General features: G+C 41.5%; 2 protein-coding genes across 2 annotated transcripts; both read left to right on the top strand.

Annotated features, from left to right (window-relative positions):
• The first annotated feature begins 30,673 nt into the window (after nt 1-30,673).
• On the top strand, nt 30,674-94,630 carry LOC140200400 (alpha-1A adrenergic receptor-like). The gene is made up of 2 exons (XM_072263678.1): nt 30,674-32,099; nt 92,878-94,630. Exons 1-2 carry the CDS (start codon nt 31,133-31,135, stop codon nt 93,480-93,482), a joined length of 1,572 nt encoding a protein of 523 aa, XP_072119779.1. The 5' UTR covers nt 30,674-31,132; the 3' UTR covers nt 93,483-94,630.
• Nucleotides 94,631-112,241: 17,611 nt separating this feature from the next.
• Nucleotides 112,242-116,393, top strand: LOC140200402 (trace amine-associated receptor 1-like). Its single transcript, XM_072263681.1, has one exon. It carries the CDS (start codon nt 112,399-112,401, stop codon nt 113,491-113,493), a length of 1,095 nt encoding a protein of 364 aa, XP_072119782.1. The 5' UTR covers nt 112,242-112,398; the 3' UTR covers nt 113,494-116,393.
• The last annotated feature ends 6,690 nt before the right edge of the window (nt 116,394-123,083 follow it).

The raw sequence follows: 123,083 nt of genomic DNA on the forward strand, positions 1-123,083 counted from the left end.
TGTTGGTATCTTGCAAGCTGAGACAGCATAAAACTATACCTGGGAATAATACAGCAGCTGAGATACTAAACAAGTATTGTGCCTCTGTCTTCCTGTGAGAAGACACAAGAAAGTTCCAAAAGAGTGGAAGGCTATATTGTCTAGAAACTGTGGTTCCCAACTTTGTTTATACCGCAGACAAATGTCATTAAGCAATGGGCCAGCAGACCTCAGGCTGGGATACCCTGATCTAGAATGAATAAGAAACTCAAAGAAAGTAGCTTTAAGAGCAAAAAAAGTTGTTATTTAATGGAACTGAAAGATTATAAATTTCTGAGACTTGGAAACCTTTTTCTCAAGTTTCTGAAGTAGGTTGCTGTTGAGGTCATGGATTCATTCCACAGGCTCCTGAATATTTCCAACTGGCTGGAAAGTAGCAAATGCAAATTTACTATTTAAAAAAGGAGAAAGTAAGAAAGAAGTGAGCTGCAGACACATCAGCTTCATGACAGTAACAGGGAAATGCTGGAATCTATTATTCAGAAAGTGGTAGCAGGGTACTTAGAAAATAATAGCAAGTTTGGACAGAATTAGAGAACACAGAACCTAGTACAACACAGGAACAAGTCTTTTCGCCCTTGATGTTATTATTTATTATTGAGAGAGTTATAAAGAAGGCAAGGCAGTGGCTATATTTCATTAGGAGTTTGAGGAGATTTGGTTTGAAACCTAAAACCCTCGTAAACTTCTACAGATTTACTGTGGAGAGCATTCTGACAGGCTGCATCACTGCCTGGTATGGGGGGGGGGAGCTATTGCACAGGATCAAAGTAAGTTGCAGAAAGTTGTAAAGTTAATCAACTCCATCATAGGCACTAGCTTCCACAGTACCCAAGACATCTTCATGGAGCAGTGCCTCAGGTAGGTGGTGCCATCGTTAAGGATCCTCACCATGTAGGACATGCCCTCTTCTCACTGTTACCATCAGGAAAAGAGGTACAGAAGCCTGAAGGCACACACTCAGTGATTCAGGAACAGCTGTGCCATCCAGTTTCTAAATGGACATTGAACCCATGAACACTACCTCAATACCTCAATACTTCTTTTTAAAGTTCTGTTTTTGCACTAATTATTTTAATTTAACTATCTAATGTACATATATATATTTACTGTAATTCAGTTTTTTTCTATATGTATCATGTATTGCATTGTACTGCAGCTGCAAAGTTAACAAATTTCGCACACATGCTGGTGATATCAAACCTGATTGTGATTCCAAGATACTAGCTTTCTATTTTCTCCATGCCTCTCATAATCTTGTAAACCTCTGTCATCCTTTGCCAGTCCGGAGAAAACAACCTAAGTTTGTCCAGCCTCTCCTTGTAGCACATGCCATTTAATAGAGGCAGCATCCTGCTAAACCTCTTCTACACCCTCTCCAGGATCTTGATATCATTCCTATAGTGGAATGACTGGAGCTGAGTGCAGTTCACCACTGCAGCCTATATAGTTTTATAAAGCTGTAACATAAATCCCCTACCCTTGAACTCAGTTCCTCGACCAATAGTTTGATAGGATGGTAAAGAGGCTTATCAAATTAACAGTTCTGCAACTTAGATTGATCCCGTGCAGTAGCACCACCCCCCCATACCAGATGGTGATACAGCCTATCAGAATGCCCTCCGCAGTTGATAGGGTTGCTGAGCAACTTCTCGACCTTTGTAGTCTCTTTCAGGGAGCTATGAACTTGGACCCAAAGATCCCTCAGCACATCAACACTCCCTTGCCATTGAGGGTGTACTGGCCCTTTATAATTAATCTCACAATCTGCAACACTTCTGGCTGGGTTAAACCCCATCTGCCATTTCTCTGTCTATATCTGCAATTGATCCAAATCCTAGTGTATCCTTTGCCTGTCCTCTACGCTATCCACAACACCACCAATCTTCATACCATCTGCAGAACACCACGAGTCACGAACCTCCTGCCAGTGCCATCAACCACTACCCTTTGTCTTCTATAGGATGCCGACTCTGAATCCAAACAGCCAATTCACCATAGAGTCCATGCATCGTAATCCTCAGGGTGAGCATCCCATGAAGGATCTTATTAAATTCCTGACTAACATCAATGTAGGTAATATCACAGCACTCCCTTCATCAATCACTTCCAACCTCTTCAAAAAACTCAATCATGTTCGTAAGAAACAACTTACCCTACGCAAACCATGGCCTAATTAGGCCATGGTTTTCCAAATGCTCATAAATACTATTCCTAAAAATCCTCTCCAGTAACTGATGTGAGACTGTTTAGTCTATAATTTCCAGGATTATCCCTATTTCTCTTCTTGAATAATGGAACAACATTAGTTATTCGCCAGTCCTCTGTAACCCCACCTCTGGCTAGAGAGGGCATAAATATATTAGTGAAGGCTCCAGCAATCTGATCTTTTAAAACTCTCAAAAACCTGGAGTATACCCCTTCAGGCCCTGTGTATTTATGCTCCTTAATGTTCCTCCTTCTTTATCTCAAAATGCCCTAACATATTAGTATGCTCCACACTGATCTCCCTATCCTCTACATCCACTCCTTGCTAAATACTGATGCAAAATACTCAGTGAGGACCTCACCCACATCCTCCACATATTCTCTCTGTCGCTGTGTGGTCCTGTCTGTTCCCTGGTTGTCCTCTGGCTCCTGGTGTATATATAGAATGCCTTTAGATTCTCTTTAATTCTACTTGCCAAGGACTTCCTATGGCTCCGCCTGACTTTCCTTATTCACTTCTTGAGTTCTTTCCTGGCTTCTTTATAACATAGAAACATAGAAAACCTACAACATCATACAGGCCCTTCGGCCCAAAAGTTGTGCCAAACAAGTCCCTACCTTAGAAATTATTAGGCTTACCTATAGTCCTCTGTTTTCCTAAGCTCCATGTACCTATCCAAAAGTCTCCTAAAAGACCCTATTGGATCCACCTCCACCACCGTTGCCGACAGCACACTCCACGCACTCACCACTCTCTGAGTAAAAAACTTACCCCTGACATCTCCTCTGTACCTACTCCCCAGCACCTTAAACCTGTGTCCTCTTGTGGTAACTAGTTCAGCCCTGGAAAAAAGCCTCTGACTATCCACAAGATCAATGCCTCTTATGATCTTATACACCTCTATCAGGTCAGCTCTCATCCTCCGTCGCTCCAAGGAGAAAAGGCCGAGTTCACTCAACCTATTCTCAAAAGGCATGCTCCCCAATCCAGGCAACATCCTGGTAAATCTCCTCTGCACCCTCTCTATAGTTTCCACATCCTTCCTGTAGTGAGGTGACCAGAACTGAGCACAGTACTCCAAGTGGGGTCTGACCAGGGTCCTATATAGCTGCAACATTACCTCTCGGCTCCTTAATTCAATTCCATGAATGATGAAGGCCAATACACCGTACGCCTTCTTAACCACAGAGTCAACCTGCGCAGCTGCTTTGAGTGACATATGGACTCGGACCCCAAGATCCCTCTGATCCTCCACACTGCCAAGAGTCTTACCATTAATACTATATTCTGCCATCATATTTGAGCTACCAAAATCAACCACTTCACACTTATCTGGGTTGAACTCCATCTGCCACTTCTCAGCCAAGTTTTGCAACCTATCAATGTCCCACTGTAACCTCAGACAGCCCTCCACACTATCCACAACACCTCCAACCTTTGTGTCATCAGCAAATTTACTAACCCATCCCTCCACTTCCTTATCCAGGTCATTTATAAAATTCATAAAAATAAGGGTCCCAGAACAATTCCCTGAGGCACTCCACTGGTGACTGATCTCCATGCAGAATATGATCCATCTACAACCATTCTTTGCCTTCTGTGGGCAAGCCAGTTCTGGATCCACAAAGCAATGTCCCCTTGGATCCCATGCCTCCCTACTTTCTCAATAAGACTTGCATGGAGTACCTTATCAAATGCTTTGCTGAAATCCATATACACTACATCTACTTCTCTTCTTTCATCAATGTGTTTAGTTGCATCCTCCAAAAATTCAATCAGGCTCATAAGGCATGACCTGCCCTTGACAAAGCTATGCTGACTATTCCTAATCATATTATACCTCTCTAAATGTTCATAAATCCTGCCTCTCAGGATCTTCTCCATCAACTTACCAACCATTGAGGTAAGACTCACTGGCCTATAATTCCCTGGGCTAACTCTACTCCCTTTCTTGAATAAAGGAACAACATCCGCAACCCTCCAATCCTCCAGAACCTCTCCCGTCCCCATTGATGATGCAAAGATCATCGCCAGAGGCTCAGCAATCTCCTCCCTCACCTCCCACAGTAGCCTGGGGTACATCTCATCTGGTTCCAGCAACTTACCCAACTTGATGCTTTCCAAAAGCTCCAGCACATCCTTTTTCTTAATATCTACATGCTCAAGCTTTTCAGTCTGCTGCAAGTCATCAATACAATCACCAAGATCCTTTTCCACAGTGAGTACTGAAGTAAAGTATTCATTAATTGCCTCTGCTATTTCTTCTGGTTCCAGACACACTTTCCCACTATCACACTTGATAGGTCCTATTCTTTCATGTTTTATCCCCTTGCTCTTCACATACTTGCAGAATGCCCTGGGGTTTTCTTTAATCCTGCCCGCCAAGGCCTTCTCATGGCCCCTTCTGGCTCTCCTAATTTCCTTCTTAAGCTCCTTCCTATTAGCCTTATAATCTTCTAGATCTCTAACATTACCTAGCTCTCTGAATGTTTTGTAAGCTTTTCTTTTCTTCTTGACTAGATATATTACAGCCTTTGTACACCACGGTTCCTGGACCCTACCATAACCTCCCTGTCTCATTGAAACATATATATGCAGAACTCCACACAAATATCCCCTGAAAATTTGTCACACTTCTTCCGTACTTTTCCCTGAGAACATCTGTTTCCAAGTTAAGCTTCCAATTTCCTGTCTGATAGCCTCATAATTCCCCTTACTCCAATTAATGCTTTTCTAACTTCTCTGTTCCTATCTCTCTCCAATGTTATTGTAAAGGAGATAGAATTGTGATCATTATCTCCAAAATGCTCTCCCACTGAGAGATCTGACACCTGACCAGATTCATTTCCCAATACCAAATCAAGTACAGCCTCTCCTCTTGTAGGCTTATCTACATATTGTGTCAAGAAACCTTCCTGAGCACACCTAACAAGCTCCACCCCATCTAAACCCCTTGCTCCAGGGAGATGCCAATCGATATTTGGGAAATTAAAAACTCCCATCATGACAACTCTGTTATTATTACTCTTTTCCAGGATCTGTTTTCCCTATCTGCTCCTCGATATCCCTGTTACTATTGGGCAGCCTATAAAAAACACCCAGTAAAGTTATTGACCCCTTCCTGTTCCTAACCTCCACCCACAGAAACTCCATAGACATTCCCTCCATAGCATCCACCTTTTCTGCAGCCATGACACTATCTCTGATCAACAGTGCCACGCCCCCACCTCTTTTGCCCCCCTCCCCGTCCTTTCTAAAGCATCTGAAACCTGGCACTTGAAATAACTATTTCTGTCCCTGAGCCATCCAAGTCTCTGTAATGGCCACCACATCATATCTCCAAGTACTGATCCACGCTCTAAGCTCATCCGCTTTGTTCACAACACTCCTTGCATTAAAATTGACACATCTTAAACCTTCGGGTCTGAACGCGTCTCTTCTCTATCACATGCCTATTCTCTCTCTCACATTGTCTACAAGCTTTCTCTATTTGTGAGCCAACCGCCTCTTCCCCAGTCTCTTCAGTTTGGTTCCCACCCCACAACAGTTCTAGATTAAACTCTCCCCGGTAGCTTTAGCAAACCTCCCTGCCAGGATATTGGTCCCCCTTGGATTCAAGTGCAACTCATCCTTTTTGTACAGATCACACCTGCCCCAAAAGAGGTCCCAATGATCCAGAAATCTGAATCCCTGCCCCCTGCTCCCATCCCTCAGCCACGCATTATTTTCCTCCACCTCATTCTATTCCTATTCTCACTGTCGCGTGGCACAGGCAGTAATCCTGAGATTACTACCTTTGCGGTCCTGCTTCCCAACTTCCTTCCTAACTCCCTGTAGTCTTTTTTCAAGACCTTTTCCCTTTTCCTACCTATGTCATTGGTACCAATATGTACCACAACCTCTGGCTGTTCACCTTCCCACTGCAGGATATCTTGGACGCAATTTGAAACATCCCAGACCCTGGCCCCTGGGAGGCAAACTACCATCCAGAGCCCTCAAGGGCTCTGTTTTATTTTAACTTCATAAACCTTACATACACTTCCTTATTCTTCTTGACTAAATTTGCCACTTCCCTTGACATCCAAGTTTCTCTTACCTTGCCATTATTGTCCAAAATGGAACATACCTGTCCTATACTCTATATAGTTCGTCTTTAAACACCATTCACAATTCAAATGTGCTCTTGCCCAAAACCAGCTATTCACAATTAGTGCTCCCTAGTTAATGCCTAATGCTCTCATAATTTGTCTTACTCCGGTTTAATACCCTCCTGCAAGGCTCATACTCATCTTTATCCATGGCTAGCTTGAAACTTACAGAGTTAAGATGACTCCCTCTAATTGTTTCCTTACTGAAAAGGTCAATCACCAGCCCAGATTCATTACCCAACTCCAGGTCCAGTATGGCCCCTCCACTTGAATTTTCTACATATTAATTTAAGAAACCCTCCTCAACAAATTTTGCTCCATTTAAACCATTGAATTTTGAAAGGAAAATCATATTTGTCAGAGTTGTTTGAAATTGTGACAAGTAGAGTAGATATGGGTTGTTAACATACAGTACTTTGTCATTTAGATCAGGGGCCCCCAACCTTTTTTGCATCGCAGACCGGTTTAATATTGACAATATTCTTGCGGACCAGCCGACGGGGGGTATGGGTGTTCAAGTAGGGTTGCCAGCTTTCTCACTCCCAAATAAGGGACAAAAGTAGCAGTCAAATATGAGACACTTGTGTTTGCCCCAAGAAAGACTACCATGACCATGAAGCCTTGCGCGGGCACCTCTCTGCGCATGCTTGTACGTGCCAATTTTTTTCTACAAATCAGTTTTGGCTTAATCTTCCTGATTCTGTTAAGTGAAACTACATTGTACATACATTATTTCTACTTTATATAGGCTGTATATTTATCATATCATTCCTGCTTTTACTATATGTCAGTGTTATTTTAGGTTTTATGTGTTACTTGGTATGATTTAGTAGGTTATTTCAAGTTCAACAGTGCGTGACAGGGAATGAGGAAAGGTGCAGCTGGCTCATATCGTTTCATTTTGCCAAATCATATTGTTTCCTCACGGCCCGGTAGCACATGCTTTGCGACCCGGTGGTTTTAGTTGGGCTTTGGTAAGGTGTCACAGAAAAGGTTACTATATCGAATTAGGGTACACAATTTTGAGATAGTATACGAGAATGGATTGAGAATTGGTTAATGGATAACCAAAAAAAACAAAGAGTATGAATAAGCAGAAACAGAAAATAGATTACAGATGCTGGAAATCTGGATCAACCCCTCAAAAACACAGGAGGGACTCAGAACATCAGGCACCATCTATGGAGGGAAATAAACTTTTACCCTTTTGGCCTGAAACCCTTCATCAAGTCTCAATACTAGAACAAGCATAGAATATTGTTTACAGATCTGATCTCCCTGCCTAAGGAAAGCTATACTTGCAAAAGTGGGAGAGTAATAATAATTCCCCTATTGATTGCAACTTTGTTGGATGAGGAGAGATGAAGCCTATATGCTATAAGGTTTAGAAGAATGATTGATCTTTTTGTAAGAGCTCACAAAAATAGTTTACCAGTGATGATTAATGTTTTGCAAATTGATGTCAAGGCAATATAAAACTTCACAGGATTGCACTTTTGATGTTGGATAGTGTTATATGCTACGTTTATGAGAATTCTATGTGTAATAGCAATCTTGGGAACATCCTTGAGGAAGTGGAGATTCTGTCTACTGTAAGTCCTGCTGGGAGACAAGGCAATGGAAGATATTGGACTTCTATATTACTTTCTTGGAAGTAAGTATGATGTAATAATAACAGAATGTACTGAAGTCTAAAAGGAGGTACTGAGTGATCAGCCAGTCTTGGCAACTCCTGTGGTTCAGATTAAGACCCTGCACCTATGCCAGGGTATTGCTGATTGAGTGAAAAGCCACAGGGGAGAGGATATCATCTGCTTTGCATTAATGCACTGATTCTTATGGCTGCTTTCCATTGCATCAAACTTTAAGGAAAAGGTTATTTGAACATGTTTATCCCCCAGTCACTTCACAGTGATAAATATATGGGTCTGGATTTTGCAGTAAGCAATAAACTGCACCAGTTGTTCACTACACTTACATTGACCTATGTTCTTTCTGTTGTGTTTGCAATGGTACCTCCTGTGATGTGTCAGCCATTGGCGCAATGTGCTCAACAGACCATTTGTAGCCCCTGTGACCAAGACAAGAAGCTATTTGAGGCAAACATCTACATGAAGTACTGGGCACAAAATGCTGTCTATGATTGGGTGCTAAGCTGCAGAGCTAACTGAAATTTAGACTGATAAGCAAATTGCTAAAGGAGTTTGAAATAGCTGCCTACAGCATCATTGAAGATGCTTAATACTTAAGTTGCTGCCAAGCTTCACTTTGGAAGCCCTTACATTTATGACTAGCACTTGAGTTAATGACTGCTTCTAACAGAATCATCTGACTAACAAACAAGTTGTTGGTGAAGATTTTGAGTGTTGCTGAAGGCTTTTTCCAACTTTCAAAATTTGGAGAGGGTTTTGAACTACATTGGGGGTATTTCTGGGATAAAGGCAGGAAATGCTCAGCAGATCATGCCACATTTGTGGGAAGAAAACAGAGTTAATATTTCAAGTCAAAGACCCTTTGTCAGAACTCATCAGACTTTCAATAACTTTCTAGGATAATTTGTTTAATTTTCACATTGCTCTAGTCATTCCTAAAAAATAATAAATACAGCACGACTCTTGTCTTAAAGGTAAAATAAGAGAAAGGAAGTGTTGGCCCTTGTGTAGTTGGTAGGATTGTCTCTTTCATTCACATCAGCAGGATTTTCATGCTAAGCCACATCTTCATTTACTTTAATGAGTGACCTACATGAGCAAAGAAAGCTGGAGTGGAATTCCATTTCCAGAAGGAATAAAAAGTTCTTTTACAGACTGGAAAGAGCAGACTAGAGGGGTGTCCTAAGGATTTGTCTTTGGTCTTCAATTAGATCGCAAGAGACCTAAGTTTATTGATGACACAAAAGTAGATGGGACAGCATACTGCGATGAGGTATTTTGACTCTAAACGGCTTCTAGATAGGTAGAGTGAATAGGCAAAATGCAGGCAAAAGGAGTTTAACATGGGTGAGTTTGAGGTTCAGTGGAAAGGATCCAAGTTCCAAACATAACTTATCAAAACTCTTTGACTTCTTGATGATTTCATTTTCTGCTGTGAACTTAGCTGCACTTTGAAGAATTGCAGAAGAGTTATCATTTTACTAAACTCAACTTTTCTGACTCTACATTAAATATTTCCATTTGGTTCCTTCAACAAGTATGCTGGGTAACCATAAATCAAATCCCATAAATTTATGAAACTGAAAAATTACAAAAAAACAGCTTCTTGGATTAATAATAGTTTCATTATGTGCAATGAGCACTCAGAAGCATCCAAAGTAAACATATCGCAAGGCCAAGAATCAAATAGATTGTCCTACTAATGAGTATTGAGAATATTCCTTCCAATGCATTAATCCAAATGGAATTGAAATTTACCAGTAAACTATCACCCCACCCTTGCTTATCTCTCTCCAATAAAGTATTAGATTTCATTCAATAAAGTAGGAAAGAACCAGATCTTACTATTTTTTTTAATTTTGATGTGCAATGTCAAAGTCTGAAAACAAGGTGGAGGCATACAGCCGTGAGACAGATCAGCTGGTTGAGAGGTGTTACAACAACAACCACACACTCAGTGTCAGCAAGTCCAAGAATTGGTTGTGGACGTCAGGAAAGGGAAGTCAGGAGAGCATACACCAGTGCTCATTGAGGAGTCAGAAGTGTAAAGAGAGAGCAGCTTTAAATTCTTGCGTGTCAACATCTCATAGCATCTGTCATGAGCCCAAGACACTGATGAACCAGAAGGTATACAAGTGGCTTTACTTAGTAAGATGTCTGATGAAATATGGTATATCATGAAAGACTCTTATGAATTTCTACAGATGTATGGTGGTGAGCATTCCGAGTGGTTAGAGGTTCCAATGTGTAGGATTGCAAGAGGATGCAGAAGGTATGTGACACAGTTTGTGCCACATGAAAGTGCAAAACTTGCAAAGTAATTGTTAGACTTCCTTTTACGTGAAAATGGGTAGTTCGATAAGATAATACTCAGCATTTTGAAAGAATACATTATTATTCCCTTTTTTGCACAATATATTTATTTTGTAAGTTAAGAGCTCCAGATCTAATGCTAGGTAGCTAATCTCTTCCTCAGTGTTGACAAGGTAAAGGAGATGGTTATCGATTTCAAGAGAACTCGCACCACTCACACCCCTTTTTACATCTGCGGCTCAGCAGTGTAAACTACAAACAGTTTCAAACTCCTTGGAGTGCACATCTCACACAACCTCGGAGGATGAGAGGTGACCTGACAGAGGTGTACAAGATAATGAGAGGCATTGATTGTGTGGATAGTCAGAGGCTTTTCCCCGGGGCTGAAATGGCTAGCACGAGAGGGCATAGTTTTAAGGTGCTTGAAAGTAGGCACAGAGGAGATGTCAGGGGTAAGTTGTTTACGCAGAGAGTGGTGAGTGCGTGGAATGGGCTGCCAGTGGTGGTGGTGGAGGCAGATATGACAGATTCTTTTAAGAGACTCCTGGATGGCTACATGGAGCTTAGAAAAAGAGAGGGCTATGGGTAAAGCCTAGGTAGTTCTAAGGTAGGGACATGTTCAGCACAGCTTAGTGGGCTGAATGGCCGGTATTGTGCTGTATGTTTTCTATGTTTCTATGTATCTAAACCTCTCAAGGTCCCAGAACACAATATACAGAATCAAAAAAGCTTACCAATGCTTCTACCATTCCACGGAGGCCGAAGAGAGCTGGACTATGCACATTAATACTTATGTCATTCTAGAGATACACAGTAGAGAGCATCCTAACAAGTTGCATCACTGCATGGTCCAGTAACTGCACTGGAGCAGACGGGAAGGCTCTACAGTGGATAGTCAGAACTGTCCATCACATCACCGGCACCAGCCTACCCACTATCAAACACGTATATACAGAAAGCTGCTGGAAAAAGGCTAAAGGCTAGCAACACCATAAAGGAGCCCACCCACCCTGCTCATGGACTGTTTGTCCTACTCCAGTCTGGGAGGAGGCTACATAGCATCCATGCCAGGACCACCAGACTCAAAAACAGTTTCTTTCCCCAAGCAGAAATGCCGATCAACACTCCTCCAACTAACCCACTCCACTACTACTTTATCATTTTTTATCAGAGTCACCTTATGTACAGGCACTCATATGCTTAGAATCACTATATGGACATACATTCAATATATGTATAAGCTATCATATGGATTTTTTATTTATTGTGATTTTTAAAATTATTATATTCTTTATTTTATTGTGATTTTTTGTGTGCTGCATCAAAAGTGATAACAATTATTTTGTTCTCCTTTCCACTTGTGTACAGGGAATGACATTAAACAATCCTGAATCTTGAATCTAAGTTATAGTAACTTTATTCTTTGCACTCTACTCTGCTGCAAAACAAATTTCACCTCACATACTGTAACGCAGTGATAATAAACCTGATTCTGATTTTTTTATTTTTGCTATGGATTTTACTGTTGTGGAGATATCAGAATGTACTTTGTTGACTTCAGCTCCGCACTTCAAACCTGTCACTAAGCTCCTGGACATGGGCTCAATATCTCCCTGTGCAATTGGATTCTCGATTTCCCCTCTTGTAGACTCCAGTCAGTACAGAATGGCAACTTCATCTCCTTCACAATCACCATCATCCCAGGTGCTCCACAAGGCTGTGTGCTTTGCTCCCTGCTCCACTCACTTTATACCTACGACTGAGAGACCAACTTCAGCTCCAACGCCATGTTTACGTTTGCTAACAGCAGCACTTTTGTAGGCTGAATCAAAGAAGGTGACTAATTGGCAATAAGGAGGGAGACTGAGAGCCTGGTTGAATGGTGCTACAACAACAGCCCCTCGATCAACATCAGTGATCAGATTAATGACTAAAGGAGGAACATGAACCAATCCTTATTAGGGTATCGGAGGTGGAGAGGGTCAGTAGCTTTAAATCCCATGCATGTTAGCATATCAGAGGAACTGTCTCGGGACCAGCCCGTAAGTGCCGTCACAGAGAAGGCACAGCAGTGCCTCTACTTTTTTTAAAGTTTCTTAGATTTGGCATGTCCTCACAGACTTTGACAGACTTCAATGGTTTCACAGTGAAGAGTATCCTAACTTGTTGCATCACAGCCTGATGTGGAAACACCCATATCCAGACGCCGAAAGCTCTACAGAAAGTGGTGGATACAGCCCAGTCCGTCACAGGTAACAGCCTCCCCACCATCGAGCACATTTGCAAGGAGCACTGCCACAAGGAAAGAACGTCCATTGTAAAGGACACCACCATCATGGCCATGCTCTCTGTTCATTTCTACTATCGGGAAGAAGATACAGGAGCCTTAGGTCCCACACCAGCAGCTTCAGGAACAGCCATCACGCTACGAACATCTGGCTCCTGGACCAGCATGGATAACTTCAATCACCACTACTCTGAACTGATTCTACAACCTATAGGCTTACTTTTAAAGACTCTTTAGAAGTCATGTTCTCGATATTAGTTTTCTTTCCACAGTTTGGTTTCTTTTGCATAATGTTTGGTTGTTGGTCTTTGTTGATGTATTGTTGTTCTGTAAATTATATTGCTTTTTTTTACTTTTCTGTAAACGCCTGCAATAAAATGAATTGCACAGTGGTTGTTCATCATTCTTTATGTATAGTATTTTTTGTAAATTCTATTGTACTTTTTTTATTTTCCTTTAAATGTCTCCAAGAAAATGAATCTCTAAGTAGTATTTGGTTACGTATATGGACTTTAATAATAGATTTTACTTTGACTTTGATTTTGTTTATAATCATCCATTACCTCAAATTGAATATAAAGATCCCACGACAATGATATTCCCTAGTGCCCTGGCCAAACCTATCCCTCATTCAATATAAGAAAACAGGTTATCTGGTCAGTATCACATTGTGGTTTGTGGGAGCTTGCTGTGTTCAACTTGGCAGGTATATTTAATTACAATTGTAATTGCATTTTCAATTCACCGTGGCAGAAAAGGTTGTAAAAAGCACTATCTAAATGCAAACGATTCTTTTCTTGAAATTAATTAATCAGACCTGATGCTTTATTGTATTCTTTGAATAACCTTTCTACTTTGTTGGTCTGGACTATCATAAGTACAATATAATTATGAAAATGAGATCAGGCTGCTTTTTTGTGCCAGAAACATTTCTAACAAGGATTATAATGTAACATACTATACTTCATTGATATCATTTGAGAACTTGCATTGGTTATTAGGTTTGCTTAATTGTTGCTGACTTGGGTCCCTGCTGTACATTGATGCTCATCATTCCATCTCTCCTAGACAGCTTAGTGCACATTCTTCACTTTTATGTGCTACCATGCATCAAAGGGCAAGAAGTTTCAAATCCTACATTGTTAGTTGGTACAAACCAAGATAAGAATGCTTATAGAATTACTGTGTCACTAACAAAGTGTCAATGGGTGACGAATATAAAATCCACCCAAGACTCATGCACTTTAGTAGCAAATGTGATCATGTATATCATGAATCTCCACAGGCCTCAATCTTCAGAGGACATAGTAGAAATGCTTTGAAAATTTTACATTGGTCAGCCTTGAAAGGAGACAACTGGAAGAGGACATTATAGAGAAGGCTCAGGTGCTTACATTTTCTCAAGAAGTAGAAGAGTTCACCCAATAATGTTTCAAACCTAAACAAGATCATAGGAAAGGAAATGCAAAGACGAGGAAATCTGCAGATGCTGGAAATTCAAGCAACACACACAAAATGCTGGTGGAACGCAGCAGGCCAGGCTGCAGCTATAAGATATAGATGCTGTCTGGCCTGCTGCATTCCACCAGCATTTTGTGTGTGTTGCTTCATAGGAAAGGAAAACTTAGATTTAAGGTAGTAAATTACAAGTTTAAGGTTGATGTGACATGCACTTCCTCACACAGAATAATAAGAGTTTGGAATGTCTTACATTGCCAGTGAGCACAAAACTCGGGGTCATTCAACAAGAAATCAAACGCTGTTGTCTTCCTGAACTAGATTTAACCCCATTCTTTGTAAGTTTAAGTGACTGTAAAAGATGTGCAACTTGGACTTTTTCTTTTGAAGGGAAGGAGATGTCAGTTGCTATTTTGAAGGAGAAACAATCAAAGCCAATTATTCTGGATGTTGCAAAGTGTAAAGGGAAAGTTAAAGTATGAAGCCGGGAAAGTTAAAGTATGAAGCCCGGAAATTTATTAATGCCACCATTCCATCCTTACCAATCTCCGTAATGTCCTTTCTAAAGAAAGTCTGAAAATTCTGATTGCTTTGGGCCTCCTTGTATAACTCTACTCTGTTTCATCACCTGGTGTTAGGGGGCAAATTTCTCAGATAGAAGTTCCTTTTCTTGTGCTTCTAAGTGCTGCAGGTAGCCCCAAAATGCCCAAAGCACAATGCAGCCAATGATCTTACAGCCACAATAAAAGTGGGGGGGAATCACAGTCCTTTAAGAGGAATGCATGCAAGCTTCTGAAGATCACTGCATGCACGAAACAGCCTCCTTGACCAAAGGACACTAAAGGCAAGAAGTTGCCATGGACATAAAAGCATAGGTTCCCTCTATAAATCTCAGCTTCTGCTTTGTAGTTTATAACCCAAAGGTGAATGGTCCAATTTCAGGTCACTCACACCCGACTCCCCCCCCCCCACCCCCAAGATGGTCTTCTCTCACACACACTCACCCATTCACCTGGGCTCATTATCCTTTTGTTTACTTCTCCCATCCTCTCCCACACCTGAACATCGTTTTCCCCCTCATCTGGTTCCACCATCACCTAACAGCCTCTGTTAGCCCAGCCCCTCATGCTGCTATATACTTGCAACCTTTCCTCCCTCTCCCCAGGCCTGATGCTGGGTCTTAACCTGAAATATCAGCATACACATTTTGCCTCCATGGAAGCTATTGTGTTCTACCTCAGTTTTATGCTCCATGAATTTCTGCTCTTCTGGCAGTGGATTTAAATGCAAAAGCCATGTTAAGCAAAATTCAAGGATACCCCATTACGGTCATTGAGCCTTTTTTATCTTCTCCAACGTGGGAGTAAGTAGATAAGTGCTATATATGTGGCATATATCAACAGAGACAGGCAAGTATGGAGCTATTGTGCTTGAACCAGGATTGGTGGGTTGAGGACAGGGTCAATAACAATTCAGTGGAGATGCATATCCAGGGTTCAGATCCTCACAACCTACCAGCCTCTACATCCACCCAAAGAAGGAAGACTGTACATTAACTATAGGGACATGAAGTTCACTTATGAATATACCATCTCTGGCACCAGTACTGGCTCTCCAGAGCAGCTCAGGTCAGGGTGAGCCTTTCAGTTCGTGCTTGACCATCCCTTTATCCTACTATGGAAGACTGCTTTTTCCCTTTAACTCAACATTGTCCTCATAGCTCTCAATGGTAAAGTAAAACATGCACAGAACTGATGTCAGTACTCCCTGTGTACATCTGACCCATGCATTGGGCTGCAATTCAGTTATTCAGTGTGCATCTGCAGGAGCCAGTCTATTTCCTGCTTCTCGCAGTAATGTAACATATAAAAATATGCACTTTGTATTCAAACTTCGACACCATAGTGTCTTTTCCAATTCTGATGTCCCAGCTCCCCTATTGCTTTCAGTGTGTCATTGTCAGTTTATGTGTCCAGCAACTTCATGGGAGTAAAAACATTTAAAACCAGAACACGAACAAACAACTGAAATGCCATTTGCTTTTCTCTTCTTGTACAATCTGCCCTGATGATTTTCAAGAACAGAAGAGAAATGATAATAAATTTTGCTGAAGGTAATATCTTCTCAACACATGTTCAATAGATACGTATTAATTGTCTCCTGTCTGAACTGATAGAACAGTTATTTTAAAGTGCTTGTGGTTGGCACAGTAATGTAGCAGTTAGCACAGTGCCAGCCAGTGATCAAGGATTGGGTTCAAATCTATCTGCTGTCTGTAAGCAGTTTGTACATTCTCTCTGTGGCTGCATGGGTTTCTTCTTGGTGCCACAGTTTTCTCTTGCATTCCAAATATATATGTTAGAGCTAGTGAATTGTGGCACCGGATTTACAGGCTACCCAGCACAATCTTCGCTAGTCTGATTTGACGTCAATGATGTATTTTACTGTATGTTTCAATGTTCATATGATAACAAAGCTAAATCACCAAGGGAAGGAATGAAAGTTTTCTATTAGGCAGCCACTGCCTTCAAAACTGATGTTATTTGAAACAAAATCCTCTTTTTCACACTGATATCTGCAGTTTTGTACAGTCATAGACTATATTTCTTCTCAATGGTATTAATAACACACACAAAATGCTTGAGGAACTCAACAGGCCAGGCAGCATCTATGGAAAAAAGTACAGTCGACATTTCAGGCTGAGACCCTTTGGCAGGAATTATAGTTGATGTTTTGGGCTGAAGGGTCTCGGCCCAAAACATCGACTGTACTTTTTTGCATAGATGCTGTCTGGCCTGCCGAGTTCCTCCAGCATTTTGTGTGTGTTGCTTGGATTTCCAGCATCTGCAGGTTTTCTCTTGTTTGTGATTAAATGTTCGCAATTGGTGTTCTGGTATCTTGCAAGTTTTACTTCATTTCCCCTATCTTTTATCCAACAGAAATCCAGATGCACAAGTGCATTGACTAATTGTGCTAAGTAAATCCATCACCACTCATGTCAATCATGCAGAGCCCATGTCTCACGATTCCTCTAACTGAGATACAACTTTCATGGAAAAGAAACAATTCACATCTGGAAAGAAATGTTTTGAAAGAAAGCACTACAAAGTAACGTCCTGCTGATTTTGATGACTGGGATAACAGCCTCTACATTGATCTGATACTGGGGTGTACCATTTACAATAAATTCACTGTTTTTTACCTCTTGATTTCTATTTATTAGGACAGGGGTCCCCAACCTTTTTTGCAACGCGGACCGGTTTATTATTGACAATATTCCTGCGGACCGGCCAACCCGGGTGGGGGGGGGGGGGCGCGCGTAGGGTTGTCAACGGAAAAGTGTAGCAGTCAAATACATTGTGTTTACCCCGACAAAGACTGCAATGACCATGAAGCCTTGCACGGGCACCAGTGCGCATGTGTGACTTGCGCATGCATGTACGTGCCAAATTTTTTCTACAAATTGTTTTCAGCGATTCTGTTCGGGGGGGCGGGGTCTAATCACTACCAGAATAAAGGTGATATAGTGGTTAATACACTCAATTTCATTTCTAAAAGGGTTTACCTAACGAATTAAATATTAAACACACTGCGCATATTTTCCTCGCATGAATATAGTGATAAGTCAATTATCAGGGGAGGACAGGGGAGCTTGAAGTAAGTTTTGAATGAACTTCCAGTAGAAGTGGTAGAGGCAGGTTCGATATTATCATTTAAATAAAAATTGGATAGGTATATGGACAGGAAATGAATGGAGGGTTATGGGCTGAGTGCAGGTCGGTGGGACTAGGTGAGAGTAGCGTTCGGCACGGACTAGAAGGGCAGAGGTGGCTTGTTTCTGTGCTGTAATTGTTATATGGTTATATGGTTATATAGGTCATTTATAAGTCAATAGCATCATAACATTTTAAGTAACGTTTGGATATTAAACACAGAGCACATATTTTCCCCATGTGAACATATAAAATCATTGCAACACACCAATATCGCTGAATCAGTGGGATCCCTGGGCTGAATACCTGTTTCCCTGCAACAAGACGGTGCCATCAACGGGTGAAGGGAGACAGCGGTACTCGAAAGGGGTTCCTTATGTCCAGTCTATTCGGCAATTTAGTTTTCGTTGCATTCATTGCAGAGATATGTTGGAAATGGAAGCAACGTTTTCAGTGCTTTCGCGGCTACCTCAGGATATTCAGCCTTGACTTTGATCCAGATGCCAGCAGAGATGTTATGTCAAACATACTTTTCAGCCCGTCGTCATTTGCAAGCTCGAGGAGTTGATCTCCTTCCTGCGCTGACACGGATGACGCGTGCGTAATGACCTCGTGTATTCAAGCTCAACAGTGGGCATGTCAGGAAATGAGGAAAGGTGCAGCTGACTCATATCACCAAATCATATCGTTTCCTCGTGGCCTGGTAGCACATGCTTTGCGGCCCAATACCGGTCCATGGCCGGGTGGTTGGGGACCTCTGTATTAGGAAACTTCATGTATTTTATAGCAATATGTTGAACATGATTTTGCCACCTTAGCAAAATGTGTGTCATCTGAAACAATATGATTAAGTATCCATTAATTAGACAAAAATTAAATTAAGCCCTTAATCTACATATAGCCCTGTCAATTAAATACTGCGCTAAATGTTGCCATGGTTTATTAGCAGCCCGTTTGAAATAATAAAGGGTTCTGGTAAGAATGCACCTGAATATTGTGTCTTGAAAAGAAAGTTCAGGAGACTATTTCCCAGAATGTAGAGATTCTTCTTTGAAGAGACATGAAGCAGACTAAGCCTGCATTCTCAAGAATTTAGAAGAATGAGAGGCGATATCATCAAAACTTATGACATTCTCCCCGGGCTAGATGTGCAATTGAATGTGATATGAAGGACTAGGATTCAGAAGTGAAAGATAGGAGGTGATCCATTCATGACTGCCATGAGGAGACATATCTTCACACAGAAAACAGTGAATCTTTGGAATTTGCTTTCTCAGCGGTGTAGGGAGGCTCAGTTGCTCATTATATTCAAGGCCGACATCACTAATTTTGGCCAGAAGGGGAAATCAAAGGAGAGCATAATACAGCAGATTCCGGCTAATTGGGCCATTGATTAACCAGGACAGCCGCCTATTTGGAACAACTCTTAAAGAACAAAAACTAATCGAGAAACCAGCCCGGACTCCCTTCATTTATTTGGGACACTATGCCACTGTGACGGGACTCTGTTGCCAAACAGTTTCTAACTAGTGTCAGTCATGTGTACTTGCATGGCTGTGAGGCACTATAGAGACACTTCAAGCGAACAATTTTTAATTGTGTTAGCTGCACGTACTTGTGTCCAAGAAGCAGCAATTTTTGTCAGTATGGCAACTTGGAACTGTGATTGTCATTGCAGTTTCAAGAATTCAGGCTTGGAGGTGCCAAAAAAACAGCCCAGAATGAAAATGAAACAATTTCACTACTTCAGCTAGTTAGGAACTACAAAGAACTTAAAGGTATCGACAGTTACCTTGTATGTTGCAATGAAAATAAAGATTTGGAGGATGCAATCATCAATTGTATTGTGTGAAGCTAGTCCATTATCTGCACTGGGTGTCTGCATTGATTTTGATCATTTACAGTCAAAAGGATGTGATGCAGATGAATTCCTCCCTTGATAAGTATTAGGAACTAATGCACAGTTTTATAGCACTGTAGTAGTATTAGTAATGCTCTAATTTGTTCTGTATTTCATTTAAATACACAACTTGTTACTCAGTTTGTCTTTTTTTTATACCTTTTAAACTATTTCCATGAAATTTGAGCTAATTCGGGCAGCCGCTGAATTGGGCTAAAATGTACTGGTCCCAATATGTCCAAATTAACTGGAGTCCACTGTACATGAAAGATGGAAGTGGTGTAGATGTTAAAATCCAAGCCTGATCTTATTGAACAACAAAGCAGCTGCAAGTGGCTTTGAGTGTCCTATGGAATCGGATGCCAGTAGGGCCCCTGCCCCCTCCCTCTTCAGTCCTGATGAAGGGTCTTGGCCTGAAACGTTGACTGTTAGTTTCCACGGATGCTGCCTGACCTGCTGAGTTCCTCCAGCATGTTGCGCATGTTGCTTGGACCCCAAGATCCCTCTGCTCCTTCACACTGTAAAGCGTATTACCATTAATACTATATTCTGCTATCATATTTCACCTACCAAAATGAACCACCTCACATTTATCTGGGTTGAACTATATCTGCCAATTCTCAGCCCAGTTTGGCATCCTATCGATGTCCCACTGTAACCTCTGACAGCACTCCACACTATCCACAACACCTCCAACCTTTGTATCATCAGCAAATTTGCTAACCCATCCCTCCACTTCCTCATCCAGGTCATTGATAAAAATCACAAAGAGAAGGGGTCCCAGAACATATCCCTGAGGCACACCACTGGTTACAGACCTCCATGCAGAATATGACCTGTGCTACAACCACTCTTTGCCTTCTGTGGGCAAGCCAATTCTGGATCCACAAAGCAAAGTCCTCTTGGATGCACTTTCTCAATGAGCCTTGCATAGGGTACCTTGTCAAATGCCTTGCTGAAATCCATGTACGCTACATCTACTGCTCTACCATCATCAATGTGTTTAGTCACATCCTCAAAAAATTCAGTCAAGCTCATAAAGCACAACCTGCCTTTGACAAAACCATGCTGACTATTCCTAATCATATTATGCCTCTCCAAATGTTCATAAATCCTGCCTCTCAGAATCTTCTCCATCAACTTACCAACCACTGAAGTAAGACTCACTGGTCTATAATTTCCTGCCTATCTCTACTCCCTTTCTTGAATAAGGGAACAACATCTGCAACCCTCCAATCCTCTGGAACCTCTCCCGTTCCCATTGATGATGCAAAGATCATCGCCAGAGGCCCAGCAATCTCCTCCCTCGCCTCCCACAGTAGCCTGGTGTACATCTCATCCGGTCCTGGTGACTTATCCAACTTGATGCTTTCCAAAAGCTCCAGCACATCCTCTTCCTTAATATCTACATGCTCAAGCTTTTCAGTTTGCTGTAAGTCATCACTACGATCGCCAAGATCCTTCTCCGTAGTGAATACTGAAGCAAGGTATTCATTAAGTACCTCTGCTCTCTCCTCCAGTTCCATACACACTTTTCCACTGTCACACTTGATTGGTCCTATTCTCTCTCGTCTTATCCTTTTGCTCTTCACGTACTTGTAGAATGCCTTGGGGTTTTCCTTAATCCTGTCAGCCAAGGCCTTCTCATGGCCACTTCCGGCTCTCCTAATTTTATTCTTAAGCTCCCTCCTGCTAGCCTTATAATTTTCTAGATCTCTATCATTACCTAGTTTTTTGAATCCTTCGTAAGCTTTTCTTTTCTTCTTGACTAGATTTACAACAGCCTTTGTACACCACGGTTCCTATACCCTACCATTATTTCCCTGTCTCATTGGAACATACCTTTGCAGAACGCCACGCAAATATCCCCTGAACGTTTGCCACATTTCTGCCATTAATTTCCATGAGAACATCTGTTCCCAATTTATATTTCCAAGTTCCTGCCTGATAGCTTCATATTTCCCCTTACTCCAATTAAACGTTTCCCTAACTTGTCTGTTCCTATTCCTCTGCAATGCTATGGTAAAGAAGATAGAATTGTGAACACTATTTCCAAAATGCTCTCCCACTGAGAGACCTGAGACCTGACCGGTTCATTTCCCAATACCAGATCAAGTACAGCCTCTCCTCTTGTGGGCTTATCTACATATTGTGTCAGGAAGCCTTCCTGAACACACCTGACAAACTCCACCCCATCTAAACCCCTTGCTCTAGGGAGATGCCAATCAATATTGGGAAAATTAAAATCTCCCATCATGACAACCCTGTTATTATTGAATCGTTCCAGAATCTGCCTTCCTATCTGCTCCTCGATATCCCTGTTACTATTGGGTGGTCTATAAAAAACACCCAGTAGATTTATTGACCCCTTCCTGTTTCTAACTTCCACCCACAGAGACTCAGTAGATAATCCCTCCATGACCTCCTCCTTTTCTGCAGCCATGACACTATCTCTGATCAGCAGTGCCACGCCCCCACCCCTTTTGCCTCCCTCCCTGTCCTTTCTGAAACATATAAAGCCTGGCACTCAAAGTAACTATTCCTGCCCCTGAGCCATCCAAGTCTCTGTAATGGCCACAACATCATAGCTCCAAGTACTGATCCATGCTCTAAGCTCATCTGCTTTGTTCATGATACTCCTCGCATTAAAATAGACACATCTCAATCCATCAGTCCGACCGTATCCCTTCTCTAACACCTGCCCATTGTCTTCACCCTTTCAAATAATAGACTTTATACCCAAGTTGAAACCAAATAAATACAAATGGTATAATAAGGAAAAGATGGTCCTCATACTGACCCTTAGGGGAAACCACTGCATACTCCTCCTCAGTTAGAAAATCATTCTATGTCTCCCATCATTGTGTACCCACAGAACTACTGTATCTATAATATGATGTATTTCTGTTTTCTGATTAGGTCTGTATAGGACATCACAACCAAAGAGGATGAATTTTACAGTTTGTACGTTGTATTAACATTTAATAAAATATATTCTAAATACTCAAATGTAGGACTATGGTACTAGCTACACCTCCCATCCTTGTTACTTCATTAGGGTAATTCAATTGGACAGACTCAGTTTGCCTTTAATAAATACGTACTTGCTATTCTTTATTAACCCATGCTTTTCCAACTGAGAATTAGTTTTGTCTTTGAGTGTTGATAGCTTCCAGTAGTTCTCAGATCGTTGTTGTTAAACCTCCTGTATGATGGTTAGCAGAAGTATCATCCTTTCTTTTGTTTGAACTTGCTTGTGATATTTGCAATTATCCAGAGCACAGGCATTTCTTTGTATTCAAGGATTAAAAGCCTGTGTCCATAGCCTCTTCTAATCCATCCTGGTGTTCCTCTGTAAATTAGAATCCTGCCCATCTGGAACCCATCTGGATTATAACGATGGAAAATGGAACAGTCAGAAACTCAAGTCTGCTGAGCAAGAAAGGTTAAAACAAAAGGGAGCAAAGTTTACAACAAATGTTAGGTAAATGCCAAAAGACAAAGATAATGGAGAAATGGCAGAACACACTCAGTACAGAAAAATGTTGAAAAAATATACTGAGCAATGGTTACATAAACTTTGAGTGATTCAACTATTTAGTGTTCCATATCTGTGTATTTTAACTACATAATATTTCTACTCACTCTCCTCAAATCCATCATTAAATTAATTCTTGTTTCTCCTCTGTTTCCATTAAAATATTGCTCTTCGGTTGTGAAGCAAAATTATTATAATTTTGTCTTCTGTCTCTAAAGGTTTCCTTTGTTTTAGTCTGTTATTACTGCCAATATTCTTCTAATAATTTTTATATGTTGTTAGAAGTTTTTAGAATTCCCTTTTTTGATACTTGCTCATCATTTCCAACCTTGTCTTTCTATTCTCCTTCATTTTTTCAAGTCTTCGGTGCTGGTTTTCCAGTCTACTCTGCAGTTGGTGATTTGCGATTTTGTTTTTAAGATAGAGTTATGTCTAAATTTTTACTGTTACATATTTCATGATAGCCTAACTAACTCTTCCTGAAAGATCTCATATTGTTCAGAAGCTACTGCCCTGTTACAGCTTTGTTTCCTCTCAGTTGATCTTAGATCCCTTTTCAATTCTCCAAAACCCCCCTTACTTAGTAGGGTGTTCACTCTTCTAATTTCCCTCTGAGCATTTCCCACAACCATCTGGAAATTAAGATAATAAGATCTTAATTTTCATATTTTCTCCCACTTAACTAATTTCATTCACTGAACTCCAGTCTAGTGAGTTGTTTACAGAGTGATTAAAACTTTTCTACATGTACCTCAGAAATTTTTTATTCTTCTCACCTTTTGTTCTTTGGATTTTCTCACTCCTGTGCAAATAATTTCCAATGCCACTGAAATCTGACTTGAGATTGGCTGTTCTACTATTTCTGTTATTGCTAGTTGTACTCTCTGACATACATTTTAGGAACACATACATGCCCTTCTACAGTTCATCAAGTCATTGTTCATCCTGTTCATAGTTCATGTGGGAAAAATATGTCTTAACATTTAGACTTCTTTGTATAGTGCATGGGCATTGGAAGTGAGACCAGTCAGGACCAAGACAACATATTTGATTTTAAGTTTGGGTTCAGTGTGAGGTAGGGAATTGGTTCCACTGTTTTCTGATCTGAGTTTGTTCAATTTCACTAGCTGTAACAAGGTATGCTTATTAAGATTCTGCCATTGAACAATATTTGGAGCTGTTAATTGGATATGGGTGAGTAACTAAATGAAGGAACTAATGTAAGAAGTATTACATTATGATTCTTCTGTCTAGTGCACTGTGCCATTAACCAGTTTCACTGTATTTGGTAAATCATTCAAAAGAATTTTGATATATCCTTGATTATTTGCTTGAAGTAACATTCTCCCTTCCACAAATCTGTATTGTTCAATATCATTGATAATTAAAATTGGATGTCAAATTAAAATTTTATTATATTATCAAATATTATGATGTGGAGAACTTTGAAGTTCATTAATGTTTTATGTGATCTAATAAAGTAGATTAATGACTTAATGTGAAGCTTCACAGCTGTTGTGAAAAATGGGGTTTCATTTTAAAATATCCTTAACTATGATCCTTTGCATAAATCGTTGGCTCCTTTCCTTGGTCTCTGCTCCTAAGAGCATTTAAAATATGCCGAACTGTCAATAACAATTGGGTAAACAAGAGGGGAAGGAATTAATTAAATGTATTAACCAAATGGTCACAGATTTAAATCTTTCCTTTATTTATTTATTGGATGTGGGGTCCAATATTTATTAAGCAGTATTTATTAATCATTCATTCCTGTTTTCTCTTGAGGATTTTTTTTCTAGTGAAGGGTCTCCCATAGTTTGTTGGGTAGAGTTTAAAAGCATCAACAATGAGAAAAAGCAACATTTTTCCATCTCTGGATGGTCTGCAACTTTGAGGAAGGCAAGTAACTGATAGCATTCTATTGCACTTGTGCTTCTGGAAGGTGAAAGTCATAGATTCATCAAAGTGACCTTTGCAATTATTGGCAATGAAAGTTTTATGATACACACTGCAGACTGCAGACACTTTACATTGAAGATGATGGGAGCAAATGTTATGACAGTGATTGAAGTCCCAATCCAGCAGGTTGCATTGTTCTAAAACATAGCTTGAAATACTTTGTGGTCTTAGAAAGTGACCTGTTAGCTATGAGACTGCCAGTTCCTGACCGAAGGCAATGTCCACTATGTTGCTGATGGACTTGCTGATTGTAATGCTATTTAATTGCAAAAGAAAATAGTTACACTATCCCTCTTTATAGATAGAAATTTCTTCACATTTTGCGATGTGAATATTACTTGCCACATATCAGCTGACAGCTAAACGTTGGCCTGACATGGACTGGTCCATTTTCTAAAATCAAGAATAGAAATGAATACTGTGTAATCACCACAAATATTAAATTAACAAATAATAAGGTGAATATGTGATATGAGTTAAAAAGTAAACAGTATAACATGGCTGACACTCCATACATGATGAAACCTGGGTCATGGCTGGGAGTTCAGCAGTCTTACAGCCTGGGGGCAGAAGCCGTTCCCCACCCTAAAAGTTCTTGTCCTCATGCTACGGTACCTCCTGCCTGATGGTAGGGAGTGAAGGAGGTTATTGGACGGAAGGAGAGATCACTAACAATGCTAAGGGCTCTGCATCTGCAGCGCTCCTGATAAATATCTCTAAAGAATAGCAGATGGTGCTCTCAGCAGACCTCACATTTCTTTGCAGGAACTTGCAGTCAGTTGACTTGCAATTCCCAAACCAGATGGTGATGCAGCTGGTCAGTACACTCCCAGTGGTGGTCCTGTAAAAACTGGTTAAATGGAAGTGGAGTCGGGGGCCTCACTCACTTCAATCTCCTCAGGAAGTGGACATGCTGCTGTGCTTTCTTGACCAAAGAGGTGGTGTTGAGGATCAGGTGAGCTTGTCCGTTCCCTTTCACCATCAGATTTCTGAATGGCCCATTAACCGATGAACCCTATCTCATTAATTATTTTTGCACTATTTATTTTTGTAACTTATAAACATACGGCAGTGCTAATAAACCTGATTTTGATTCTGATGTGAATTAAGTAAAAGTTTGGGCTAGAATATTGCTCTGACAAATTACAACACTGATGCCTTTAGTCTGAGATGATAGACCTGTGCAACAACTAGCACTTAATGCTAGATATAATTCTGAACAGTGGACAGTCTTTACATGTCCCTTGACCAAACCTACTGAAATTTTGAGCACCTTTCTCACTTATATGATTTTGTTCCTTTGGCAGAATTGGTAATGTTGAATAAATATATTTAGCAACTGATAACTGTTTATAGAAAGTTTTAGTAATGTCATATCATGGCTTGAATTATCTTATTTTCATTCTTTGAGGTAGCAAAAGTGAAAGTATCAAATGAATGGATATTAACAATTATTATTATTATTATTATTGTTATTATGGTTATCCTCCCAATTTGTGTTCAAAGAGAGCATAATTTTTAGTGCTCAATTTTCCACCATTACAAAACTTTGTGCATGTGTCTGGATTTAATATCCAAACAAATAAGATTAATTGTACACCCATTTTAAATGTTGATTATATTCTATATATTATATGGAGCAGAGCAAATTATTTCTAATTCATCATTCACAGTACTGTGTGTTTTTTTGTTTCGATCTTCCATCAAAAGTAGTAATGGAATAGAAGCAGTGGTCATGGAATGAAGTAAAGTAAAGTCATATGCTGTTTAAAATATGGAGAAGATGGCTTCCCAAGTTTTGCTTTTCCACTTTGCATTACTGTATATATTCTAAATTTCTCAGCCAATCAGTATTCCTCCTGTAAGAATGGTCAAGGTCAGCAAATAAAGCAAATGGAAGTAGAGTTGGTAAATTCACAAATACACAAGTACTCTACTTAGTAGCAGTTTTTAGAGCATTAATATGCTTCAGTGCTCTTGGACCTCCAGTCCATGTATTTCCAGGGGCATCCACTCAACATTTGTGGTGCTGTGACACCTTGCCCTAATTAATCCCGGTTGAGTATGCTCAATTGCCTACATTGGCAGCCTCTCCACGCATGGGTATTTCATGAGTGGATTCACATCAAATCTCCAGCAGCCAAATTCTCAACAAACCAATTCATATAAGCGGGGAGGATATGAATTTAACCAGGTTCATAGCACAGTAGCACTATCATTAACACATTTTCATATTATAATGATATAATTATAATGACTTCCTTTGGTGCTAATTGGAATATTGTCGTGACAGACCATTGCAGAAAACATGTTTACTGCCCACATACACCCAGTTTAAAATGTCATTTCAGCCTGGAAGAATCTCTAGGCATTCCCCCATGGCACAGCACAAGTTAAAGAACACATTAGCCTTTTTCTCTGTCTGTGGTGCCTTTCTGGTGCTATTTATTTCTGATTAACTCTATCTTTTCATTATGTCAATTAACCATAATCATGATAACCCTAGAGTACCTTTTCCCTATACTGCTTATCCTGTCTCTCATTCTCCTACCAAGGGATTAGGGTGATTGGTGGCTGGGGTGTAGAGGAAAGTGTAGCAAGAATCTGTAATCCCACTTATTTTTTCTAGCTTTATTCTCTTATTATCTCCTCTATATTGGTGAGACCGAATGCAGAATGGTGGACCACTTCGCCAACCACCTTCCCTCTGTCCACACCATTACTCTGGCATGAACATTGATTTTTCTAACTTCTAGTACTTACTCTCCCCTCCCCCTCATCTCTTTTTTCCCCATTCCCCATTCTAGTTACCCTCTCTCCCTTTCTCTTATCACCAGCCCATCACTTCCCTTTCCTTCCTTCCATGGTCCACTGTCTTCTCCTATCAGACTTCCACTTTTTCATCCCTTTGCCTCTTCCACCCATCACTTCCCAGCTTCTCACTTCATCCCTCCTCCCCCACCCATTCACCTATATCGCCCCGCACTTGGTCTCACTTATCGCCTGCCAGCTTGTACTCTACCTCCTTCTTATTCTGGCTTCTGTCCTCTTCTTTTCTAGTCCTGAGGAATGGTCTCAGCCTGAAACATTGACTGTTAATTCCCCTCTATAGATGCTGCTTGGTTTGTTGAGTTACTCCAGCATTTTGTGTGTGTTGACCAAGTTTCTATCATCTGCAGAATCTCTTGCGTTTATTTTCCTATTTTCATCTGAAGCATTTTATTCCCCTTCAGCAGCATTGTTTCGATGGTTAATTGTTCTTCATGTTTTAATAAAGTCCCATTCAAATTATTTTTTTAAAGTCTGCTTGCCTCCAACGTAACTCTTCTGCCTTCCTTCTATTCAGTACTCTAAATATCTAAAACTCATTTACCGCCACAAACTGACAAACTATTCTTCCCAATCAGCGTAATGTACTTTCTAAAACATAGTGGTTCCTAGGGTAGTCATATCGGGGTGGGGGTGGGGGTTGTTAGTGGGGATAAGCACCCACTACCTACTAAATGCCCCCAAATGGTGCGCGACTCACAGAGCCTCTGACAACCAAGTGCCGCTCTTGGTCTTCAGGCGTGGTTTAGCTACTAAAGCCCGGCGGAACTGTTTCCACTGAGAGGAGTAAGGCAAAGGCGGGCCACTGGCTCCGTAAAAGCCAGTCGCTTCGGGCAGATGAGGGCTCCTCAGCGGTGGTTGACAGCTCACCCAGAAGGGAAACTCTGATCTCAAAGTTCCGCTGGTTTGCGGGGAAGGGTTCGGGATTAAACTCCAATCGAAAATCCGGAGGTAGATTCCCTAAGGCAGTCCTTCATTGAGTTCAACGCTATCTGGAAACACCTGCGACGCCGCTGGTGCCAAACTGTATCGGTCTCTGCCGATGCTTTGAATTCAGCAGGTACGTGGAGACAGGGAGCCTGTTACATGGGCGGCCGCTTGCTCTCCACTTCGTACTGCCCGGACTTGCTTCCTGGCTTGTTTATCGTGACGGCTGGGACTTAACATTTAGGGTCAACTCCGACCAACGGTCACCTATATTACAGTGAAAGCAAAGCAGAAGGGACAAATGCTGTCATCGGAGCGCCACTCAATGTGCAGCAAAACCGAGCAGAATTACACTGGTTTGAGAAGTGAAATTATTACCATATAGTTCTGCAATTGTCTTCCCTTAGATTTCAGAATCAATAAAAATCTAATAAAGGTGGAGCTACTAGAAATTAAAAGAAAATCTATCAGCACTCTGACGCCAACTCAGCCAGAGAATTTACACCTGGCATCATTAAAACATGGAACACCCTTCTTAGCAACTGTATACAGATTCTTGAGCAAGACTAGGATCTTCAAGTACAACAGTTCAATAAAAGTTTTTAAAGGGGACAAACAAGATGTTTAGTGAGCCATATTATTTGTAAAAACACATTTTCCGTATGCATACTTTTATTTTAAACATACGGTTTACCGAGAAAACTACCGAAGAATAAAGCTCGGAGAGCATTTGGGTGGAGGCTTTCGAAGAAAGGCAGAGTTTAGTTCATGCAAGCACATCAGACTGCAGTTGTGGCAGTAAGTAATTCTAATGTCAAATGTTAAAAGACTAAGTGTAGAAATATGTGATAAAAGAGGAACGTAATGTCAAGCAGCTGAATGATGGAAAGACGGAATAGATCAGGTGTGGAATGTGAATGCTCAGGGTACAGATCACGTTCTTAAAATACATCGGGTCCGTGACTTTGCGGACATGTATACGATTCCCTGTTATTGTCAAATACGATTATTGCTACGACTCTACGCATCTTCTGTTGCTTATTTTAAATCCGCAAACGGAAATGTTCCCAGTAACTATGAGTCTCAGTTCTAAGTGCCGTATACTGCCTTAATGTGCACGGACTTGGGCTTGGGGAATAGAGCACCCGCATGCTGGCGATTTCAGCAAGCAGTCCGGTTAGTGAGACCCCCATGGGTTGACCCCACCGAAAATGTATGATCCCGTCCAGGACATTTGACCGTGCTTTTTTTCTCTAGCGATTAGTTCTCAGAACCAGCTGCCTCTGTATTAACGCGCCTGCAGCAACAGGTAACCAGTTTTCTCCAGAGTAAGATGTTCTGTTTCATGGTGGGATTTAGCCCGTGTCGCTATGGCTAACCTTGTTCACAAGCAAAATTCTCCTTAAATGTAAAGTTCGTCATTAATGCAAAAAAAAATTGGACAGGCAGTCTTACCGGAAAACGTAGCGATATTCACGATTACAGCAATCACTGCCGCTGTCGGGAATAAATCGGAAAGGAAATTATTGTTACTTCCGTTTGTTTTCCTTTCGGTATCCTATAATTTGTGAAAAACAATCCCGCAAATTTGCCCCCACGGTGATAAATGACTGGAATGCTGCAATATTAATGAGTGTCTGAAAGTCACCTTCCTCCGCCTACAGCTAGAAACATTATTCAGGGTAACTGTCCTGGCTGCTACTTTAGTCGTTGTTGGGTCACTGCTTGCCCCCCGCCCGTGTAATATCCCCACCCTCGCCGCGGTGCTGCTGACTCTCTCTGTCCTTCCATTAAACGTGACCTGCCACTTCAAACCGAATTCTGACGTCACTGTGACCAGCACCTTTGACATATCTGTGTGTTTTAATTGAAACTGATCTATATAAAGGGGTTGAGCTACCAAGGCGGCGCAGACTGCCTTCAGATCCCCAGTTAACTCCGAGTGAGACCAGCCCGTTAAGCAGCGTACTGTCTCACCGGACACAATTTACCCCTGCATCCTGCCCCGGGCTTGGCTAAAGGCAGTTCGACGGGCGAGAGCGCCGGCAGAAGAAGGTCGCCTCCGCGCGGGCGGAACAACTTGCGCCGCTCTCCCGGTTCCGGGATGTCCGCTTCTGGGGGCCCTTCGCCGCTTGGTCGCTACATGAGCTGAGATGGAGAATGATCCTTAACATGAATATCGCACAAACCGATGGAAGTTTTGGTGGCAACCGGTCCGCTCTTACCCACTTATGGGACGATGACAACTTCACAGCCAACATTTCAAACAGGACCTTCCAAAGCCGCAGCTCCGCACACCTCAATGTGACCAGGGGAGCAGTCCTGGGGTTGGTGCTCGGGATCTTCATGTTGTTCGCCTTGGTCGGTAACATTTTAGTCATCCTCTCCGTGGCTTTCAATCGGCACTTGCAAACAACCACAAACTACTTTATCATAAACCTGGCCATTGCAGACTTGCTGTTAAGTACAACAGTGCTGCCCTTTTCCGCCACGTTGGAGATCGTGGGGTACTGGGTTTTTGGGAGGATTTTTTGCGATATTTGGGCGGCAGTCGATGTGCTCTGTTGCACCGCGTCCATTATGAGTCTGTGTGCCATCTCTATAGACCGTTATATAGGCGTCCGCTACTCCCTGCGTTACCCTTCCATCGTAACAGAGAAGAAGGCAGTGTTGGTTATAGTAGGGGTATGGGTTTTATCGATTGTTATCTCCATCGGCCCTCTTCTGGGATGGAAACAGCCTGCTCCTCCCGATGAGAAGGACTGTCAAATCACACTGGATCCTGGTTACGCTCTCTTCTCCTCTCTAGGGTCGTTTTACATACCCTTAACCGTCATCCTGGTGATGTACGTTAGGGTCTACATCGTGGCTAAAAGAACCACCAGGAACCTGGAAGCTGGTGTGATGAAGGAGACTTCGGACTCCAGAGAGCTGACCCTCCGTATCCATTGCAAAAACATTCAAGACGAAGCCCTCGTCTCTAAGTCCAAAGGGCACCATCTAAGAAGTTCGCTGTCGGTGCGCCTTCTGAAGTTCTCCAGGGAAAAGAAGGCAGCAAAGACCCTTGGCATTGTAATGGGCATGTTCATCCTTTGCTGGTTGCCATTCTTCATAGCCCTTCCCCTGGGTGAGTAGAAGTTAATGTAAAAAGTGACATTCCCGATTTGAGGAAATATGGTCCATTGCTGTTCGTTGAACGCTGGCGTAAATCTAAGACACCACCAGCACGTGAACTTACTTAGCTGTACCGGGGCAAAAAAAAGTTATGCAAATTGCTTAATTTTATTTATAATAATACCTTTAAGGGAGTTAAAAAGGGCCATCAACGTTTTAACGTATAGTATGGTTCGCCATGTCTTATGAATTAAATTTCATTACTTATAATTTTGAAAGTTACTACAGTCCATTAAGTTTCCAGGCAAATAGAAAATTTAAAGCTCTGAGTGTTTGGTAGATTTTTTTTATTGATCCATATGATGTCCTGAATCCTCCTGTACGCGTTTTTCTTCCTCCTCGTGTCCTGTGAAATGTTCCCGGCGGGTTATTTTTCACAGCGGGAAGCTCGCTTACTCACAAAATGGCTGCAACGGTCTTGGCTGAAACCCCAAGTGCTGCAGAGATACTTTCTCTTTGCAAGTTGTTTCAATTTGGGAAAATCGTTTTGTACATTCCTAACTAAACCTCTCTCGTCAGTTCGTTGAAGAACACCAGATTCAATAATATCTGCGATGCTAATAAAGCATGTGTTTAAAAGTTGTGAGGTTATTTTAAGAACGTATAAGGAATGTTTTGTAACTTCTTATTCGAAAATCTGCCTATATTAAAATAAATGAATGAATATTCCGACAGCAATATTCATTCTTATTTGTATCTGAGATCTTGGAACTTTTCTCTGTAAATAGAGGAAGGATTGCCGCCAATAAAGCAGCAATTTCATAAACAGGGTAAAATTGGACGAGTTGTATTAACGATTTTTGGGGGAAAGACTGGAGTGAATTATTAAAATGCTCACAAGAAAAACTTCAGTCGAACGCAGTGCAAAACTAAAGATCGGGATACCATTGATTCGCATTAAGTCGTCTTCAATTTCATGCTCTCCATCTGGAATGTATTCTTAAACAGTTTTTTGTCATATATTCTTAATACTCGTTATATTCTTAAACAATTACAGTATTTTCACAGTGATTGTTTATATTAGTGGTGAGGAATTCTAAACAGACAAAGTTGCTGAATCGTTCATATTAGGGACAATTCAATGTTCGTGGTTGATAAGAATCGAAATAAACTTTAAATTTAGTATTTCGGAAATTCATGATCACTTAACTATGGTTAGTCTCATTCTTAAAGATGGTAACTTAATATTATTTCAATTAATTTTTTTTTAAAATCTAATAGATTGTCAAGAGGGCACTTCGTCAAACTGGAAGCAGTATATAGATGTTCCAGACTTCCGATACTGCGTTCATAAACACACTTCTAGCACCGCACTTAGCCGCCGCGCGCTGTTAAAACGCTACTACAGAACTGAGTCAGATTTCTTCTGAAAATTAGACTCGATCTTCAGCAAAGGATTTTTCTTTTCCTTTCCCGTTCCCCTGTTTTTCCCTTATCACTGTTAACAGTACAAAACATACATCGTGTCACCCTCCATTTCTACTGCACGAGTCACTGGTTGTGACAGAATACACGTTTCTGCGTAGGGACGAGCATAGCTAGAAGTTATCAATGGTCACCCAGAAATTCGGAGGAAATATTCTGGAACAGTGGCTAACGCAAATGGTATTCGCTGGTACATGCGATAGATTCAGAGGATAGATACAGTACTAGTATGGGTGGGTAGGTTGAATGGGCTGTTATTATACTGAATATTTTACATAATCCTACGTAATACTTAATCTTTGCTCCCTGTTCAACCATGAGTTGAATCTTCTTCATCCAAATATTCTGTCCCTTCAAAATTCCCTCCCTCAGAATCTCCAATTTGAGTGGTCAGATACCTCCAAAACCCCCTCTCTTGGTGTGCAGCACTGAAGTTTCAATATCACTGTTTCTTCCATTCACTTTTGGTCTGTCTCCCTGAAAGAAAAGTTGGGTTGCTCAGATTGACATGATTACCCTTAAAGACCTCTTTTCAGCTCACTCATTGTGGATTCTGTGCCTGGACGATACTCTAGAAAGATTAAATAATGAATAGACAGGGTGGATGTGGGAAGTTGAAGAACAGAAGAAGTACTTTTGCATGTGCTACTCAGATTCAGATTAGTTTATCACACGTACATCAAGACATATACCCAAAGATGTGCTGGAACAGCTCTCCAGTGTCACTACGTATTCTGGTGCCAACATAGTATGCCCACAATGTTTAGCAGAATGACACAAAGCACAACAAAACAGGATATACTGTACCAAGCAACAAAGCAACAACATCCCTACCTTGCTCCCACCCACCTACCCAGATACAAATACAGTCCTCTAACCTCAGGATAGGCCATCATGGGTTCGCAGACACTGGGCCCCGACTTCGCCAGCGGAATCACAGAGATTCCTAGACTCGGTCTGTTTGCAGATTTGAGACTGGGCTTCGATCTGGACCTTCAATTGACCTTTGGGCTTCAATCAGCCTATTCTTGGGTGGGGTTGGGTGGGGAAATGGAATACATGTCCATGCAAAGGATAAGGACATGTGGAAATTTAGCCTTCAAAAGACATTGGATACAGGGTAATTGAAATTTTCAAGATTCTGAGTTATTTATTTAGAGTCAGCAAACAAGTGGATAAATAGGATTGAGAAACGGGACAACCCTGAGTCACAAACTAGAAAGAATCTGCAGATGCTGGAAATCCAAGTAACACACACAAAACGCTGGAGGAACTCAGCAGGCCAGGCAGCATGTATGGTAAAGAGTGCAGTTGACATTTCAGGCCAAGTCCTGGACTCGACCCGAAATGTCAACTGTACTCTTTTGCATAGATGCTGCCTGTCCTGTTGAGTTCCTCCAGCATTTTGTGTGTGTAACCCTGAGTCACCTGTTTTAGCTGGAGAAGCCGTAGAAGCTACTTAGTCCCTTTACCCTCCTGTGGGAAGAATTGAATTATTTTAACTTTCTGCATGATATATTATGTTCATGAAACCTGTGTCTCAAACAAGGCATTCTACTGAATAACATGAATCAAAAAGATTTGAAAATGGTTAGTTGCTAGTCAATCCACAAATTCAGCCATTTGTAGCTACCTGGGAAATTTGATTTACAGAGACTATTCAGGCCCTCCGTTGGTCAGCGATGTTGCATCCCAGCTGTCTGTGTGTTACAGAACCCAGGCCAAATAATATTGAAAGCAAGCTATTGCCCGTGCAGCAGACTCCCCCTCTCCAGGCAGCTGATGAATCCAAAGGAACAGCAGAGACCGGTACAGTTTGGCATCAGTGGCATCGCAGGAGTTGCCAGTCAGTATTGAACTCGGCATAGGACTGCCTTAGGGACTCCAGCTCTGGATTTTCCCTCTGGGTTTACTCCAAAAGCTTTCCCCATGAGTAGGTGTAGCCACAAGCTAACGGAGGTTTGAGGCCAGAGTTCTTCTCCTACCAGTGAGCTATCAACAGCGCTGACAAGCCCCATCTGCCCAAAGCAATTGATTTTATGGTGCCAGTAACCACCCTTGCCCCTTCCACCTGCCAATAGAAACAGTCCCCCTGGGCTTAGTAGCTAAGCCACATGTGAAGGCCAGGAGCTGGACTTGGTTGTTGTAAGTTATTTGAGATGCATGCTGTTGGGAGCAATCAACAGGTGGTGGGAGTTTATCCCCAATACAACCCCCCAGCTATAACCACCTCAGGGAACCATGGAGACCATTATTGAATTATCTTTGGATCTGGTACAAAAATCCTAGAAAGTGTAGGGGCAACTTTCCTGCAGTTCAGCATTGCCAGTAGACAAGTAGTATTGTACTCTATATCCTGTCAGAATTTTGACTGATAATGTCAATATAACGCAACAGAGATAGCTCTGAATGCATTGCTTTCAACTCTGTATAGTAAACTCATTCACTGTGTCAGTCAATGTCACCTTGGATCCCATCATTAAGATAAGTTTTACTCTGTAACCAATAGAGTGAGCAGAGGTTTAGGAAAATTAAAGTGAAAATTCGAACAACCAAACGATACACACCATTCACACAACAGAATATTTGTGTAATTTCTTCTATCAACATTGGACTTGCAAAATATTTTCACCATTGTTATTGTTTGAATGCAAGGGAACAATTACAATTACTAATACTTTCCTTACTGCAATGCATAACAGTTGATGCCAACATAGGCACCATCTCCCCTCATTTTCATTCCATTGTGGTGCTGTGAAGTGGCTGTTTTCTATTTGCTGTTTATTCAATAATCTAGTGGAAGTGTTCTGGCAGACTAAAAATTGGTTCCAGACTTTAAAAAGAGAAGAAATCAGTGATATGCAAAATAATATGTTTCCGTTTTTTTTTGTGGAAATACAGCAGCATAGAATGGTCATAACACTGAAGGAGGCTATTTGGTCCATTGTCTAGGCTGGTCTTCCACCAGGACAATATGCTAGTTCTAAATTCCAGCCTCTTTTCTAGACCATGAACTTATTTCCTCACAGTATATGTATCCAGTGCATTCCTAAGGGTCTCACTTGAACCTGGCTCAGCATATGCTCAGGCAGTTAATTCCAGATTTCAACTCCAGCTGGATAGAAAGCTGCTCCACTGTCATTCTCAATTCTCTACCTGCTTAGTTTTTGACAGCAATTTCTGGTACCCAGCTTCTCCACTAGGACCATTTTTGTTTGTTTTTTTTTCTGGAGCCTCTCTAATGCCTTCACATCTTTCCTATAATGTGATGATCAGAATTGAACACAATACTCCAGCAGAGCTCAGCCAGTGTTTTAGAAAGGTTCAGCATATCTTCCATGCATTTATGCTATATATCTGTATCCATAAAACCTGGAATTGTGTACACTCAATGACTCGTGCATCCATGCCCAAGGTTGCTTGTTCCTGTGTCCCTTTTAGAACTGTATTATTTATTCTATACCACCTCGCTTCATTTTTCGTACCAAACTACACGTTAAACTTCATTTGTCACACATCTGCCCAATCTGTTTCATATCTTGTTGCAGTTTTATAGCTGTATTCTTTGCAGTTCATACACTGCCATATTAATGTCATCTGCAAGTTTAGAAATTAGCCTACATTCCTAAGTCTAAGTCATTTAATATCCATGCCTGAGGAATATCACTATTCACATTCTTCCATTCCAAAATCATCCATTCATTTCAGCCCTCTGTTATCTGTTCCTGAGCCATTTTCATATCCATCCTTTCTTCATTTCACGTGCTTCAAATTTGCTCTTGTCCGTTATATGGCACCATATCAAAGGCCTTCTGGAGGTTTGTGAGTATTGCATCAACCACATTATTCTCATCTGTTTTATCCATTAGTTCACCAAAAAAGGTCTATCGCATTTGTTAGTCATGATTTGCCCCTGACAATCCTTAATTAATTTATTTTCTTCCAGGTAGCTATTAATCCTGTCTCAGATCAATGTCTCCCACTAAAGTTAGACAGACTGGCCTGTTTTTGCTGTGCCTATCTCTGCTCCCTTTGATAAGCAACATTTTATAACACATTAACTGTTTAATGAAGAAATCAGCATCAAGACTGTATTAGAATGTAATTTAATTCAAACTAAGTGTTCTAGAAATGAAGGGTAATTTCATTGGGTCTGTACATTTCAAGTACACAAATGCCACCTTCACCCAAGCTCAAGGCAACTTAGTGTTCAGTTAGTAAAGGAATAGGTACTTCAAGATTAAATAACTTTGACTGTAATATTATACAAAATACAGCATTTCTGCAGAATATATCTTCACCGACCTCCCACTCAATAACCTATGAACAATTTTTCACACCTGTCATGCTTTAATGCTGTTACACATTGACAAGCATATCAAAGGTTTCCACGGTTGCTTTAATTAGAATGCATTCACCCTTTCGTTAAATCTTATTAAACATTCAAATCATTTCCGATAGGAATTTCTCCCAAACGGTGACACATATTGTTTGTCCTTCATGCTTAAATATGCATGATACTTAATTCATTACAGTCAGTTGCCTAAGGTAAATATATAATTCTGGGTACCTAATGATGATTTACAAAGACCATCTTGGCATTAGCAATTAATCTACGGCTACAAATTGATAAATTGGACATTTGGGGCCACCTCCTTAGTCTAATTGGTAATTAAGAATTCAGCAGCAGTTTCTTTACCGAGAGAGTGACTAAGATTTGGAAATCAAGTAATCTATTTGTGCTGCCAAGGAGTCCCAGTCCCGAAACATTAATTGTTTCTCTCGCTACCTGGCCTGCTGAGTGTTTCCAGCATTTCAGTTTCAGAATTAGAATTAGGTTCATTATCAGTGACATATGGCATGAAATTTGTGAGTGTACCTACTCCTCGATGGTGATAATGTGAAGAGGGGATGTCCCAGGTGGTGAGGGTCTTTAATGATGGATGATGCCTTCCTGAGACACCACCTCTTGGAGGCATCCTCAGTGGTAGGGAGGGTTGTGTTTGTTTTGAGGCTAGCTCAGTGTACAACCCTCTGCAGCCTCTTACAATCCTATGCATCAAAGGCTCCTTACCCAGCTGTCAGCATGCTCTCTGAAATTTGCAAAAGTCATTGGAGACATAACAAACAGGCTCAAAGAAGAGCTTGTGGCATGCCTTCATCATGATTACGTCAATGTGTGAAGCCCAAGCTAGATCCTCACTGATGTTGACACCTAAGAAATTAAAGCTGCTTGTCTTTCCCACCACTGACCCCTCAAGAGGAACTGGTGTGTTCTCCTGACTTCCCACTTTTTGAAGTCCACCATCAATCCCTTGGTCTTGCTGACACTGAGTGTAAGGCTGTGTGGCGATGCCACTCAGTTAGTAGATCTATCTATCTCTCTCCTGTACACCTACTTGTCACCATTTGAAATTCACAGTTCAAAGGTTCAAAGGTTCATTTATTATCAAAGTTTACAGCTCTGAAATTCCTCTTCTCCAGATAGTCATGAAACCAAGATAGAAAAGAAAAGATCATCAACTCCCAAATCCCTCCTCCCCACACAAAAAAACAGAACAGGCACATCGACCTCCTAAACCTCCTACCCCCCAACACACACAAAAAAAATGAGAAAGATCGGGCAAAAAGCACAGAATACAAAAAAAAGCATAAAACTGAAGAAAGTCCACATCCAAAAAGCAGAAAACCTGGCGACAATCTCCCTCTCCATAGCAGAGCGATCTGACCGGTGATAAAAGACAATCTCCCTCTCCATAGCAGAGCGATCTGACCAGTGATAAAAGACAATCTCCCTCTCCATAGCAGAGCGATCTGACCGGTGATAAAAGACAATCTCCCTCTCCATAGCAGAGCGATCTGACCGGTGATAAAAGGCAGTTTCCCCTCTCCATAGCAGAGCGATCTGACCGGTGATAAAAGGCAGTTTCCCCTCTCCATAGCAGAGCGATCTGACCGGTGATAAAAGGCAGTTTCCCCTCTCAGTGCAGAGCGATCTCACTGGCAATAAAAAGACAATCTCCCCCCTCCATATAAGCTGTGCCTATTCACACAACCATGAGTAGACAACTATAGAGCAGAGAACTAAGCATGTATCCCTGAAGTACACCTGTATTGATTGTCAGTGGGGAGATGTTATTATGAAACAGCACTGACAGTGGTCTCCCGATACAGGAAGTCGAGGATCCAGTTGCAGAGGGAGGTGCAAAGGCCCAGGTTTTGAAGCTTGCTTATTAGTACTGAGGGAATGATGGTGTTGAATCCTGAGTTGAAATCAATAAATGGCAGACTGACTTACGTTTTGCTATTGTCATTGTGCTCCAAAGCTGAGTGGAGAGCCACTTCCTGTTTTATTTAAGATTTGAAACTTACTACTTGGCAGAATGGTTGACTGAATATTATGAATGCTGTTACGCAGAAGCCAGTTACATATACCAAGGAATACTTGGACTAAGAAATTGAGAAAGAAAGGCAAGTTGGAATACGAGAGTAGACTGGCAAGAACTTAAATGGACTCAAGAGCGTTTACAGCTATGTAGAAAACAAAAGATTAATGAGAACTAGCATGTATCCTGACACATAGAGGCAGGAGGATTTATAATGGAAAAGATGAAAATGGCAGAGCAATTCTCAGTGCCTGTCTTCCAAGTAGGAGATGTAAAAATGATTTCAGAGGTTCAAGAGCCTGATGAGAATGTACAAGAGAAAGAACCAAGTATTAGTCAAAAACTAAGGCCAGAAACATGGTGAGCTTGAAAGCTGATAAATCCCGTGAACTTAATGATTCGCATCCCTGAATTTTGAAAGAGATGCCTTTGGAGGTAGTGAATGCTACATCTATCATCTTATAAAGTGAGGGCTAACTCTCTTAGTACATGAATATCCCAGCTACTGATAGATCAGCTATGCCCGTGTAGGGTAACGTAATGGGTGGCAGATAACACATATTGTTCATAATAGAAACTATTCTACATAATTCACAAACACTGTTACTGAGTTGTGTTCACTTTAAGAGACGTTGTCTGACGTAATGATATCAGTGTAAGGAGACTGTAAGATGAAGTCAAGGGCTGCAGCTTTAGTTTAGCGCATAAAATGACTCTTGTGTGTGTTATTCACAAAATCCTACACTGGTGACCCCAATGCTCTCAGACGATTCCAGACTTACTCAATGACACGTTGACCAACACAGTTGCTTTCCAGCTGCCTGAGTTTTGGGAGCAGCATGCTACTGCATAGTTTGCACAAGTAGAAGCCCAGAAATCACTGTGGACAATACTAAATATTACTACTCCATAACATTGCTAAGTGGTTCCACTGTAGCCAGAGTGGTGAGTCTACTAGAAGACCCCCTCGCACATGATAAACATGTCTCTCAGAAAGCTCACCTGGAACTGATTTTTGGACTGTCTGTGTCCGAGCATGCTGAACTGTTGCTCTCCTTCTCCAGCCTGGGTGACCCTGGGCCTTCAGAGGTAATGGACCACATGGTATCTCTTCTGAGCAATCACCATCTTTGTTTCATTTTTGAAGAACTCTTTATGCCTGATCATGTTCGCAGAGCCCTCGCTAATGCACCCGTGAAGGACTATAGGGAGCTTTGCTAAGATGGTCAATAGTCTACACTCAGCCAGGCAGACTGTCTCGCCCCTCCTCCTTTCCCTGTCTCAATAAGCCCTGTCAGCGGAGCCTCCAGCAGACTCGCGCCCACGGCTCTGAACCAGACAATGCCGAGTCAATGGCTTTACCGCGCACACTTCTGCACGAACAGTAAAAAGTGCCGATCGTTGCACAGCTTTGACATCTCTGGCTCATCAGAACGTCGGAGTCCTGTCCACACTGTCGGTCCCAGCTGCCAGAGTCGTCTATTGTTCATTACAGACACTCTTTCAGGGTGTCAGTTCCTTGTGACTCGTGCGCTGGGGGATGCCAACGGCAGCAGGATCCAGACTTATGGGACATGACTCATGGCACTTGGCGTCAGTGGATGACGCTACACATTGGACTTCTGTCTTGGCGAAAATTGCTAGACCTCCGCTCAGTGCCGAAGGGCTGTTAGTAGATCTTAAGAACTGCCAGCTTTTGGACGCAAAGGACTTTGGGTCCATACACTGTATCCCCAGTAAGTTCCCCACAACAACTCTGTTTCTAGTCAATGCACCACCACATGTGAATTCACTCGCCTGCTGGACCAATTCCGAAACCTCAACAAGCCCCACATATTCCATGACTGTCACAGAGCTTTGGGTCGAGCACCAAATTCCCACAACCGGCTCACTGGTCCACGCCCATGGAAATAGACTGGACTGAGAAAATCTGGCCACCGTGAAGAGTGAGTTTGCTAACATGAAAATGCTTGGCATTGTAGACGGGTCAAATAGCCCTTGGGGTTCACCCCTCCACATGGTCCCTAAGCCCGATGGCGGTTGTCATCCATACGGCAATTATTACGAGGCCACCATGTCTGATTGTTACCCCATCTCATACTGTATGTTCAAGACTGTTTGGCATGCTTATCCGGAAAGATAATTTTTTCTAAAGTGGACTTAGATAGGGGTTACCATTAGGTGCCCGTATGCACTGAGGACATTGCCAAAACTGTTATTATAACACCTTCTGAGTTATCTAAGTTTTTGCGTATGCTGTTTGGCATGAAAAATGCAGCAGAGACTTTCCAGCAACTAATGAAGTCTGTGTTAAAAGACTTAGAATTTTCTTTTTCTTTACCTAGATGACATACCTGTCACCAGTGCATCCAAAACCAGACACTTATCACATGTTCACACATATTTCAAGCACTTAAGCCAACATGGCCTGATTATTAAACCTGCTGAATGCCAGCCTGGCTTGTCTATTATTGATTTTCTCAGCACCAGCTTCTCCACAGAAGGTGCAAACCCTCTGCCATCAAAAGTTATCACTGCTATGGACTTGCCACTGCCCCGCACTACCAAAGCACTACAAGACTATTTTTTAGGTATGGTGGATTTCTATCACCGTTTCATTCGTAAGCTGCTGAATTTATGCTCCCCTTGTATACTGACCCTAAAGGCAGTGCCCCTAATTGCATGCTTGAGTGGTCAGTGGACGTGACCAGAGCATTCAATGACACTAAATGAGCTCTTTTGAACGCAACCCAACTGGCGCACCCACCACTCAATGCACCTATAGCAGTCACTACTGATGTCTCGGACCACGCTGTGGGTACTGCGCAAGAACAGCTGCTTGGAGGTATGTGGCAACTGCCCACCTTCTTCATCCAGCAGCTTGACCTTTGACCACGACCTTCTCAGTCTCTATGTGGCTGTTTGCCATTTTTATTTTCCACTGAAGGGTGGCATTTCACAGCATTCATTGACCACAAACCCCTTTGTGCACATGATGGCTTAAGCACTGATGACGACATTACACTGATTGGTCTAATCTCAAATAATAATGAGGCAGCCTACAGAGAAGAAGTCATCACCCTGACACAGTGGTGTCAAGAAAACAACTTCTCCCTGAATGTCACAAAAACACAGGAGCTAGTTGTGGACTACAGGAGGAATGGAGAGAGGCTAACCCCTATTGACATCAATGGATCTGGGGTTGAGAGGGTGAACAGCTTTAAGTTCCTCGGCATTCACATCACTGAGGATCTCACGTATTCTGTACATACCGGCTGTGTGGTGATAAAGGCACAACAGCGCCTCTTTCACCTCAGACGATTGAAGAAGTTTGGTATGGGCCCCCAAATCCTAAGAACTTTGTACAGGGGCACAATTGAGAGCATCCTGACTGACTGCATCACTGCCTGGTATAGAAATTGTACTTCCCTCAATCGCAGGACTCTGCAGAGAGTGGTGTGGACAGCCCAGCGCATCTGTAGATGTAACTTCCCACTATTCAGGACATTTACAAGGACAGGTGCATAAAATGGGCCTGAAGGATCTTTGGGGGCCCAAGTCACCCCAACCACAATCTGTTCCAGCTGCTACCATCCGGGAAATGGTACCACAGCATAAAAGCCAGGACCAACAGGCTCTGGGACAGCTTCTTCCACCAGGCCATCAGACTGATGCTGACACAATTGTATTTCTATGTTATATTGACCATCCTGTTGTACATACTATTTATTATAAATTACTATAAACTGAACATTGCACATTTAGACGGAGACGTAACGTAAAGATTTTTACTCCTCATGTATGTGAAGGATGTAAATAATCAAGTCAATTCAATTCAATTCAATCAGCTTCTTGGTCTGCATGGCTTTGTCACCACCTGGTCTACATTTCAGAATTCGCGGCTGATATGTAGCACATTGAAGGGGAAAATAATGTTGTGGCAGATTGCCTTTCCCAGCCGCCATCATTTCCGTACACGGGGTTGACTATGCCGGCATGGCAGCTGACCAAGCTAGCAACCCAGAGCTCCAGGCTTACAGAACAGCAGTCACAGCCTGCATTTGGCTGATGTCAAGTTCGGGGATGCTGGAGTTTCTGTCCTGTGCGATATCTCGACCTGTCACCCTACCCCATAGTGCCTGCAAACTGGAGGCATAATGTTTTTAACTGCGTTCATGGTGTCTCACATCCCAACGGGAAGGTTTCACAGAAACTGGTTGCATTAAAGTTTGTGTGGTACGGCCTTAGGAAGCACTTGCGAGACTAGAATGTGTTGTGCATTAGCGGGCAAAAATTAACAGTCACATTCAGGCACCAATTGCCAGCTTTCAAGGACCCTGAGCAATGGTTTGACCATGTCAATGTGGACCTAATTGATCTTCTCCCCCCCCATGGTTTCATGCATCTCTTTACTAGGGTGAACTGTACCACCAGGTGGCCAGACATTGTCCCCCTAGTGTCGATGGTAGCTGCGGACATGGCTCGGGCATTCATCAACACCAGGGTTGCTCAGTTTGGCACCCCATCTAATATTTCCTCTGACTGTGGTCCCCAATTCAAGTCAGATCTCTGGGCTACATGAGGCCAGAACCTCGGCGTTAAATTACATCATACCATGGCGTATCACCCGCAGTCCAATGGCTTGTGTGAGCAGTTTCACGATTCCTTAAACACTGTTCTGAGAGAGGAACATCGACTCAGACCATGAGAGGCCTGCGTCGGGCATTTTCATGCTTTACAAGGCGCAGATTGGAAGTCTGTGTGGGGCACCACTCCTCGCACAGACACTAGAGCAATGTGTGGTTAAGTGCCTTGCTCAAGGACGCAGACACACTACCACAGCTGAGGCTCATCTCCCGTGCATCCTGTTGGGGCTCAGAATGGTTCCAAAAGAGGACCTGCAGCCCCCAACAGTTGAGTTGATATAATGGCAGCCACTACAGATGCCATGTGGTTTTGTTCCTGATGCCATGACTACCTGGTCAGCACCTCCACCCTCCTCAGTAAACTCAAGTCTTTTACATCTCTTCCTACTTCCCATCATGGCATTCAGCACTCTGGAGTTCCAACTGATCTATGCTCTACCACGATCATTTTAGTCACCATGATGCACAGCAACACCCCTTATGATGGCCTGTTCCACATTTTGGAGCAGGGTGAGAAGTCTTTTATTGTAGATAGGAAGGGTAAACCTGAATGTGTTGACGCGGATTCTGAAGCTGGTTAACTCTTCTTCGATCTGTGCTAGTCATTCATTGATTCAATTTAAAATTGTAAATTGTTACCATTTGACGAAGGGGAGATTGTCTAAAATATTCCCTAATGTTGGTAGTTATTGTGATAGATGTAAAACTGAGACAGCTACACTGACACACATGTTTTGGTCTTGTTCTATACTGGAACAGTTCTGGAATTAAGTTTTTTCGACAAATTCTAAAACACTTATAATTAATTTACAACCTAACAAATTAACTGTGCTTTTTGGAATAATTCCTCAAAATATCCATGGTATCTCTGTGTCTGACCAACATGTTATTGCATTTGTTACATTGATAGCTAAGCAGGCCATTTTGTTGAAGTGGAAGGATACATCAGCTCCCACTTTGTCACAATGTTTCTCTCAAATAACGCTATGTCTTAGTTTGGAGAAAATTAGAAGTCGAACCTTTGAACCTATATTTGATTTTGAGAAAAGATGGGGTTCATTTGCTCATTATTATCACTTGAGTTAATTGATAGATTTTCTCCACGATCTAATTGTAAATTTTTGGTACATTTTTTTTCTTGCTGGCAGTTTGATGTTTATCTTTAGAAGCTTTTTGTATGACAAATAGCTCCAGGGTTGAACACCTGATGGGTTTTTCCCCACTTTTTCTTGCTTAGTAGGGTTTTTTTTTACTATCACCAAAAATTTTTCAATCTTTAAAATAATGGGTTTTTTTCTTGAGACATTGTAAGTGTTACTTACTTCGATGTACTCGTGTTAATTTTGGATAATAATAATAATAAAAAAAAGATTTGAAAAGAAACCTGAATGTGTTTCTGTAGATCACCTTAAACCAGTCCTCCAAGACCTGGATGGTTCCACTACCATACCCCCTGCATCATGACATGACCATGTGGTTGTCAGCACACCTCTGGGCAAGCCAGATGCCTAACCAAGGCACATAGGACCCAAGCTGGGCAGCTCGAACGAGCTCCAGACAGACTCACAATGCTGGCTTTGGTGAACTCTAGGGGTGCCTGTGTAGGCTGATGTAATGTGACAGATGACACATACTTTTCATAATAGGAACTGTTCTACATAATTCACAAACACTATCATTGAGTTGTGTTCACTTTAAGAGATGGTGTCTGATGTAATGACATGCCTAAAGAGACTGCTTTTGGTTTGTTCGTAATGGAAGTAAAGTGCTGTGCCTTTTGTTAAGCACATAAAACTTCTTTGGCATGTCTTATTCACAAAATCCTACACCTGTGACAATATCAGTCTGGTCTATGGACTTCCCTGAACTTGGTTACAATAGTGCACATAAACTGGCTGTAGTTGCCTGGCTTGGTGCAGGCCGATTAACATAACCCCATTGTCCAATGTTTGGCTGCTGCATATGCAACACCTTATGAACTTTTCTAACTGTATCTCTTAGCAGCCCACCTCTGTTGTGCGTCAGCTCCACAGACAGTACTGTTCATTAACAAATGTGTCCTTTTAAGTTCAAATTCATTACTGCTTGCAATTTACATTAAGAACTGAAGACTGGTTCTCCTTTGAATTAATATATGATAGATCCACATAATTTCATAACTCCTCAACAAACCCAAACTGGGTTGATCTTAGAGTTTACCCAGCTGATTTGCACAAGCAACTACCCACCAACAGAGACAAGGGGATATGGGGGACCTCCAACCCCTAGGAAGCCCCAAAATTTTGTCATCTTACTCCCACTATTCTACCCTCTTCATCCTGCTCCATCAATTTGATCATTCAGTGTCACTTCTCAACCCAGTGTACCAATGGGAAGGTAGTGCAGGAGCAGATCCTGTACCTGTCCTCGAGTATGTGGCACAGAATCGTTGCAGTAAGATCGAGTACAGACTGGTAGTTGAAGCACTGGATCAATTCACATTTGTTTCTTTTAATTTATTTTCTCTTTGCAAAGGATCAGCATTTTGAATGAAGTCAAGACCCAGCATTCTGATAGCCAGGCTCTCACAGGCTTTATATGACTTGTATAATGGATAAAAACATACTCCACCTGATGCTGGTGGTCAAATATCCAGTAAGTGTATACAGCTAATCATAAACACAAGAGATTCTGCTGGAAATCCAGAATAACATACACTACTCTATCCAGTTAATATATTTCCCCAACTGCCAAACAGTGAGACAATCCCCAAAGCTCTTTTCCCTACTTTTTCACATCTCACCTTCATCTACATTCCACTTACAAAATATTGACAGGCATTGTAAAGATTTTATGGTGAGTATTGAATGCCTTGAGTTCAACTTTTACTTCACAAAAGAATTTAGCAAATAAAATAACTTTTTAAGACATCTTTCAACAAAGTGTTGCAAAGAGAAGATTTATGAATTCATTTATTGATTGTTTAAAATCTTTTTGTTTCAGAGCATAAATTCTATTTAAGACAGATTGCAGTCCATTTGAAATGACCCTGAAGTGATGGCAATGAATAGCTGAGATATGTGTGTGTGTTTGCATACAACACTGAAATAGCATACAGCTGTCAGAGGGAGAAGCTGCTGTGCCATGTAAGCCAATATTAAGCAGCACTAATTTGTGTAAGCCTTAAATCGGTTTGTATGAATGAGCGGTTATAAGGCTGGGTGGAATAGGATCTACAGAACGATGCAGTCAGTTGTTCACTTACATACAAATTTTTGATTTGGATTGAAGTTGTCAACATGTAGTCAGACATTATTTCACTCTTATCTATCACGATATTAAAACCTTACATGCACTCTTGCCATTTCAGACACCACTTAATGGGAACTACAGGGAATTTTGCTGGAATGTTATCTTGTTTATTAAGCTCACTTTGTGATTATCTCTGTGAAAAAAATTGCACGCCAGCTGAATATTTATTTATCCCCCAAGACTTTGGTAAATGTCTTTCACTTCCATATATAATCAGCTGCTGGTGGGCTATTTAATAAATATGATCATCTTCAGCATCAGAATTGATTCTTTGGTTATCTTAACCAGAGCCTGGAAGTGCTTGAAGAAATTTTTGATTAGATCCGCTATTAGAGAGGAAGGTCAACATTCAGAGAACCAAATTTACGTCCCTCAAAATAGAGGGACATTCATTTAGAACAGAGCTTAGGAGAAATGTCTTTAGCCAGAGGGTGGTGAATCTGTGGAATTTGTTGCCACAAATGGCTGTGGAGGTCAGGTCAATGGGTGCATTTGATTAGTCAGGGTATAAAAGGTTATGGGGAGAAGGCAGGTGAATGGTATTGAGAGGGAAATGAATCAGCCATGATGAAATTGCAGAGCTGACTCAATGAGCCAAATGGTCGAATTCTACTCTTATGCCCTATGGTCTTATAGTCTTATTTAAGTAGGTGAAGTAGTGTGTGTTTACTTACATAAACACTCATCACGGGAAACTAATTCGATATTGGAGATGCGTGATAGCAGAAATCGAATGTTCGTAAATCATCTTGTGCATCCGTTGGATAAAGTGGCAACGCATTATCAGTAATCCTACTTGACAGGTTGATGGATGGTTCCCCTGTGTCCTCGTTCACCCACTGCCTGAAGAAATGTGCAAGCGCACACAGAACCTCACTGCATTGTCAGAGGCTCAGAAGTTCTTTTACCCTCCATGGATTACAATATTGAAAATATTTTGCAGTTTATTACGTTCATTATTTCAAATTATGTGTTAAAATAACAAGAGATTTGTTTGAATGTCTGCATCTTGTGACTACCCAAAAGGAAACTTTCAAAAATATATTTCAGTGCATGTAAAGCTGTTTTGTGTCATTTTGGAGTATGTTCGCCGCATGTGTTAATGTAACCAATTGCGTTATTGCCCAATATACATTATTGCCCCATAAATTAGTGTTCTTAATGTCTATGTTATATGTAAGGATAGGTGAAAATATTGAAGTGTACTATTCTCATCTTAAGTATATCAATATTTACTATCAATATAAACATATGTTAATTAATAAATTCAGGTGTTATGTACTGTATGTATCCTATTAAACCATGGGGATATGTCAGTAAATATTTATTAATGTAATTATTGAAGAATGTGCATTGAATTTTGGTCATTATTGTCATTTTAATGTGATATGGTACTGTAGTCAGACAGTAACATTAACTGCATATCAGTCTGCCAGTAGTATGTGAGCACGTTCCATGCTTGCACACTGCAGCATCTTTGAGAACATCTAACCTCCCACTCCTGGCCACTGTTCAATGCATTGAAGTAGGAAGCTGAAAGCATTTTGTATCTGGCTCCTCGACATAAAACCTTCCATTGCTGATCAAGCATGACCATATTAATTTGAATGGTCACCAATTGCACTAATAAGGTAATTGATGATAAGTGTCTTGCTTTAAACATTAATATTAATTTAAATAGTGCATTAATTTACATAATTAGTATTTGAATTTTTTTTATTAAAAACTAATTATTTACATCAATTTCAGCTGTTTCAAAATATATATGATCAAAAAGTTTTCAAAGGCAAGATCTGTCAAAGGGCCATTAGAGTAATCTCTGGCAGGGTTTTAGTCCCTGTTACATTTTGCTTAAATGTTCCTCATGGACTGCTCCACCTTATAGAACATTTGCAGGTGCAAAGCTGCAGCTGTGCATTGCAAAAGGTAAGTGTGGGTTCACACAACCTGAAAGGAACTAAGATAAGACACGGGCCAGGTTCAACATGAATCAACCCTTATAGTGGCTGTCAAGTAATGTAAGTGTAAATGCACTCGTACAAAGTTTGTACTATCATAACTAATTACATGTGTGATCATTTTCTGTCCCACTAGTATTTTATGTGAATGTATGTACTCATTCAGCTATAGAAGAGGTTAAATAACTGTAATGATTTTTCTGTTAGCTAATACAGCTTATTATGTGTAACTAACATTATTCACATGGGTTATATAACAAACAAACTCCAAATATTAAGAGAAAGAAACAAAATATTTACCGTGTTACAGCTGTAGTAAAATATATTTTTGTCAATAAATCTGATTTATTATATATTATAAACTCCTGCATTCTGTGATGATAAAGCTTTCTCATATAACTTGGAGTAAAATTCATTAATTAAGATCAAAGGTCTTCCCCTTCTAATTAAAAAGGAATAAAATTCTTGGAGTGATAATTTGCCACCAGGGAGGAGTTACAGGAGCTTGAAGATGCACATTCAACGTTTCAGGAACAGTTCTTTCCTCTCCGCCATTAGATTTCTGAATTGTCCACGAACTCATGAACACTACCTCATTATTTTACTCACTTTTTGCACTTTTTATTTATTTATTATATATTTATTGTAACTTATAGTCCCTGTGGAAAATCCTGGCAATTCTGAACAATGTTTCTCGCTCTCTGCATGCCACCTTGGCTGAACAGAGGAGCACATTTAGTAATAGACTGAGACAACTGCGCTTCTCCAAAGAGCCCTATATGAGGTCATTCTTACCCTCGGCTATTAGGCTCTATAATGAGTCAATGTATAGCCAGGAAAGTGATGACCCCCCAACCCCCGTTAGACTGTTAGTGGTAACTTATTTTCTATTCTTTCTACTTCTCTTCTAATGTTTATATCTGTGCACTTGTAATGATACTGTGACACTGTAATCTCCTTCGGGATCAATAATCTATCCAACTATCTATCTTTTTTATGTATTACACTGTACTGCTGCTGCAAAACAACAAATTTCACAATATACAGTATGTCAGTGCCCGTTTACATTTCATAAGTTTTAGTTATAGTGGGAGATAGGAATGGTGTGGTGCTATCAAAGGGTATCTGGGAGTTGTGAGAACAGAGTAAGTAATTTTCTACCTTCTCCACCAATCACAGTGAATTGCTGCTAATGGGTGTTTGCAGAGTAGTAACTAAAATTTGGTGCATTTCAGTTACTTGCTGCAATTCAGGAGCATAATTGTTTGTTTTGTTAGATCTACTGGAAAACCACAGGGTTGTGGGATCAGGGAACGATAGTAAGCTTGAGGAGAGGCTGAGAGGGAGGTCAGAGACATTGTGAGCAATGGAGCTGGAGGTCAAAGACCCTGGAATTAACCTAGAGTAAGAGCAGACCAGATAATCCAGCCCATTGCTGTCAAAGCCTGATATTGCAAAATCTGCTTTTTTCCACAATGTTGCACTTTAGGTTGGGCCTTTTTATTTATATTTGGATTTTGTTTGTTACTTTAGATACGAATGAGCAATAGACTTTAAGTAACATAGTACAGCAGCAAATAGCAAACTGGCTGAACAGCCGATACCTTGAAAAATTGGAACATGAAGCTCCAACAGATAGTAAAGGGCATAACTGTTATGTAAATAATTATTTTCAAAGAACAAGTTTAAAGTTTGCAATGTAGATTTTATAGTAAGATAGAATTTTAAAACAGCAATTTTAAAAATACACTCAGTGGCCACTTATTAGGTACCTCCTGTACCCATTCAAATGGCGACTGAGTGCACATTCAGAGCTGCTGTAGGCAACCCACTTCAAGGTTTAATGTGTTGTGCATTCAGAGATCCTTTGAATGGGAGAATAAAATTACACCAGAGTGAATCCCTGCAGCAGCTGGTGTCCCTGTGATCTCTGTCTCAAAGGCCAATAGCGGAGTGTCTTTCAAGAAGGTGAACAAGGCATCAGGCCCTGATGGCATACCTGGTAGGACCCTGAAAACCAACTGCCAGGAGTATTCAAGGACACCTTCGATCTCTCACAGCTGCAGCTGGAGGTTCACAACTGCTTCAAAAGGGCAACAATTGCACCAGAGCTCAGGAAGAGCAAGGTGAGCTGTTGCAACAACTATTGCCCAGTGGCACTCACACCTTCTAAGGTAAATTGCTTTGAGAAGTTAGTCATGGCTAGAATCAATTCCCGCCTAGACATGATTTGCTTCCATTACAGTTTATCTATTGCCACGGTAGGTCTAAAGCGAATGCAACCTCACTGACTCTCCACTTGGCCTTGGGTCACCTGGACAATAACAATTCCTACGTCAACCTGCTGTGTATTGACTACAGATCAGTGCTCAACACAATCATACCCTCAGTTCTAATCTACAAGCTCCAAAACCTGGGCCTCTGCAGCTTGACACCAACCTACTGCCCTCTACTGTGCTTATTGTCTTGTTTATTATTTATTGTAATGCCTGCACTGTTTTGTGCACCTTATGCCGTCCTGGGTAGGTCTGTAGTCTCGTGTAGTTTTTGTGTTGTTTTACATAGTTCAGTGTAGTTTTTGTATTGTTTCATGTAGCACCATGGTCCTGAAAAACGTTGTCTCGTTTTTACTGTGTACTGTACCAGCAGTTATGGTCGAAATGACAATAAAAAGTGACTTGACTTGGATCCTTGACTTCCTCACTGGGAGACCTCAGAACTCAGTCTGTGTGGATTGGAAATAGCATCTCCTCCTTGCCGACAAACAACACTGGCGCACCTCAAGGATGAGTGTTTAACTCTCTGCTCTACTCTGTCTACACCCATGATTGTGTGGCTAGTCACAGCTTAAATGATATCTATAATTGTACTAATGACACAACTATTGTTGGTGGAATTTCAGATGATGTGGAGGTGTACAGGAGCCAGATAGATCAGCTGGTTGAGTGATGTCGCAGCAACATCCTCGCACTCTTGGTCAGTAGGACCAAGGCATTGGTAGAGAACTACAGGAAGGCAAAGTCAAGAAAACACACACCAGTTCTCATCGAGGGACCAGACGTGGAATGTGTTATATCTTGTAACTTTAAAACACTAATCTAATTCAAAGGAAGGCATGGAGTCCAGGAATGTGGGTCTAACTTTGTGTTTACTTTAAGCGACGTGCCTGTAATTAATTATGTAAACGAACAAGAATGCACTATCAAACAACATATATACACAAGGTCACTCAAATATTATTGAAATATTAAATACACAACACTCCTCCCTGCTTAGCTATAAACTCCACACAAAGGAGATTGTATCTCAACTATATACACAGTCTATTATAAAATACAACTACTATATGCAGACATCCACAGCATAGTAAATTTCAAATTGTCCCATTCAGACCTAAAGATTGAATTGCTGTGGAGGATTTCTTACTCCTGTGGGATAACTTCTTTCCTGACAAGGGGGATCACTCTGCTTGACAGGTGAGACTTGTGGCTGTGAGACAATCTCACGTTCTGGGCCTCCTCCATGGTGATGGTAGGAGTTGACTCCGAGACTGCAGGAAGGGGTTCTGACAGCAGCTGCCACTTTTCTTCTACTTCTTCTTTCTTCTTCTAGTTTGGGTGTCTTGATCTTCGGAAGGTGCATTTAGTTCATTGGAGTATTCTCTTATTAATGCTCCTATTGCTTCTTTTATGATCTGATCTTTCCTCTTGGTTTCCTCATTCACAACATCAACTGATGAATCCTCTGTTTTTGTATCCTCTTTGACTCTTTTTGTTTTGGCTTCTCATTCATCCAGCTGGGCTTTGGTCTTTGTATCTACTTTTACAAGCTTGTCTCCTACTTGAAGTTCATGCAATAACCTTAATGCAACAGAGTATATTCTGGTTTTTTATACTCACAAAAGCCAAATACTTGCAACTTTCCTTGAACTCTCCTCCAGCTTCAAATGAAGCCACATTTCACAAGTAACTGCCTGATTAACATTTCAGAACCTTCCTCATACACGTTGCCTGCAAAAACTATTGTAGTTGTATCAGTGCTTTCGACACATTCACAATTTCTTTGAGCAGTATAGTCCTTTCTTGGTCCAATGTGCTTTCCAACCAAAGGTACTGAGGTTGGCACCAACAGCTGTTTGCCCTCTGTTGGGCAGTAGTTCATGGTGTTCAGTCCAGAGACAGTTTTGGTATCATCCAGTACATTGTAGGTGTTGTGACATGCAAATGGTGGATGGATCTCCAATCAAGTTGTAGTTGTTTCAGCCAGTCATGGCCCCACAAAACTGATCCTCCTGTTTTTACCACATACAAGCTCAATAAGGCTTGTTGGTTGTTGTATTTCACACTTACAGATGTCATTCCCACAGGAGTCATTTTTTTCTCCAGTATAAGTTCTTGGTTGGATATCTGCAGGCTTCAGTTTAGTATCTTTGAAATGCCTCTCAAACTCGTTTTATGGAATGACTGAAACAGCTGAACCAGTGTCTAATTCCATTTGAATTAATTTGCCATTCACTTCCGGTGTAAGCCATATTGCTTGTCTATTGTTAGTTTTCACATTGTAAATCTCAAGACTACACAGTCCTGTGTCACTCTTATCACTATCAGATTTTTCATCAACAGCATGCAGATTAGTGCTCTTTTTGAAACTGCAACTTGACTCTTAATCTTTTTCTCTTCCTTATGCAGTCCACTTATTTTTGGCTCCCTAGTATTGTATGTGTTCTACTTTGTTGCATTTTCTGCAAGTTTTGTCTTTAAATCTGCATTTGTTTGATAAAACAATGTGTTTGGCCAGACTGTTGTTTGTTTAAATGCTGAGATTTCATTCATACTCACTCTGACTGCAGCTCAATTGTGTCTGTCTGCGGTTTCCATTGAAACAGGAATTTCAACTACTGTTTTGAATGTAGGTTACACTACAGTTAGGAGCAGTTTTTGAATGCTCTCTTGTAAGATTCCACAAACTAAACGATCCCTCAGTGCATCATTAAGCCCATCATTGAACTGACAATGCTTCAATTCAGTCACGTATGCTGATGTGGACCCCCCTTCCTTTTGATTCCATTTATGAAATCTAAACCATTCTGCAATCGACAATGGCTTCAGTTCTAAGTGTTCTAACATTACTTTTACAATAGCAGCAAAGCTAATTTCTGGTGGTTTGGTTGGAGCAGTCAAACTTCAAAGCAAACTGTATGCCTTTAAACCCAATGCACTTACCAAAATTGGTTCTCATTTCTCATTGGCTATTTCATTTGGTTCATAATACTGCTCTATTTGATCATATATAGAATTCAGTTACCCGTTGAGCAATCAAATCTGTCAATCTTTCTAATGTAGCCATCCATTTATGATTATTGTCACCCAGTACTCACTCTTTATGAACAATGAATTCTTCTTTTTTTTGACTCTTCTTTCAAAAACTTGATCATGTCTTTTCTTTTGAAGATCACGTGCTGTTCTGTTTCACTGTTCCTCGCTGTGCTTTTTCAACTTGAACATCTCACGGAGCTTGAATGGGTCAGTAGCCGTATTGTGTTCATGTTAAAAAATACTTTGTCATCGATGTTATATTTTCTAACTTCAAAATATTAAACTAATTCAAAGGAAGACACGGTAATCTGGGAATCTGGGTCTAATTTCATTTTTACTTTAAGCGAGGCGTGCAAGTATCATGTGGAAGCATTATGGCATATGCAGTTAGGGTATTTCACATTAACCCGTAATTAATTACAGGTTTTCCCCGCCATCTGAAGGTAGAGCGTTCCTATGAAACGGTTCATAAGCCGAAATGTCGTAAAGTGAAGAAGCAATTGCCATTTATTTATATGGGAAAATTTTGTGAGCATTCACAGACCCAAAAATAACCTACCAAATCATACCAAATAGCACATAAAACCTAAAATAACAGTAACATATAGTAAAAGCAGGAATGATATGATAAATACACAGCCTATAAAAGTAGAAGTATTTTTCCACAATCATTACTGAACTGTTCTCCGTAGCGAAAATCTCATGCAAACGCCGTCAGCAGAAAATCTCATGTAAGCGCTGTTGGCATAAACACTGCGCAAGCGCTCTCCAGTAACCTTTAAGCTATGAAGCTGCCAAATCATACCAAATAACATGTAAAAATACACAGCCTATACAAATTAGAAAAAATGTATGTACAGTGTAGTATCACTTACCGGAATCGGGAAGACAGCGCTGAGCACACTGATGATGGTATGTTAGACTGAGTCGGATTTTGGGTGGTGCAGTGACCCCCACCCTCCAGGCCGCCGACAGATACCGAACCACGAAGCATGCAGGGGTGCAGCAGTAGCCGGGAGGCACACAGCACACCTTGAAGAAAAAAGCCGAAATAAACATGCTAATTAATTAGGTGCCGACCTACACATAAATGTCGGCCCAGATCAGTGCCGATTTCTGACTGCATCGCCTTTGATCTGGGCCAACAATTACGTGTCGGGCGGCACCTAATTAATTAGCATGTTTATTTCGGCTTTTTCCTTAAAGATGTGCTGTGTGCCTCCCGGCTACTGCTGCATTCTCCGCAAATCGGTACAGTATCTGTCCGTGGCCTGGGGGTTGGGGTGGTGGGACACTGGGGTGTCATCTCGTCATCTGTTTCCATTAGAGCAGGCAGCTCATTCTCTCCTATGACTGTCCGCCTCGACGTCAAAGGTCGAGGTTCGTCATCTGCTGTGGCTGATGTGGAAGGCTTGCTTGACTGCTGAGCCTCGTGCATTTTTCTATCATACAGTTCTTTGTAAGGACTCAAACCATCTTGCAAATATCTCCTAAACCGACGTACCCTTCAAAATTAAAGTCATACTTTATCATTGCAGCGAAAATCTCACGCAGTTGCTTCACGTTCATTTCGCTAATGAATTCAGTTTCGATTGTCATCCTTTCTTCTTCCAATTGCATCTGCTCTTCATCTATCAGTTCTTGGTCATAGGATGGCAAAACTTCTTCAACATCATCCTCATCAGCTTCCACAAGCCAAACTCACTTTGTCCTTGCTTCGTTCACCACGATCCAAACGCTTAATAATGTCTAGTTTTACATTAAGTGTAACACCCTTACAAGCTCTTTTAGGCTTTTCTGACACCATAGAACTCATCTTGCAAACGACTGCCCATAGGCATATGTTTAAGCAATGCCGTTCCGAATCTGGGGGCGAGCGGCTGCTCGGGGCGCGCGCTGCCTTTTATCGCGCGCTGCATTTTTTAACGCGCGCTGCTTTTTTTTCTTAACAGTGAAAACACCTTCTGAAAGCGAAAACAGGGTAGTAATGTAGGTCTTTCGTAACAGTGAGGTTTTGTAAAGCAAACATTGGAAAAGCGGGGGACACCTGTATTTAAAGAAAAAAGAATGCTCAATAAACAACATGTATACACAAGATCAAATATTATTGAAATATTAAATGCACAACAGAAAGAGTGAGCAGTTTCAAGTTCCTGGGTGTCAACGTCTCTGAAGATCTATCTTGGACCCAATATATTGATGCAATTTCAAAGAAGGCATGACAGTGACTATATTTCAATTAGGAGTTTCAGGAAGGTCACCAAAGTCTCTCCAAATTTCTACAGGTATACCATGGAGAGCATTCTAACTGTTTGCATCGTAGTCTGGTATGGAAGGGCCTCCACACAGGATAAGTAAAAAGCTGCAGAAAGTTGTAAACTAAACCAGCTCCATCATGAGCACAAGTCTCCCTGGATCCAGGACACTTTCAAAAGGGAATGCCTCAAAAAGTCGACATCTAATATGAAGGGCCACCCTCACCCAGGGGATGCCCTCTTCTCTTTGCCACCATCGAGTTGCAGGAGCCTGAAGATGCACACTCACCGTTTCAGGCACAGCTTCTTCCCCTCTGCCATGAGATTCTGAATGGTCAATGAACCCCTGAACAGTTTTATAATTTTTTTCTCTTTTTTGCACTGCGTATCTAATTTATTTTTATTTATACTTATTGTAATGTATAATCATAATTATTATGTATTGTAATGTGATGCTATTGTAAAACAACAGACTTTACAACATTTTGCACTATTATCTGTAAACTCTTAGCGACTGTCGAATGAGAAAATCCCAGGAGGTAAGCAGTTTCTGAGATACTCAAACCACCCTGTCTGGCACCAGCAATCATTCCACTGTCAAAGTTCCTGAGATCACATTTCGTCCTCATTCTGATGTTTGGTCTGAACAACAACTGAACTCTTGATCAAGTCTGCATGCTTTTCTACATTGGGTTGCTGCTACGTGATTAGCTGATTAGATATTTGCATTATTGAGCAGGTGTACAGATGTACCTAATAAAATGTCCACCGACTGTATCCTTCAATACATTTGAAATAGTTACCTGAATATTTTTCCTCATTAAAATCACAAAATTTGTGCTATAAAATGTTCCAAGCTCCATAGTTAACCAGCAATGGATTTTTTCTCATTAATAGTTTAACAGATCTTATTTTATTTTTTATCAAAACCCGCAGTGTTACACAAGTGAATTTTAGTTCTGAAATATCAAATGTACCACTGTCTAATCTAATGCAACTGTTAATTTAATATATCTTGCCATTCAGATGAAAGTTTTGATTACTTGCTACTGCTTTTGTTGGAATTTTTCCAAAATTCTAGGCATTTCATCTAAGAATTCTCTTTCCTATCATGTAAACTTACAATGCAAAATGAATCCATGAGCCCTGGCTAATTGTACATACCCTTGGTCACTCAGCCTCAACAGGAGATGATATCAGATTACCTACCCAGTGGTATACGTTTGACGAACATGACCTCACTCATGGATGACCTTTCCAGGAAACACCATTAGATAATCAAGGACAGGATATCTGGCTTGTCTATGGAGTTATATGCAATCTCTACTAAGATCTATACTCTGCTCAAATAAGAAACACAAGAGATAAGATTAAAGAAACACAAAGATTTTGTTCTGCATGGATAGTAGATTTAGTACCAGTGCTTCACAATTCCAGTGATCAGGGTTCAATCGTGACATCAGATACTGTCTGCATTGTGCTTATTCTCTCTGTGACCATGTGGTTTTCTCCTGGGTGTTCTGGTTTCTCCCATATCTCAAAGCTGTGCTGGTAGATGGATTGGCTCTTTAAATGAGCCCCAGTGTAGGTAATTGACAAGAGAATGAACTGGGAGTATATAGGCACGTGAGAGTGAATAAGCTGCCAGGTTAAAGGTCTCAGTACTGAGACGATTGAACAGCTACACATTGGCATGGATCTGATAAGGTGATTGGCCTCTTTTATGCCGTGATAACTATGGCTCCAGATGGTATGAGAAATGCTGGGAATCCAACACATTATTAGATAAAAACCAGGAATAATTTTTCATCTTTGGTTGTATTTCTGTATTTCATGGTGATTCATTGTTCTGTTGACTTAAAGTTAATTCTGAGAAATAAGCCTTCTTGAGTCTATGGGAGATGACCAGGCCAGTTAAGTTTGCTCCTGTATAACTGTAATAGAATCCATCAGAATGGAGAAGATAGAAGATGGCACACTCTCCGACCAATGCAGCCAAACAGTGACAGATTTTGTGTGAGATACTATCACCTTTTCTAAATTTGAAGTTTTATCCTAGGTAAATCTGTGGCTGAGAAAGTCACTAAAGTGATTAATTTTCTTGCTATCACCTCATTTCAAGGGTTCTCAAGAGACTAATTTCAATCAGCCTATTACCTATATTATCTGATGCTCGTGAATGATTATTATAGATTCTCATTTGGCACAACAACTTACTTCATTAAATCCTAATTCAGAACCCAATCGCAATGGCTTCTCAGAGATGTGACTACATATATTGAAGCCAGGGATATATCAATTTCTCCGTTCAGTTACCCCAAGTCTGGACATCAAAAAATCATCTGAAAGGTACTTACATTCAGGTCTCTGTGTGTGTGAGGTACTTCTGAATGCTCTAACGGCTGCCAGGCTTTCCAGGATGTACCAACTTGCTGAAAACCTCTCTCAGACAACAACACAAAGGAGTTTGCCATCTGCTGCACAAGGTCTGAGAAAACTTGCATTTCTTTATCTATCTAAAATCCTCCATACATTCAGCTTTTCTTGTAGAATACCTGAGGTCATCAGCTAAGATTTTAAACCCCAAACCTGATGATCTAAATCTCCTTTCTGCAATATTGCTCTTAACTTCCAGTAACTCATCTTCAGGTGCTAAGGATCATGGATCACCCAGTGGCATGTCTTCATCTACACCGTTCATACTACCCTGAATTAATCTGCTCAGCATCTCATTTTCTACTCCTCAAGTGTTTTTTTCACCCTTTTGCTTCTCCTGTCATTAAAAAAAATCATAGACAGTGCAATTCATCTTCTGCTGTCCAGCATTCATTTACTGTTCACTTCACATAAGTGACTCCTCAGAATACTTGCCTCAAAAGGGAAAAAAAAATTCACGATAGCTGAATACAGGCACAGACCTACGTAGATACGTCGCGTAGTGTATGTTGTTAGATTAATGAGTAAACAGAATTGAAAATGCTTTTCACCTGCAGGGGCTATTGTTTCTCCTCCTGTTGCCTAGCATTGCCTTCTTGGAAGCAATTGTTTCCTGCGCAATAACTTAATGCATCTTATTATCCTGAACGTAATTCTTTCTCAATAATTCTCCAGTTCCCAGTTATTACAGCGGCACCATGCATCTTCTCAGAATTGAGTTGATGTTTTAGTGGGCGAACACTGCTAATGCCTCATAATCAGGTCAATGAAGTCAATTCATTGTGTTGGATATATATCACATCGATTACTAACTGTATGTTTACAGTAAATATAGATCATATATTTAAGAGCAGCATATAGAAATATATAGAATTTAGTGGCCACATCATTTACCTTTGCTGCCTGTACTACAGGTCCTTTGTAGGAGGATATCTGCATCGCCTATGTTGGTGATGTTGGCAACCAGACTTACCTGTTTCTACCCGTGACATGCTGTTACATTAATGGGTTTCTCGTGTAACCCTCCGGTTCAGCCGGCGGCGTTAGTCTAGGGAAGACCACCTCCGGCCCCGCCAAACATGCAAAACCTCTTGTTTGTGTGGATGCTGCGTGATGTAGGGTTCCCCTGTTCTAAGTCAGCACCATGAAATAACAGACCGCTCACCATATGCAATTAAATGACTTAGCTTTATTATTCTTAATTTGACTAGAGGGTTAGTAAAGAAAAACAAAAAGAAAAGGGCCCATTTTGGTGAAACAGTGTAATGTTCACATTGGAGCTCATGGTTTCCAGTCTGTTAGTCCATCGATTCCCCCCGGGCGGTGTCAACTCCTGGCCCCATTCCAAGTCCATTCCATCCTGCAGTCTACGACCTCTCCGTTCTGGCATCTTCTCTCTCCAACTTCCATCGGACAAAAGACCTAGAACAACTCGCTCTTAGGTACACAACAAGAAGAAAACACACCTCTCATTGAATGGCGCACATTCCAAAGCCCCCATTATTTCTAGTCATAACCCAAACACTGCTGCTACAGAACAACCATTACGTTAGCAGTGAAAACTTTCCCAGGGCATTACACTTGCCACTCGTATCTACAAAGGAATTGCTCCTCTTCCTATTTCAACTCCCTAAAAACCATAGGAAATGTATTTATACCAGAAAGGGAAGGGTTATCTTGTCTTGTTTTCAGGCCCGTTTTCTCGGTCTATATAACATTATTTCAATAAGGACAGAAGCCCTACATGACCTAGACTTGCATAAAGAAAAAGAATATGCAGGTAACTTCAAGTTGGCGGAGAAATGTTTTACAAAGAAGACTCACGACAAATATAATAACATATGAGTGACACTACAGCTGTGAGGAAATAGAAATAGATCTTCTATATTTTATTCCATATTTCCTTACAACATACAAGGGAGTCATTCAGCCAACTAAGTCTACACTAGCTCTCAGAAAACCCCAATCCTCACTAATGTTCCCAGACTTATCATTCCCACTTTCTCATCAACTCCCTCCTGACTTGGCCACTCACCTACATTCTAGGGGCAGTTTACAATGGCCAATTAGCCTAACAGCCAACACATCTTTGGGATATGGGAGGAAATCGGAGCACCTAGAAAAACATCCCTATCGTCACATGTCCCCTCCAGACAGAAAGTCGGGGTTGAACCCAGTTCATTGGATCTGTCGGGCAGCAGCTCCACTCGTCGTGCTCGGTTCGGACAAGTGAACATGAAGTGACATGCTGGAAGAGCAGTTGGTTCAGCTGTTTCATGGCCCTAGGGACTCAGATTTGATCCTGACCCCAGATCTTGTCCACTCTCGTTCTCCCTGAGACCGCTGGGTTTCCTCCGAGTACTCGGGTTTCTTCTCAATCCATCCATGTGTGAGGATAGGGTCATTTGCTACCTGAGATTACCATTCAGTGTAGTTAGGGGGCAAAAGAATCAAAGGCCAGATGATGGGCATGTGAATGAACAAGAGTTACAAGGTTACAAGGAAATGAGGAATGGGATTGATAGCCTTGCACTGCTGGGAGAAGGTGTTGACATGGTGGACTGAAATGTAATTTGTGTTTAATTTCTGTTCTTGTGAATGCTGCTTGTATACAGTACTGCTATGTCCCTGTGATGCTGCTGCAAGTAAGTTTTACATTGCACCTGTGCATGTATGCATTTGTGGTAATGGCAAGTTCTATTTTGATTTTGACTTCTATGTTGTAGGAAGTAACTACATAGTGTAAAACATGAGTCCTTTCAGACTGGAAAAATATATTAAGATATACACCCTGTGGCCACTTTATTGGGTACAGGAGTGGAACCTGCTGTGGTCTTCTGTTGCGGTAGCCCAAGGTTCCACTCCAAGGTTCAACAAGTTGTGCATTCAGAGAAACTCTTCTGCACACCACCGTTGCAATGAGTGGTTATTGGAATTACTATCGCTTCTCTGTCAGCTTGAACCAGTCTGCCCATTCTCCTCTGATCTGTCTCATCCTGTGGCATTTTTCCCACAGAACTGCTGCACACTGAATATTTATTGTTTCTCGCACCATTCTCAAGACTGGTGTGCATGAAAATCCCAGGAGATCAGCAGTTTCTGAGATACTCAAACCACCCCATCTGGCACCAACGATCATTCCACAGTCAAAGCCACTTTGATTCACAATTCCTCCCCATTCTGATGTTGTCTGAACAATAACTGAACCTCTTGACCACGTCTGCATGCTTTTATGCATTGAGGTGCTGCTTCATGATTGGCTGATACTTTATACCTATACATTATACTTTATTATTGCCAAACAATTGATACTAGAACATACAATCATCACAACGATATTTGATTCTGCGCTTTCCGCTCTCTGGATTACAAATATGAAATATTAAAAATAGTAAAAATTAGTAAATATTAAAAATTTAAATTATAAATCATAAATAGAAAATAGAAAAATGGAAAGTAAGGTAGTGCAAAAAAAACAAGAGGCAGGTCCGGATATTTGGAGGGTACGGCCCAGATCCGGGTCAGGATCCGTTCAACAGTCTTATCACAGTTGGAAAGCAGCTGTTCCCAAATCTGGCCGTATGAGTCTTCAAGCTCCTGAGCCTTCTCCCGGAGGGAAGCAGGACGAAAAGTGTGTTGGCTGGGTGGGTCATGTCCTTGATTATCCTGGCAGCACTGCTCTGACAGTGTGCAGTGTGAAGTGAGTCCAAGGACCATTTCTCACCTGTTATACTAAGATAGGAATTGGAAGTAAATACTGAAATTGAAACGAGTGCTCGGACCCCTGTCCCAACTTACCACCCACACTGGCAGTATTAACCTGACGTTGAATCAGAGAATAACTGGGCTAAGCACCATACTGAAGAGCTTTCTGACAAACCAAGGCTATGAAATGCTTTAATATAAGTGGAAACAAACTGTGTGGTGTTTGATAAAGTCAGATATTTCAGGGTTTGTTGGTGAAGTTTGTAGCTGACAGGGGCAGTAGGAGCAAAAACATGAAATTGATGGAAGGGCAGTATTCAGTGAGATTTGGTGAATGGCTTCTTACTGAACAAAGGCTGTACATAGTGCCGGTCCCTATCAATAATGCTACAGCTTTGTTTGTAATGTATTGGTGTATTTGATATGGATGGGGAAGCTGCACAAGGTATGGGGCACATCCCTCTATATTATAGACAGCAAAAATATAATGAAGTATAAGGAATGAGGTATCAGACATGAGTGCTAAGTTGGGACAGATGATTAAATAAGTACATGATAGAATTTCAGTACATAAAAATGCAGACTGGTCATTTTAAAAGGTATTCTGAGAATTGTCTTTTTGCAAACGATCATTGTGGAATTTCAGTCCACCTGTTACCTAAAAAAATCCCATATGTCCACCTCTTTCTCCTTTCATGCTCACCATCTCACCTACCCACCCTCAGTCCTGAAACAGGGTTTTGATCCAAAACATCAACAGTTCCTCTGCTCTGACAGTTGCTACTTGACAAGTGGCTTGTTTGTTGCTCTGGATTCCAGCATCTGCAGTCTCTTATGTGCCCTCTGAGAAAAGCTTTTTCTTTGTGAAGGTGGCAAGACAAGTTAACAAAGTAGTTTAGGAAGCACCAAGGGCTCGGGACTTTGTGCATGGAGGCAGAGAATGTAAAAATCACCAAGTTAGGTCAAGCATCCAGCGCATACATTCAGTCCTAGCTAGAGAGTGCTGGCTGCGTTTCGGGACCAGACTTGAAAAACATTTCAATGCTTTGGAGCTTACTAAAATGTTTTCTGCAAAAAAAAGATGAAAAATCTGGAGTTGTTCTTGTCAGAGGGAAGAAGACTAAGAAAGAGATTTGAAAGGGTATTTTTCAATCATGACTGATTTAAAGTAATATGAAGAAGAGAATCTGATTCCAATGGGCAGTGTTGAAAACCAGAAAGCCCAGCTTTAAAGTAGTTTGCCAAGGTACCAGAAGTGACACAAGGAAAATAATATATATTAATGAGCTAGATTTGGAAGTCTAACACCATGGTTTATAATGACCAATCAAATGGCTTCTAAAGGGAAATTGATAAAAAAAAATTCTTGGGGGAGAAACTCTTGAGGGGATAGGAGGAAGGAATGAATGAGTGGAACTGATGATTACTCTCCAAAAAAGTCAGCTCAGACCCAATGTGTCAAACCACTATCTCCTGTGCAATACCATTAAACAGGTTTAAAATAATTCCCTGAACAAGCAGAGGAGTGAGGCTGGGATGCTTTTATATTCAGTGAGTTACTGTGATCGGAACTGTATAACCTTGTGGAATTAAATTCAATATCTTTCTAAGTGAGATCAGAAAAATACTGGAAAAGGAGACTACATCAGGGCTGTGGGGAAAGAGCAGGGCCATGAATTTAATTCAATGGCTGTCTCACAGAACCATTGTGGGGGCCATGAAGTGAGCAATCTCCTAATGTATTGTACAGTTCTTTGATTTTATGTAGTCCCTGTTGGTTTGTCAATAATCTTGTGGTGAACGGATGTTTCATTTCCAGTGTAATATCAAAATGCTCACTTATACGACAAATTTAACTTCAGGAGAAATCTAATAATGTTAAGACTTTTAGCAAAATATCAAATAAATCAAATTCAGCTGGTCGTGAATTTGCCAGAGACTTGTAAACTGTGAAAGTCTCTGAATTGTTCCAACATTCAAAAAGGTAGATTAAATAAAGGGAACAAAATCATCTATTAAAGTTAGATCTAAAGCTCTTTTAAACACTTATGCGCTCGAAAACATTTATGTTAACTCAAACAATCAAAAAATAAAAAGATAAATTCTTTATTCCTCAGAGCCATTCTCCACTGAAATCAATGGAAAAGGTCTCACTGTATTAAGCCTAATCTGAAACATGTTGTTGAGTGGATCATGCAGTACAACCTACTGTGAATCACTGCCGCTTTGGACTACAACACTGAACCCCATGGGGATTGCATTGTCAAAATGCAGTAAAAAAAAACTAATAAGCAGCAAATGACTTTCTACTAGACCCATGTACAGAATTTCTAAACTTGTCGGCATTTACATGGTAAGAGGCCACACAGAAGTCTCATGGGGGGGGAGGGGGGAATGTCAACTCGGACAATGAGAGGCCTGCGTCGGGCATTTTCATGCCTTACAAGGCGCAGATTGAAAGTCTGTGTGGGTCGCCACTCCTCGCACAGTCTAGAGCAATGTGTGATTAAGTGCCTTGCTCAAGGGCACAAAAACGCTGCCACAGCTGAGGCTCGAACTAGTGACCTTGAGGTAACTAGACTGACGCCTTAACCACTTGGCCACGTGCCCAACAACATAAGGAAGTGCTATAGTTAACTACCCATCTGTCCTCTCAATAGTTCTGTTCTCCTTTTGAACATAAGAAAGGTCTGAAGTTTTAAGTAACACCCACAAGAGCTAACACAGTATATGCTAATAAACGAAATAAAAAATGACACTACTTGATCACCAAGTAAATTCAGTATTCAGAATGAAAACACATTTGAAACAATCTCACACTGATAACTCAAGTTCAGCAGTTTGGTAATTGCGTAATGTTTACTGATTGCTGTTTTATACAACCACCCTTATTTAGCAGGTCCTTTTGTAGAATGACAGAAAAGATGGCCAAAATTTACTTTTTCTCACCAAAGAAATTGTTTGTTTTCCTTCTGCCTCTGTCTCCCTAAGGCAGACTCCCAATAAATAGCCTTTACCCTGTTACCCTGCTCTGATTTATAACAATTTCTTTCTCACACTTGACATAATAGATGTTTCTCTTGGTCATGTGTCTAGAATCAAGGGTCCTAGTTTCTGTGTATTCCAAACCAGTGACAAGAAGAAATTACTTCTTAACACCGTAGTGAACCTTTGTAGCTCTCTACCAAAGAGGGTTGTGGAGAATCAATCAATGAGTACATTCAGGACAGAGATTTTTGGATATTAAGGAAACAATTACAGAGTTAATGAAATAAAGTGTCACTGCGGTTAAAGGTCAGCCATGATCTCATTGAATGGTGTAGGAGGTCACAGGACTGAATGGTCCTTCTCACTTCTATTTAGATTATGAGGACACGCAGTCCTCTTTTATTGTCATTTAGTAATGCATGCATTAAGAAATGATGCAATATTCCTCCGGTGTGATATCACAGAAACACAGGGCAGACCAAGACTGAAAAACTAACAAAAACCACATAATTATAACATATAGTTACAACAGTGCAACAATACCATAACTTGATGAAGAACAGACCATGAGCACAGTAAAAAAATTCAAAGTCTCTCGAAAGTCCCACATCTCATGCAGGCGGGAGAAGAAAGAAAATTCTCCCTGCCATGCCCGACCACAGTCCGACTCTGAGTCGTCCGAAAACTTCGAGCCTCCGACCAGCTCTCCAACACCGAGTACCGAGCACCATCTCTGCCGAACGCTTCGACCTCAGCCTCGGTCGCCAGCAGCAGGCAAAGCCGAGGATTTTGGGGCCTTTCCTCTGGAGCTTCCCAATCGCACAGTAGCAGCGGCAGCGGACAGGGCATTTCAGAAGTTTCTCCAGATGTTCCTCTGTGCTTCTCATGTCTGTCTCCATCAAATCAGAATTGTGCACGGCATCCTACTTACAAATATGATATCATTTCACCCGAGAGCTGCGCGCACTGCGTCGCCATTTATACATGTTCTTATAGAAGTAATTGATATTAACCCTTTATTCACCACATTTTACACTTTCTCCTCTTGTTTTTTTTCATTATATATCTAATAATTCAGATTTGCTTTTCATGTGCTTTGTCCAAAGTTTGCTACTGAAATAGAAATTAGCCGCATGGTAGACTTCAAGGAAGGAGGTGGTGAACTACAGGAGGTCTCAACTGATTGGTTAGGTGGGAGAAATGTGGGAAATGAGTGGAAGCACTCAGGGGACTGAGCAAAGCAAAGGAATTCTACACAAGATAGTAGGATAGTGATCGGTCAGAAAGATTCAAAAGCACATGCCCATGAAACCTCAGGTGTAGCAGGGCATCTACATAATGTGTTTAGATAAACAAAGGATATTTTCAACTAAAAAAGGCAGAAAAACAGGAACATACAGTGTGATGGTATTATATGAAATGCTAATAGGCCCCATTTGAACAACAGCCCAGAAAGGATGCAATTACATAGACAAAAGTCGGGAAGAGATGTATAAAGCTGTACCACTGGTCATGGCTCATACTCCAACCTTGTGCACTTGGTGGTGCTTTGAGCCTTGCATCTCCACTTAAGAGTTTGTAGGCACTGTCAGCCAGTCCAGCATGACCCAATCAACCAAAAGGTTAATTGGAGCTTGAATGACTCCATAGTTAATTCTATAATGCAGCAGGCTGTTACATCGAATATAGTAGACTGCAGCCTTACACAGTGTAATTTCTACTCATTAAAATATTTCCCTCTCCACTGCAGAACAAAGTAATGCACAACTGGATGCAAATGAAAATTGAAGCAGGTCTTCATGCCTTGCCCTCCGTGAAGGAGATGGTGCTGGATACCACTGGGATTAGAGCCAGTGGTGAGACAAAATCCAGGAAAAGATATCCTCCATCCTAATCTTCCACATTATTCACACATCGCCACCACGTGAATGTGCTCAGTGGTGAGGAGGGCTTTGCTGTGATGGACTGGGCCGTATCCACCACTTTTTGTAGGCTTTTCTGTTCTTGGGCAGTGGTGCTTCCATACCAGGCCTTAATGCAACCGGTCAGGATACTCTTCACTATAGAAGTTTGTCAAACTTTTTGATGGCATGCCAAATCTGCACAAACATCTCAGAAACCAGCTTGTTTTTTGCTCCAGATTCCAGTATCTGCAGTCCCTTGAGTCTCTACTAATGATGACCAGTTGCCTTTTGCATAGAAACTGGATTAATCTATAAATATATTAGTTTTGGAATCATCCAACAAAGCCGGTACAACTCACTTTGGATGAAAGATCCAGGATCTTCTTAATATAAGACCAGGCATCATAACGCATGAAATTTAAAATACTTTCAGCTCCAGCTTGAAACTGGTTGGAAAGATGAGAGTTCAATGCCTGAATGTCTTCGAAGGCAATTAGTAATACATCCCTAGTACTGCTCTGACATTGGAGTTTAAAATACTGTTGTGGCAGATTACAATGAGAACAGCCTTGTGAAAACAAAAACCCCTCACCCTCTGTAATTCCTGGATTTCAGCTTGGAGAATTATTCACACAAGAGTTTCTGCAGATGCTGGAAATCTTGAGTAATACACACAAAATGCTGGAGGAGATTATCAAGTAAGGCAGCATCTATGGAGGGGACTAAATGGTCAATGTTTTGGGATGAAACCCCTCACCAGGACTGGAAAGGAGGGAGGAAGAGGAAGCCAGAATAAAAAGGTTAGGGGAGGGCCGGTAGTACAAGCAGGCAGGCAGGTAAAACCAGGTGAAGGGGAAGATGGGTGGGTGGTGGAGGGGGAGTGAAGTAAGAAGCTGGGAGGTGAAGAGGTGAAGAAGAAGGAATCTAATAGGAGAGGATAGTGGATCATGGAAGGAAGAGGAGCACCAGAGGGAGCTGATGAAGATAAGGGGTGAGGGGGGTACCAGAATGCAGAGCAGAAAAAGAGAGAAGGGAAGGGGGAGAAATTAGTGGAAGTTAGTGAAATCGATGTTCATGCCATCAGGCTGGAGGCTACCCAAACAGAATATGTGGTGTTAACTCCTCCAACCTGCAGGTGGCAATAGAGTGGGTCTTGAACCAACATTTCAGGATGGCAATGGGAGCTGGAGTTGAACTGGGGTGGCCTCTGGCAAACAGAGCAAAGGTGCTCAATGAAGCTTTCACCCAATCTACTGTACATTGGGTCTCATCGATGTAGAGGAGGCCACCCCAGGAGCACTGGGTACAGTAGATGACCCTGACAGTCTTGCAGGTGAAATGTCACCCCACAGGGAAGAATTGTTTATGGCCTGAAAGGCGGTGAGGGAAGAGTTGTGGGGGCTGGTGTAGCACTTGCCACTTGCAGGGATAAGTGCCTGGAGAAAGATCAGAGGGAAGGGACAAATGGACAAGGGAGTCATGTAGAGAACAAGCCCTGAGAAAAATGGAGAGTGATGAGGGAAAAGGGAGTCACGTAGATAGCGATCCATTAGGGAAGTGGAGAATGCTGGGGGAGGGGGAATGGGAAGAGGAGTACTGGCAGGATCCCATTGAAGATGGTGGGAGTGTGGAGACTGATGTGCTGCATACAGAGTCTCATGGGATGGTAGATAAGGACAAGGGGAACCCTATCCCTGTTAAGGCGACAGGAGAGTAGGGTGAGGCCAGATGTGTGGGAAATGGAAGAATCGGGTGACGGTAGCATCGATGCTAGAGGAAGGGAAACCCCGCTTTTTGAAGAAGGAAGACATCACAGTTGATCAGATGGATAGCTTTAATGTGCTGGGTGTCTGCTGTGACTCTTCCTCTGCCTGTGGTGCTGTGCAAAAGTATTGCAGCCCTCTGGTAAGCCTCAGGTTTGCTCAGCTCGCTTTCGTCTAGGGGGAGCAGCCTTTGGCCCCGCCAAACTGGGTAGTTTGTGTGGATGCTGTGTGATGTACCCCAACATGCCAAATAACAGACAATACACCGTATGCGATTAAATGATTACACTTTATAACTCTTACTTTGACTATGTAGATAGTAAAGGAACAAAATAAGAACTGTTTAACTGTTTTAAAAAAAGAAAAATCACCATTATTATTAACCAGTTTGTGCACAGAACCAGGTCCCCTTTCCTCCAGTCGATGTCCTCTGAACTCTGAATGGGACCACCCTCGGTGATCGACCAAATGCTCTACTCAAGTCTGTCTGTGTCTCCTCTACTCGCCGAAGACCCTGGGCCTCAGACTCCCGCTCAGGGTGCGTCCCATTGCCCAGCTTACAGAATCACTTCTCCTCCCTCTGTCCCCATCTGCCTTCTGCCCAAAGCCCACGAAAACAAAGCTTACAGACACACAAGAAAGAATAACATCTATCCCAATTGGTTAGCAAATGAATACAATTCTCATTATCAGTAATTATAACCCAGATAAGCTGCTAGAGAGAGAACCACTGTCTCAGCAGTTAACATCACAGAGAAGCCATTTTATTTTTAACATAACAAAGAAACCATTTTATTAGCCTTAGCAATAACATAAAAGAAGAAACCCCCTACAGTATCAAAAATACCAAATGTGGCCATGCATTGGTCAAGGTCGACCGTGGATGTTGCGTCCAAGCTATCTACATCATTGGTGCAGTGCCAACTGCGGATGATGAGACCAATATGAAAATGGCAGTCTCTGTTGTAAAGGTCGCATATGTTTAAGTGGTCTCAACTCTGCTGGAGATGCAGTGTTCCTTTCTCTGGGCCTCTTTATCTTTTGGAATTGTCCCTTGTCTGACTTAAGGTTTTTTTTCAGGATGCTTCTCCATCTGGTGCGGTCGGCTGTAAGTTCCTGCCAGGACTCAACGTCGGTGTCACTACCTTTATGTCTCGCTTGCAAACGTCGTTGTAGCACAGTTGTGGGTGGCCAGCGGTTCTCTTCCCTGAAACCAGCTTACTGTAGAGATACCCTTTGGGATGCGGACATCCTGCCTGCAGCAGACACAGCCCAGCCAGTGCAGCCTACACTGTCTGAGGAGGCTGTACAGGCTGGGAAGGCTGGCACAAGGAAGAATCTTAGCAGTCAGTAGTCTGTCATTCCAGGAGATACCCAAGATGTGACGAAGGCACCTTAAGTGGTGCTGAGCCTTCTCTCCTGGTTAGCATATGTTGTCGGGGTCTCACTGCTGTACAGCAGTGTGCTGGTGACACAAGCATTGTACTCTGCCATCGTTATTCTGTCTGAGAGTTTGGAGTTCTCCCAGGCTCGCGTGATGAGGCAGGCAAGATCTGTTGCAGACTCGATGCACCTGTCGATTTCTGCATCCAAGGAGAGGTTGTCACTGATGATGGACCCCCGGTATGTAAACTGAAGAGCATCACCAGTTCACAGTTATCGGTGGTAATCGGTGGTGCGTCCACGTCTTGTCCAAGACTTTTGTCTTTTTCAGCCTGATAATCAGGGCAAATTCCTTCTGAAGTAGCTGCAGAGTGTGGGTTGCAACTAATGCATCATCAGAAAATAACACAATTCTGAATATAGCCTTGCGCACTTTGGTTTTGGCTCTTAGGTGGGCAAGGTTAAAAAGCCTGCCATCTGATCTAGTGCGGAGCTGGAGCCCCTTTGTTTCACATCCACAGATTCGGCAGCGTAGTAGATACGGCAATGCGTTTGTTAATATGCATGTGTCAGCTAATTATTATTTCATTGTGATAGTATTTAACTCCATATTTGTCGTCATAGTGCTTGTCGAGACTTGGGCACAGAAACGCTTCAATGCCTACATTCCGCCTTGCCTGAGAAATTGGACTGTCAAGTCAACTGACTCTGAAGACTAGCAGTATTCATTTTATTCTTGGTTGTTCTTTTCAGCCGCAGTGTAGGCTTCGTTTACCATTTGAGAGTTTTAGTTAACAGCCCTGTTTTGACCTAGTGTTTACTGTTTTCTTTTCCCGTTAACACTGTTGGCATTAAAGTCTGTGGACTATCGACCTGCTTCAGGGCCATATCTGAACCTGGTGACACTCTGTTGCAGTGCCAAGTGTATACCTCAAGAGAAGGGTAAAGAAGATCCCAAAGAGCTTTGGGGTGAGAACACAGCCTTACTTAACACCACTGCTTATGTCAAAGGGCTCTGAGGAGCTGTGCTGCACAGACCCCTTCATGTTGTTGTGGAAGGATTTGATCATGCTTTGTAGTATTGGCGACAGACTACCTTGGGGATCTGAAAGATCCAGCTCTGCTGGCCAAGTCAAATGCCTTGGTGAGATCAATAAATGCAACACAGAGGGGCTTTTTTTGTTCTTTGTACTTCTCCTGGAGTTGGCGGAGAGAGAAGATCATGTCCACAGTTGACCTCCCAGCACAGAAGCCACTCTGTGTCTCCGGGTAGACACGTTCAGCCAACCTCTGTAGGCGGACCAAGAAGAATCAGGCGAAGACTTTACCAACAACACTAAAGGGGGAGAGGCTTTTGTTTTTTTTTGTAGAAGGTAATGATCTTGGTGTCCATCATATCCTGTGGTACAGCTCCTTCCTGCTAGTCTTGACAGAGGAATTCATGCAGTGGTTGGAGTAGGTTAGTCATGCAGTGCTTGATAAGGTCTGGGGGAATTCCATCATTGCCTAGTACCTTCCCTGAGGCTAAGCTGCCAATGGCCTTGTTCAGCACCTCTAGGGTCAGCTCTGCATCCAATGTTTCCATTGTCAGCAGGCTCACAATAGCGCCAGGGCTAAGGAGATCACAGTGTTCACTCTGGAGGAGAAGTCAGAGTAATCTACTATCCATTTCTCCATCTGTTTGCCCCTGTCTGTAGTTACCTTCCCATTAATGGACTTGAGGGGAGATATCTTGCTCTGGGAGGGGCCGAAGGCTTTCTTGAAGCCATCATACATACCCCTGATATTGTCTGTCAGTGCCGCAGTCCGGGGGTCTTCACTAAGCAGCATGTTGTCATAGCGCCTGGCAGTCTGCTGAAGTTCCTTCCTGCAACTGAGGGTCTTAGGTTCCTCTCAGTTGGTGAACGCTTACACTCAGCTAGGACAGGGCATTTGCGTTAAAGACAGGGGTCACCTCATTGGATTTGGCTTCAAACCTGTCATCTGTTTTCAAGGTATTCTTCCCAAAGGTAGCTAAGGCCGTGCTGTAGATGGTATTCCACAGAGGTGGTATTCCATTTCTCTGTGACAGAGTTTCTAGCCTGTGGGTGCTCAGTTCTTTCTCAAAAATAGATTTTTTTTTGTTATTTCCAAATATACCAAATATTTGTAGAAATATCATAACAGCAAAAAAAAATTAAATCAGCCTGCAAATAGTCTCTAGAAAACAAGAAAGGATGACATGTCTTCAACTTTCCAGGCATATGAAAGGTTCTTCATTGGAGCTGAACAAGGCTGTGTACTGAATAACATCAGGTCCTGTTGCTCTGCTAGCTTCTTGTGGCCTTTCATAGTTCAAAATTCCAAGAAATTTTATTATGAGAGTACATATCTATCACTACATACAACCCAGAGATTCTTTTTCCTGTGAGCATACCTAGTAAAAATACAGAATAGTAACTATAACAGGATCAATGAAAGATCAAGTGGAGCATAGAAGACAACAAACTGCAAATGCAAGTATAAATAAATAGCAATAAATAACGAGAGCATGAAATAATAAGAGTCCTTAAAGTGAGATCATTAGTTGTAGGAACATCTCAATAGATGAGTGTAGTTATCCCCTGTAATTCAAGAACTTGATGGTTGAGGTGTAGTAACTATTCTTGAACCTGGTAGTACAAATCCTGAGGCACTTGTACTTTCTACCTGAAGGCAGCAGTGAGAAAAGAGCATGTCCTGGGTGTTGAGGATCTTTGATAGATGCTGCTTTCCTATGGCAACGTTTCATGTAGATGTGCTCAATGGTAGGGAGGGCTTTACCAATGATGTATTGGGCCGAATCCACTATCTTTTGTAGGATTTTCCTTTCAAAGGCATTGGAGTTCCCATGCCAGACTGTAATGCAGCCAGTCAGCACACTTTCCACTACTCACCTATAGAAGTTTGCCAAAGTTTTTGATGTCATGACAAATCTCCAGTCTCCTGAGGAAGTCGAGGTGCTCTCGTGCTTTCTTTGCAATTACATTAATATGATGGGTTAAGGACAGGTTCTGAGATAGTAACGCCCAGGAATTTAAAGTTACTGACCCTCTCCACCTCTGATCCTCCGATGAGGACTGGCTCATGGACCTCTGCTTAGCAACTGATGCGATATTGTATTCTGAGGGTTCTCCTGAAATCCTTATGCTATTGAATACAGTCCATATAATATGCACTTGACGCTTTATCAATGATTTACTTTGATCAAATAAACCAGGTTGCAACTGAGTTATGGTATTATTTGATTTCTATTTGCAAACTGCATTATGAGAAGTGGTTGTATATTCAGACCATGAGCTACTGCCACTTACGTTGGGCAAGACTAATTGTAACTGATTCCTTTACTACATCGCTGTTAATATTTTGTTCTACTTAGATGCTACTTAGATAAATGTATTGTGACGGTAAACAGCTGCTATATTCCAACAAAATAATCTAATCAGCTGTTGGCATAACAGGCAATCTTTATTGTAAACTCAAGGACAAATCAGTGGTCTTTATTTGGACTTCAAACACCGCAGCAATCCAGAGTATATTGTTGCCTTCATATGGTGGTTTATTTAGATTCTTTCATTATGCATATATAGGCATGTCTGATTGTTCTACTTAATACATACCAGAAGAAGTGGAGGGAAGAATTAGTGACGGTGCATACTTCACTAAGACCTGCTTTGGTACTGCATGCTTAGTGTGAAAGTCAGCAGTTATATTTACACAAATGCTGTCGCGTGACTTCACTCGTAAAGCAAAAGCATTGACGAATGGAAACTTATCAATCTGATTGTTGGACCACAGCCTCTGTTACTAATCAAGTTGCTATTTTGTGTGGTGGGATGTGGAAAATGATGAACTTACAAACAGTAAAACATAATATTTAGACTTATGAGTTATACTTTCTTTGAGTTGCTTCACAATACCCACCTCTGTTGATAAGGGATACTATTTCTAAAAAATACAACATCATTAAACCTTGTTAGAAATGCAAATTTCTATCACAGCTTTAAAAGTATAAAGAGATAAGGCATGCTGTCAATCATCTTTTTGCTGGTTTCTTTGGCCACAAAGATAGCATAGGATTTAAACCCATTGCTGGTTTGAATCAATCTGCAGGAATGTTTTTGCAACAGTTCTCTTCATTATCAGAGAGTGTCCAAAGGTATTGTCCTAACTATTTACTTAATCTGTGTTTGTAGCAAACAGGCATGCAACATTAAAGAAACATAGCAATTAAATGATTCGATGCTTCGGATGTTATAAAGTAACATGTCTTCATTTTTATTAGTGGTTGTATATTTAGCTTGATGGAAGTAGACCTGTAAATTTCAGCTGTCCAGTAATGAATCATGTCAAGGATGCATTGTCTTTATTTATTGAGCAACTTGCACCTGAACATGACTTCAATTGTAACCAATTCTTCTCTACTGTGTGTTGCGGTGTGGAGAGTACAAGGTAGCTGAGCTGTTATAAAAACAAAACACTGTGTCAATCAGTCTGACTTGCTAGCGCTACGTCTCTCTCAAAAAGCTGCTTCCCATCCTCAGCGCCTTCTGTTACTATTTCAGATCCCCTTTGCTTTGCAACGCCTGAGCTAGTAGCTGGGAATGATAAATCAATCTATGGTGCATCTTCATCTTCACCCTTTTCTGGCATTTCTGCTAATTGCTCCCTGCTGTAACTGACTGAGAGAAAGAAGGAACAAACTAGGGTTGCAGTGAGGAGAAGATAGAGACAGGGGAATCGATATTCCTGCTTATACCTGTATCCCGGAAGGAAGTGTGGGATGAAGGAAATTTTCAATATGAGAAGATGTTTCAGCCCCATGATGGCCAATTCTCTGTCGTGACTGCTCATATTACAACAGCATCTTCTCAGTGCGAGGGTTTGATGCTGGCATGCTTGTCTTCCATTGGTTTGCTAATGTTGGAGGGATCTATCATAGCAACCGCATGTTATGGACTGTAGTCTACCTGACCCATTCCCTCATTCACGTCCCTCACTAGTCTCCAGTTGCATTTTTGAGGTTTGCTTGTGGCTGTCCAGTAAGGTTGAACGTGATGATGAAACTTTAAGAACTTATAAAATACACTTAAATAACTTCAAGTCAACTTTTGCTTTAATTTGAAATGGTAAATTTATTTAACATGCCTTCAAGTTATTGAGTAAAATTATTAAATAAAGAAGTCAAAACAAATTGCTTAACTATTTAGTGCAGTTTCGCAACCATATTCCAAAAGCAGCAATGCCTTGTGTAAAGCTCAGAGACCAGATGCAAAGTGCTTGGGAGCTCCAGCTGGTCTCCAATTTCCATTGACAGTGCAAGAAGTAGAAACCAAGGACAAACCAGTTCATGGTGGAGACCTTGTTGGTAGTCTTCAGCAGAACTGCTGGTGAAAAATAAGTACATAACAGATCATCGTGTTTGGTTGAATCTGGCAGCAGATGTCGATAGTGAAATGTGTGTCATGGTGCAGTGTTTGTGTTGGAGGGCTCTGATGAGAGTATGGAGTCCTCATTGCTGGAGATAGTTGGACCTAAGGTGCATTGGGCATGTGTGCAATTGGTGGGAAATGATATTCGAAGGTGCATCAACTGATGACATAGAACATAGAATAGTACAGTACAGGCCCTTCAGCCCACAATGTTGTGCCAACCCTCAAACCCTGCCTCCCATATAATCCCCCAACTTAAATTCCTCCATATACCTGTCTAGTAGTCTCTTAAACTTCACTAGTGTATCTGCCTCCACCACTGACTCAGGCAGTGCATTCCACGCACTAACCACTCTCTAAGTAAAAAACCTTCCTCTAATATCCCCCTTGAATTTCCCACCCCTTACCTTAAAGCCATGTCCTCTTGTATTGAGCAGTGGTGCCCTGGGGAAGAGGCGCTGGCTATCCACTCTATCTATTCCTCTTATTATCTTGTACACCTCTATCATGTCTCCTCCCATCCTCCTTCTCTCCAAAGAGTAAAGCCCTAGCTCCTTTAATCTCAGATCAGAATGCATACTCTCTAAACCAGGCAGCATCCTGGTAGATCTCCTCTGTACCCTTTCCAATGCTTCCTATAGTGAGGCGACCAGAACTGGACACAGTACTGCAAGGGTGGCCTAAACAGAGTTTTATAGAGCTGCGTCATTACATCACGACTCTTAAACTCTATCCCTCGACTTATGAAAGCTAACACCCCATAAGCTTTCTTAACTACCCTATCTACCTGTGAGGCAACTTTCAGGGATCTGTGGACATGTACCCCCAGATCCCTCTGCTCCTCCACACTGCCAAGTACCCTGCCATTTACTTTGTACTCTGCCTTGGAGTTTGTCCTTCCAAAGTGTACCACCTCACACCTCTCCGGGTTGAACTCCATCTGCCACTTCTCAGCCCACTTCTGCATCCTATCAATGTTTCTCTGCAATCTTTGACAATCCTCTACACTATCTACAACACCACCAACCTATGTGTCGTCTGCAAACTTGCCAACCCACCCTTCTACCCCCACATCCAGGTTGTTAATAAAAATCACGAAAAGTAGAGGTCCCAGAATAGATCCTTGTGGGACACCACTAGTCATAATCCTCCAATCTGAATGTACTCCCTCCACCACGACCCTCTGCCTTCTACAGGCAAGCCAATTCTGAATCCACCTGGCCAAACTTCCCTGGATCCCATGCCTTCTGACTTTCTGAATAAGCCTACCGTGTGGAACATACAGCTGAAGTTGCTGTCCCTTTTCCAGCACAACATTTATTCGCTGGGATTTGGCTCCAGATATTTAGCAGAATTCTCCTCTCCCACTGGTTTTGCTGAGTGAGCCTGGAGAAACTCCTGGTACCTTACCAGACCCCATCCCCTCCCATCTGACGCACCTTCCCACCTCTTGTCCAACACTTCCATTATTACATCAGGAAAGCATAGTGCCTGTCCTCTCCCATACTGAGCCAAGACTGCAAGAATAAATTTCTTTCACTGTTACTCTTAAGCCATAGTGCACACCTGCTTTAAGGGGAAGAGTCTGACTTTAATTGTCATTTTAAATTCTCCTGGAGTTGAACTCTGCTGATGCATTATTCAACCCAACATCAAAATCTTAAGTTGGCTGGATGCTATAAATGTATTAATAAGAATACTGCTCAAAGGTTATTAAGTGTTCCTATCCCTCAAATGTCCATCAAGATCTCCATGCTGGGTACCAGTTCTGATGGTAGGGCAGTGACCTCTCTGTTACAGCACTAAACATCAGCTAGTACTTGGAGACCATGTTCAAATCTCCCTTAAGGGCAATGTGAGGTGTGACTTGAACTCATCACTGGGTAACCCAGATGTATTTACTCAGAGAGGATTATTGGTAGTGGCTTATTATTGTCATGCGTACGAAGACAGAGTGAAAAGCTTTAGTCTGGGTGTCATCTGGATGGATGATGCTATACATAAGTACATTAAATTAATAAAAAGAAAACAATGCAGAATATAGTATTACAGAGAAGGTGCATGCAGTTACAGTAAACAAATAAAGTGTAAGGACCATAAGAAGGTCCTTCCTTCCATTGGGTCCACTTTGAGACTATCGGCCCATCGTAACACTAATCCTACACTAACCCATTTTATCTTCCCTCCCAGAATGCACCACTCACCAACATGCTCCGGTAATTTTACTGCGATCAATTAGACCGAATATTTTTGGGATGTGAGATGAAATTAGAGTGCCCAGTTGAAACCCATGGGGTCGCAACGTGCAAAGCCTCCGCAGTGACAGCAGCGGAGGTCAGGGTCAACCAGCACAGGCCAGGTTGATGGAGTTATGAAGGAGCAGTTGTACCAGCCAGGCACTGTGCTCACCCTTATAGAGAAAAACAGAATAGAAACAGGCCCTTCAGACCAAAAAGGTCATCATTAGCAGTAGAGGAAATTCTTACCCTTCCTATGGAGAAATTAAAAGGTGGATGACTAAAATCTAAAGGAGTTAAGCAATTTTTGTACACAAAATTGGTGCTGTGTGTATTTCTTGCACTGAACTGGGTAACCTGCCAAAGGTCCACTCTAAATCATGTGCAAATGTTTTGGCAGTGCATTTCCCGACAGCAGCAGTCCATAATGGTTGCACCTGCCACGTCACTGATGCGTTGGTCATTGGGTAGAGAGCTGGCTGTAGAGACACCCTCCATTGCAACAGCATAAAGAGCTGCTGTGTAGATGAGGGAGAACAGGGATGCATAGCATGGTATTCTACCCGGGCGTTTGCAGACAACCTCAGCCTAAGGGTGTGACCTAGTTGTACAAGTAGGCTCTAGCCACTGATCAAGGGATAGCAGTCATCACATCGGATCACAAGTGATTGCAAAACAAGATGACACGGGCTCAACATAAAGCGAGCACCCTCAACAAACGCTGAACAACGACACTGGGAAATGTTCTTTAAAAGACATCCATGCAATGCTGCAAATCTATTAATTGCCTTTGCATTCCTGAATCCTGTGATCTATTCTCCTGGGAATTTTTAAAAATTTTAATTTGAAGTTACTAGTGAAGGTGCTGTGTTGACTTCCATAACTGCAACTTATGGTGCCAGTGGAGGAAGTGTCTGAGATCCTGTAATCTTGAGCTGTGCCAGTGTGAACCACTTTTGCCTGAGGCAAATTCCTTTTGGTTGTCGACTAAACCAAAAACAATTTAATGAATGCAGAACTGCTTTTTGTGCACAAATCACCCATATATTTGAGCTAATGATTTCAATTTCTTGGCAGTATTATTTCATAGGACAGATTTAAGACCATGAGATATAGGAGCAGAATTGGGCTATTTGGCCTATCAAGTCTACACCACTAATTCATCATGACTGATCCATTCTTATACATGAGAGTATGTGAACCACCTTCTCTTGCCAAAGGGTTTGTTGCTGTATTGTTCTATGTTATATCTATTTAAACCTAGCTGGTTTGTCTTCTTAAACTGAACCCTTACATACATTGCGTCAAAGTTTGAGAACAATAAGTTTACTAATAAGGAAAGTGATCAAGAATACACAGACATTCTGAAACCAGTGGTAACTGCAGCCCAGAAACTTATTTTAGACATTACATGACATCTGCATCGCTAATGGATTCTTCATAATAAAATATATAGATATACATAACATTATTGAGACTACCAGTGTGTTCCATTTATTTTTGGTCAATAGTGTGTTATAGCAAATACTGAGAGGTGAAATGTCATAAGTACTATTGGCATAGTTTTAATAGATAATACAGGAAGGTTGTGAAAGTGATATTCTGGCATTAAATATCCAGATCTGTCCATTATGATGATCCGTCACAACCAACAGAGTTAAAATGCATTGGGGGAGAAATTTGTTTGCAGTCACTAACACTCCACACACTGCTGTGGAGCTGCAGATTATGTTCAAATTTGAATTTCAGTTCTATAGACGTCCTCAACAATATCACTCACTATAACAAGTTTTCATGTGCCTAACTCCTGGAGTTCAGGTCTAATGGTATACTCAGGCCAGGAGAGAGCAGGGGAGGAAAAGGTTCAGGTGCAAGTGATTGAAGTAGAGGAGGTGAAGATTTAATATGATGGGAGAAATAGAAAGGAGAGATAAAAGGCGAGAGCAGAGAATGATGATGGACAAGGAGATTTTGGATGTCCATCTGCACCTGTCAATGAAAGCCAACGTGCAGGTACAGCAACTAAAATCAGAATCAGAATCATGTTTAATATCACCAGTATATGTCATAACACGCACAAAGTAGGAAAGTAGGAAACTTTATCATATGGTGTGAGCAGAATTATCTGCAGCTTAATGTGAAAAAGACTAAGGAGCTGGTGGTAGACCTCAGGAGAGCTAAGGTACCGGTGACCCCTGTTTCCATCCAGGGGGTCAGTGTGGACATGGTGGAGGATTACAAATACCTGGGGATACGAATTGACAATCAACTGGACTGGTCAAAGAACACTGAGGCTATCTACAAGAAGGGTCAGAGCTGTCTCTATTTCCTAAGGAGACTGAGGTCCTTTAACATCTGCCGGACGATGCTGAGGATGTTCTACGAGTCTGTGGTGGCCAGTGCTATCATGTTTGCTGTTGTGTGCTGGGGCAGCAGGCTGAGGGTAGCAGACACCAACAGAATCAACAAACTCATTCGTAAGGCCAGTGATGTTGTGGGGATAGAACTGGACTCTCTCACGGTGGTGTCTGAAAAGAGGATGCTGTCTAAGTTGCATGCCATCTTGGTCAATATCTCCCATCCACTACATAATGTACTGGGTGGGCACAGGAGTACATTCAGCCAGAGACTCATTCCTCCGAGATGCAGCACTGAGCGTCATCGGAAGTCATTCCTGCCTGTGGCCATCAAACTTTACAACTCCTCCCTTGGAGGGTCAGACACCCTGAGCCAATAGGCTAGTCCTGGACTTATTTCATAATGTACTGGCATAATTTACATATTACTATTTAACTATTTATGGTTCTATTACTATTTATTATTTATGGAGCAACTGTAACGAAAACCAACATCCCCCAGGATTAATAAAGTATGACTATGACTAAAATGCTGGAGAAACTCTGCAGGCCAGGCAGTATCTATGGAAAAGAGTACAGTCGACGTTTCAGGCCAAGACCTTTCAATGGGACTGGAGAAAAAAAGATGAGGAATCAGAGAAAGAAAGTTAGGGGAGGGACTACCATTCAGGGCCCCAAACAGTTCTTCCAGGTGAGGTGACACTTTACCTGTGAGTATGTTGGGGTCACTTACTGCACCTAGAGTGGCCTCCTGTATATCGGGGAGACCCGATGCAGATTGGTAGACCACTTGGCCGAGCACCGAGCTCCATCCACCAGGAAAATGCGGGATCTCACAGTGACCACCCATTTTAATTCCACTTCCCGTTCCCATTCTGACATGTCAGTCGATGGCCTCCTTGACTATCATGATGAGGCCACACTCAGGTTGGAGGAGCAACACTTCATATTCCATCTGAGTAGCCTCCAACCTGATGGCATGAAGATCGATTTCTTGAACTTCCAGTAATGCCCCCTCCTCTCCTTCATCTTTCCACATTCCTATTTCCCTCTCTCAACTTACCTGCTTACCTGCCTATCACTTTCCTCTGGTGTTCCTCCCCCTTTTCTTTCTTCCATGGTCTTCTGCCCTCTCCGATCAGATTCCCCTTTCTCCAGCCCAGTATCTCTTCCACCAATCAAATTCCCAGCTCCTTACTTCACCCTCCTCCCCTGCCCCCCTCCACCCTGGTTTCACATATCACCTTATGGTTCTTTGTCCCCTTCTCCCACATTCTCACTCTAACTCCTCATCTTTTTTCCCAGTCCTGATGAAGAGTCTTGGCCCAAAACGTTGACTGTGTACTCTTTTTCATAGATGCTGCCTGGCCTGCTGAGTTCCTCCAACATTTTGTGTGTGTTGCTTGGATATCTGGCGTTTGCAGATTTTCTCTTGTTTAGCATATATCGTGAAATGTGGCAGCAGTTCGATGGAATACATGATAAATGTAGAAAAAAACTGAGTTACGGTAGGTATATATATGTATATTAAATAGTTAAATTAAGATAAGTAATGCAAAAACAGAAATTTAAAAAATAAAGTAGTGAGGTAGTGTTCATTGGTTCAATGTCCACTTAGCAATCGGGTGGCAGAGGAGAAGAAGCTGTTCCTGAATCGCTGAGTGTGTGCCTTCAGGCTTCTGTACCTCCTGCCTGATGGTAACAATGAGAAGAGGGCATGCCCTGGGTGCTGGAGGTCCTTGATGATGGAAGCCACTTTTCTGAGGCACTGTTCCTTGAAGATGTCTTGGATATTATGGAGGCGAGTACCCATGACAGAGCTGGCTAATTTTCCAACACTGCGGCTTACTTCGCTTGGTGATGCAGCCAGTCAGAATGCTCTGCATGGTACATCTGTAGAAGTTTCTGAGTGTTTTAGGTGACAAACCAAATCTCCTCAAACTCCTGATGAAATCTAACCACTGTCTTGCTTTCTTCATAGCTGTATTGATATTTTGAGACCAGGTTAGATCCTCAGATATATTGACACCCCTAAACTTGAAATTGCTCACTCTCTCCACTTCTGATCCCTCTATAAGCTGAATAGTATGTAAATCTTTATTACAAGAGATTTTGCCTGCAGGAACAAGGATATCTCACTACAATTCTACAGAGCCTAGGTGAGAGGACATCTGGAGTAATGTGTGCAGTAGTTGTGTCCTTACCTAAGAAAAGATATGGTCACCATAGAGAGAGTGCAACAAATTTACTTCTTCAGCGATTTGATCGGGGCACGACTGCGCAAGCGCATGGACATCAGCCAGTGAGAACAGCGAGAAGAGTTTAAAAGGAGACAGCCTTATACAGCAGGCGACAGTGTAGAGGGAGACACAGTAGGAAGGCTTTGGCTCAATGGGTCGAGGCGAGGTAGGTTGCCTGAGTGGAATACAGACAGGAAGTACATGTGTGAGGCCGGTTTTCTGTTTTCGGTGTCAGATGTGGGAAGTCCTGGAGACTCCCAGCCTCTCGGACGGCCACACCTGCACCAGGTGCATCGAGCTGCAGCTCTTTAGGGACCGTGTAAGGGAACTGGAGAGGCAGCTCGATGACCTTCGTCTGGTCAGGGAGAGTGAGGAGGTGATAGAGAGGAGCTATAGGCAGGGAGTCACACTGGGCCCTGGGGAGACAGATAAGTGGGTAACAGTCAGGAGAGGGAAGGGCAGGAGTCAGAGGCTAGAGAGTACCCCAGTGGCTGTACCCTTGACAATAAGTAGTCCTGCTTCAGTACTGCTGGCGGGGACAGCCTCAGTACTTGGAGCTATGATGTTGTGGCCATTACAGAGACTTGGATGGCTCAGGGGCAGGAATGGTTACTTCGAGTGCCAGGTTTTAGATGTTTCAGAAAGGACAGGGAGGGAGGCAAAAGGGGTGGGGGCGTGGCACTATTGATCAGAGATAGTGTCACGGCTGCAGAAAAGGAGGAAGTCATGGAGGGATTGTCTACTAAGTCTCTGTGGGTGGAAGTTAGAAACAAGAAGGGGTTAATAACTCTACTGGGTATTTTTCATAGTCCACCAAATAGTAACAGGGACATCGAGGAGTAGATAAGGAGACAGATTTTGGAAAGGTGTAATAATAATAAGGTTGTCGTGGTGGGAGATCTTGATTTCCCAAATATCGATTGGCATGTCCCTAGAGCGAGGGGTTTAGATGGGGTGGAGCTTGTTAGGTGTGTTCAAGAAAGTTTCTAGACACAATATGTAGATAAGCCGAGAAGAGGAGTGGCTGTACTTGATCTGGTATTGGGAAGTGAACCTGGTCATGTGTCAGATCTCTCAGTGGGAGAGCATTTTGGAGATAGTGATCATAATTCTATTTCCTTTACCATAGCATTGGAGGGGGATAGGAACAGACAAGTTAGAAAGCGTTTAATTGTAGTAAGGGGAAATATGGGGCTATCAGGTAGGAACTTGGAAGCATAAATTAGAAACAGATGTTCTCAGGGAATTGTACAGAAGAAGTGTGGCAAATGTTCAGGGGATATTTGTGTGGTGTTCTGCATAGGCACGTTCCAATGAGACAGAGAAAGGATGGTAGGGTACAGGAGCCCTGGTGTACAAAAGCTGTTGTAAACCTAGTCAAGAAGAAAAGAAGAGCTTACAAAAGGTTCAAAAAGCTAGGTAACGATAGAGATCTAAAAGATTATAAGGCTAGCAGGAAGGAGCTCAAGAAAGAAATTAGGAGAGCTAGAAGGGGCCATGAGAAGGCCTTGGCAGACAGGATTAAGGAAAACCCAAATGCATTCCACAAGTATGTGAAGAGCAAGAGGATAAGACGTGAGAGAATAGGACCAATCAAGTGTGAGAGTGGAAAAGTGTGTATGGAACCGGAGGAGATAGCAGAGGTACTTAATGAATACTTTGCTTCAGTATTCACTACAGAAAAGGATCTTTGTGATTGTAGGGATGACTTACAGCGGACTGAAAAGCTTGAGCATGTAGATATTAAGAAAGAGAATGTGCAGGAGCTTTTGGAAAGCATCAAGTTGGATAAGTCATTGGGACCAGACGAGATGTACCCCAGGCTACTGTGGGAGGCGAGGGAGGAGATTGCTGAGCCTCTGGCAATGATCTTTGCATTATAAATGGGGATGGGAGAGGTTCCGGAGGATTGGAGGGTTATGGATGTTGTTCCATTATCCAAGAAAGGGAGTAGAGATAGGCCAGGAAATTATAGACCAGTGAGTCTTACTTCGGTGGTTGGTAAGTTGATGGAGAAGATTGTGAGAGGCAGGATTTATGAACATTTGGAGAGGCATAATATGATTAGGAATAGTCAGCATGGCTTTGTGAAAGGCAGGTCATGCCTTATGAACCTGATTGAATTTTTTGAGGATGTGACTGAACACATTGATGATGGTAGAGCAGTAGATGTAGTGTATATGGATTTCAGCAAGGCATTTGACAAGGTATCCCATGCAAGGCTTATTGAGAAAGTAAGGAGGCATGGGATCCAAGGGGAAATTGTTTTGTGAATCCAGAACTGGCTTGCCCACAAAAGGCAAAGAGTGGTTTTAGATGGGTTATATTCTGCATGGAGGTTGGTGACCAGTGGTGTGCCTCAGGGATCTGTTCTGGGATCCCTACTCTTCATGATTTTTATAAATGACCTGGATGAATAAGTGGAGGGATGGGTTAGTAAATTTGCTGATGGCACAAAGTTTGGAGGTGTTATGGATAGTATGGAGGGCTGTCAGTAGTTACAGCAGGACATTGATAGGATGCAAAAATGGGCTGAGAAGTGGCAGATAGAGTTCAACCCAAATAAGTGTTAGATGGTTCATTTTGGAAGGTCAAGTATGATGACAGAGTATAGTATTAATGGTAAGACTCTTGGCAGTGCAGAGGATCAGAGGGAACTTGGGGCCCGAGTCCATAGGACACTCAAGGCTGCTGCGCAGTTTGACTCTGTGGTTAAGAAAGCATACGGTGCATTGGCCTTCATCAATCGTGGGACTGAGATTAGGAGCTGAGAGGTAATGTTGCAGCTATATAGCAATCTGGTCAGACCTCACTTGGAGTACTGTGCTCAGTTCTGGTCACCTCACTACAGGAAGGACATGGAAACCATAGAAAGGGTGCAGAGGAGATTTACAAGGATGTTGCCTGGATTGGGGAGCATGCCTTATAAGAATAGGTTGAGTGAATTCGGTCTTTTCTCCTTGGAGCAACGGAGGATGAGAGGTGACCTGAAGAAGATGAGAGGCATTGATCGTGTGGATAGTTGGAGGCTTTTTCCCAGGGCTGAAATGGCTAGCACGAGAGGACACAGTTTTAAGATGCTTGGAAGTAGGTACAGAGGAGATGTGAGGGGTAAGTTTTTAATGCAGAAAGTAGTGAGTGCATGGAATGGGCTGCCGACGATGGTAGTGGAGGCGGATACGATAGGGTCTTTTAAGAGACTCCTGGACAGGTATATGGAGCTCAGAAAAATAAAGGGCTATTTGTAACCCTAGGTAATTTCTCAGGTAAGGACATGTTTGGCACAGTTTTGCAGGCCAAAGGGCCTGTATTGTGCTGTAGGTTTTCTATGTTTCTAAACATTCATTGGATTGATTCTTGGCATGACAGAATTGTCAAGGGAGGAGATACTGGGTCAACAGGCCAACAGAGTTTGGAAGAATGGGAGAAGATATCTTTGGAATATACAAAATTCTGACAGGGAATGTTAGATTGGATGGAGGGAGGATGATTCCCCTTGCTGAGATGGGGAGATAGTTGGAGAGGGGAGGGAGACTAGAACCAAACATCACCTTTTAAGGTATGAATTTATATTTACATTGTTTAGGAAGAGCAGTAAGATAAACCAGGTAATAAGAGGCCCATAAGCCTTATAGAGAAATTAATGGAGAAAATTCCAAGGGATGGAATTTAAGTATACTCAGAGAGGCAGAGACTGATTATGAATAGCCAGCAGGACTCATTAATTTAACTGAATTTTTTGAGGAAGTAACATAGAAAATAGGACAGTACAGCACAGGATTAGGCCCATGGTGTTGCAGCAAACTAATTGAAGTATTAATTAAAAGCCTAACTAAACTAATCACTTCTGCCTACACAAGGTTCATATCCCTTCAGTCTCGGTACATTCATGTGCTCCTCTGAGAGTTTCTTGAACACCTGCATCATATTCGCCTCCATCACCACTCCTAGCAACATGTCCAGGCACCCACGACGGTCTGTGTAAAATAACTGCCGTGCACAGCTCTCTTGAATTTACTCCCTCTCAACTTAAATTCCAACCTTGGGAGAAAGATACCAGCTGGCTTCCGCATCTTCAGAGTAAATAGGCCAGGTCTAGCTCACCTCCCCTTATAGCACATGTCGTTTAATCCAGAAAACATCTAGTAAACCTCTTCTACACCCCCTCCAAAGCTCAAGATTGTCCAATAACGCGGCGACCAAATTAAATATAATACTCTAATCAACATAACCAGAGTTTTATAAACTGTAAAGTAACTTTCTGACTCCTCACTAGTAAAGGCAGGCAAACTATATGCCTCATTTACCATCTTATCAACCTGTAGTAGTCACTTTCAGGAAGTTATGGGCTTGGTCCCCAACTTCCCTCTGCACATCAAAGCTTAAGGATCTTGCCATTAGTAGACCACTATCCTTTTACACTTGACATCTTAAACTGCAACACTTAACATTTAGCAGTGTTAAACTCCACCTGCCACTACTTTTCCCATATCTGCATCTGATTTAAATCCACTGTAACATTTGGCAGTCTTCTCTGCCATCCACATGACCAATCTTCATATCCTCTGTAAACACAGTAAACCACCCATCTATGTTTACATTCAGGTCATTTACATTACAAATAGCAGAGACTCCTGTGAAACACCACTAGTCACAGACTTCCAGTCAGAATGTGTCCCTTTGACTATTACTCCCTGCTTTCAATGAATGAGATAATTCTAAATCCAAACTGCCATTCATCGTGAACTCTATGCGTCTTAGTCTTCTGAATGACCCTCACATGAGGGACCTTGCTCAATGCTTTACTAAAATTTACGTAGACAGTGCCCATAGCTGACCGGAAGAGCACTGAGAGCGGTAAGTGTAAAGGAGTTGGGGGCTTGCTGTTCTGGTTAACAACAGATGGTGCAATCCTGGTCATATTATGATTGAGGAACGTGTTTGTAGACTGGATATTGAACCTTTTGCTGTTGGACTCTGGCCATATTCCACCGAGATACAACACTGGGCGTCACGGGAGGTTGTTCCTGCCTGTGGCCATCGAACTTTGCAGCTCCTCCCGTGGAGGGTCAGACACCATGAGCCAATAGGCTGGTCCTGGACTTATTTCCATCTGGCATAGTTTGCATATTGTTTGTGGTTTTTGTATTGCTATATTTATGCTCTATTCTTGGTTGGTGTAGCTGTAACGAAACCCAATTTCCTTCGGGATCAATAAAGTATATCTATCTATCTATCTAGCTCATCTTCGTTACTTCCTCTAAAATCTCAATCAAGTTAGTAAGACATGACCTGCTGTGTACAAAGCCAAGCTGACTGCCCCTGGTTTTCCAAATGCTCAGAAATCCTCGCCCCAAGAAGCCTAGAAACCTGGGAAAAAGATACCAGCTGTCTATCTTATCTATGCCGCTCATAATCTTATAAGATTCTATCAGGTCTCCCCTCAATCTCTGCCACACCAGAGAACACAACCCAAGTTTGTCCAACCTCTCCTTTTATTACATGCCCTCTAATCAAGGCAGAAGCCTAATAAGCATCTTCTGCACCCTCTCCAAAGCCTCCACATCCCTCCTTTAATAGGGCAAACAGAACTGAAAGCAATAGTCCAAATGCAGCCTCTCCAAAGCTTCCACATCCTTCCTATAATACAGACAGAATTGAGTACAATAGTCAATAGATCTTTGTTAGGCTGCAACATAACTTTCTCACTCCTGAACTCAGTGCCTTAACTAAGAAAGACAAGCACACCATACATCTTCTTTACCACACTATCAACCTCTGTTGACACCTTTAGGGAACAATGGGCTTAGACTTTAATACCCCTCTGTATATTAACACTGCTTAGAGTCTTACCATTAACTGCATACTGTCCCTTTACATTTGATCTCCCAAGGTGCAATATCTCATGCTCGCTCTGATTAAACTCTGCCATTCTCTGTTCATATCTCCTACTGATCCATATCCCACTATATCCTTTGGCAATCTACACTATGCACAATGCCACCAAGATCCCACAAGAGGCCTGGAAGAGAGAAAAAGAATCACATTTCTCTGGCTCTCTTCAGGATGTCCCAAATTGCATAAGAGACCCAATAAATAATTTTGAAATGGAGCCATATGGCAATGGAGCAAAAGGAGTGGTCCATTTGTTAATGCAGACTTGCACGACCAGTCATGTGTCAATGATTAATCATCAGAAATGTTGAGTGGAGAATAAGTATTGATCAGAACTCTGCGATGACTACTGTGCAATTGTACACAATAGCCCCACATGGTTTTCCGTGTCATCGAAAGTCAGGAGACAGGTCCTTGATTGAACATGCCTTTGAAGAGACAGCACCTCAGACCCTGTAGAAATCCCATCACGACTGCATAGCAGCATCAGCCTGGACTTTTAGATTAGATTATGAGGACACGCAGTCCTCTTTTATTGTCATTTAGTAATGCATGCATTAAGAAATGATACATTATTTCCTCCGGTGTGATATCACAAAAACACAGGACAGACCAGGACTGAAAAACTAACAAAACCACATAATTATAACATATAGTTACAACAGTGCAACAATACCATAACTTGATGAAGAACAGTCCATGGTCACAGTAAAAAAGTTCAAAGCCTCTCGAATGTCCCACATCTCACACAGACAGGAGAAGGAAGAAAACTCTCCCTGCCATGTCCGACCACAGTCCGACTCTGAGTCGTCCGAAAACTTCGAGCCCCGATCAGCTCTCCGACACTGAATACCGAGCACCATCTCTATCCGAACGTTTCGACCTCAGCCTCAGTCACCAGCAGCAGGCAAGTTCGAGGAATTTGAGGCCTACCCTCTGGAGATTCTCGATCGCACAGTAACAACAGCAGCGAACCAGGCATTTCAGAAATTTCTCCAGATGTTCCTCTGCTTCTCACGTCTGTCTTCATCAAATCAGAATTGCCCACGGCCCCTATTTAACAGATATGATATCATTTCACTGGAGAGCTGCGCGTGCTGCGTCGCGCTGCCATCTTCTCCTCCCGATTTTGGGCTGAAAACTCAGAAAATATGAAACAAAGATCCCTCTTACTCTCAAGGGAAGCACAAAGCAATAGAAAATCACAGTCACAGGCCTGCCTTCTGGAGCACAGTTTGAGGTGGGGGGAGTAATTAATAGTATCTACAGGAAAATTCATAAGAGAGATCAGGACATTGAGCAAGGAATGTAGCTGAGCTGCAGTTTGCACTGACACCTAGTGGCTTTATTTGGAATTGGAAAATGACTTGAATCAAAAGTTTAATTGCTGTAATAATGAACTTCTCACTGACCATTACCAAGACAAGTACTTGGTGAAACTGTCGTCCAATGTCATGGCCGGTATGGTAGGTGTGTGCTGATGCCGTTAAAATGGGTGTTACATAAGTAAAGCAACACCCATAAAATGCTGGAAGAACTCAGCAGGTCACGCAGCATCTGTGGAAATGAATAAACAATTGATGTTTCGGGCGAGACCCTTCCTCAGGACTGGAAATGAAAGGGGAAGATGCCAAAACAAAAAGGTGGGGAGGGGGAAAGGATAACTCGAAGGTGATAGGTGAAGCCAAGTGGGTAGATAAAGATAAAGGGCTGGAGAGGAAGGAATCCGAAAGGAGAGGAGAGAGGACCAAAGGAGTCAAGGGCCCAGCAGGAGGTGATAGGCAGGCCAGAAGAGGTAAGAGACCAGGGTGGAGAATAAAAAAAAGGGGGGGGATTATTTTTAACCAGAAGGAGAGATCAATATTCATGCCATCAGGTTGGAGGCCACCCAGACTTAATATAAGTTATTTCTCCTCCACCCTGAGGATGGCCTCATTATGGTACAAGAGGAATTTAGGGACTGACATGTCAGATCGGGAATAAGAATTGGAATTTAAACGTTTGGCCACGAGGAAATTCTGATTCTGGCAGATGGAGCATAGATGCTCGACGAAGGAGTCCCTAGATTTACAATGGGTCTCACCAGTGTAGAGGCTGCTGCACCATACACGATAGACAACCCCCAGCACATTTGTAGGTGAAGTGTTGCCTCACCTGGGAGGACTGTTTGGGGCCATGAATGGAGATGAGAGAGGAGGTGAATGGGCAGGTGTAGCATTTAGGATGCTTGCAGGGATAAGTACCGGGAGGGAGATCCAAAGTGAAATCAAATTTCTACAAATTGGTCTAAATTCATAGATTTACAGCTGTGCCATATTCTTTCCATTTCTTGATGACCGACTTAACTGTAATCCAAGGGATATTCAGTGACTTGGAAATTTTCTTGTATGGATCTCCTGACTTGTGCTTTTCAATAAGCTTTTCATTGAGTTGCTTGGAATACTCTTTTGTCTTCATGGTGTAGTTTTTGCCAGGATATTGACTCACTAACAGTTAGACCTTCCAGATACAGGTGTGTTTTAACTACAATCAATTGAAACACCTTGACTGCACATAGGCAATTTCCATTTAACTAATTATGTGACTTCGAAAACCAATTGGCTGCACCAGAGATGAATTGGTGTGTCTTACTAAAGGGGGTAAATACTTACGCAATCAATTATTTTGTGTTTTATATTTGTAATTAATTTAGATCACTTTGGATCTGTTTTCATTTTGACAGGAGTCTTTTTCTGTTGATCGATGTCAAAGAAAAGCCAAATTAAATCCACTGTGATTCTGAGATTCAATGTTGTAAAACAATAAAACATGAAAACTTCATGTCTTTAATAATAAACTTGTATACATATAGGAAGAAGTTTCCAAGTTTCAAACAGAGAAGAGTGGAGCACTTACAGTTTTAGGCTCTTCAGGAAAAAAAGTGAATTCTTTTCATAGATTTAACTAAGAAAGGCCACTTTTTCTTTTTGAAAAAAAGCTTAGCATTATACGGAAAGAGGGTAACACTGTTGTCTAAGTATTAGCATAATTATTATTCTTTATTGATTTGTTGATTTTCAAAAACATGAATTTAACCTGTGAACTTTGTCTTTCACAGGTTCATTCTTTCCCTCGTTGAAACCAACAGAAACTGTCTTTAAAGTAGTATTTTGGCTAGGGTACTCGAACAGTTGTGTAAACCCCATAATTTACTCTTGCTCCAGTAAAGAGTTCAAAAGAGCTTTTATCCGAATCCTGAAGTGTCAGTGCCACCGCAGAAAGCGACCGGTCTGGCGGGTTTACAACTACAACTGGAAGATGAGTTCTCTCGACCAGCAGCGAAAAGACTCGATGGATGATGGCTCTTTTATTTTCAGTGTCAATGACAGAAGGTCGCCGCTGTCCCACAATGAGAAGAACAAGCAGCCGAACATGGAAATGTGCAGCCTGCGAGGCTGGAGGTTGTTGCCGTCCCTTCGCCGCTCTTCCTTACAGTCCAATGGATCAAAAGAAAACTACAAGTTTCCTGGAAAGACTATCAATGGGGAATATGGTGTTTGTGCTAATTCGATCATACCCACAAAGAAAACCACAACTTTCGGGTGTTTTACAACAAATTCTGAGGAATTTCAAAACAGCGTTCCTATTAAAAAGGACTCAACATGCTCCAGAAACAAATATTTAGACAAGAACCAAGACTTTCATTGCAACGTCTTGTTGTGAAGTGCTATTTTGTTGTAATGCTGTAATGTTTACAGAAATATCAATGCACATAATATTATAATTGCTATTTTTCTACTCACTTCTGTATGTGTGATAACTTATTGTTTCAGATGTATATTATGTTATTATGAAAATGTCATATCCTCAGGAAAAAGTCTGCTACCTAGAATGCACAATTCACACTACACTAAAAATGTTTTGTTTGCATTTATAGGATCACTGATTTGGGAACTGCTTAAGTCTATGTTAGATGAAAGATTGTCTCACATAAAAATGTTTCCTTGAAAATAAAAAAAATAAGCCAATTAGGAATGTTTGCTGGGGTAGGATGTATGAAACAAATGACTTTTGCACAGAGGGTGACTAAATAATGTTTTACATAAAATACCTCTGTGTTATAGGATTCTGCAGGCTCGTAAAGTTGTATGGCCAGTTTCATAGTAAAACACACAAAATGCCAGAGAAACTCCATAAGGTCAGTCAGCATTTACGGAAAGGAATAAAGAGTCAATGTTTCAAGCCGAGACCATTCATCAGGACTAGTTTTAAATTCTGTTCACTCCTGCCAAACTAGTTTAAGTTTCCCCAGAAGTAATACAATTTAATGTTGGAAGAGAGGACAAGGCACTGGCTCACCCTGGGTTGGCTGCTGATTATTAATAGCAGATACTGGAGAGTTGGGTTGGCTGCTGATTATTAATAGCAGAAACTGGAGAGTTGGGTTGGCTGCTGATTGTTAATAGCAGAAACTGGAGAGTTGGGTTGGCTGCTGATTATTAATAGCAGAAACTGGAGAGTTGGGTTGGAGCAACGCACATCAAAGTTGCTGGTGAACACAGCAGGCCAGGCAGCATCTCTAGGAAGAGTTGACGTTTCAGGCCGAGACCCTTCGTCAGGACTGCTGATTGTTAATAGCAGAACCTGGAGAGTTGGGTTGGCTGCTGATTGTTAATAGCAGAAACTGGAGAGAGGGCTCATATGATGGAATGGACAGACAAAGAAGGGGAGGATTCATGATAAAATCGTAACAATAAATTTTTCATTTATAACCGGTCATTTTTACCTAAGATTTCATAATAATAAAGTCTGGTAAGCCCTATTGCTAATGCAATGCACTTACTCAATGAAAGTCTTTAAATAAAAACTTCAAAAAGTAGTATTCTTCCAGTTTTATTTACAAACGTAATTGCTGGTGTCTTCTAATTGTCAACACAACAAGATTAATGAAGAAGAGGCAAGTTAGTGAAGAAAAATGTTGATAATTCACAACCTGGCAAATCAACATATGGTTTGTAAAGTTAAAGTTTTAGTACAAGCTCATCTTGGGGCAAAAATGTGTGAAAAATATCCCTCTGGCAATGTGCACTCCTACAAGCTGAATACTAGGTAACAGTGGTTGCTCTATTCAAGCCATCTAATCTACTGATTTCTCTAAAGCTGACATTACATCAATGCAAAACCACAGTCAATTACAATAAGTTCAATGTTCCATTCCCAGGTAATCACATGCAAAGTAAATTATCATAAACAAAAAAGATTCTGCAGATTACATTTACAGATTCGGTAAATTATCATTTCCTATGCTTTTTAGTTTGAGATTCAGGGGCAACAATAAACAGAACCACATAATAAGCATAGGTTTGTCCTAACCAGCTACACGAAACAAGTAACACTTTTGCACCTGATATTTCCTAGCATTGGCTCTATAACTCACGTTGTCATTACTGATGAACATTTCCACCAATACCAATGAAACTTGGAGCCTGCAGCTCTTCACAATGAATGTTAGGGAATGGTCTCACTAGATCTGGGAGCAAAAATGCTTTTTGAACGTTTCAGACATTTAAATTGAACATTTTATATGCTTGCAAAGGGTGATGCATGTATGGAATGAGCTGCCAGAGAAAGTGATTGAGCCACATACAATAACATTTTAAAGATACTGAATAAGCACTTGGATAGGAAGGGTTTAGAGGGATTTGCAACCAATGAATGCAAATGGGACTATGGTCAGTATGAACAAGCTGTATTACTCTATGCCTCTAAAGACCTCTTTGCTGACATTGAGAGACCAACTGGTTAGCCTCAGAACTGGCTCTGACTGCTCTAACACTGTCTTGATGAGCAATGCCTTGTCACCTTGTAGCACCCATGACTCCTTCACATTGAGCGTGTCCTCTATACGAGTCACTTTCAGCCACAGGAACTTCCCCGAGAGGTGGTTCCTAGGGAGAAAGGGCCTTACCCTAACACTGTTGTAGCGTGCACAGTCTGGACTCCTGCCACAGCAAATGAGTGCATTATAATTTGAGACAGCAAAGTGCCAGAATAGAAGTGAGAATGCCTTTGTTCTTGTTGCCTCCATCACTCCTGGGCATCCTGGGACATATAGGAGGGAGATTGAAAATCTGGTTGAATAGGGCCACAACAACAACCCCTCACTCAACATCATCAAAACTGAAGTGCTGGACTACAGGAGGAAGAGACTGGAAATCCATGAGACAGTCTTCATTGGGGGATCAGAGGTGGAGAGAAGCACCTCCTATCATAAGAGTCATGGAATCATAGAAAAATACAGCATAGAACTAGGGCATTCGGCCTACCTAGTCCATGCCATCAATGTATCTATCTAAACTACACCTAAACATTCAAATCGAGCTTGCACACACCACTTGCACTGGTAGCTTGTTTCACACTCTCATGACCCCCTGATGAAGAAGTTTCCCCTTATGTTCCCCTTAAACTTGTCACCTTTCACCTTTAACCCATAACCTCTAGCCTCACTCAACCTCAGTGGAAAAAGCCTGCTTGCATTTACCCTATCTATACCCCTCATAATTTTGTATACCTCAATCAAATCTTCTCTCAAACTTCTATGAGCCAAGGAACAAGATCCTAACCTATTCAACCTTTCCTTATAACTCAGGTCCTCCAATCTCGGCAATTTCTTAGTAAATTTTCTCTATACTCTTTCAACCTTATTTACATCTTTTTTCAAGGCAGGTGACCAAATCTGCACACAAATTAGGCTTCACCAACATCTTATTCAACTTCAACATAACATCCTATCTTTTATATTCAGTACTTGGATTATAAAAGTCAATATGTCAAAAACTTTCCTTATGACCCTATCTACCCATAATGCATTTTCAATGAATTATGGACCTGTATTCCCAGAACCTTTTTTATACCACATTCCTCAGTTCTGTACTGTTCACTGTGTAAGAACTACCCTGGTTGGTCCTACTGAAATGCAGCATCTCGCACTTGTCTGCATTATATTTCCTCCGCCAGTTTCCTGCAAGTTCTCATAGTCTTCCTCATTGTCAACGACAGCCCCAATCTTGATGTCATCCTTAAATATGCTGCTCCAGTTAACCACATTATCATCCAGATTATTGATATGAATGACAAACAGTAACAGATCCAACACCAATCCCTGCGGCACTCCACTAGTCACTGGCCTCCAGTCAGAGAGGCAACCATCTACTACCACTCGTTGGCTTCTCCCACAAAGCCAATGTCTAATCCAATTTACTTCCTCATCTTGAATTCCAAGCAACTAAACTCTTCTTACCAATCTCCCATGTGGGACCTTGTCAAATGCCTTGCTAAAGTCCGTGTAGACAACATCCACTGTCTTTCCCTCAACTTTCCTGGTAAATTACTCAAAAAGGTCTGTAAGACTAGTTAGACATAACCTAACATGCGCAAAGCCATGCTGACTATCCCTAATCGGTCCATATCTATCCAATTACTCATATATCTCATCCCAAAGAATACCTTCCAATAACTTCTCCCTACTGATGTCAGGCTGACCAGCCTATAATTTCCTGGCTTATTTTTAGACCTTTTCTTAAACAATGGAACAACATTAGCTATTAATTTGCCCCAAGACAGCGAACACCTCCTCCTCTATAATCTGTATATGGCCCATGATCTCACTGCTGCTTTGCCTCACTTCTATAGACCCTGTGTCCATCTCCTGAGTAAACACAGATGTAAAAAATCCATTTAGTGTTTCCCCCATTTCTTCTGGCTTCATGCATAAATTACCATTCTGATCTTCCAAAGATCCAATTTCGACCCTTACAATCCTTTTGCTCTTTACATATCAGTATAAGATTCCCCTTCACTTGTCTGCTCAGGCAACCTCATGCTTTCTTTTAGCCCTCCTGACTTCTTTCTTAACTGTCGTCTTGCATTTCTTATACTCCATATTATATAGGCATCTATTAGTCTCATGAGACCATGGATTTGCGCCTTGGAAGGTTTCCAGGCGCAGGCCTGGGCAAGGTTGTATGGAAGACCAGCAGTTGCCCATGCTGCAAGTCTCCCCTCTCCACGTCATCGATGTTGTCCAAGGGAAGGGCATTAGGACCTGTACAGCTTGGCACCAGTGTTGTCACAGAGCAATGTGTGGTTAAGTGCCTTGCTCAAGGACACACGCGCTGCCTCAACCAAGGCTTGAACTAGCGACCTTCAAATCACTAGACGAACGCCTTAGCCACTTGGCCACTCACCAACTCCATAAGCACCTCATTATAACCGTATGTTTCTTGCAACAGTCAGCGATCTCTCTGCAGATTTGTTCCTCCAAATCCAGAGGACTGTTGGGTGGTCAATAGTATAATCCCATTAATGTGGTCATACTTTTCTTACTCCTCAGAACCACCCATAAAGCCTCACTAAATGAGCTCTCCAATCTGCCATGACTGAGCACTTCCATGATATTTTCCCTGACTAATAACGCCATCACTCCCTCTTTAATCCCTCCCATTCTGTCAAGTCTAAAACAATGGAACCTCAGAACGTTGAGCGCCCAGTCTTGTCCCTCCTGCATCCAAGTCTCACTAATAGCTATGATATAATTCCATGTGTTGATCCATGCCCTGAGTTCATCTGCCTTTCCTATAGAACTTCTTGCCTTGAAATATATGCAGCTTGGAATATTAGTTGCACCATGCTCAACCTTTTGATTCCTGATTTTGTCAGAGGTCTTAACAACATCTGCCTCCACAGCCTCTCCAATATCTGTTCTGGCTCTCTGGTTCCCATCCTCCTGCAACTCTAGTTTAAACTACCCCCCCCCACCCCCACCCTCATGCAACACTAACGTTCCCACTAGGGTATTACTTCCCCTCCAGTTCAGGTACAAAATGTCTCTTCCTTCCCTGGAAGACAGCCCAATGATCCAAAAAATCTTATGCACTCCCTTCTACACAAGCTCCTTATCCACATGTTAAACTGTATAATCTTCCTATTTCTGACCTCACTAACACGTGGCATGGGTCGCAACCCTGAAGGTCCTATCCATTAACTGCCTAAGCTCACTCTACTCGTCACTCGTCCCACCTATGTCATTGGTACCTACGTGGACTACAACATCTGGCTTAAGAATCCCCTCCCACTTCAGATTGCTAAGGGCTCAGTCTGAGATGTAGGCCATCTCCACACTCCAATCGTTAATACAAATAATCAGCTAGAAGAGCAGGAGACACATGCAATTCCCCACATCCTGCACTACAGTCATCAAAACATGTCAATAATGAATCCCTGACCATTATTATTAAATTACTTCAATATAACATTACTGTGTGTCTGGGTGAATGTCCCTTTACCAAAAATACTGCAACCTCTGCCCAGAAAACACTCTCCTTAGAGTAGATCCACTTTGCTGGTACAGTATACAGTAAACACTGGGTGAACCCTTTGACCTGCTGCTCTATATTACTGGTCACTAGTCAGCATCGCTGCCAATCAAGAACAATGCACATCACAATATATTAACCAGTTGGTTATGCAGGGGATGGGAAGATGCATTGAAGACCTAACATTGCAAAAAATGAATTTCATACTCAGTTGACAGTGAAAAGTACCGCATGAAACTTTAAATGAAGACAGTTTTAAGCCATTATCCCAAGTGGCATTCCAATGAACACAACAGAGGTCTCAGTGTGACAAACAGCATATTTCATTCAGTTCTCAACAATTAGGTGCAATCAATATAACATGTGTGCATGGGTAACTGTGTACTTGTGAAAGCAGTACTTTCAATTGTTTGCAACTCACCTTGACATATCTTGTTAGATAATGAAATTCTGTAATTGTAGAAGCTGGGTCTGTTTTGGTATCATCGCCATCACCATCATCATAACCCTGGTCTTAACTATACAAAGAGATACTTCAGGCATGACACCATCTGACCAGACCCTGCCCCGTAAAGTACATTAAGATCATACGGGGAAGCTAACGTCAGATGCAACTAATCTCTTGTCTTGTTTTGGCCAAGATGATAGCTAAATCCTACTGTTCAGGTAAAATAGATGTACCTTACCTCTTGTTCTTCCTCTGCTTGTCTTGTGGTGCATGGGGCGGCAATCTTGCCATTTCTTTAGCACTTGTCTGGTCTTTACGAGGCCGAGTTTCTAGCTCAATCTCAACCCAGCACAGAAGGAAGGCATGCAAGGAGCCGGCCAGATTTGAACCTCAGAACACTCACCTCGAAGTCCAGTGCTGATACACCTACAACACCAGCTGGTTATCCTGTCTCTAACTGTGTATAAAAATGCCATTGTCCCATTAAAGAGACAGTATGTGTGGACCCACAGAAGTAAGGTGAATAGAATTCTCCCCTGCTCTTTGAGGAGAAAGATGGAATGATAAACTTCACTTATCTTTTACCTGAGAATAGACATTTGCAAGTGTTCCTCCTGCTCTACAAGTGTTGACACCATCCAAAATGCAACAAATATTTAACTATTTCAATATCTTTATATCTAATTGCACACAAAATTAAATTAATACTTCTGTTGTTCATTCCTGCAATCATACAGTTGGCATACTGTACAGAAACATAACAAAACGTTTCTGAACTCTCGAGACCCAAACTACGGTATGCGTTTCAATTTTCACCTTCTAATGGAAGTATAAGATTCCATGAACCACTGAAACCTGGGACCATACATTTAACTTTTCTCTAAAAGCTTTCCAGTAAAAAAATAAGCATTGGAGAGGAGAAGAACATTAGCGACATTAAATCAAGAATATAAAGCCTGATTTCAATACATTAATGCCAACATCAATACATTTAATGACACCGATATATTACACTACACTAAACAAATAGCTCTGGTGCTTTGGTCATGATACAAGACCAGATTAATTTATAAAAAGCTTCACACAGGCTAAATATCTTTACACTGGCTGCTAATATTTTGGAGCTAATTATTTACTAGAACAGAATCCAGTATATGAAGGAGTATGGAATGTGATGAATGTAATTGATAGACAGGGCTGTGGAAAAATATACACATTACATCAAATATGATTGCGTTTTTGTTATAAAATCCAAAGAGCAGGTCGAGTAAAGTATGTTTAAAACCTGTATTAGTAACCATGTTGAAAGAAATTGCTGTACGTTGCATTTTTGATCTGACGAGTATTATTGAAACATGATTTCATTCACATCAAATAATTAGAATCAGAATAAGACACGGGATAGAAAGATCAGGAGTTGGAATTGCTGAATATTCTACAGGTATGAGCTGTTGAGCACCATTTCCCAGACAAGAGTCAGCTGAGGGAAAGAGACACAATCAGTGGACATGTTGTAAAAGAGAGACTGTAGCACACTGTAAAGTCAAAGGATAGGTTATAGGGGAAGGGAGCCTATAGTTCACTGTCATGTCAAAGAATGGGTTGTAGGGGAAGGGTACCTCTGGCACACAGCCATTTGGGAAGACAGGTTGGGAGAGGAGGGCAGATGTTATTCTGCTGATTCTTGGGAAGTGTAGAGTGTTGAATGAAGAAAAGTGCTTGAAGATTGTGGAGAATGGAGTCATTCATGATGAAGCTAGGTACAAATAGGCTTATTAACCTGAGAAGAGGTAAAATACTGATACATACTGGGCCTTAGAGTGAGAAAATACACTTGACTCAAGTAATTGGTCATTTGTTGCTCTTTTTAACTTGCCAGTTTTCTCAAAATCCAGGGAAAGATGAAGAAAATCTATAAAAATCTCGGTATGCTAGGTCACATGCCCCACCTCATTAAAACAACTCAAACCTATCCGTTGTTTAAGATTAAAATTATCCCACTTGAATTAACCAAATCAATGGAAATGATGTCACAGTTAAGGCAGGTCACTTTATAGTTTGATTACTTTAGTCATAGAGTGAGAAAGCTCAGTCTCTTTGTCCCAACACCTCTGTGCTGACCATGCAGCACCCGTCTATAAATATTCCATAGATCAGAACCTTGCCCATAGCCTTCATGCCTTTCTGATCGAGTGTCATCTGGATAAAATATAAAATGTTGTGCAAATATTTGTCTCTACACTCCCTCAGGCAGTGCAGTCCAGATTCCAACCACCGAATGGGAGAAAAAAAATTCCTCCTCAGTTACTATGCTGTGTGATGCAAAAGACAGGGACTATTAGTTCAGTTCAGAAGTAGTGTCCAGAAAAGTGATATTATAGATTTTACCTGTTTACTAAAACTTTGTGATAGGTGTAACTAACATTGTTCTACACCATTGATGTGGTAACGCTTAACGTGTGAAACAACTTTATTAAAGTTGTTTTGCTATAGCGACATGTCATTGGACAGGAAGGACTCATCACATGATAGTAAGTTTTTTATCATGTAGATAAAATAAGAAGTTCTCTATTAATGGAGAGGATTTCACCTTTAGACTGGGATTGTGAGAGTTATTCCTTGTTAGTAATTATTTAATGAAACAGTTGTCTAGAATTTAATGACTTGATCACAATCATATTGAAAATAAATCAGCAGTTTACAACAGTAGTAGAACTCCTACCTCTTGTTTCAAACCGATGTACACTGGTTTTAGACTCCGGTGTCTCAAAAAAGAGATTTTACTATTTTTAAAAGGTACATCTTATCATGATTGAATTATGAACTATCCAACCCTGGAGTGGGTACAGTGCAAGCAGGAAAGTAACTGATAATCATGGACCTCACAGCTTAGAAGCCACCGCACTGGTCCAGGTGTTCCTGCAATTCAGGATTTTGATGAATATTTAAGTTGTTTCTATTTTTGAAACTTGTATGAGTAATTGCATTTGTTTTCCTTGGACCTTTTGTTGTCTAAACCATGTTGGATATTTCAAGTTTTTGAAATTAATATCTCAAAAGAGATATCAAATTGGGAGGGACTGTCAGTACTACTGTAGGTGGTAACAACTTTATGAGAAGATATGAATACATTTTCATAATGACTGTCTAATTGTAAAATTAATTTCAGTGTAGCTAACAGTGTACTATATTTTAATGAGAAAAATATGTAGCTCACTCACAACAGTATAGGGAAGATAATGATAGAGAAGTGAAGCAATATATAAATATATATATTTATATAATATAATATATATAATATTACATAAATAAATATATAAATATAAATATATAAAGATATGAAGCTCAATAAGGACATTAGAAGCAAATGAGGCACTTATCTTGATTTCTAAAGTGATAAAATTAATAATGAATTTACGTTAAATGCAGCAAATCATTGTTAGTGCAGTTATATGGACTACTGTGATCATCGCTGTTGTCATTTTACAGTAGGTGGATAACGGAGCTGCAGCAAGTATAAAAGAGATGTGCCGCCACGCCTACTAGGTGACCACCTTTCACAAAACAAATACAAGCAGGACCAATATTCCTTTAAAAGGGAAAACTGGTCTAATTAGATTTAAATCATGAAATGTATGGAGACAAGAGGCACAAAGAGAGTGTTTCCATTTGTTAGGTGAAACAAAACTAAAAACAATACAAGAGATCAAAAGGGATTTCAGAGGAAATTGTATGTGTTAGTTGATGATGGGAAGGAATCTCGCATCTCACAAGTAATGGCTAAGGTGTATACTGTCCTTGCATTTAAAGGAAGCCTAAACTTAGATTATCTCATGAGGAACTTGTACATGAGGGTAAGATGAAGGAACACATACCAATCCTCAGAGGGATCAGAAGTGAAGAGAGTGAGTAGCTTCAAGTTCCTGGCTGTCAAGATCTCTGAGGATCAAACCTGGTTCCAACACATTGATGTAGTCATAAAGAAGGCAAGACAGTGGCTATGCTTTATTAGGAGTTTGAAGCGATTTGGCATGTCAACAAATACACTCAAAAACTTCTATAGTTGGACCATGGAGAGCACTCTGACAGGCTGCATCACTGTCTGGTATGGAGGGACTACTGCACAGGACCAAAAGAAGCTGCAGAAGGTTGTAAATCTAGTCAGCTCCATCTTGGGCACTAGCCTACAAAGTACCCAGGACATCTTTAGAGAGCGATGTCTCAGAAAGGCAGCGTCCATTGTTAAAGACCTCCAGCACCCAGGGCATGCCCTTTTCTCACTGTTACCATCAGGTAGGAGATACAGAAGCCTGAAGGCACACACTCTGCCATTCAGGAACAGCTTCTTCCCCTCTGCCATCCGATTCCTAAATGGACTTTGAAGCTTTGGACACTATCACACTTGTTTTAATATACAGTATTTCTGTTTTTGTGCATTTTTAATAAACTATTCAATATACACAATTGATTTACTTGTTTATTTATTATGTTTTATTTTTTTCTCTCTCTCTCTGCTAGATTATGTATTGCATTGAACTGCTGCTGTTAAGTTAAAAAATTTCACATCACATGCCGCTGATAATAAACCTGAATCTGATTCTGAAACGAGGGCTATGGTTAAAAAAAAAAGTAAATGAGGAGACCTAACTGGAGCATAAATGCCAGAATAGGTAAGTTAGGCATTTTTTTAGACCATTGGCCAAGTGGAAGATCTGAGCTGCATTGATGGGGTTCACCACCATCAGCCATTTCTCTACTACGCCACATACTAACTTGACTTAGAAACGTATCATGGTTCCTCATCGCGATTGTGGCTAAAACCTGGAACACCGCACCCAGCCCAACAGAGTCAATGCTGCCACACAAGACTACAACCATTTTCTCAAGGGCAATGAGGAATGTGCAATTAATGTTAGTAAATTAATTTAAAAGAAAATTCTGTTAAACTGTACTCAGCTTTCACATATTTTGCTTTTATCTGGTACAACCTGATAATTATATTACCAAGTACTGTCATGTATTGAAACCTTTTTCAGTCAATAGGAATCTTCATAGAGCCAATCCTCATAGCGCAATCAGAAGTGGAAAGAGTGAGCAATTTCATAGAAACATAGAAAACATACAGCACAATACAGGCCCATCAGCCCACAATGCTGTACCAAACATGTTCTTACTTCAGAAGTTACCTAGGGTTACTCATAGCCCTCTATTTTCCTAAGCTCCATGTACCTATCCAGGAGTCTCTTAAAAGACCCTTTTGTATCCACCTCCACCACGGTGGCCGGCAGCACATTCCACACACTCACCACTCTCTGCATAAAAAACTTTCCCCTGACATTTCCTCTGTACCTACTTCCAAGCACCTTAAAACTGTGCCCTCTTATGCTAGCCATTTCAGCCCTGGGGAAAAGCCTCTGACTATCCACAAGATCAATGCCTCTCATCATCTTATACATCTCTATCAGGTCACCTCTCATCTTCCATCACTCCAAAGAGAAAAGACCGAATTCACTCAACCTATTCTCATAGGGCATGCTTCCCAATCCAGGCACCATCCTTGTAATTCTCCTTTGCACCCTTTCTATGGTTTCCACATCCTTCCTGTAGTGAGGTGACCAGAACTGAGCACAGTACTCCAAGTAGGGTCTGACTAGGGTCCTATATAGCTGCAACATTACCCCTCAGCTCCTAAACTCAGTCCCACGGTTGATGAAGGCCAATGCACCGTATGCCTTCTTAACCACAGAGTCAACCTGTGCAGCAGCTTTGAGTGTCCTATGGACTCGGACACCAAGATCCCTCTGATCCTTCACTCTGCCAACAGTCTTACCATTAATACTATATTCTGCCATCATAATTGACCTACCAAAATGAACCACCTCACACTTATCTGGGTTGAACTCCAGCTGCCACTTCTCAGGCCAGTTTTGCATCTTATCGATGTCCCACTGTAACCTCTGACAGCCCTCCACACTATCCACAACACCCCCAACCTTTGTGTCATCAGCAAATTTACTAACCCGTCCCTCCACTTCCTCATCCAGGTCATTTATAAAAATCATGAAGAGTAGGGGTCCCAGAACAGATCCCTGAGGCACACCACTGGTCACCGACCTCCATGCAGAATAAGACCAACCTATCACCACACTTTGTCTTCTGTGGGCAAGTCAACCCTGGATCCACAAAGCAAGGTCCCCTCGGATCCCATGCCTCCCTACTTTCTCAACAAGCCTTGCATGGGATACCTTATCAAATGTCTTGCTGAAATCCATATACACTACATCTACTGCTCTACCTTCATCAATGTGTTTAGTCACATCCTCAAGAAATTCAGTCAGGCTCGTAAGGCATGATGTGCCTTTCACAAAGCCATGCTGACTATTCTTAATCATATATCTCACCAAACGTTCATAAATCCAGCCTGTCAGGATCTTCTCCATCAACTTACCAACCACTGAAGTAAGACTCACTGGTCTATAATTTCCTGGGCTATCTCTGCTCCCTTTCTTGAATAAGGGATCAACATCTGTAATCTTCCGATCCTCTGGAACCTCTCCCATCCCCACTGATGATGCAAAGACCATTGTCATAGGCTCAGTAATCTCCTTCCTCGCCTCCCACAGTAGCCTGGGGTACATCTCTTACGGTCCTGGACACTGTGCAACTTGATGCTTTCCAAAAGCTCCAGCACATCTTCTTTCTTAATGCCCATATCCTTAAGCTTTTCAATCTGCTGTAAGTCATCTCTACAATCGTCAAGATCCTCTTCCATAGTGAATACTGAAGCAAATTGTTCATTAAGTACCTCTGCTATCTCCTCCGGTTCCATACGCACTTTTCCACTGTCACATTTGATTGGTCCTATTATTTCACTTCTTATCCTCTTGCTTTTCACATACTTGTAGAATGCCTCGGGGTTTTCTTTAATCCTGCTTGCCAAGGCCTTCTCATGACCCCTTCTGGCTCTCCTAATTTTCTTCTTAAACTTCTTCCTGCTATCCTTATAATCTTCTCGATCTCTAACGTTATCTAGTTTTTGAACCTTTTGTAAGCTTTTCTTTTCTCCTTGACTAGATTTTCAACAGTATTTGTACACCATGTTTCTGTACCCTACCATCCTTTCCCTGTCTGGTTGGAATGTACCTATGCAGAACACCACGCAAATCTCCCCTGAACATTTGCCACATTTCTGCCATACATTTTCCTGAGAACAGCTGTTCACAATTTATGCTTCCAAGTTCCTCCCTGATATTATATTTCCCCTGACTCCAATTCAATGTTTCCCTAACTTGTCTGTTCCTATTCCTCTCCAATGATATGGTAAAGGAGATAGAATTATGATCACTATCTCCAAAATGCTCTCCCACTGAGAGACCTGACATCTGACCAAGTTCATTTCCCAATACCAGATCAAGTACAGCCTCTCCTCTTGTATACTTATCTACATATTGTGTCAGGAAACCTTCCTGAACACACTTAACACAGTCCACCCCATCTAAACCCCTTGCTCTTGGGAGATGCCAGTCAATATTTTGGAAATTAAAATCTCCCTCCACAACAACCCTGTTATCATTACATCTTCCCAGAATCTGTCTCCCTATCTGCTCCTTGATGTCCCTGCTACTATCCGGTGGTCTATGAAAAATACCCAGTAGAGTTATTAACCCCTTCTTGTTTCTAACTTCCAACCACAGAGACTCAGTAGACAGTCCCTCCATGACTTCCTCCTTTCCTGCAGCCATGACACTATCTCTGATCAGCAGTGCCACACCCCCACCTCTTTCGCCTCCCTCCCCGTCCTTTCTGAAACATTTAAAGCCTGGCACTCTGAGTAGCCATTCCTGCCCCTGAGCAATCCAAGTCTCTGTAATGGCCACAACATCACAGCTCCAAGTACTGATCCTCGCCCTAAGTTCATCCACTTTGTTCATGATGCTTCTTTCATTAAAGTAGACAGATCTCAAACCATCGGACTGAGCATGTCCCTTCTTGATCACCTGCCTATCCTCCCTCTCGCACTGACTCCAAGCTTTCTCTATTTGTGAGCAAACTGCCTCTTCCTCCGTCTCTTCAGTTCAGTTCCCACCCCCCAGCAATTCTTTTTCTTTTTAAATCTTTTTACTAATTTTTCAAAATGATAAACTCAATAACAAAGTTGGTACAAAGAGATTGCAAAAATGTTCATCAGCATATATAAAATGAATTTTAAGTAACATAGAAATAAAAGACGTCCAAACTCATAATGAGATTAAACAGTAACAAAGAAAAAGAAATATATATATATATAAACAAAAAAAACCCCAAAAGGAAAAGAGAAAAAAAACCCAAAAAAAGACAAAACAGGGCTAGACCAACAACTTGTATCAGACATGATCCATAATGTCGCTAACTCTGCTCCTCTCATCATATAATTTTAGAAAAAAGATTTGGAAAGGTCAGATTACATCATATGAAAATGTTGCATAAAAGGTTTCCAGGTATCTTCAAATTTAACCAAAGAGTCAAAAATATCACTTCTAATTTTTTCTAAATTTAAACTTAATATGTTTTGAGAAAACCATTGTAATGTAGTTGGAGGATTAATTTCCTTCCAGTTCAAGAAAATAGATCTTCTCGCCATTAAAGTAACAAAAGCTATCATTCGAGAGGCTGACCCCAGCAATTCTAGTTTAAACTCTCCCCAGTAGCCTTAGCAAACCTCCCCGCCAGGATATTGGTCCGCCTGGGATTCAAGTGCAACCCATCCTTTTTGTACAGGTCACACCTGCCCCAGAAGAGGTCCCAGTGATCCAGAAATCTGAATCCCTGTCCCCTGCTCCAATCCCCCAGCCACGCATTTATCCTCCACCTCATTCTATTCCTATGCTCACTGTCGCGTGGCACAGGCAGTAATCCCGAGATTACTACCTTTGAGGTCCTGCTTCTCATCTTCCTTCCTAACTCCCTGTAGTCTTTTTCAGGACCTCATTCCTTTTCTTACCTATGTCGTTGTTACCAATATGTACCACGACCTCTGGTTATTCTCCCTCCCACTGCAGGATATCGTGGATGTGATCTGAAACATCCTGGACCCTGGCATCTGGGAGGCAAACTACCATCTGCGTTTCTTTCCTGCATCTACAGAATCGGCTGTCTGACCCCCTAACAATAGAGTCCCCTATCACTGCTACCATCCTGTTCCTTTCCTTACCCTTCTGAGCCACAGGGCCAGACTCTGTGCCGTAGGCGCGACCACTGATGCTTCCCCCAGGTAGGCCATCCCCACTAAGGAAAACTTTTTGTTAAGGGGGCCAGCCACAGGGTTACGCTCTAGTATTTGACTCTTACCCTTCCCTCTCCTGACTGTTACCCTGTCTGCAGAGGCTCTGGTGTGACTACTTGCCTATCGCTCCTCTCTATCACCCTGACCAGACGAAGGTCATCGAGCTGCATCTCCAGTTCCCTAATTCAGTCCCTAAGGAGGTCTCCCAGACTTCCCACATCTGACACCCAGTACAGAACACCAGCCTCACAGACATACTTCCTGTTTCCATTCTTCACAGGTAACTTACCTCGCCGTGACCCGTTATCACCGAAGCTGAATGAGCCAAAGCCCTACCACTCTGCCTCGGATCACTCCATCGATGACAGCTCCGCTAGGCAGTATCTCCCTTTTATATCTGTTTTCAAGTTCCAGGGAGTCAGGATCTTCGAAGATCTAACCTGATCACAATATATCGATGCAGCTATAAAGAAGGCAAGACAGCAGCTACATTTCATCAAGAGTTTGAGGAGATTTGGTTTGTCACCTAAAACACTCAAAAACTTCTACAGATGTACCATGCAGAGCATTCTGACTGGCTGCATCACTGTCTGGTGGGGGGGGGGGAGAGGGGTGACTGCTGCATATTATTGAAAGAAGCTGCAGAAAGCTGTAAAATTAGTGAGCTTCATCATGGGTATTAGCCTCTGTAGTAGTGAAGACATCTTCAAAGTGTGGTGCCTCAGAAAGGTGGCGTCCATTATTAAGGACCCCCAACACCAAGGACATGCCTTCTTCTCATTGCTACCATGAGGAAGGAGGTACAGAAGCCTGAAGGCACACCCTCAACGATTCAGGAACAGCTTCTTTCCCTCTGCCATCTGATATGGACATTGAACCCATGGACACTGCCTTACTTCTTTTTAAAATTTCTGTTTTGCACTATTTTAACCATTTAATATACATATATACTTACTGCAATGACTTACTTTTTTATATTATCATGTATTGCACTCTACAGCTACTGCAAAGTTAAAAATTTTCCTGACACATGCTGGAGATATTAAACTTGATTCTGATTCTCTGTATTACAAATAATCTATCATCAGTTTCTCTGTATTTGTATAGTATCGCTTCTCCAGAATAGATTCAGCCACATTACTTTGTACACTGTGCTGACCTTCAATACTCTCTCCACCAAACGCATTAAAAATCTTCTTCCTTGTTCTCAAATCCTCCCACAGCATTACTCATACCTGTTTATGCAATTTCCTCAAACTGTACATCCCTCAGGATGCCTATGTAGATTCAATCTTATCATCTCTCATTTTAATCACTCTCAAACTCAGAGGCCTGGCTCCACATTTGGCTTCATGCCAAATTATATTTGCTGCTCTTGTTGTCAAGCTATTTGGGTTAATTTATTATATCCAGAAGTGCTATCGATCCTCAACCACTCAATTGTCTGTCACTTTGGTCTTTCCTACAGTCCTTTTAAGACTGAAAGGTTCTCTTGGTTCTGTTAACATCATTAACAATTATTTTGTTCAACTTCATTTGTCGGAGTCTTCAGTTACTTTGCATTGATTGCATACTCAATACTTGTACACCTCTTGCATTACACATATTTTCCTGGTGAAACTGAGTTTTTAACCTTAGAGCAAAGAGAAGATTTGACTATGGTCCTCAGAGTTGTGAAAGCTCGGATTGTGTTAATAAACGGATTTTTTTTTTCAAAATTACAGTCAATTTGAAGAGAGCATTGATTTGAGATGGACGACTGGTAAATGAACATAGAGCATTACAGAACAATACAGACCCTTCAGTCCACGCTATTGTGCTGAAATTTAAACCAACTCCAAGATAAGTCTAAGCCCTCCCTCCCATGTAGTCATCCATCTGCCTATCTAAGGGTTTCTTAAACGCCCCCACTGCCTCTACTGCCAGTGCTGGCAGGGTTTTCCAAGCACTTTACACTCTCTGTGTAAAAAAAACGTACTTCTGACATTCCCCTTACTACTTCCTTCAATCACCTTCAAATTATGCCCCCTCGTTGAAGCAGACCTTTGGAACAAATCAGCATTTTTTTTCAATGCAGCAAGTGGGTCAGATCTGAAAACTGATCCAAGATAACTTTTTAATAGTGAAATGGATAAATAGTTGGAGGTCAAACTGTATCACTACATTGAAAGAGATGAAGCGGAAGTGAGAGAATTGCTCTTCAAAAGTTCAATGAGTCAAGAGCCCTTCACCTAGACTGTAGTTTTTTTTCCTGTTGATTTGAAGAACAATCAGATCTTGACCTTCCTTGGTTGCTTTTTGCTTCTTGCTTCTTGGCATTACCTTTCTTTAATTATAACACAGGAGGAGACTATTAACTGCATGTTAACACCGTTTATTCCCTTCAAGTGCCTCTCCAGTTTCTTTTTGAACCTTCATTGATGAATAATTACATATTTGTTCTGAACATTCAGTGTATCCAAGAAACCCATGCATGTTGACTGCCCTTTCATTCCGACCTCAAACGTATCTGCTTATCTCATTTAAAGAGCCTCAACGAGCAATCCGCTATTTACTCTGCAATTTTGCCTGGCATGCTGGACATTGTGTGAAATTAAATTGAAATAGAAAGAAGCAGGGGAAAAAAATGCTGCTGGAGAAGAGTGTGTAATTTAGAGTCCATGGAAAAAATGATAATTAAATGAGCCAGCTCAAAGGTGTCTTCCAGCAGAGACTCTTCAGGGCGACAAGATCCTGTCCCTTTAAAAGGGGAATACTTTAGTTTTTTGGTTAATGTAACTAACAATAAAAGTTCGGAAATGCTGGAAATCTGAAATGCAAACAGAAATGTTGAAAACACTCAACAGATCAGGCCGTTTCTGTAGGAAAAGAAACAGAGGTCAGGCTTCGGGTCAGAGACTCCTCGCCAGATCCAATTCACTGTCTTCTAATTAGTTTATTAAGGCCGTAAATTATCTTGCCAGCTCCACTGTTTCTTCGGGTGGGTGAATAAATTTATCTTTTTAATCTCATAAAATGGAATACTTTACATGTGTTTTTAAATAATTGTAAATTGCTCTATTCGCTCTAGTAAAACATCTTCGGTCTATCTAAATATTAACCGGCTTCTCCACTGAATGCAAATTCTCTTTTGAAGTAATTTCACATCTCAACAGACCTGCATTCCATTCGAGATGTGCAGGTGCCTTTCATGGCCAGTACTGATTAGGAGGTGGCGATTCCGACTTTTGGATGTCTCATTTAGTCAACAGGGCTAAAACGAAATCAGCAGCCCCTTATCTCCACTGCGACTTGCACATGATGCAGGCTGTGAGAGATAAATAATTGTCACAACGTTAATGATTTATAACCCAGCCTGCCAGCCGTCAAGTAGCTGATAGAGGCGAGGCGAATGCAGCTCCTGAGCAGACTGTTCCGAGTAAACCAGTACGCCGAGAGCGCTTTGATATTGCGTTAGGTTAAAATGTGAAATGACTTGGAAGACTTTAAAATAAGAACAGCGTGGATGACTAAATATGTGGAATAAACCATTATAATTCACCCGCTGAACACACTATGTTCTTGGTGGCTAGTATTTGCCCAACAGCACAGGTGGTGAATACTCTTGTTTATAACAATTCCGCACATCGCAACACTTCAGGAAACGCTCTGCATGAAAGATGGCAAATTTTTGAACAGGTGCTTCTCTTCGGCGTTCTCGCCATAATCATTCTCGGGACCATCCTAGGCAACCTCTTGGTAATTATTTCAATCTCCTACTTCACCAGACTGCAGACTCCAACGAACGCCTTTCTGCTGTCACTGGCTGTTGCGGATTTCCTCGTTGGGATTATTGTGATGCCTTTCAGTATGATCAAGATACTGTTCGAATGGCACTTCGGAAAGACCTTTTGCAAAATCCACACGGTGCTGGATGTGATGCTTTGTACATCATCCATCCTGAATCTCAGTTGCATTGCCTTCGATCGGTATTATGCAGTGTGCTACCCTTTGAGGTATCGCTTCAGGGTGTCTCGGAAGAGAATAACAGCCCTCCTCCTCGTCTGCTGGGTCCTACCCGGCTTGGTGTCACTTGTGCCGTTGCTACTGGACTGGCATTTACTGGGATTAGATCCCACCGTTCTGCAAGCCTATCCAAACGATTGTGTGTTCATCGTCAATGTCCCCTACGCTATCACTGCCTCGGTCGTCTCCTTCTACATTCCCATGTTGGTGATGTTGGCAGCATACGCCAAAATTTTCCATGTTGCCAGGATCCAAGCCAGACAGACACATACTATTGAAAATGGACCCCAAGGAACCGGCGCCACCAGATTTCGCCACAGTTCTTCCACGAAGAAAGAAATGAAAGCTGCTAAAACTCTCGGTATCATCAATGGCTGTTTTCTCCTTTGTTGGCTACCCTTCTTCACTACAAATATTGCCGACCCTTTACTTGGTTACCAGACGAACCAAATTCTCGTTCATGTTATTTTGTGGCTGGGCTATATTAATTCTGCCCTCAACCCTCTGATATATGCTTTCTTTCATAAGTCTTTCAGGCGAGCTTTCGGTTTGATCATTGGCTGTAAGGTATTCACCAACGATTGCCAAAATAACAATTTGTCAAGTGCTATCAGACGTAATGCACAACTTGCTGCACTTTCATAGTAAATGGAATGGACTTCTCACAACTAAAATGGCATGGTGGCTGCGTTATTACCAGCCATTTATTAATATTCTTTAATAAACCCTGCCTATAGTGAAAATGTATTTTAATTAATAAAGATCAGTTCAGCTTTTTGGGAGAAAATGTAAGTCAAGATGTAAGTTAATGGTTGGGTAAAGTATTTGGGGGAAATTGTTCATGGGCTTTCAGTGATGTAGTTTGTATATATATCAGCCAAATCCAAGGTATTGTCTTTTATTCTGTAGTTAGGGTCATTGGGAGTAGAGAGAAATTTTGTTGTTATTTTGTTACTTGTTACCAAATGACTTGTACTTAATATAATACTTCATCTTATCTGCTTAAAATCTTGCTTTTAAAGGAATACATAGAGGCATATTTCTCCTTGGCTGCAAATGGAATTTTAAAAACTCCATCGTTTCTGCATGTCAGCATTCAGAGAAATTCTGAAAACAATTTATCATTAGCATAGTTAAAATTGAGTTTGAATTTGAAAAAAATTAACTTGTCATCGTTTGTTAATTTATCTTTCCTTTTTTCAGGATATAAATTCAAATAGTTTACGAATGCAACTTGCTGGGCTGCTAGTTGAAAAGAAAGATGGGACAGTAATTTGCAATACAGTTTTGAAATACTATTTCCAGTCCAGAATGAGCCATCAATATGTAAAAAAAACAAAAGATGACCCTTTAACCAAACTTGTTTACATTTGAATATTTACTAATGTGAATCGGAACCATTGTGGTTATATTGATAAAGTATTTGCATTTTCCTCTGCCTCAAACATCTCTACTTAACTATACCATATGGCAAAGCATTCCAAACCTTTTCAAGGAGCATTTTTCCCTTATTTCTGTGATTCATCTTAAATTGGTAATGGAGGAATTGCCCCTGGTCATTTACACATTAAAATCTGACCATTCTGACCAATGTGACATTGGTAGAAGGACTATCTAATCAGATTCACAGTCTTTTTTATTTAAGTATACATCTAGTTCTCCTTTGAAAGTAGAAGTGAAATATGCTTTTGCCATCCTTTTTCAAGCAAGGTATTTCAGATACTGTAGTAATTTTTAAAATAATATTTCTCCCTTTTCCCAATTAACTGTTGGTGCTCATTTTCCAATGGAAAACACTTCATTTTCTGCTATCAAATCATCACATAATTTTAAACTTTTTTTGTAAAATTCTTCCCAAACCACCTTTATAATGCAAGAAAATGCAGCCCAGATTCTCCACATGATTGAACATAAACTATGCCATTGAAGGCAAGCTGGGGAAAGATTGTGATAATTGTGAGGTACTGGTGGAAGATTATCATGGTCTCTGAGCACCACAGCAGGGAAGTGAATTGGTTGTGTTTTTAAAAAAAAAAACACGTATTTGGAAATTGCTCAGCTGCCAAAGAACAGTAACTAGCCCCTAAAGAAATAGTGAGAAATAATTAAATAAAGTTCTTTTACAATGTGAAAATGATCACTTGTCATATTTTATCTTTTATATTCGCTTTGAGGCTAGGTGAGAATGAGCTACGTAAGCCCATGATAGGATGATTGAAATTGGGGTTTCTAACTCCTATTACCCACCCCACTGTCCCATCTGCTTTGCTGGCACTATAAAGGTAACAATACCTCTGGGTGTAGTAAGTCAGGGCATCACATAAAAGTTCACTCATTCTTTTTAACTTTGCCGTACAGATATTGTTTCAATGTATACTGTATCAATTTTGTGCAAGTGAAGAGTTAACTGTGAAGAACAAAATTGAGAAAATACTTGCTCCTCAATGATATGCTGTTTTGTACTTTAAAAATCATAGCCTGACCTAGCCACCTGCAAAAACAAAGTTCAGATGTTCCATTGATCCTATTGGAAAGGAAATAGCAGCAACACTGGGAAGTTGATCTTGCAGTAGCTTTCTGAATTACTGTGCTAATGTTGGAGGAGTAAAGGAAATAACATCAGAAAAATGTTTCAACTAGTAGTAAGAGGCAAATATATCAGCAGAGCTCTCACTTGAATTTATAGAAATGGGTATTGTCAGAGCTTCTCCAAGAGGTTATTTGTGTTGATTTGTAATTTGCTTTCTCTAATTATGTCAGTTGGATTGTATTGAACTCTGAAGTTTCTGTTAGACCCAATTTGAATAACAGCTACATGATCCTGACAAGATTATGTTGTTCTGATGCATATTAAGTGGTTGTGCAAAATTCAATCTCATTTGCTCACCTGAATTTTAAGATCAGGAAATAGAACTAAGATGACCAGAAGGCACTGTGAGGCTCCAAAAGCAAAACTAACTACAAAAACACATACAACTTCAGTTTTGAGAGGATTTTTGATCTTGGTTGAAGCTGGCCAGACTGCTGTAATAGTGATGCCCTCTTCAAATTAAGAGCATGTATGGTGTTAATTTTCATCTAGGCTTGGAGTTGATATTGGAAGAATGAGAATGCCAGGATGGAAATGAAGAATGGGAAAGACCAATCCAAGTTGCCCTGAAGCCTGGAGAAATATCCATGGTTACCAAGGGTGACATGAATAATAAGATGAAGCAAAGATATAAGGTAATAAATTGAAATATAATGTACATATTAACACATGCTTATTTCTGTATCAAAGTTTATGCCATTCATATTGTTAACAGATATTGATAGAATGTACACAAGTTTATAAACCAAGGGTTCCCAACCTGGGACCCATGGGCCCCTTGGTCAATGGTAAGGGTCCATGGCATAAAAAAAGGTTGGGAATACCTGCCATAAACCAAGATTTGTTTATCTGTTCTCAGGTAAACTCTTGTTAAAATTTATAATGGTTGCTCGATGGTGGAAATTCCAGGTGTTGGCTGTGTTTTCTTTTCTTTAAATGTTTGACATGACCTATATTGGCCAATAAAACTTTTCATATAGAAGAATCTTTTCTGTCTTGCCTATTTTCTATCACAGCATCAACACTAGAAATAGCACTAGGTGAAACAGTATTAGATGTGTAAATTTTTTACACAAAAAGTTATTCCTTCCTTCTCGTTTTATGTTTACGTCTTGAATATTCACTAAATTAGTGTTGTACGGACACCAGCTGTCTTCCAATACTTTTCACAAATACTTTTTTTTGTGGCATATGGCATACAAGTGTTAGAATTCTTCCCTGGTTCAGTCAGGAAGGCATCAGATCTGTGCTTAATCCACCCTTGGCTAATATACTGCTTACATGTGCATTTTTGTCAAGGACTGCTGAATATCAATTGAAAGAGTGACTTGGAATTCAAAGTTCAAAGTAAATTTTATTAAAGTACATATATGTCACCATATACAATACTGAGATTCATTTTCTTGGCATACTCAGCAAATCTATAGAACAGTAAATATAATGGGATCATTGAAAGATCAATCAGTGTGCAAAATACACAAACTGAGAAAATGCAAATATAAATAAATAGCAATAAATATTGAGATAAGAGTCCTTAAAGTGAGGTAGTTGGTGGTAGGAACATTTCAATGATGGGGCAAGTGCATGTAGTTATCCCTTTTTATTCAAGAACTTGATGGTCGAGGGGAAGTAACTATTCCTGAACCTAGTGGTGCAAGTCCTGAGGTCCTTGCACCTTCTACCAGATGACAAAAGCAAAAAGAGCATGACCTGAGTGGTGGGGATCCCTGGTGATGGATGCTGTTTCCTATAACAGTGTTTCATAGAGATGCGCTCAATGGTTGGAAAGGCTTTACCCGTGATGTACTGGACCAAATCCACTACCTTTTGTAAGTTTTTCCGTTCAGAGGTATTGGCGTTCCCATATCAGGCCGTGATGCAGCCAGTCAATATACTCTCCACTACAAATCAATAGAAGTTTGTCAAAGTTTTGGATGTCATGATGAATCTCCACAGACCCCTAAGGAAGTAAAGGTGCTGCTGTGCTTTCTTCACAATTGCAATTATGTGCTGGGTCCAGAAAAGGTCCTTTGAAATAGTAACACCCAGAAATTTGAAGTTGCTAACCTTCTCCTCCTCCGATGAGGACTGGCTCAACCTCTGATTTCCTTCTTCTGAAATCAATAATCAGCTCCTTGGTCTTCTGACATTGAGTAAGAGGTTGTTGCCATGACACCACTCCGCTAGATTTTCAATCTCCCTTCTGTATGCTGATTCATTGCCACCTTTGATTCAGCCCACAACAGTGGTGTCATCAACAATCTTCAATATGACATTGGAGTTGTGCTTAGCCTTATATTCAAAGATGCAAAGCAAGTAGAGCGGGGGATAAGCGCAGAGCCTAGTGGTGCATCTGTGTTGATGGAAATCGTGGAGGAAATGTTGTTGCCACTCTGAACTGACTGGGGTCTGCAAGTGAAAATCCAGGATCCAATTGCTAAGGAGGTATTGAGGCCAAGACCTTGAAGCTTATTGATTAGTTTTGAGGGGATGAATGCCGAGCTGAAGTCAATAAACAGCATCCTGTGCTGAGACACCTCATCAGTGATGTAACCTGGGGTCATCAGGTGTTTCAGGTCTTTCAACATCAGGCACCCTCACTCAGCTGACCCAGCCAGGGTTGATCAGGCCCTGGCTTGTGGCCTAGCAGCATTGGTCCATGGGCCACACTTCTTGATCTATAGTCATCTGGAGGCTCGCTCAGCAGCCTCTGTGACAGTCCTGTTGGCTCTTCTCTATGCAGCCCCCGGAATGCCAAGGAGAGCATAGGTTTTGCAGAGTAAGCAGCCAACAAAACTTCTGCCATCCAGCTCTATAGGCTTGCAATATGCATTCCAGCCCTGACTCTGCTCTACCAGCTCTTGGTAAGTAGCCACCTTGCGCTCAAGCACCTCCTCAATCCGGTCTTCCCAAGTCACTCTCAGTTCTACCATGACCATCTGCTTCGAGGTTTCTGACAGAATGACCAGGTCAGGCCTCAGGGATGATGATGCGATGAACTTAGGAAATTTTAATTGTTTGACAAGATTGACTTTCAGTTGCCAGCCAGACACTGAGGTGAGTAAGCCTGCTGGTGGTCAAGCCTGAGGCTGCAATTGGTCTCCATCTCTGGCAAAGGCTATGGGCTTTCTGTGTTGGCAGGGGTGCTTACTCTTGTTAATGGCTGAGGAGATGCTTTCTGCCTCTGCCTTCAGCACCTGGGTCATGGCGCCAGCAGTAGCAGCTTTCTCCCAGGGATTTTGGACAGCTGCTGTGGATGTGTTCTAGTGTCCCTCTGCCAAGGCAGAGAGGATATGATGGTGCCTCACTTTTGCCCCAAGCAAAATTATTTGCTATACTACACAAGACATCATCCACAGCCTGGATCATGAAATCGGTGCACTGGGGTTCTCCTTGCCAGATGTTGGACCAGATCGTCTGCTTCAGCGAACCCTCCCACTAACTCATTAGTGGTCTTCTGGATGGCAGGCACATTTCTTTGCTGTAGTCAAAGATCTTGACTGTTTTTCAGAGAAGGATGAGATAGTAATACCGCCCAGGAAGAAATGGCACTTGTCCATGAAACACACATCAAAGTTGCTGGTGAACGCAGCAGGCCAGGCAGCATCTCTAGGAAGAGGTGCAGTCGACGTTTCAGGCCAAGACCCTTCGTCAGGACTAACTGAAGGAAGAGTGGATGTCCATGAATCTGCTTTTCATTAACAGCAGGGACCTGGATTTCTCTTACTTAAAGTTCATCCTTTGCCCATGTGATGATGCTCTCTAGCCCCTGCAGGAACCATCTACAGCCTGGGACTGATGTAGTTGATATTGAGGGGTCATCCATGAAGGTTCTGACTGTGGACTGCCGCACGCCTGTTCTTAGAGGGCCTCTACACTCCACTTCGGCTGCCTTAACCAGCATGTTCATTATCAGGGAGAAGAGGATCACTGAGATTGTACGTCTGGTTATAGTGCCCTTCTCGAGCTGCTGCCAGCGAGATGTGGTTATTCCTGAGGAGACTCTCAACCTTAAGTTCCCGTAGTAGTCCAGGATGAGTTCCTTTATCTTCCTCGGAACATGATGTTGGCTCAGTGTGATCTCCACCCGCTTATCTGTAATAACCTGTACGCACTGGCAAGGCCTAGCTTTAGTACAACTGGGTCTCTCCTTCCTTTGAGCACTTCTCTGACCAGCTGGGAAACTATGCCTGTGTGTTCCAGGCACCCTGACACTCTGGGAATCCCTCCTTTCTGTACAAATGTATAAGTGAGGAGAAACTCAGTCAGGTGACGGGAAACAATACTGAAGAATATCTTCCCTTCCTCACTGAGCAGTGACATCGATCTAAACTGCTTAATGTCCTTTGAGTTCTACTTTTTGGGGATCCAGACTCCCTTTGCACACCTCCACTGGTCTGTAAGCCCTCCCTGACAATATATAACCCTAAGGAACTTCGAAAGTAGCTGGAAGAGCTTAGGGCAGCGCTTGTATGCCTTGTAGGATACTACGCTGGGACGAGGGGCAGAGCCATCTTGACTACTTCCTGGATCTCCTTCCAGCTGGGCTCCTTGCCATTGAACTCAACCACAGGAGGAGGAAGATTTAGTCGGATGCTATACGCCCTAGCTCTTGCTTCCTTTCTGAGTCGCTACAGGGGTTCTGAAGGTGTAGGGCGTCTCTTGTCTGGAACGTGCACTATGCTTCTGTCCTAGTAGCTGATTGTTGAATCCATAGGGGTTCTCAATGAAGGGAGATCATTTCCTGCCTCTCTCTCTTCCCCATCTTTGCCATTCTGCCCTGTGCAGTGTCATAAGCTAACTTCTGATGGAGCATGGCAAGTGGTGGTTTCTCTTCTTCACTCACCCCATTGTACTGTTTAGCCAGGGATCAGAGCTCCATACACAGCTGGTGTATTTTATTATTATTGTCTCAAGTTTCCAGATAAAAGTGGAACTCTTTTGTTTGCATGTTATCCAGACAGATCATTCCTGACAAATGTACTGTACATCAAGATAGTGCAAAAGAGGAAACTGAAACAAAATGCAAAATAAGGTGTTGCAGTTTCAGATGAAGGTGCAGTGCAGGTAGATAATATGCAAAAGCCATGTCAAGGCAGACTGAGAGATTGAGTTCATATTTATCATATAAAAGTAAAAGGTCTATTCAAGACTCTGAGCAGGATAGAATCTGTCTGTGAGCCTGGTAGTACATGTTGTCAAATTTTAATATCTTTTCCCTCAGGGGAAGGGGGAGAAGAGGTTTCTCTGACTGACTTCTGGCTGTCTTCAGGCAATGGGAAGTGTAGGCAGAGTCAATGGAGGGGAGGCTGGTTTTTTGCAATAGATAGATCTGTGTTTACAACTCTGCAAATTCTTAAAAAAGAGAAAATCTGGAAATCTGAGCAATGCACACAAAGTGCTGGAGGAACTCAGCAGGCCAGGCAGCATCAATAGAAAAGAGTACAGTTGATGTTTCAGGCCGAGACCCTGCATTTCTTGTGGTCTTGGGCAGAGCAGCTGCCGTAGCCGCCACTTTGAAACTCATTTTCATGAGTTTTGATAACTCCACATGAAATATTTAGGATTATGAAACATAGCTTCTTCATTTCATGCACGCTAGGCTCTTGTCACAGCTGTATTTCAAAGTTTATATTTGCTTCATGAGAATCTAAATCAATGAAACTAAAACAGACATTTGAACTCAAACAAGGAAACAGTCAAGATATCATGTAATTGATAAACACTTCATTTTGGAATTGGAGTACAGTAATCAGTTTGCTTAGTGGGTTTGAACCACAATGTTGAATGATTTATTGCTCTCCATTTATTGTGTAAGAGTGGTGCAGGAATGAACTAAATGATCCCATATTAACTCTGAATGCAAAAATGAATCCACCATTCTCAGCAAAAGGTCTCCAATGTTATGGGGGTGGGGGTTGAGAGGTTAAAACAAAACACAGCTGAAGGCAGTTTGAACAGCTATTAAATATCTTGAGATGCAATCTCACAACATTAGCAGTTGGGAAGACTCTTGGTTCTCCGGTTGGGGAATCAGGTAGAAGGTATAAGTGCCTCAGGACCTGTACCACCAGGTTCAAGAATGGTTACCACCCCTCAAACCATGAGGTTCTTGAACAAAAAGGGATAACTACACTCATTCTGTGTCTGGTTTTCCCATGACCAATGATCTCATTTTAAGGACTCTTTATCTTGTTATTTCCTGCTATAGTTATTTATTACTATTTTATTTATATTTGCATTTGCACAGTTTGATCCTGTTTATAGTTACTGGTCTATAGATTTGCTGAGAATGCAGGAAAAAGAATTTCAGGGTTGTATGTGATGACATGCATGTACTCTGATAATAAATTTTACTTTGAACTTTGAAAAGATCGTATTTGTTACATTAAACCATATTGAGGATAAACCATTCATGGAAAGGTTTTATTCTTTTGCAATTGCAGGATGAACTACACTTTTTTTTTTGCTGAGAGGAACTTCTCATCTCTACCCTAAGCATCACTTAGATTTTTTTTTGTTTCTAATAACAATGACAGTGAATAGAGTGTTATGGTTGTCCCCAGCAGTTTGGAAGATACAGCCACTTTCATATTTGCCTTTGGCATCTGCTCACTGCAGCTCAGTGATGTCATGTTGTTATTGCAGAAGTCTCTATTCGATGGTGTCTTCCACTGAGATAGCACCATACATTGTGCATTTAGAAGGGAGCTTGAAAGTAGCAAGTCATGGGAGGCTTGAATTAAGGTTTTAGGGATTGTGTTTGGGGCAATTACTATTCCTTATTCCAGCTTCCATTGTTCATGGGTAGTCTTTTTGTTCTTGGAAAAATCATTAACAGGTGATAGTGTGAAAGCATTTTCAAAAGAGTTTGACTCTAAGGGACCTGATGTTCAACAGTTTCAACATGTACATTCAGAAACACAGAAGGTATATTGGTCATTTGTATTCCCAGCTCCAAGGATAATTTTATGTCTGGGAATATCACCTTTATATGTGCTTTTGTGCAATCCTCCTATAGTCTCTGTGTGAGTGACCTTTGCATGCCTTGTCTGAGCTTCTGCGTTTTCTCCTCTCAAAGAAACCTTTCTCTTCCTTGATGGTCCAAAACATACATTGTTGTTCAGGTAGGGTCTCATGAGGCTCCCCCAGTGCCAGTGCATCGTTGGCTGAACTGCAGTCATAACACTTGCTCCCAAGGGAGGTTGCCTGCCCCCATCGTGTTCATTCTTCCACACATCTTCCCCAAGCATAACCCCTGTTGTCTTTCCAGATGATGGAACAGCACTGCTTTCTCATTCTCCATGATCAAAGCTGTAGCTGTTAGTCCAGGAATGGCTTCTTCTGGAGTTCTTGACATACAGAGTGCTTTCTGCTTAAGTGCATTTTTCTACACAGGCAATTGACCCTACAACTTAAGTAGCTCCAGAATCTTATCACTGTACAGTGATGCAGTTCTTTGATAGGCACCATCCCTCACAGTCAATGACTCAAGTCAATCTTATAACTGGAAGTACATAGCTCTGGCATGTGATCATGATAAATGGTAGCAGTTACTTATCTCCTACATAATCTGCTTAACACTGGCTCACCCTACCCTAACACAAGATGCTCCAGATATGATTGGTATACAGGTACACCTCAC

Source organism: Mobula birostris, chromosome 7, assembly GCF_030028105.1.
Source record: "Mobula birostris isolate sMobBir1 chromosome 7, sMobBir1.hap1, whole genome shotgun sequence".
NCBI lineage: Eukaryota > Metazoa > Chordata > Chondrichthyes > Myliobatiformes > Myliobatidae > Mobula > Mobula birostris.

Bases quoted from the DNA above. Each gene is read 5' to 3' on its own strand.
- LOC140200400 (XM_072263678.1), top strand. From the start codon at position 31,133: ATGATCCTTAACATGAATATCGCACAAACCGATGGAAGTTTTGGTGGC. The intron at 32,100-92,877 runs GTGAGTAGAAGT...TGTCTTTCACAG, and splicing joins CTTCATAGCCCTTCCCCTGG to GTTCATTCTTTCCCTCGTTG.
- LOC140200402 (XM_072263681.1), top strand. From the start codon at position 112,399: ATGTTCTTGGTGGCTAGTATTTGCCCAACAGCACAGGTGGTGAATACT.